Source organism: Mesoplodon bidens, assembly GCF_964165515.1.
Source record: "Mesoplodon bidens genome assembly, chromosome: 6".
Lineage (NCBI taxonomy): Eukaryota > Metazoa > Chordata > Mammalia > Artiodactyla > Ziphiidae > Mesoplodon > Mesoplodon bidens.
In genome coordinates, this window is record NC_138162.1 from 3,679,009 (window position 1) to 3,803,684 (window position 124,676).

The following is a 124,676-nucleotide window of genomic DNA, read 5'->3' on the forward strand; positions in this document are numbered from 1 at the left end:
CAAAGGGGGTCATTGTGTTGTTTAAAAGAACCTTAGATATTTACTTGAAAAGCGTGAGTTTGACCCTTCTGCTGTGAGCATAGCTGAAGCTATGTCTTTATCTACCTAGATAACACGCTAAAACAACAAGAAGAGTTTTTTTTAAACCCCATGTTCAGAAAAACTAGGAGATAAGTATAAAGTACAGACTCTGAAAATACACATAAGGGAGGGGAGCTAAAACTGGGCAGAAGGAAGACGGGCATCTCCGAGGGTGGTGGGCAGATCCCAGGCAGCGGATCTCAGAAAGAACCAGCAGAACGCATCCCTCGTAGATGAAAGGCACTCGCTTGGAAATGAAAACACTTGATTGTAACCAATGTGGGGATTGCAGGAAGAGGAGGGAGTCACACTGTCAGCAAAAATCCACCTGCATCCAGCTTGGCTCAAAGAGCCCGAGAAGGGCTTCCCTGGTGGCGCAGTGGTTGAGAGTCCGCCTGCCGATGCAGGGGACGCGGGTTCGTGCCCCGGTCCGGGAGGATCCCACATGCCGCGGAGCGGCTGGGCCCGTGAGCCATGGCCACTGAGCCTGCGCGTCCAGAGCCTGTGCTCCGCAACGGGAGAGGCCACAGCAGTGAGAGGCCCGCGTACCGCAAAAAAAAAAAAAAAAAAGTGTGAAAGGGCTGATATCATGAAGGGTACATTCTCTGACTTCAGGGAGTGTAGCAGATTGTAGTTTCAATAAAAATAGCTACAACAGTATTTCTGTTTCAAGGTCTTCCAGAACCGTGAAGAGATGGAGTCTAATTCCCCTCGCTTGGAACCTGGCAGGTCTTTACTTTCAAGGACCAGAATCTAGTGGGATTGATGCTGAGAGACATCTAGGGCTGGGTTACAAAGATGATGCCACCCAGCTAGCGCTCTCTCTCAGACAGGTCTCACCCTTAGAACGCAGCCATAATGTCGTGAGGAAGCTGAGGACACATGGAGAGCTCCTGTGAAGGTTTTCTGACCCAGCTAAGGTCCCAGCTGATGCATTAATTACTAGATGTGTAAATGGATGAAACTTCAGATAATTCCAGCCCACCCCCGCCTTTGAGTCATCCCCACTGAGCCCTACCTAAACTTCAGTTCCTGAGCAAAATAAATACCACTGTTGTTGTCATTTTAAACCACTATGTTTTGGGGTGGTTTGTCACAAAGCAATATGTAACTGAGACACATCAAGCTAGAAGTCAATACCCAGGGCTTCCCTGGTGGCGCAGTGGTTAAGAATCCGCCTGCCAATGCAGAGGACACAGGTTCAAACCCTGGTCCAGGAAGATCCCACATGCTGCGGAGCAACTAAGTCCATGCACCACAACTACTGAAGCCTGCGCTCTAGAGCCCGTGCTCTGCAACAAGCGAAGCCACAGCAATGAGAAGCCTACGCACGGCAATGAAAAGTAGTCCCCACTCGCTGCAACTAGAGAAAGCCCGCGCATAGCAACAAAGACCCCAACACAGCCAATAAATAAATAAATAAATAAATAAAAATTAGAAATCAATAACCAAAAAAAATCAGGAAATTTCCATGCTTGGAAATTACCATTACATTATTATGAGAATATTTTTAACTAAATAATAATCAAATTGTAATATATCAAAACTTGTGAGATGCAGCTTAAGTCATGGCTTAGAAATGTATAGCCTTAAAAAGTATGTAAAATTAACTGATTCACTTTGTTATAAAGCAGAAACTAATATTAAAAAGTATGTAAAATTAAGAAGAAATGCTAAAAATTAATAGATGAGCATTCATCTTTTAAAAGACTAGAGAAAGAATAGTAAAGTAAACACAAAGAAAATGGATGGAATAATACAAATAATAGAAATTAATGAAATAGAACAGCATTTAATACAAAGTTTTCAACAAAATGTAAATTTCGTTCTTTGGAAGAACTAATACAATTGATAGATCCATGGTGAAGAGGTTAATGAAAGAGAGAGAGAGAGAGAGAGGAGGCATAACTAACTAGTATCAAAAATGGAAAAGAGGACATCGCCACAGATCTTGTGCATATATACACAAAAGATATTAAAGTGATATTCTGTACAACTCTATGCCAATAAGTTTGAAAATTAGATTAAATGGACAAATTCTAAGAAAAATACAACTTACTAAAACTAGTATAAGTATAGACTCTAAATATTCCTAAGATCGTTAAATAACAAACCCAGTAATAGATACAAAGAATAACATAAGACACTCAAATGTGTTCCAGAAATTCCTAGTTACTGATATTTAAAAATCTATCATTGTCCCTCACGACAGTGACAAACTAAAAATGAAAAATCATTTGACCATCTTACTAGTGAAGAAGAAGCATTCTATATATTCAACATCTATTCATGATAAATAGCTTGTAACAAACTAGGAATCAAATGGAGCTAGGAAAATATCAAAGATATCTACCAAAAAATAATACAACACACAACCCACTTGAACTCTTGTTCCAAGAAACTGCAATGCTTTTAAATTTCGGGTAAGAATGCAAAATGGTACAGCTGCCTTTGAAAACAATTTGGCAATTTCGTATAAACCTACCATGTGACCCAGTGGTTTCACTCTTGGTATTTACCCAAGAGAAAAGAAAATGTCTGTCCATACTAAGACTTGTACACTATTTATGATAGCCTTGTCTATAATAGCCCCAAACTGAAAACAACACAAATGTCCATCAGTTGGTGAATGGATAAACTAATTGTGGTACATCCAACATTTAAAAGGAACAAACTATTGATATATGCAGAGTCATGGATGAATCTCTAACTATTATGCTAAGTGAAAGAAGCCATATTCAAGTGGCTACATAATTGCCCTGAATCAGAATGTCCTTCAACTTCTGAACAGACAATGAAGACAGTAATTAAGTAACTAAGACGGGGTGGTTTGGCAATACAATGTAGAACCCAGATAGAAATCTGTGCATAAACGGATACTTGATTTATCACAAAAGTGGCACCGCAGAGAATTCAGGAACTATGTCTCCACTTAATGGTTCTGGGCAATTAAATATTCATATTTTTACAATATGGAATCAATACTTCACATTACATACAGCAATCAATCCCATATGGACTGTAGAGCTAAATCTGGAAGGAAAAACAATAACTGTTTAAAGATAATATAAAAAAACAGCTTTTTTGGGCTTCCCTGGTGGCGCAGTGGTTGAGAGTCCGCCTGCCGATGCAGGGGACACGGGTTCGTGCCCCGGTCCGGGAAGATCCCACATGCCGCGGAGCGGCTGGGCCCGTGAGCCATGGCCACTGAGCCTGCACGTCCGGAGCCTGTGCTCCGCAACGGGAGAGGCCACAGCAGTGAGAGGCCCATGTACCGCAAAAACAAACAAACAAACAAAAAAAAAAAAACAGCTTTTTGACCTCAAAGTGAGCAAAAGGAAAAAAAGTTACCCATAAAGGAAATTATTGAAAAATTTAACTACAATAAAGCTAAGCTTCTATTCATCAAAAGATGCCCTCAAGAGAATGAAAAGACAAGCTGAAGGGTAGGATAAAATAGTTGCAATATATATAACCAAAAAAGTAGTCATTTCCAGGTTACTTAATGATATTTTATAAATCAGTGAGAAAAATATTGTAAACAAAATGGAAAAATGGACCTGAACAGGTACCTCTCCGAAGAATGTATCCAATGACCACTAACCACATGAAAAAAAAAAAGCTCAATTTCTTTGGTAATCACAGAAGTGAAAATTAAAACCATAATGAAATAACACCTCACATCCATCAGAACGATTGAAAATAAAATGACTAACAGTACATAGGTCAGCTCAGGCTCCCATGCACTACTGGTCAGAGTGTGGATGGTATAACCACTGTGGAAAACCGGCTGTGTCTACTAACAGAAATGCCACTCTATTACCCAGTAATGCTGCTCCTATGTATACATCCCCCAAAACTGTGTGGACATGTTTACTGGGGGACATGTACAAAAATGCTCACAGTAGATTTACTCATAATGGTCCATCTGGAGAAGAATGGATAAAGGATCATGTTTATAAAATGGAACTTGATGGAATTCAAGAACTAATCTATTTTTAAAAACTTGATTAAAAAAATAGTTGGATACTTCATATCCACCTTCCAGCAACATACTTTTTTTATGGACAGGAGACTCATTGTAAGTTTAGGGTAGCGGTAGGAGCTGGCACTACAAGACAGATAACAAAAGTTGAATATTAGGGACTTCCCTGGTGGCGCAGTGGTTAAGATTCCACCTGCCAATGCAGGGGACATGGGTTCGAGCCCTGGTCCGGGCAGATCCCACATGCCACGGAGCAACCAAGCCCTTGCACCACAACTACTGAGCCGGCGCTCTAGAGCCTGCGAGCCACAACTACTGAGCCCACGTGCCACAACTACTGAAGCCCATGCACCTAGAGCCCGTGCTCCAAAATGAAGAGTAACCCCCAGCTGCCGCAACTAGAGAAAGATCGCGCAAAGCAACGAAGACCCAACGCAGCCAATAATTAATTAATTAATTATTTTTTTTAAAGTTTAATATTAGACATCTCGACCCTAAAGCGCTAGTGCTATTTCCTACCCCGACTTTCTCAATGGCCACGACCCTCGGCCGGCCCCTGAAATCTACCTCATTCCTGAGTCTCCTCATCCTCCTCACACTTGTCTCTTCTTGCCAGGTCTTGGGTGGCTCACCCCTTCTTTCCAGAGTCATCAGGCATCACACTTAGTGGGAAAACACTAGAGCAGTTTCCACTCCAGTCAAGGACAAAATAAGAGTGCCTGGCAACAGACGTCTGGGTTTTCCAAAATCAGACCCTGAGACAAGGACTTGGAAGAGGGAAATTTACTTGAGAGTTATCTCAGGAAGCACGAGTGAGGGAAGGGGGAAGGGGATAGTCAGGAAAGTGTGCTTTACAAATAGAAGCAACTGCAGTCCTTTGTTCTCCAGGGCTCTGCCCTCGGAGGGGCTTTGCACTTCCATGAGAAGTGGTCCCTGTCAGCAGCTGCTTGGCTTTCTCACCTTGCTTCCTACAAGTTGAGTCCCCAGAAGTCTTTGTGCCATCTTGGTTCACACTGCAGTGTTTCCACCAATGGAACTCTCTTTAAAACCCTGTGCATTTCCTACAAATGACTTCAGCCCTCTCCACTGAATAGAGGTCACACTCACAATTCTTCTCCAGACAGACCTGTCACCAGTTTCAGCAGGACGTGGAAGGTCTTTGGGGAAACACCCCTAAGTTTCTTAGAAGCTCTTTAGTCTAGCTGGGAGAGTCTACTAGCCACTGCCTGGAATCTTTCCTAAGACTTAATAAAGGGCTTAAGCTATAATACATGTTTGAGTTGGTCTTTACCCTGTGGCCATTTCTTACTTTTATCACCTTTTGCCAGGTGGAGAGATTTGAGATGGGAAACAGTTTTATTTTCCAACCCAGCAATCCAGGCTTCTCTCTACTTCCTCAAAATTCTGCTTGCAGATTGAGTGGTCCTCATTTTAGCTCATGTCTGCCTGCCTGGTTCTCACATAGCGGAAAGAAGCTACGTGACAATTTCAACATGTCACCTAGAAATCTCTCAACCAGATCCACAGGTACATTTTCTACCTTCCAAGTTACAGACAACAAGCAACATTTTGTCAATTGTTGAGCTACGGTGTTACACCATTTTTCCATCAGCTGCAGCATTTCTTCTTTAAATGCCTTTACAGACTCCACTACCATTTTGCCATGTTTTTAACCTTTGCTGATAAGTTTTTTGACACTTTTCCATTTTCTGTCCACTGCGTCGTCCGAAAACTAATGCCAAATGGGTTGGGTTTGTGTACTGCAGTGTCCCCCTCCTTCTTTCTGGATTCCAATTTCTGCTTCAGTCAGTTTTTGCTACATGACAAGCAACCGCAAAACTACTGGCTGGAAAAAAAACACCATTTTATTTGCTCATCATTCTATAGTTCAGCAATTTGGTCTGGGCTCAGTTGGCCTGTTCTGCTACCAGTCTTGCTGCTCTCATGGATATGTGGTCAGCTGATGGGTTGGCTGGTGGCTGGATGACTAAGATGAGGCCCTCAGCTGGAATAGCTCTTCCTTGCCCCAGGGGTCAGTCGTTCTCCATTCTGCTAGCCTGGGCTTCTTCACATGGTGGTCTCAGAACCGCAAACATCAGCAAGGCCAGCAAGCCCCATTGTGCAAAGCCATTCAAACCAATGCTTATACTGTGTGTGCTGATGTCCCATTGGCTGAGGCAAATCACACAGCCTAGCCCAGAGTCAAAGGGTGGAAAAGCAAAGTCCTGATGGGAGGAGCAGTCACACCTCTGAGGACCACAGGCCTGGAGGAAGAGGAGGTGAGGATGTGGTTGGAGATGGAAGAGGAGGCCCAGCTTAGGGGCCAGAGTTGCCTCAAGAAACAGCTCAGGGAAGGCCAGCACCTTAGGCCTGGGGGTGTGAGTTTTGCCCCCTCTCAAGTCATGTGTCCTTGAACAGTCACGTGACTTCTCTGGACCTCAGTTTTCCCATCTGTGAAATGGGGGTGATGACAGTAGCTGCCCCTCAGGACTGTTGAGAGAGCTAAAAGAACTGCCTGGAGAGGGTCCTGAATACCTGCCTGGGAGGGAAGCAGTGCTCCCTCAGAGTGAGAGAAATTCTGACTGGGGAAGAGGGCAGGCATTGGAGGGTGAGGGCTTGGGAAGACCCCAGAGGGAGCGATGAGGCACTGGAAGTGGTTCACTCTCACAGAGACAGGGAAGAGGTGGCTGCATCGGGTGGGTGGGCTGCATGGCCCCCCACTGGGGCTTTTGTTACCAAACTCAGGTTTGACTGCTCGTCACTCAAGAATCCAATACTGAGGGAATTCCCTTGTGGTCCAGCAATTAGGAGTCTGTGCTCTCACTGCTGAGGGCACAGGTTCTATCCCAGGTCAAGGAACTAAGATCTCTCAAGCAACTAGGAAAACAGGAATACAATCCCACTCAATAAAAAGAAAAAAAAAAGTGAGATGGTAAAAAAATATGTCACAGATGAAGGAGCAAGGTAAAAACCTACAAGACCAAATAAATGAAGAGGAAATAGGCAATCTACCTGAAAAAGAATTCAGAGTAATGATGGTAAAGATGATCCAGAATCTCGGATATAGAATGGAAGCACGGATTGAGAAAGTACAAGAAATGTTTAACAAAGAACTAAAGAACAAACAAACAGAGGTGAACAACACAATAACTGAAATGAAAAATACACTAGAAGGAATCAACAACAGAATAACGGAGGCAGAAGAACGAATAAGTGAGCTGGAAGACAAAATGGTGGAAATAACTGCTGAGGAGCAGAATAAAGAGAAAAGAATGAAAAGAATTGAAGACAATCTCAGAGATCTCTGGGACAACACTAAATGCACCAACATTCGAATTACAGCGGTCTCAGAAGAAGAAGAGAAAAAGAAAGGGTCTGAGAAAATATTTGAAGGGATTATAGTGAAAACTTCCCTAATATGGGAAAGGAAACAGTCACCCAAGTCCAGGAAGTGCAGAGAATCCCATACAGGATAAACTCCAGGAAAAACACACCAAGACACATATTAATCAAACTAACAAAAATTAAATTCAAAGAAAAAATATTAAAAGCAGCAAGGGAGGGCTTCCCTGGTGGCGCAGTGGTTGAGAGTCCGTCTGCCGATGCAGGGGACACGGGTTCGTGCCCCGGTCCAGGAAGATCCCACATGCCGCGGAGCAGCTGGGCCCGTGAGCCATGGCCGCTGAGCCTGCACATCCGGAGCCTGTGCTCCGCAACAGGAGAGGCCACAACAGTGAGAGGCCCGCGTATTGCAAAAAAAAAAAAAAAAAAAAAAAAAGCAGCAAGGGAAAAACATACAAAAGAATCCCCACAAGGTTATCAGCTGATTTTTCCGTGGAAACTCTGCAGGCCAGAAGGGAGTGGCAGGATATACTTAAAATCTACAACCAAGATTACTCTACCCAGCAAGGATCTCATTCAGATTCAATGGAGAAGTAAAAAGCTTTTTAGACAAACAAAAGCTAAGAGAATTCAGCACCACCAAACCAGCTTTACAACAAATGCTAAAGAAACTTCTCTAAGCAGGAAACACAAGAGAAGAAAAAGACCCACAGAAACAAACCCAAAACAATTAAGAAAATGGTAATAGGAACATACATATTGTTAATATCCTTGAATGTAAATGGCTCAAATGCCCCAACCAAAAGACACAGACTGGCTGAATGGATACAAAAACAAGACCCATATATATGTTGTCTACAGGAGACCCACTTCAGACCTAGGGACACATACAGTCTGAAAGTGAAGGGATGGAAAAAGATATTCCATGCAAATGGAAATCAAAAGAAAGCTGGAGTAGCAATACTCATACCAGACAAAATAGACTTTAAAATAAAGACTGTTACAAGAGATAAGGAGGGGCACTACATAATGATCAAAGGATCAGTTCAAGAAAAAGATATAACAATTATAAATGTTTATGCACCCAACATAGGAGCACCCCAATACATAAGGCAAATGCTAACAACCATGAAAGGAGAAATTGACAGTAACATAATAATAGTAGGGGACTTTAACACCCCACTTACACCAATGGACAGATCATCCAAACAAAATAAATAAGGAAACACAAGCTTTAAATGACACAATAGGCCAGATAGATCTAATAGATATTTATAGAACATTCCACCCAAAAGTGGCAGAATACACTTTCTTCTCAAGTGCACATAGAACATTCCCCAGGATAGATCACATCTTGGGTCACAAATCAAGCGTAGGAAAATTTAAGAAAATTGAAATTGATCAGGCATCTTTTCTGACCACAACATTATGAGATTGGAAATCAGTTACAGGAAAAAAAACTGCAAAAAACACAAATACATGGAGGTTAAACAGTTCCCTACTAAATAACAAAGAGATCACTGAAGAAATCAAAGAAGAAATAAAAAAATACATAGAAACAAATGACAATGATAACATGATGACCCAAAACGTATGGGATACAGCAAAAGCAGTTCTAAGAGGGAAGTTTATAGCAATTCAATCTCACCTCAAGAAACAAGAAAAATCTCAAATAAACAATCTAACTCTACACTTAAAACAACTAGAGAAAGAAAAACAAAGAAAACCCAAAGTCAGTAGAAGGAAAGAAATCATAAAGATCAGAGCAGAAATAAATGAAATAGAAATGAAGAAAACAATAGCAAAGATCAATAAAGCTAAAAGCTGTTTCTTTGAGAAGATAAACAAAATTGATAAACCCTCAGCCAGACTCATCAAGAAAAAAAGGGAGAGGATGCAAATCAATAAAATTCGAAATGAAAAAGGAAAAGTCACAACTGACACTGCAGAAATACAAAGGATTATAAGAGACTACTACAAACAACTATATGCCAATAAAATGGACAACCACAAAGAACTGGACAAGTTCTTGGAAAGGTCCAATTTTCCAAGACTGAACCAGGAAGAATTAGAAAATATAAACAGACCTATGACAAGTAATGAAATTGAAACCATAATTAAAAATCTTCCAACAAACAAAAGTCCAGGACCAGATGGCTTCACAGGGGACTTCTATCAAACATTTAGAGAAGAGCTAACACTGATCCTTCTCAAATTCTTCCAAAAAATTGCAGAGGGAGAAACACTCCCAAATTTATTCTACGAAGCCACCATCACCCTGATACCAAAACCAGAAAAAGATATCACAAAAAAGAAAATTATAGACCAATATCACTGATGAACATAGATGCAAAAATCCTGAACAAAATCCTAGCAAACAGAATCCAACAGCACATTAAAAGGATCATACACCATGATCAAGTGGGAGTTATCCCAGGGATGCAAGGATTCTTCAATATTCGCAAATCAATCAATATGATACACCACATTAACAAATTAAGGAATAAAAACCATATGATCATCTCAATAGATGCAGAAAAAGCTTTTGACAGAATTCAACACCCATTTATGATAAAAACCCTCCAGAAAATGGGCACAGAGGGAACCTACCTCAACATAATAAAGGCCATATATGACAAACCCACAGCGAGCATCATACTCAATGGTGAAAAACTGAAAGCATTTCCACTAGGATCAGGAACAAGACAAGGATGTCCACTCTCGCCACTCTTACTCAACATAGTTTTGGAAGTCCTAGCCACAGCAATCAGAGAAGAAAAAGAAATAAAAGGAATACAAATTGGAAAAGAAGAAGTAAAACTATTTGCCGATGACATGATACTATACATAGAAAATGCTAAAGATGCCACCAGAAAATTACTAGAACTAATCAATGAATTTGGTAAGGTTGCAGGATACAAAATTAATGCACAGAAATCTCTGGCATTCCTATATACCAGCAATGAAAAATCAGAAAGAGAAATTAAGGAAACACTCTCATTTACCATTGCAACAAAAAGAATAAAATACCTAGGAATAAACCTGCCTAAGGTGGCAAAAGACTTGTACTCAGAAAACTATAAAACACTGATGAGGGCCTCCCTGGTGGCGCAGTGGTTGAGAGTCCGCCTGCCGATGCAGGGGATACGGGTTCGTGCCCCGGTCTGGGAGGATCCCATGTGCCGCGGAGCGGCTGGGCCCGTGAGCCATGGCCGCTGGGCCTGCGCGTCCGGAGCCTGTGCTCCGCAACGGGAGAGGCCACAACGGTGGGAGGCCCGCATACCGCAAAAAGAAAAAAAAAAAAAACAAAAAAAAAAACACTGATGAAAGAAATCAAAGATGACATAAACAGATGGAGAAATATACCACGTTCTTGGATTGGAAGAATCAATATTGTGAAAATGACTATACTACCCAAAGCAATCTACAGATTCAATGCAATCCCTATCAAACTACCAATGGCATTCTTCACAGAATTAGAACAAAAAATCTTACAATTCATATGAAAACACAAAAGATCCCAAATAGCAAAAACAGTATTGAGAAAGAAAAACAGAGTTGGAGGAATCAGGACCCCTGACTTCAAAATATACCAAAGCTACAGTAATCAAGACAGTATGGTACTGGCACAAAAACAGAAATATAGATCAATAGAACAGGATAGAAAGCCCAGAGATAAACCCACACACATATGGTCACCTTATCTTTGATAAAGGAAGCAAGAATATACAATGGAGAAAAGACAGCCTCTTCAATAAGTGGTGCTGGAAAACTGGACAGCTACATGTAAAAGAATGAAATTAGAACACTACATAACACCATAAACAAAAATAAACTCCAAGTGGATTAAAGACTTAAATGTGGGCTTCCCTGGTGGCACAGTGGTTGAGAGTCCACCTGCTGATGCGGGGGACACTGGTTCGTGCCCCGGTCCGGGAAGATCCCGCATGCCGCGGAGCTGCTGGGCCCGTGAGCCATGGCTGCTGAGCCTGCACGTCCGGAGCCTGTGCTCTGCAATGGGAGAGGCCACAGCAGTGAGAGGCCCTCGTACCGCAAAAAAACAAAAAAAACAAAAACAAACAAACAAACAAAAAAAGACTTAAATGTAAGACCAGACACTATAAAACTTTTAGAGGAAAATATAGGAAAAACACTCTTTGACATAAACCACAGCAAGATCTTTTCTGACCCACCTCCTAGAGTAACAGAAATAAAAACAAAAATAAACAAATGGGGCTTAATTAAACTTAAAAGGTTTTGCACAGCAAAAGAAACCATAAACAAGACAAAAAGACAACCCTCAGAATGGGGAAAATATTTGCAAATGAAACAACAGACAAAGGATTAATCTCCAAAATATACAAGCAGCTCATGGAGCTCAATATCAAAAAAACAAACAATCCAGTTAAAAAATGGGCAGAAGACCTAAATAGACATTTCACCAAGGAGGACATACAGATGGCCAAGAGGCACATGAAAAGATGCTCGACATGACTAATTATTAGAAAAATGCAAATCAAAACTACAATGAGGTATCACCTCATGCTGGTCAGAATGGCCATTATCAAAAAAGCTAGAAATAATAAATATTGGAAAGGGTGTGATGAAAAGGGAACCCTCCTACACTATTGGTGGGAATGTAAATTGATACAACCACTATGGAAAGCAGTATGGCGGTTCCTTAAAAAACTAAAAATAGAATGACCATATGACCCAGCAATCCCACTGCTAGGTATACACCCTGAGAAAACCATAATTCAAAAAGAGACATGCACCACAATGTTCATTGCAGCACTATTTACAATTTTCAGGACATGGAAGCAACCTAGATGTCCATCAACAGATGAATGGATGAAGAAGATGTGGCACATATATACAATGGAACATTACGCAGCCATAATAAGAAACGAAATTGAGTTATTTGTAGTGAGGTGGATGGACCTAGAGACTGTCTTACAGAGTGAAGTAAGTCAGAAAGAGAGAAACGAATACCGTATGGTAATGCATATATATGGAATCTGAAAAAAAAATTGGTACTGATGAACTTAGTTGCAAGACAGGAATAAAGAGGTAGACGTAGAGAATGGACTTGATGGACTTGATGACATGGAGTGGGAGGGCGAAACTAGAGCAAAGTCAGAGTAGCATCGACATATATATACACTACCAAATGTAAAATAGGTAGCTAGTGGAGTGGGAAGCAGCAGCGTGGCACAGGGAGATCAGCTCGGTGCTTTGCAATGACCTAGAGGGGTGAGATAGGGAGGGTGGGAGAGAGGCTCAAGAGGGAGAGGATATGGCGACATGTGTATGCATATGGCTGATTCGCTTTGTTGTGCAACAGAAAGTAACACGGTATTGTGAAGCAATTATACTCCGATAAAGATCTATTAAAAAAAAAAAAAAGAAAGAAACAGGTGGTTTCAGCTACTCCAGCCTGGTCCCAGAGGACAGACTGGTCACAACTTAAGAATTTGTAGCCAGACTGTCACCTGATCAGATAAAGGTCAACTGACCAAGCTGCAGCTGCTGCCTGGGGGAGCCGGGGAGTCTTAGGCTGAGGTCAGGCCGGAGGGAATCTGTCTGCTGGTAATCCAAGTCCCTGGCATCAGGGTGTTCGGGCCCAGCACAAAAGAACCTTCCCAGTAAGGGAATCTTGGTCCTTTAGATGTCACATCTCCTTGACTTTTTCTTCTCTACTTTGACAGCTTTAAAGGAAACCCAATTATTTCCCAACTTAGTAAACTTGCACTTGTGAAATGTAAGTCACCATTTTGTGGATGGCGACCACAACTCTGAATGTCAAGGGCATTGCGGGTATGTGCATGCACTTGAGGTAAGACCCCTGTTTAGTCCAATTTGGTGGCTAAGACCCTCCCCTGTAAAAGGACGGGGCTTCCCCAGATGGTCTGTGAAGCCCTTCCCAGCATTTCAGACTCCCCTTAAATACATCAGCAAGCCCCAGACTTCAACCAAGCCAGCAAGGGGACTTCCCTGGTGGTCCAGTGGTTAAGACTTCACACTTCCACTGCAGGGGGCATGCGTTTGATCCCTGTTTAGGGAATTAAGATCCCACATGCAGTGTGGCCAAAAACAACAAAAAACAAGAGAACAGCCAGCAAGGAAGAGTAAACAAGCCAAGGTAAGGAGGAAACTGGAAATGGTAAATAGAGGGAAAACAGAAAACATTAATGCGGAAGATGCATAATGAGTTGCAGAGGGCATGCTTCTTCTGGGGGGTCCACATATTCAAGGGCTCTCCCTCCAGGACCCCGCCAGATGCTCTTGGGGAAGGGCCGATTAGACCCCTAGTGTCCGTAGCAGGGGAGGGGGAGTAACACGCCAGAGCCTGCCCTATTCCTGCCTTTTCCACACAGTTGATCTGGGAAGACTGATCGCCCTGCCCAGTGCTCCGCACTCTGGGCGCTGCTGGCCACCTCCTCCCTGTGCTCGGCCAGCCCACCCCGGCCCTGCAGATCCCTGCAAGGTGGCAGCTGGGGCTCCATCACTCAGTCCCATCCCCTCGGCCAACCCTTGGGGCTGCCGTGTTCTTCGTCAGGGGCACAGAAGGTCTGATCATCCCCTTTTAAGGGCCACCGGCTGCCATTCCCACTAATTCCCCCAGGGAGTTGCAAAATGGTGATATTTGAATTCTACGTTCCTCTTTCATTTATTAGTCAGAGTGCTTTAATTTACAAAACAAAACAAAACAAAACCCACTCCCCATGTACTATGTGGCTCCCCAGTGGCCCAGCTCACTCGGGAAAGGCAGGGAAATGTTGGATTTCTCCTCTTCACGACCTCAGGATGAGGACCTGATTGATTCCTGTTCCCCTCCCCGATCCCCCACCGAAGGTAATGATTTGGGTTATTTAGAAATGTTACAGTGAACTCATGGACTTAGACTTATTTTCAAATTTTACTCTATTTTGTTCTGAGTGGCCAGCAGGAGGGCACCTACAGCCTGTCCCGCCAGTGGAGGAGGACGGCCAGTCCACCTCCCTCAAGGCAGTGGACGAAGGAGGTGGCTTCCGGGTCCGGGCAGGGAGGCCAGAGGGTGAGCCCCTGATTGCTGGCTCCCAGGGCGGGGGGAAGCCGGCTCCCGCACCAGAGCAGGCTCTCCCTTTGAACTTGTCGCCCCAGATCAAGGTCTCAGGTTCAAAGGTCAATGTCGTTCTGTCCATTTCAGGTCTCCAACTAAGTCTCAACGCCAGTGGTAAGAAAAGCGAGGAGGTACTCTCAGGGCTGAGGCTGTAACATGTTTACTAAACTTTTAGCATTCTTATCAAGTAGGATAAGAGTCCTGGGTTTGGGGCAGGATATCTTGAATGAAGCTCTCTCTGCCGCTGGCCTGTCCTTCAAGCCTAGAGTCTCTGGGCTCCCTCGGTTGGGCAGCCCTGGAAGCCCGGTCTTTTCATCAGGACCTTCAGCCAAGGGACGTGGTCTGTGCTTGGACGTTTCTCCAGAAGTGGCCTTCTCCTCCACCGAGTTTCTCAGTCGGCTCTGGATTCTTCAGGAAGACGTCCACCAGGCAGCTCTCTCCTTTTCCAATCACATACGTTTTGTCCTCAGTTTCCTGGTCCTAGAGGCCCAAGGCGGGGGCCCCCAGACCACGCAATGGGACGCTCTCTCCAGCCTCGTCCGACATCAAGAGCAGCTTTGGGCGTGTTGGGAAGATCCAGCCGACGCACAACAGAGACACCTCTTTTTTCTCCAGGTCTCAGTGCAAAACAAAGTTCTGCTCTTTTCCCCAAGTTCAGCCAAAGGCACCAAAATTCAGCCAAAATCTGCGAAGATTCACAGAGCAGAAACCGGTTGTCAAACGTACATTCTTTCTTGGGCACCACCTTTAAATGCCTGGGTTTCTCCTTTGAGGTTTTAGGTGGAGTTCTTCTCCAGCCGGCCGCGGGTCCAGGGCAGCCGTCAGAGCAGGGGCTGTCACCATGGCACCCACAGCAGCCCCTCCAGCCCCGGAAACCTCAGACTGTGCCTGCATGTTCTGTTCCAGGCTCCCAGAGCCAGGGTGGCTTCTTAGCCAGAGGGTTTGCACGGCACTCCTGGCCCTTTCTATCCTTGGCAACAGAGGCTGCAGAGAATAACAGTGGCTGGGGATCCAGTGGGGCCTGCTTGCCCCCCACCCAGACAATCCACTTCTGAGCCTGTCTTCTGTGGTCCAACTCTTTTCCCTGACGCCTTAAATGATGCTGAGATAAACTGAACACATACAAGTCTCCACTGTGTTTATGTGCATTAAGAATGAAACAAACGCACTGCATCCTTAGACTATAAGCGAGCGGACTGCGCAGGGTGACATGAAAGGTCACTTCTGCCCAAGTCGTAAATGTAACCAACCAGCCTGTCCCCCAGCGAGTCTCTCGTATAAAACCTCCATGGTGCTGGGCGGCCCAGGTAAAAGCTTCCTTCTCTCTGGCTTCTACTCTAGGAATTATGGCTACGTTTTAAGTCTGTCTTACTGGTCAACCTCTTCTTGACTCCCAGCAGAGCAAACCCCCTTCCCTTGTAACTGGAGACCATGGTGTCTGAGTGTAGGGTAAAGTGCCACAGCTGCTTTTTATAAAGGGGCTCGTCCTGCTGTGTAAACAGAGCAGAAAGTGCCAGCTGGGCAGTGGGTCCACTTCTGAGCGCTCACCCTGGCACCCCGCCGGCTCCCCCTGCACACACCATCTCCACAGGGGCTTGGGGGCAGCTCACCTGTCCTGCCCTGCAGCCTGGGCGCTGGGTGGGTCGGGCATGTGGATGACCACACTGTGCCACCCATGTCGGAAAAACAGCCACACTCACTGGGCACACTCAGGGCAGTGAAACACTGTCACTTGAAAACTAAGAAAGTAAAACCCAGGCTCGCAGGGAAAAGCTGTGTCTGATGCTCTCATTTCAAGGAGGGGAAAACCCTGCACGGCCCCTGGCTCCGTGCCCACCCCGTTCACGCCTCACTCCCAGCCTCCGACGCCTCTGTGCTCAGCCTGAGAGCCAGCCTACTGGAGCCCCCCTGGGACGGAGCTGGGTGTCTGCCCAAAGGCAGTCACCCCACCCATGCCCCCTCCCAGTGGGTCTCCATCCACCAGTGCAGGCCTCACGTCCCTTCCCGGGTCTGCAAGTTCCTGACGTTTTTCCAGTTATGTGCCAGAGCAAGATACTCCCAAGATGGAATACAGAAAGTGTCATGGAGGGGAATGTTTCTGAAACCGGCTTTACTGTGAAAGTAGACAGTGCCTTCTGGAATGGAGAGAGGGGATGGGACACAGGGGAAGGCCCAGCTCTCCACGCAGCCCGACTTTCCTCTAATGGCACCAAACTAACTGGTACACAGAGAAACCAGGACCCTTTATCAACCTGAGGAGACCTTTCCCCAGCCCACGTCCTAGGAAGGGAATACGTGATTCAGGAGAGAAGGAGCTTTGTATTCAAAAAAGGTTGAATTTTCCATATTGCCTTTCCAAAACTCAGAGAACGTGCAGTAGATTCCTCTTCTTTCTGCCAAAAGAAAACTGAAATAGAATCATTTTTACAGATTTGGGGACATTTTTGAGACTGAAGTGTGAACTCTCGTTTTTACTCTGTGCCAATTCATTCCCCAGGAGCACGGAAGCGTCCTCGAGACAAGTTCCGCCAGAACTGGTTTCCTTCGCCACATTTGCCATCCTGCTTGTTTCCTGGCTGTTAACATTCTGATGCAGATTTCCTTATCTAAGTCTTATAATCTTATCATTTCTGGACAAATTTTCAGCAGCCTCTTCCACTGAATGCAGTTGGGATAAAACTCCTATAGATTTAACAAGCTAACTAACTCTGCCTGAAATATGGATACAAAGAGTGGCATTTCTCAAGTACAGGATTCAAGTAGTTGTTTCCAAAGGAATAAAGTGCTGGAGGCTTGCAGTGGACACAGGGCAGACCCCTGTGTCCAGACCCCTTCAGGGCGGAGGCGCCAGGAGTGGGGTCTGCACTGGCCACATGCCTGACTGAGGTCCTCTCCCTCCCGGGGGCCACCCACGTCCAGTGGCCTCTGTGCAGGGGGTGTAATGGCCCGGCCACTTTCCTCAATGGGACAATCTGAGGGGGTCATCTCAGTCTCGGCCTCCACTGCACCCACATTATGGCCACCTCCCCTCGCCCAGTCCTATGTCCAAGGATGCTCCAGCCTGAGCCCTGCACACGCGTCTCCTTCTCATGTCTGCGTGGACTGACCTGAGGGGGGCTCCTGTCCCAGAGCATTTGAGCCCAAGACATCCGACTTCTGCCGGCCTTTGTTGCTTTGCCTTTGCTCAGTACATTTTCCTGCCTTTAAAGGGTTCCTCAAACCTGGGGGCCTCAGCCCCCAGTCTGGCCACCTCCCAGTGCCACCCCAGTTACCCACAGGCCCTCCGAGGTGAGGACGGGCACAAACTTCCCAAAATTGTCTGATAAGAATGAGGGCCTTCGTCCAATTTATTTTCTGCCAAGAATCAGAGACAGAAAATCATTTTTCTCTCATATCTTGAGCTGGAAGATATCCTGCCCTTGCATGAGTAAATCGGAGGTAATGCAACTTCATTCTCCGTTTATGACGGACCCTGGGCCCTCCTGAAAAATTTCATCTCAAGGGGATTATTTTCTGCCTTAGTTTAGCTGCCTTATAAACAGACGATCTTAAAGTCAAGTTGGCCCCTGAAATGGTAAATAATAAACTGGGTGAAATTCATGTCAGGAAAATTCTAAGAACCTGACACTCAAGAAATAAACTGAATAAAGGTCGTTTCTGAGGTGAGAGGTTTTTTTTAATTAATTTTTATTGGAGTATAGTCGCTTTACAATGTTGTGTTAGTTTCTGCTGTACAGCAAAGTGAATCAGCTATATGTGTACATATTCCCCCCTTTTTCTGGATTTCCTTCCCATTTAGGTCACCACAGAGCACCGAGTAGAGTTCCCTGTGCTATACAGTAGGTTCTCATTAGTAATACATTTTATACATAGTAGCGTGTATATGTCAATCCCAATCTCATCAGGCGAGAGATTTTAAAAAATGGTTTTGCAGGGCTTCCCTGGTGGCACAGTGGTTGGGAGTCCGCCTGCCGATGCAGGGGACGCAGGTTCGTGCCCCGGTCCGCGAAGATCCCACATGCTGCGGAGCAGCTGGGCCCATGAGCCATGGCCGCTGAGCCTGCACGTCCAGAGCCTGTGCTCCGCAACGGGAGAGGCCACAGCGGTGAGAGGCCTGCGTACTGCAAAAAAAAAAAAAAAAAAAAAAAAAAAATGGTTTTGCAGAAATAGAATTTCCAAAGACTGAATCGAGTGGACGGAGTTACTTGGACCTGGTGTGGGTGGTGTGTGTGTGTGTGTGTGTCTACACTTACACACATGAACTTTCATACATTTCCATTCCATACTTTACATGAGTTGATTTTTGTATATATTGAAACAATGCTCATGATTTTAAAGTTGAAACCGTATAAAGAAGCCAGCAGAACAATGCAGCATCTCCTGGCCAGCCCTCACACGGGGCCACTCCGCAGAGGAAGTCTCAGTGCTAACGGTGGCTGGCAAGTCCCGGGGGGAAATGCCACTCTGTCGTCTGTTCTGCCAGGCAGGACACCCCACGGCCACCGGTGAGATCAGCCCAGCCAAGGCTTTATGTGGACCCACCTCATCCTCTCCAGCAGAGGCCCCGGGCACAGATGGTCAGTGTCGCCGCCCCTCCGAACAGCCGTGTAGGTGGGGTTTGCTTTGCTAAGTGAAGAATCGTCTTTGTGGAGATCCGCCTGCGTGAACCGTGTGACCATAACCTCGGGACAGAGTCCTCGAAGCGGGGTCGGCGGGCTTCACACTTCACAGACGCTGGTGGGGATGCAGCCCTTCATCCTCCCATCAACTGGTTCCGGGGTGCCTGCATCGCCCATGTGCCCCCTAGGGACCATCAGTGTGGGGGGGGGGCTGGAGGGGAGGAAGTGGCGCCTCCTTTCATTGGAGTTTCTTTCATTATGAGAGCACCCTTAACTCTTTTAGGGAAAACAGGCACAAACAAAGGGGGCTCTGGCTTCTCTCACTCGCACTGACTCTGGCCCTGCGGTCCTGGCTGTCTTCCTGGGGGTCCCCGGCTCCGTGTGGAGAGTAACTGAGAAAGTCCCTAAAGATTCCCTGCTCCCTTGACAGAAGGGCAAAGGGAGGGCCAGAGGGGAGCAGTGACCGCACAGGGCCCCAGAGCCTGACTGGAAGCCCACCCACGGCCCTGGTCCCTGCCGCCAGCGCTCACCCATCCAGGAGACAGCAGAGATACTGACTGTCGTTCTAGAAGAGTCAGGCCTGGGCTGAGCAGAGATGCCAGGGTGAACCCTGCCTTGGAAAAGGGAGCCCACTTCATGGTGGTAAGAACAGGGGGGGCTTCCCTGGTGGCACAGTGGTTGAGAATCTGCCTGCTAATGCAGGGGACCCGGGTTCGAGCCCTCGTCTGGGAGGATCCCACATGCCGCGGAGCAACTAGGCCCGTGAGCCACAACTACTGAGCCTGCGCGTCTGGAGCCTGTGCTCCGCAACAAGAGAGGCCGCGATAGTGAGAGGCCCGCGCACCGTGATGAAGAGTGGCCCCCGCTTGCCACAACTAGAGAAAGCCCTCACACAGAAACGAAGACCCAACACAGCAAAAATTAATTAATTAATTAATAAACTCCTACCCCCAATATCTTCTTAAAAAAAAAAAAAAGAACAGGGGGAAGGCAGCCTGTGGGCGGATCCTAGGAGACCCAGAACTTGCACAGGGAGGAGCCTGATTGGGGGAAAACTAACCGCCAAAGTCCGCACCTCTTACAACAGGAAAGTTTTGATAAAAACATATGTCCTTCTTGTTCCTCCGATGAAGATCTTACAACATGCAGGAGATACAGCTTCCTCAAAGTTACAGTATAAATGTGTGTGTACGTGCATGTGTGTTCACACACGTGTGCCTGTGTGCACACGCAGGTGTGTGTGTGCGCACGAGCGTGTGTGTATACATAGGTATCTGAAGGTCGGTGGCTTCAGAAAGGAATGAAGAAAGGCTTTCCCTTTCCAGAATCTGTTTATTACCCGTCACACCCTTGGATTTCTGATTTCCACAGGAATCTGTAATTCATGCCCCTCCATGTCTTCAATTGTTCTTATTTGGAAAGTTAGCCATTAAATTGGTGAAGGCTTACAAAATCTCAGCATGGTAAAAGTTGCCCTGGGCCTTACCCCCAAGCCGGAAACCATAAAGGAAACTTCACAGATTTGGTTACACAAATTGAAAACTCGTGCATGGTCAACAAAACAAACCAAAAGCTAAATCCAAAGTTAAAAGAAAAATGACAAACTGAAAAATAAACGAGTATACACTGGAGATGGGCTAAATCCTTAATGCAAAAAACTCTGGAAAAAGAAAAAGACACACGGCCCAAGAGAAAAATTTTAAACGCTCACAGGACACGTACAGGCAATTTTCCAAATGGCCAATAGTAAAATAAAAAGATGTTCTACACCACCACCAGGCAAAGAAATTAAAATCAAAGTGGAAAAGACTTGTTTTACCTGTGAGATTGCCAGACGCGAATGCAAGGATACAGTCCAACCATGCTCCCCACTCAGTGGGTGGACGGTATGTCAGCTGGGCGTTTCTGGAGGGCATTTTGGCCAAAATGCATCCCAGTCCTCAGCCCAGGCGAGGTCTCTTCTAGGAATTTACCCTGAGGAAAACTCAGCTGGCTTCCAAGGATACATCAGCAAAGATGTTCATCACAGCACTATTTAAAAACTGTGGAAAGGGACTTCCCTGGTGGCGCAGTGGTCAACTATCCGGCTGCCAGTGCAGGGGACACAGGTTTGAGCCCTGGTCCGGGAAGATCCCACATGCCGCGGAGCAACTAAGCCCGTGCACCGCAACTACTGAGCCCACATGCCTAGAGCCCGTGCTCTGCAACAAAGAGAAGCCACCACAATGAGAAGCACGCGCACCGCAATGAAGAGTAGCCCCCGCTCGTCGCAACTAGAGAAAGCCCGCACCCAACGCAGCCAAAACTAGATAAATAAATAAATTAATTAAAAAAAATAAAAACACTGGCCGTGTAGGAGCTTCTAGTAACAGGACTGCTGATGACCATAGTAACATCTGTGTGTCCCTATTTGTGGCTCATTAGGTTATTAATTAGATATCTTTTCCCAAACTTTTGGTAATGAAAGAGTATGACTCATAGTGAGGAAGACAGTGTTTATTAAACAATTCTCTGAAGCATGAATGCTATGTTTTCATGGCTTTCTTGACACTTGGCCCCAAAATTCCCTAGGCGGATAAGGCTAGAAATAGCCCCCTTCTCATTCCTGCAAGAAAAAGCCTCTGATTTTTTTTCTCCTGTCCAACTTCTGGCACTTTTTAGACAGGAAACGAAACCCCAGTTCACCCCGAGATAGGTCTGGGTCAGGGGCACGGAGGCCAGTAGGGATGGAAAGACGGACAGTCTTCATGTCTTGCTTTCAACCTGCCCCTCCCGCTGCCCGGGCTCCCCCACCAGCCCTAGCACCCTGAGTAGCAGTGGGACATCACAGGCCTCCGGTGAAGATCTCTGAGCTGTTAGAAAAATCAAACAAAACCAGAAAGAACTTCAAGGCCATACAGTCAGCGAAGAGACCAGAAAACAGAACCTGTCTTACTGTGCGGGGGTGGAGGGGGGTGTTCCTGGAAGACAGTGCTCCCTCCCCATTCCCAAACAGGCCAAACGCCCAGGACACATGTGTCTTTAACATCTGTTTCCTCCCGTTGGAACCCAGCTGCAGGTACGCCTGTGGAGCTAGTCACAGGGTGCCCCAGCCTCCACAGACCCTCAAGGCCAGGCCAAGGGCCTGCACACGCTCAGGTGCTCAGTGACCATTTCCTGAATGACTGAGGGATGCTCTGCTCTGCCAGGTCCCCTGCGGCTCTGAAGTCCTGGGCTTCCAACACGAGGCTGCCTCCCGAGCTTCCCTGCTGCAGGACCCCGGCCCCTGGGCGGGTTGTTTATCCATTCTCAGCCTCAGGTTCCTTATCCCTAAGTTTGGGGTGAAGCAGGAAACGCAGACACGTAGAAGCATTGGGCAAAGGCAGCAGGAGGCCTGGGCAGCTTTCCTGGAAAGAAGGCTGGCCATGCAGCACTGGAGCTTGGGGTACTGGGGGACAGCGGGGCACAGAAGGATCCGCTGCTTCCAGGAAGCCAGACTTGAGCTCTGCGCAGACTTAAGGCAAGGAACCACCTCCTTCCAGCCGGAGGCACGGTGCTAGGCACACAGCGGACACTGGCCGTGTAGGAGCTTCTAGTAACAGGACTGCTGATGACCACAGTAACATCATCCACGATAAAGTAGCCCATCTGTGCGCCTCCCGGCCTGAACTTCCCACCGGGGACCGCGGAGGCAGGGCGGCGTCTGCCAACTCGGCCACTGACTCAGCGCACGCCCCCCGCTCCCGGGGCAGTGGGGGCCAGGGGAGAGGGCGCCCAAACAGGGCCCCAGCCTCTGGCCGGAGTGGGCTGGGGGTCAGACATCACTCCGACTACTCACTCCAACCGCACCGGGCACATTTCGGAGGGCCGGCCCGAGGCTGGGGAGGGGCGGGGCGTCTCCGGAGGCTCGGGCCGCCTCCGGGCTGGGCAGGCGCGGGGCGCGAGCGCGAGCGCGGGCGCGGGCGCGGGCGCGGGCGCGGGCGCGGGCGCGGGCGCGGGGCGGGGCCGGGCGAGGTGGGCGCGGGGGCGGCGCGCGGCGCCCGCGGCTCCTCCGCAGCGCGGCCGGCAGGTGGGCGCGCGCTCGCCGGGCGGGGGTCCGGCCGGGCCGCGCGCCTCCCCCGGAACTCGGCCGTGCCATTCCCATGATGCCCAGCCACCGGGCACGGCTTCCGGAGCGCGGCCGCCACAGCCCCGCCGCCGCCGCCGGTAGGTCCGGGGAGGGAGCTCCGGGGGCCGCCCCGCCCCGCGCGCGCGCGCGCCCCGCCCTCCCGCGCGCGCCCCCGGCGCCGGCGGCCCGGCCCCTCCGCGCCGGGACCCCGCCGCCTCCCCGGGACGCGGCGCGCGGCCGAGTGGGAGGAGGGGGCCTGGCCGGAGGGCGGGCATGCAGGCCGCACCGCGGCGCCGGGCCGCCGGGGTAGGGGCCGCGGCGGGCGGGGCGGGCTCGGTCCGGCGCCGGGTAGTTAGCTGGCGCGGCGGGCGGGGGTCGCGGCCTCAGAGGCGGCTCCTGGCCGGGGCCCCCGCCTGCGCGCGCCCGCGTTCCTCGAAGCCGGCCGGGCGCGGGGCCCAGGTGAGGCGCAGGTGAGGGCCCGCGGCGGGACAGCTTCCGGCGCGGCCGAGGGCCCGGGGCCCGGCCCTCCTGCTGAGATCGTGCCCTGCGCCCCGCCCCGTGCAGCTTCCCGGAGGGTCACCGGGCCCCTCGCCCCCAAGCCCACCGAGCCCAGAATATAACCCGGGCGCAGCCCTGCGTGGAGGCCCGACCCCTTCCTGCCAGAGAACCGGGTCGCCTCTCCGGGCGCCGGGATCCCTTCTGGCAGAGGCTGCGCTGGGAGTGAGCGCCCCCAGGCCCGGAGCAGAGGGCAGGGCAGGGTCAGCCGGGAGGGTCTCGCCTGGCCTCCGGCCCCCCAGGCACTGACAGTGGCCCTGCAGCTTTGCTGGGGAGCCGTCCTTGCTGTATTGTAAAGTCTCATCTTCCGCAGGCCAGAGCCAGAATTCCAGCGCACGCCCACTTCAGGCTTGCCCTCCAGAGAGGGCCCTCCTTCTGGGCCTTGTATCCTGACCCTCACCTCCCTCACCCTGGGGAAAGTCCAGCCTGGGAGGGGAGAGCAGGAGCTGCACAGCATTAATGGCGAAGCCACATCGCGTGCGGGGAGCCAGCTTTGGCCAGGGGATGAGCATCAGCGAGGTTCTGCCCTCCTGGAGGTTGGTGCCTAGACTGAGAAGAGACCCAGGTGCCCTCCTCCACTGTTCAAATTCTGGCACCACATGGCTTTGGGGCGCAGGGCTGGGTGTCCTCACAGCCACCCCCCAGACCTGGTCCCGGGGTTCTCGAGGAGCAGGGTGGCAGTTTGACAAAGACGGAAGCTCCCAGGCCTCAGCCCACAGTCTCTCCAAGTCCAGTTTCGGGGATGATTCATCTCATGTAGGTGATTGTTTTAAAGCCACAAGCTGTCGCTGGAGACGCTCTCTGAATTTTTAACCTCATTCTTGCGCCAGGTAATTTGACAGTTCAGAAAACTGCCCACCAGGAGTCCGAGCTCTCCATGGCCATTTAAGAGCTATGAACATGGTCCAGGTGATGAGCAGAGAGCAGTGCTTTTCCTTCCGCCCACTCTGTTACCTGGAGTGGAAACCGCTGCAGCTTGGGTTCATCCTTGGGCCCACTTTTTCAAATAGCAGTGCTGTTTAAGAAGTTGATATTCTTTATGTAGACTCTTCACGGTGCAAGACCTATGCAGATGTCTTGTAATCTCTGTCCTTTTGCCAAGGCAGCTTGAATAATGACCACAGCAAGGTGGGCACAGCCCAGTGAAAGAGCCCTCCCCCTCCCCACTGTTGCTCCCCACTGCCCTTGGGAGGGAATCTCCCTGGAGGGTGGTGCTGTGGGAGGGATCGTGGACTGTTACGGGTGCTCACATCTGAGGACGGATAAATAGCCTCACATGTTCCCTGCATCACCGTCCTACAGGATCAGACCAATGACCCAGGAGAGCTGGGAATTAGTTGCGGTTAAGTGTATTTGGCCTCAGGGTAAGTTCTTCCAAAATTGAATTTTGAGCCCTTAATGTGATTTCTTTCCCCAAAAATATTTACCAGCTGTAGTTTCAGCCTCTGAATTAGGTCTCTGATTCTCTTTAATCTTGGCAGTCAAAAGTCTGTTTAAAAAGTGGGCACAAGATGCTACAGCGTAGAGGTGGGGGGACGAAGACCCAAGCCCTGAACCGTTCTGCAGACGTCACACTGAACCTGGACTTGAAGAGAATCACAGGTAAATGCAGCAAATTCTTTTACATTGTAGTCTCACTTTTTGAGCATAAACAGTAGTAGCAGAGGACTTCCTTCTGAATTGATTGTGCCCTCTGGTTAATTGCTGGTCCCACCTGTTTGGGCACATCTGTGCCTAGGTGGCTGGGCTAGGCTTTCCTGGAAAGGACTGTGGTGTGTAAACACAGGATTCTGTGCTCGTCAGGAAGGAAGCTCCTGGGGGAGAAGGATCTGCATGGGAAGCAAAGCAAACACACAGGCCACTTCCGGCCACCCCCCCAAGGCTCCAGGGTGGTGACCGCCTTGCCTGGCACTGTTTTGGGTTGGAACTCAATTTCCCTGTTTGCACAAGCACTGCCAAGCTCCTCTTGCATCTCGGCTACTTTGCATTCCAGTTTGCAGGGGATCGGGAGAGGTCAGAGAAACATGGTAAGACCTGACAGTTATGTATTTCACGTCTTTCTAATCGGCTGTGTACAGCCTGCGTTATGTTCCCCTCCCCGGCGGTGGTCCCAGACCTGTAGTGTAAATGCTGTTGGGAGCAGGTCTTCAAAGTGTCCCCAAGACTATCCCAGTGGTTCTGCCGACCCAGCCACATTTGGTCTGAGATACAAAAGCTGTGGAGAAACCACACAGTATGAAAAGGGGCGCCTGACTGTGTTTGGGGCAACTTCTATATTAATTACCTAAAAATAATCATGCGGTCCCGTGAGACCATCTGGCAACTATACATTCGACGTTTTAAAATAAAGAGGGGGGCTTCCCTGGTGGCGCAGTGGTTGAGAGTCCGCCTGCCGATGCAGGCGACACGGGTTCGTGCCCCGGTCCGGGAAGATCCCACATGCCGCGGAGCGGCTGGGCCCGTGAGCCATGGCCGCTGGGCCTGCGCGTCCAGAGCCTGTGCTCCGCAACAGGAGAGGCCACAACAGTGAGAGGCCCGCGTATCGCAAAAAAAATAAATAAATTAAAAAAATAAAATAAAGAGGCGTTGGTATAAGTGACTCTTTAAAGTTGTTTGGGGAGATAAGATAAATGTTTAAATACTCCCATCAAGTAACTTCTCATTTCAGGAGCTGCTGATTCGCGTCAAGGTGGGACCTACCCACGACGTCTCGCTGAACCTGGATTCATACTAGTTGTTCTTTTCCACCTGCAGAGAAGCACCGAGTCTTTATCTCACTGGCACCTCCTGACAACTTTTGGAGGTAAATAAAACCTCTGTTCCTGTACCGGAGAAGATGGACAGAGGGACGGGGAAAGGACACTCATGTGAGCTCCCGCGAGCTCGCTGCGGGTGGCTCGGAAGCATTTTCTCATGAAGCTTCGTGGCCGTCCTCCATCTACAGCCAACAGAGATGAGACCCGGGAGCCGTGAGTGACTTGCCCTGGGACCCGCGGCCGGCTGGACCCTCACCAGGCCCACCGCTTCTCCGTGACCTGACCTAGGGCGCCATCCCGGCGTGCCTTGTCCTCCAGGATGTGAAGCAGGCAGAGGAGCAAAGTGCCGCCTCTCTGCGCGTCCCGTCGGCTAGGATGTTTCTCATGAATGCCCCTCCTGTGCTCGCTCTGCCGTCCAAATGGGAGGCCTTTGGCCCACCCGGGAGCTGTAGGTTTCCCGGATGCTTCTCGGAGCCGAAGGAGGGCGTCTCGAGAGCGGCGGTGAGCGCCAAGGTGCAGATGGTCATCAGCACGCTTCAGGGAGACGGGGCCACCCTGGGCATGAGCGGCGAGCATGCCCGGCCGAGAAGCCAGAGGGCGGAGAGGGGCCGCGGCACCAGGCTGGCTACCAGCCCCGCCTTTGCTGCCTGTGGTCTTGCTGCTGGGTTTGACCCCAAGGGGGAGGAGGAGGCCGCGGACCTTGGCCCCCTGGTGCTGGATTCGGACAGTGATGATTCCGTGGACCGCGACATTGAGGAAGCCATCCAGGAGTACCTGAAGGCCAAGAGCGGAGCCGCCCGGCCTCCCGCAGCCAGTCGATGCCAACCAGAGCCGCCTCCGAGCGGCACCCCGACCGCCCTGTGTCCCCCAGACCTTGCAGCTGGCCCTGCTGGTGTCCCCAGCAGCCACAGGGGAGTCGGCGAGGACCGGGGCTCTGCCTCGCCGCGCAGTGTGAGCAGCGAGGACTCCTTCGAGCAGAGCATCCGGGCGGAGATCGAACAGTTCCTAAGTGAGAAGAGGCAGCACGAGACCCAAAAGTGTGACATTCCTGCAGACAGAAAGCCAGACCCCAGTGACAGCTTGGCCCAATCGGCGTCTAGGTCCAGCAGAGAGCCGACGGGCAAGGCGTACCAGCAGGAGCTGGCGGGCGCCTGTAAGGAGTTCACCTTCCGAAAGCCTCCCAGGTCCACAAAGGCTGGCGCACTGCCCAGAGGCCCCAGGTGCAAGGTCACCATTGAGCCCGCCACGGCTGCAGGCCGCCTTGCAGAAGCAGCCCCTGGTAAAGTCGGGGTCAGGAGGGGCACCGGCTCAGGGAAGAGGGGAAGGCGAGCCAGGAGTGCAGCCCTGGTGCCTGAGGCGGCCGACTCAAGCAGCGATGATGGCATCGAGGAGGCCATCCAGCTGTACCAGCTGGAGAAGAGGAAGGAGGCAGGTGGCGAGCTGCCACAGAGGGCCCTGCCCGCAGAGAAGGGCCCCGGGCCCCCTGCACACGGCACGGGCCTCTGCACCAAGAGCACCTGGCTCGAAGCCCACGGGAAGACCCCGGGCAAGAAGAAGCCGGTGGCCACCAAGGCTGCGGACCTCAGCCCGGGTGGCCTGGACCCCGACCACCCCTCCAGGCCTCCCAGGGAAACCGTGGCTCCTGCACCTCCAGGAAGTACAGCTGCCGAAAGCAAGTTTATGGACGGGTCCCCGTGCCGCGCAGACACATCCGCGGAGCTGATGTGCGCTGAGGCAATCCTGGACATTTCCAAAACGATCCTGCCGAGCCCCCTGGAGGGCGGCACCAGATCCCCGCCCGCCAGCCCACTCCTGTATCCCCGCGACGTGCCTCCCTGCTCCGACGGTGATAGCAGCTGTGTGGACAGCGACGACAGCATTGAACAGGAAATCCGGACGTTCTTGGCTCTGAAGGCGCAGTCAGGGGGGCTGCTGCCCAGGACGGAGACATGCCCGCGGCTGGCACACAGCCCGCTGCTGCCGGCCGGCCTCAGCGCCTCGGCCTCCAAAACGCCAGGCCTGTCGCTGAGCTGCAAGAGGAAACGCGGAGCAGGCAGCACCGCCGTGCGGCCGTGCGCACCCAAGAGGACCAGAGAGACGGCCGAGGCGCAGGAGAGCGCCCGGGACGCCGACCGCAGCCAGGGGAGAGCGCAGCCCAGCAAGGGGAAAGCCAGCGAGGCCCCGGGAAGGGAGGGTGAGACCTGGGGCCAGCCTCTCCCCTGCAGGACGGGCGTGCCAGGTGATGAGCGCGGGGCCCCGGTCACGCAGGGTCCCGTGTTGCCAGGCCCCGGGAAGGCGGCTGAGGCGAGGCGCGTGGATGAGAAGGAGAGCTCCGAGGACAAGAGCAGCTCACTGGACAGCGACGAGGACCTGGACACGGCCATCAAGGACCTGCTGCGGTCCAAGCGGAGGCTCCGGAAGAGGTGCAAAGACCCCAGAGCCGGCTGCAAGAGGGTCAGGTTCAGCACCACGGAGACGCGGTTCCTGGATAAAGTAGGGCGCTTCCCGAAAGACTGGAAAGACCGGAGCCCACATCTGCTGAAAAGCTGCCTCTCAAAGTCCAAGAAAGAGAGCCCGGGGAGACCCTCGCACGTCCTCTGCCGAGAAGCAGTGAGAGCGAAGCCAGATGGCGTGGCGGCCGCGGACGCGCCCCCGGCTCCCCAGTCCAGGGGCCAGGCCGCAGGGAGGAGCCTGTTCTCTGGTGAATCGGAAGCCCGTGAACTTGATGGTCCGGCCCCAAGCCCCAGTGCCCTGTCTGATGACAGTAGTGCTGTAGACAGTGATGACAGCATTGAACTGGAGATTAGGAAGTTTTTGGCCGAAAAGGCCAAGGAGTCCGTGAGCGGATCAGAAATTCAAGGAGGGGGCCCCACCGCTCTCGGGACAGGGAGCGGGGGCAGACCAGAGCTGCCATGCCGGAAAGTGCCACCTCCCGGCCCGGCCCTTCAGCCTGGCATGTGCACTCGGAGCCAGAGGTGCAGGGGGCCCTCGCAGCCGGCCGAGGGACCAAGGGGCCCGGGCAGAGCCTTCGCTCCGGCCGGGAGGAGCAGCCCCCGCGCCGAGCAGGCCTGCATCCCTGCAGCCCTGGCCAGATGTGAACTGGTGCCGCCCAGGAGCACCAGCGGGACTGCATCTGCCAAAGGGTCACCAGCCAGTAGGAGAACCGCCTGTGCGCCCAAAGATAAGAGCCCGAGGGGGGCTGAGGCCGCCGGGGGGGAAAGCGCATTGGGTCAGCTCCCGAGCTGCATGGAGGCTGGCACTCGGGCAGAGAGCCGGAGCTCACTGGCACGGACCCCGGGCGCCGAGCGAGAGGGGAGGCCCCGGGCCGGCCTCTCCCTGCCCTGGGCTGACTTCTCCCCCCAGAGCCGCCTGCAGAGCACCTGGGCGCTGAGCACGAAAGGCGGGGACGCGGCGGCGTGGACAGGGGGCCTCGGGGGCCAGAGAGAGAAGGGGCTGGAGGGCCAGGCTCGGGGCTCGCCCAGCCTCGCCATGGACCCCAAGAGAGGCCTGCCCTTTGCCGGCTTCTCGCCACTGCTCTCCACGCAGCTGTTTCACTTCGGGAAGAGTGTCTCCTGGGGGGGGAAGCAGGCCAGCCTCTTCAGTCCCCCGCTGAGTCTGCCTCTACAGGGCCCATCCTTCTCGGCCTTCCGAGAGACCCAGGCTGGCCACGGCCCAGTGTTCGGAAGCTCACACTTGCTGGTGAAGCAGGAGGGTGGCCGCTGGCCGCCCAGGAAGTCCCAGGCAGGGCTCAGTCTGCCCGACAGGAGGAACTCGGGGCCGGAGGAGAGCATCTTAGACCTGCGGTACAGGCGGAGGGGTGTGGATAGAGACGAAGACCAAGAGGCCCTGGGCAGCGACGCCAGCGAGTTCAGTGATGCGTCTGTGGAGGAGGGCGGCAGCCTCTTGGCCAAGGGCCCCGTCCTCCAGCTGTGAGCACGCTCCTGGCCGCGGGAACTGGGCGAAGCGTGTGTGTGCCGGTCCCTACGTGTCACACACTCCTGATGAAGGGGCGGAGCCTTGGAGGCCCCTGTACAGCCTGTATATATATGTACAGTAACGCGAAAGGATGTTTTTATTTAACGGATGTGTCCTGGTAAATAGGATTTTTGTAGGCTTTTTGTAAATTATTTAAAGTGCTGTAAAAAATATTTTTGGTGAATACCATTGTTGGATTTGGTAGGGCGTTCCTCGGGGCAGTTTTCCGTGGTCTCCGCACTAGTCTTAGATCAGCAAACACTTGGGTCCGACTGTCCCTGCACTTGGGGTTGATCGCTGGTGGCCATGGCCAGTCGTGGCCACAGTTCGGGCCCGAGGAAGGCAGCAGCTGGTGCCCCGCCTGAGACGTGCCACAATGCCCCAGCGGTCTTGGTTGGGACACTCCTGGACAGCACTTCTTTCGTAAAAGAGGCCACAGGCCCCCAAGAGGCCCGAGCATGTCTTCAACTGGAAAAGCGTTTCAAAGCACAATGGCCAGCGAGCAAACCGGCCATGCCAGTGGCACGTAGAAATCCTGAGTGAGATCTCAGGGCTGGTCACTAGTTCACACCTGAAGCCTGTGTTGTTCAATGTCCAGTCCTGTTCACTTATGACATGATTCTACCAGCTCAATAAACCTCTTTTTATACAGGAGCTGCCGTCCTTCGTTTTTAATCACAGCTCCAAAAAGGTACCAGGCAGCCCGTGAGTTTTAAATGCCCTTGTCCTGATCCGTGCAAAGCAAAGAGGCAGCGGCTGCTTCATGGGTTCTGGCGCCCGGAGTCCTGAGGACCGAGGACAAAGCCCACCGCCCTCCGGGAACTGGGCTCGCTGGGGCTGTGCTCCACCGGCAGGGCCGTGCCTGTGCTCTCGGTGTGTTTGAGCGGCGGTGCCATGCACACAGGGAAGAGCGTGGCATCCTGTGCCTTGTGCTCTGAGGCTGCTGCGGTGCCCACAGGTACAGATGAGGCAGGTGGGAACCTGCACACGTGAGGCTGAGCACTGACGTTTACCCGCGATCGTCCAGCAAACTTTGATCGGCTGCCCCGAGTGTGACAACTCATCAGTTTAGCTGCAGTGGGCCTGGAGCAAGGTTTAATTTGCAGCTGAAGTTGTTATTCTTATGTGCAAGTGAATTTTCTACATGTTGTGCCCCCCTAGGTCTTAGCAGGAATTCACTTCTGTACCCAAATGGGGACGTGTGCCAGCACCCACAGTCAGTGTCCACTGGGTCAGATGCTGTGACGAGCAGGCCCTGTGGACTCCGTGACCGTCCGGTGCCTACACGCTGTGCATTCGATATTTCCGTTCTCAAGTATTCATTCACTTAAGTGCTTCCAGGAAAAACAATTCATTCATCCATGCTTTAAATTTCATTTAATTTTGAAGGAGTGCTTTTAACACTTGAAAACAAAAATCAGCTTGTTTTGTATATAAGAACTGGATTTTTGGTTGGTTTTTTTTTTTTAATGCTAATAAATCAAGCACTGCTCACAAATCAGTTGATGTAGTCTGTCCTGTGCAGAGTGGCCTTTGCAGGATGTTGACGTGAGAACCCAATGTCTAGGACCTGCCACTGTTCTCCTGTGCCATCGTGCATTTAGTCCTGAGCACCTCTCTGCTCCTGCGGCCCATCCCAGTCTCCCCCAGACCCTTTGCACCTTCCTCTCCCCCTGCCTCCCTAGCCCCGGTCTGTGTGCTTACTTGGCAGTGCAGACCATGCCTGGTTTTCACAAGCTGGACATTAAACGTGATTGTGCGGGCCCATCCCTGGATTTCCAACAAGCCACGCTGCGTGAAAGCTTTTGCCTTCCCTCTCCCCAACATCCTAGGTCAACTCTGGCCCACACTGGGGCCAAGGTCCGAGGTCCCCCTGCACCCTGTCTGCAAAGGGGGCTGCAGTGGGGGCAGACGGGAGCACTGTCACTTAGTGATGGCTGTCTGTACGTTTGCAGCCCTGGTACAGCTCCTCCGATGATCCAGGCCCGACCCTGCATCTGTGCATCACAGCATCCCCGGAGCTGCTGCATGAGATGGTACATGTGCCCGCACTTGTAGGAAGAGTCTCGGGGAGGATGTGTTACCAAATCAAGCTGTAATTACTAAGACCTACAGATAAGTCCGAACCAAAGAGCCCCTCTTGCTTCCCAATGGGGAGGGGGTGGGCGTCTATGTACCTGGGGCCACAGGTTCATTTCACCTAATGCAAAGAAGGGGGAGAGACCCGGTTTTTGAGGCGTCTAATGCTCTGGGTTAGGTCATCCTGGGGCCACTGTGTCGCTGCAGGAACTGCCCCCTTTTCTGGAAAGAATGGGCCCGTTTCAGAAGTCCCAGCAGAATAGGATGGGAGTGGGAAGAGGGGGAAGTCCTGGAGGTTAGTGTTCGACGTTCACCACCCGTGTCTCTGCATCAAGGAGAGGATCTTCCTAAAGAGAAGAGTCATGGGCTTCCCTGTTAGCGCAGTGGTTAAGAATCCGCCTGCCAATGCAGGGGACACGGATTCGAGCCCTGGTCCTGGAAGATCCCACATGCTGTGGAGCAGCTAGGCCCGTGCGCCACAACTACTGAGCCCACGTGCTGCAACTACTGAAGCCCGCACGCCCTAGGGCCCGTGCTCCTCAACAAGAGAAGCCACCGCGGGCTTCCCTGGTGGCGCAGTGGTTGAGAGTCCGCCTGCCGATGCAGGGGACACGGGTTCGTGCCCCGGTCCGGGAGGATCCCACATGCCGCGGAGCAGCTGGGCCCGTGAGCCATGGCCGCTGGGCCTGTGCGTCCGGAGCCTGTGCTCCGCAACGGGAGAGGCCACAACAGTGAGAGGCCCACATACCGCAAAAAAAAAAAAAAAAAAAAAAAAAAAAAAAAAAAAGAGAGAAGCCACCGCAATGAGAAGCCCGCGCACCACAATGAAGAGTAACCCCGCCTCACCACAACTAGAGAAAGCCTGCGCGCAGCAACGAAGACCCAATGCAGCCAAAAATAAATAAAATTTTAAAAAATAGAGAAGAGTTGCTCTGAACTTTCTCTTTTGCTCAGAATCCGAGTTATCAACAGGTTTTCCCAAGCTGAGACACACTCGCAGTGGGAAACCAGGCCCTCAACTGAAATACTAGCACTTAATCTGCTCATATAAAAATTATTGCCACCTTGATCCTCCTCTCTCCTTGAAATTAATTTAAGGGCCTGTGTAGGGGGGCGGGGAAGGGGAAATACTATATTACTTGCAGAATCTTTGAGGTTTCTGGTGTGCTGTGTGCTGAACAGAGGGATTATTTTTCCCAGTGTCAACATATTTTACTATGTATTTGAAACCATTTAATTGACTGTAAATAAAAGATTAAATATCACTGAAGAAAAATAGACAAACAAATGAAAATATACTTTTAGAGTAAGAAGTTACTGGTTTTAAGCCAACTCGGCAGCTAAATTAAGCGATTAGTAAAGTGTTGTGAAACTTCGTCAATGTTTCATTTCAGAGTGGAATAAAGGCCAGATAAAGCAAAGACCTACTCGTGGGTGGGGAAGGAGTTTCTCTGGAATTGCCGTGCAGTTTATTTAATAACCTGTGGAAACTGGTTTTTGTTACCCTGTTTGGATCACCTTTCCCGTAATTGTTCTGATTGGATTTAAGATTTCAAAAGAACTCAGTACAAAGGTCAGAAGACTGATGGGTGTCATTTTCTTCCCATTCTATATGCTATAATGCCGAACAGAAGGCATGTTCTTGTAATTTAGGATTAGATCTGTCAATCTAAACTCTTTTATTTTCCCTCACACATAAAGATTCCAGTTTGAAAATATGTTAAAAAGATAAATTTCATGATAATCACTGGAGTTCCTATATGACTCATGCAAACATGTAGGAAGTTAGAGTGTGTCTATGGGGTCAGATGCTGATGACCTGGCCCTTCCCAGGACCCCCCAAGGTGGGTTCAAGCCCAGGACCTGCTGCAGGGCACCCCCTCTGGACCCTAATTTTCCCATCCATAGATGGAGGTACAGCAAGACCTGCCCCAGGCGTGAGCATCAGATGAGGTGACACTGTCAAAGCTCTTCGAAACTGTGAAAGCAGACAAGTGGAGGGGAGCACGGCACCTCGCGGGGGCCCAGGTGCCAGGAGCATGTGGGAGTTGGGAGCCTGAGCCAGAGATGGTGGGTGAGTTTTCAGGAAGACGGGCATGTACGTTATACCCGAGGTACTTCGGTTGTCCGTCTTTCCAGACATTTATTCTACGTACAGAGTCTAACGTTCCATTAACTCATTAGCAACTGATACAGAAATATTGGTTATTGGCTATGTCAATTAAAGCAATTCAGTGCCTGATCTTGATGCCAGAATTAATTTCATAAAGCTCACTGGCGTGCTTGGCATGTTTTGTTTGTGGATGTCAGCTCGGCTGACCGTCCCACCCTGGGCCCTGACCTACACACACTGTCCCGTTGCGGGGGTGCAGGTGCTCACCGGGTCTAGATTGGAGGGGAAACCGTCACTCTGCCTGATGGCTGCATCCTCCCCTGGATCCCCTGCGCTTCCCAGCCAGCCACAGAGGAAGGGATGTGTCCTTTTCAGTGAGTTTAGAAACTGGATTGATGAGCTGTTCTTTTTCTTTTTTTATTTCAACAGAGGAGAAATACAGAAACATTCTGAGGATTTTGGTATTTTTAATGAAAGGTTGTTAAAAAAAGGGCATTGTCAGTGTGATGCCTGGAGTCTGTGCCAGTTTTCCAGCTCAGGAGAAGGATATGACATAGACTCTGGCTCCAGACCCAGCTTTGGACCTTTTCTATTCAATAGATTGATTTTCTCTGGGAACCATTTCCACCCCAAACTGAACGTTAAGAATGTTGCTAAAATGTTTACTTTTGTGTAATAATAAGTTTTTAATGAAGAAATAACCGGTCATGGTATTTCATTTCCTCCCAAATTCATATGTGAGTAAAATCCCTTTGTGTAAAAACCTTTGTAAAGAAGGTAGCGACGATGGTCTGTAACAATGATTTCTTCTGTCTGGTTCCAACACATTCCGGATTTCCTGTGATGAGCTGTCATAAAGGAAGGTGGGAGGAATCTATGTCTGGAAGATATATATTGTCCTAGAAAATGTTTTCTTATTGAGGACCCTCTACATCCTAGTAAACATTGATTGAGAACTAACTACATGGAAAGAGAAATCCACTTTATGTAGTTATTACCCCCATCTGAGAAAAACATGGTCTTCCCCGCCTGATTTTTTTAAAACTTTTTATTGAAAAGGGACAATGAACAGCAAGCGGGGAACCCCGATGTACACCTCACTCCTCAGCAACAAGCAGCACTCACCAACCTTGTTTTTTCCGCCTCTGCCCCAGCCCTATTCGTGGCCAGGGGGTGCTCAGTATCACGCCAAGCTTGGCCCGGGTCAGGGCCAGTAAGGGCCCTCCTGCCCGGTCCCGCCTCGAGCTTTCCTCCTGAGGTCCCCTCTGCCTCCTCGCCCAGCCCTCGTCCACACCCAGGCAGGGCATCCTACCCTCCCTCCGTGGCTCGGCAGGATGCTTGAGAACAGAAACCACGTGTAGTTTGTCATGAGTATAAAAATGGCTCCCAAATAAAGATGCAGGTGGGGCTCTCTGGGCGTTCCCAGCATTCAGACTGAGATCGGGGTCCCAGGATGCCCACCGCCCTACTTATTGGTTATACCTGAGTCAGGCACTGGGGACATGGCAAGGTTTTTAATGGAAAGTCAAGCCATTAGCTCTTTTTCATCTAGATGTAAAACAGAGAAAGTAGGGCATCATAGCCCCATTTGCACATTTTTCTAACCTAGAGAGGAAAAATATTTTCAGGGAAAGCAGTGAAGTGTGTTCCTTCACAATTGGGCAAATTATCAAAGATTAGGGCTGCCAGTTGTCCAGACTATCTCCGCCAGAGCCGGGAGGCCCCTCAATCACAGATGGACGGCTTGCTGACCCTGTAGCTGGGGTGGAAGTTGAGCCGGTCATAGAAGGTGATGAAGTTGTCCGGACCCGTCACAACGCTCTTCTCCATGTAGACGTTGAAAGTATTGTTCTGGAACATTCCACCAACTGCAACTTGTCTAGAAAATTTATACGAATTTGGATAAAATACCTTCTGGAAGTGAAAAGGGGACACTAGGGTTAGTGATACATGATAACACTCTTGAGCAATCAGTCATTAGGTATTTTGGGAAGAAAAATAAAAATTTGTAAGAAAATGTTTTTAAATTCTTATTTTGTAAGAAAATGTTGTCTCCAATCCTAGGAAGCAGAGATCCTGGGAGAATGACCTGTAAATGCTCTAGGAACTTTCTAGATAAATAATTTTCTCATAAAAGCTCTATCCCCCATGAAAAACAGGTAAATAAGCAATTATCATGATCTTTTAACATGAATAATTTGGAAGAAAAACAACAACACTGCCAGCCCCAAAATGGGAGGCCTTCCTATCTTGGGTACCCAGGGGATGCTTACACTGGTCCATCTGTCCTTCACCTGGACCCAGCAGGGGCATCAGGGGGTTCTAGGAAGCTCCTTGCCATGTGACGTTGATCTCAAAAAGGGGTCAGGTTCCCCAACGGTGCATAGATCCCGGGGCCCTTTTGTAACCTGTGCTTTCATCAGCCAGTGCTACCTCTTTAAGATCACAGGTTAAATATTTCATAAAATACGGTATTACTCCAAAAAGAAGGCAGTTCTTCATTTATTGGCCTCAAAACCTACTGCATTAGGTTACGAGAGTTGGCTGGTTGTACGAGTGAATGGGGCCAGCCCTTTGGGATGTTGTAAGGAAGCCGACATGCCCTTTTATCACCCTTTAACTCATTTCATTGCTAAATTCATTCGTTCATTTATTTCTACCCTGCCCTGTCCCAAAAGGAATTGAGGTGCGCCCTCCCGCTTCGGGATGCTGGAACTGCGGGCCTCTCTGCACCTCCCCCTCCCGATGTGTTGCTCTTTTGAGAAATGCGGAGTCAGCCTCCTCCTAGAGATGCCCCACCTGCGCACCTTTCCTTGCTTCCTCCTTACCGGCATCTCGTGCACGGTGGGGGCTCTGCTCCCGTAAGCTTGGTTACTGGTCCTGTACACTGAGGGGGGCTCCTTGGTCCTAGCAGATGAGAAAAATACTTTCTTTTCCACTCATTTGTTTTAATTCTGCCCAAGCCACAGCTTTAACATATTTGGTTGATGGAGCTTTGTTGGACATGCCCCAGATGGGCGATGCAGCCGTGAACCTGGGCTCCTGTGGAGTGCAGGGTTGGCCTTCCTGGCAGGCTCAGCCTCCCTGACTCCCTCTGCTGACCTCTGCCAAAGCCCTAAAGAACTCCCAGGTGGCAAGTGCTGGCCCTCAGCCCCAGCGGGACCTGGGCCCATGCTGTCATTTCCTGGGTGGGTGGGTAGGCCGGGAGCTGTGACTCAGCCTCCAGGCCTGCCGCTCGAGGGGGCGGCGGGGGGGTTCCCTCCACTTCTGAGCCTCCAGGAGAAAATGTTCCTGCAGTCTCTAGTCCTGATGCTATTGGTACAGCAGTTTAAGTAGTGACTGTGCGCTCAGACACCCCAGCTCTACCTCATACTAACTCTGGGGTCTGTTTTTCTACAACCCAGATGTCCCTCCTGGGAAAGGAAGATGCTAACAGAGCCAACTCTGTAGGATCGTGGAGGGACTAAGGCGGGTGGGGGTGGGGGAGCAGGGGAGGCGCGCACAGCCTGCCCAGCTGTGTCGTAAGAGGCTGCAACGCACTGGAACAGCTGGCAGGCCACGCCCCTCGGCAGCCTGGTGATGGAGGTGTTGCCATGCACCTCAGGCGGACGGGTCCTCTCCGCCTAGAAAGGAGAGGAGACTGGTCCTGCCCTAGAGGGTGCTGCTGGGATCAGCCCGAGTTGTGTAATTTCCCCTGGGCAAACCCCGCCCCACCTCGCTGGCGGGAGGCCCACTCACTCCACCCGCAAGCCACAAGCCGCAGGCAGCACCTCCGCGCTCATTTGGTGGTTAACAGCTGACACCGCTTTTGACTTGGGGGCCAGGAGGGGGCCTGGGGGTTCTTGAACAAAGGGCCATCTGGGCAGAGCGCAGGAGCAGCTGGGCACCTGGCTGGCGGCTGGACCAGGAACCCTTTCTTTCCTCTTCGTATGCCAGGTGGACCCTGACCAGACTCCCTGGTCCTCACCTGTAGCCCCGAAACCAAGCCGGGTTGTTGAACCTGGCCGGCAGGTCCTCGCTCACGCGGTAGTAGTCGCTGGTTTTCTCCGGGGGGGCCTTGGCCTTGGGCACCTCCTGCTCCACGCACCCCTGGGGGTCCTCCTCGGACATCTCGCCTCGGTCTACCCGAGTTTCGGGGGAAAGAAAGAGCGGGCAGGAAACAGCTTCTCAGCCCTGGGGCCGCGAGGGGCTGCGCGGCGTCTTGTTGCTAAGCGACGGCCCGGTCACCTGACTGGATGGGCGGGGTCCTTAAAGGCGCCGCGCCTCCTGGGCCGGAGGCCGCCCACCACCGGCGTGTGGGGCAGAAGTCCGAGGTTCTAGAACCTTCCGTGGCGAGCCACGAGGCCCTGGGCTGGCCGGAATAATAAGGCATTACTTCCTGGGGCCGCAGTGCCGGGTACCCAATGATCAGTAGCCTTCGGCGCCAACATTTTCTCAAATGCGGTGGGGGTCGGATTTCCAGGCAGATGAAACCCCGGGCCTGGGGCTTCATCGGCAAATTGCGGAGTTCAGGTTCTCTAAGGCCGCTCCGCTGTAGCGATCCGACGCTCACCGCGTGGGCCAGGGCTGCTCCTTGACCCCCACCCCCGACTTCAGGCCCCCCAGTATGCTGCATCTAAAATTAAGACTCCAGGGCTCCCCTGGTGGCGCGGTGGTTGAGAGTCCGCCTGCCGATGCAGGGGACACGGGTTCGTGCCCCGGTCCGGGAGGATCCCACATCCCGCAGGGCGGCTGCGCTCATGAGCCATGGCCGCAAAAAACATAAAATTAAGACTCCAGATTTGCCTAACTTTATGGAATCTTTCTAAGCCAAATGTTTAAAACTTAAAACACTTTTGTACAGCGGGAGGTTGTGCTGGACTGGCCGCAGGTGAAGACGGTCCCCATCTCCTGGCGGGTTCCCGCGGGACGGCTGGGAACCTCCTCGGCCGCCGGGCACTGTGCAGGGAGGGGGCGAGGGGAGGAGTATGCAGACCCCGCACTCGACAGGACCCCGGCCCCGGCCCGCCCCACGCTCCTTGCGGGTCCACGGCGCCCGGGCCGACTTGGGGCGCAAGGCCCCGCCCTCCCCAAGGACTGCGTGCTCCGACCCGGGGGGCAGGCGGGGGCCAAGTGGCGGGGACGCGTCCAGAGCTGGGGTGCCCGAGAGAGGAGGCGGGCGCTCAGTGGCACCCCCGGGCCTGCAGGTGGCGCTGCGGCGAAGGCGCGGGCCGCGGCCGGAAGGAGGAGCCGCTTGTGGGGCCGCGCCTGCCCGTCTTCCGCGTCCATCTGTCCGTCCGCCTCTCGGAGTCCATGCCATGGTACCCGGCTCGGTCCTACCACGGCTGCTCGGCGCGGGTGAGGCGCCCGGGACTCGGGGGTGGGGGGCGCGGCGGGGACCCTCTTCCGGGCCGGGAGGCGGGAGGGAGGGAAGGAGGGAGGCGGGCGGGGGGCGCGCGCCACGAGTTTGCTGTCGCCGCAGGTGTCCGGCGCCGGCCGCTCCAGCTGCACCTCGTCCAGACGGCGACCCCGGGCCCGGCGGGTCCGAGCGGCAGGACGCTGGGGAGCGCCGCGGCCTCCGCGGCCCGGGAGCCCGAGCGCAGCAGCGGTAACGCCGACCCTGCGGTCCTGGGGGGTTGAAATTGCCCCGCTGCTGGGAGTCCCGGGCGCCCTAGGTCTCCATGGGGCCCCTGGAGGATGCGGGACCGGGGAGGGCGAAGGGCAGCCTTCCGCCCCTGGCAGCCCACGTGCTGGGCCGCACGAGCTTGCAGCCCTCCGAGCAGCCCCACTGCCGAGAAGGGCCGAGGCCTGCCCCACCCCCCCGAACCGCGGCCGGGGAGCTCCCGCGGGCGGCTGGCGGGACCACGGGGATCTCAGACACCACCCGGCTCCCCTCCTCTCCGAGTGAAGACTCGGCCACGTTTACCCAGGAGCGAAGCCGGGGTCAGATCCCGGCCTCCGCCCCGAGCCTCCAGAAAAGGACCCTGGGGACCCTCAGCATCTGCCCTCCCGCAGCCCCCAGGCTTGGGAGCCGGGGTCCAGACCCTGCATCCTCTCCCCCTCCCCGCCCCAGATCTCAACGAGAGGATCCTGAGCGAGCCCCTCAAGCACTTCGACTTCTTCAATGTCAAGGAATTGTTTTCTGTTAGAAGTCTCTTCGATGCCCGGGTGCACCTGGGACACAAAGCTGGCTGTCGGCACAGGTAGGTGACGCCCCTGGCGAGTGTAGGGGTGCCCGGGGGGCTCAGGACCCTTGTCTTGGCGTCCAGGGCCCCTCTTTTAGTTTGTTTTAAGAGCGTCTAGCTCCCTTTTCTTCCAGATGGGATGATTGAGCCCCAAGGAGGGGCAGATGTTTATTCTCAGGCCCCGTTTGCTCCCCCCGACCCCCAGAACCCGTGGACCTTGCTATGGGGCTCCTGGTCCTCGGTGGGGTCAGGCCCGCTGCTGCTGGTTCCCAGACAGACAGGCCAGCCTGGAGGGCGGTGCTGGCAAGGCCGTCGGCATCTCGAGGTGGGGGGTCTCCAAGGGCACGCAGAGGAGTGGTGACTGGCCCAGTCTGTTCACGTGGCGATTTTGACGACTGGGTTGGGCGTGGATTGGAGGAGCAGTTAGGCCAGGGAGGGAGGCGGTTGTAGATGTTCAGGGGAAAGGTGATGGGCCCAGCTGCTCCGGCAGAGCCGGAGCAGTGGTTGGATGTGGGGTGATGGGGGCAGAGCCGGAGGTCCGGTTGAGCAGAGCCCAGAGCAGGTGTCGACATCCTTCACATCAGGAACTTGGGTCCTGTGAGGGTGACCCTTCGGCCACCCCAGTGGGGATGTCACGCAGGCACTAGGGAGAAGCAGCCTGGGCCGGGGGCCACCACATCAGGACCTTCTGAGAACATGCGGAGTGGGGGATGGAGGAGAGAGGAAGTCCCGGGCGGGAGCCCTGAGCAACCAGCGCCTCAGAGTCTGGGAAGAGGGGGAGGGGCCGGGGCATGGGAGGAGGGCGCGCCACTGTAGGTGCTGCGGAGAAGTCACCTGAGGTGAGGGCACGTGGGGCCTTGGGAAGGCTCTTTGGAGAGGAAGAGACAGTCCCGGCGGGAGTGAGCAGAAGCGTGAACGGGGCGGGGGGCTGCAAGAGGGCAGGCTTCGCAGCCCCGGCTCTCGGCCCGGGCCAGTGGGTCTGTGCCCTCAGGGTTCCCCTCCGAGGCCTGGCTGCCTCCTGCTCCGGCCGGTCATGCTTGCAGCCCGGGGCACCCCCTGCCTTTCTGGTTCCCCAGCCCCGCCCCCGGGGGGGGGCCTCAGTTGTAAAGCCGCAAAGGCGATGATAATGACAAGGGTGGGAGCCAGACGAGCAGCACCGGGTGGGACGCTGTCCAGACGTCACGTTTAAGTGTCCAGACGTCCGTGTGGGTCCACTCTGTTAGGCGCCCCGCGCGGCCAGGTGGAGGTTCAGGGGGGTAAGCCGCTTGCCCGAGACGTGGAGTGGCCTGCAGCCCAGCCTGCCCTGCTCGCCCACCCTCACCCCCCCCCCCAACTGCCCGCGACTGTCACTCCTGGGACAGCGTCCCCGCTGCTGTTATCCTGGTGAGGGCTGCAGACTGTACCAGCCCTGGGCTTGCCGTGCCCCCCATGCAGGGGCCCGGGGCTGGGGGAGCACATGAGAAAGGGCGGGTGGAGGTGGCCACGTGGGGCTGGTTCACACTGGCCTTGGTGGGTGTCCGGCAGGTTCATGGAGCCGTATATCTTCGGTAGCCGCTTGGACCAGGACATCATTGACCTGGAACAGACGGCGACGCACCTGCAGCTGGCCTTGAATTTCACGGCCCATGTGGCCTATCGCAGGGGCATCATCCTGTTTGTGAGCCGCAGGCGGCAGTTCTCACACCTGATCGAGAACGTGGCCCGGGACTGCGGGGAATACGCCCACACCCGCTACTTCAAGGGCGGCCTGCTGACCAACGCGCCCCTCCTCCTGGGCCCCAGGGTCCGCCTGCCAGATCTCATCATCTTTCTGCACACGCTCAACAACGTCTTTGAGCCCCACATAGCCGTGAGGGACGCGGCCAAGATGAACATCCCCACTGTGGGCATCGTGGACACCAACTGCAACCCATCCCTCATCACGTACCCCATCCCGGGCAACGACGACTCGCCCCCGGCTGTCCAGCTCTTCTGCAGGCTCTTCCAGACCACCATCAACCGGGCCAAAGAGAAGCGCAAGCAGGTCGAGGCCCTGTACCGACTGCAGGACCAGGAGGGCGCCAGGGGCCACGGTCCAGCTGACCCTCCTTCCCCGGGAGTGCAGGCCGAACTGGACTTGGGTCATTCCCCTTGACCTGCCTGCCCTTCTCCCAAGTGAAACAGCAGCCAAGTCTGTTCCGAAGCTGGGAACCAAACCCCCATACCCACACCCACCCCGACATGGTCCTTAGCACCTTCCCAGTTATTCCAGGCTTTGGGTCCCTGCTGCTAGGAACGCTTCTCAGCAGCTGCCCACCCGGGGCTCCACTTCAGACCCGAGGACCCAGCGGGCTCCCTGGGCAAGTGGCCTGCCTGAAAAGGACCCGTCGGAAAACATCCCGTCCCTGGAGTCCGAAGTCCTTGCTTCTACCTCGAGATGCGTCCCTTGTATGTTAGGAAGGTTCTCACCAGGTTGACTTTTCTCAACCAGAATACCCGTAGGTTGGGCTGCTTCCCTGCTGCCTGGTTTCAGGGGCTATTTTATAACGTGAGGTTGCAGGGGGAGCCACTAAGAAGATTCCATCCGGGTTGGGACAGGCTGGGCAAAGCAGCGTGATTTCAACAGGAATAAAACGTAGATTTGGGCAGAATGGGGACCTGGACCATTGGTTCTGCAGTGTGGTCTGTGTGGTTTGTTTTCATTGGCACCCACGGGGCCCCTGGAGCACACGAGACACGTTCCTGCCCCCTGGGTCCTTGAGCTTCAGGGAGACAGGCAGGCACGTGCACGTGGGTTTGGATGGGACATCACCGGCTGCCCCTCGACACCGTCTTCGGTGTTGAGGCTCGAGGCCCTCGTGTCCTGCCCGTGCCCTGGACAGGCATCCTTCCCAGGTGGTCGGGTAAGATGGGACCCTGTTCACAGGAAATTTTGGACGCCCCCTCATTTGTGGGCCCTTCCTTGGCAACGCTTGTGTTCCCGGGATGAGGTGTGGGTCCCTGCTTTCCAGGACCCCACCCCGTGGCTCCTGGTGTACCTGACGACCCCAGGACCCTGTCTGCTGCCGAGGGTCCAGGCAGCAGGGTCTGGTGGGGTCAGGACAGGATGGCCTCGTGGATGGATGCATCATGCCAGTCCACGTCTTAACAGTAGCACACGGGGGCAGGAGGACTGGTCCCACAGGCCCACTCAGCATCTTTCAGTGGGGGCATGCAAGGTGGAGGTCCTTGGTGTTTTCTGGAAGGGTTCGCAGTTTGGAAGGTGCAAGGAGCTGAATGCCAGTTTGAAACCAACTGACAGGCATTGGTTTAATTTGCGAACAGGAAGTATGGGCATGCAAATTCACAGGCAGGTAAATTGAGGGGTCCCCCCAAGACTTTCCCACCACAAGATACCTCCCTCGGTGGGTGCGGGTGAGATTTCCCGAACTCCTTTGGAGAGAGCTGGCCGGGCCTGTGGCTCAGCGCTCCAGGGAGGCCGGAGTGGGCAGCCAAGACCCTCGAGGTCAGCGCAGTGTGAGAAGTCTCAACCGCTGTGGACGGGAGCTCTGGAACGTGAACTGGGCCTCCCCGAGGTGGAGGGTCCACACCGCCCTTCAAAAGCAGGCCATCTGGGGAGGGCAACGCTGGCAGGGTGACGAGGGACACGCAAGGAGGCCCTGTTATCACGCCCTTGACTCGGGCTGGGTGGAGGAGAGCGGCCCTGGAGGGCGGGCTCCCCGGAGCGCCCCGCCCCACCCCATTCCCCGTGGTGGCCTGCCTGGCCCTGGCCATCCTCTGTCCCCTGAGGATCCCCCTGGAACCTGCACCAGACACAGGCCGGTGAAGACCAGCAGGGACAATGAGAGTGTGTGTCGGTCACTGTGCTGCCGGTCCTGGGGACGCTGGGAGCAGGGCGGACAGGGGTGGCCACACTGAGCAGGTGACTCGGCGGATGATGGGACACAGATGAGCTGGGTGGTTTCAGGTACACGAGGACCTGGAGGGAGGCACGGGCTGACGGGGCCCAGAGACCGGATGGGGGCAGCTCCAGCAAGAGCAGCCGGGGGGGCACTTCCAGAGGGGCTCAGGTAAAAGGACAGGAGAGGCAGAAAGCAGGCTTCCACCCTAGTCGGGGGTCAGCCAGCCCCGGCAGACATCAGAGCAGGCACAGCAGTTGTGACAACCTCACGGCCTCGTCTAGATACAGACGCACCCTCCCTGCAGGCGGGGACCTCCAGGTTCGCCAACCTGGAGATAAACACCAAGAGCGGCCAGAAGCCCCGGAGGCCTGGAGAGCAAGGGCCTGAGCCCTCCCCTCCTGCTGCCGCAGTGACGACTTGCCCATTACACCTGACCTTTCCTGGGGTCTGGCAGGGTCGTGCCCTGAGTGGTTGGTGTCCCAGGGGCCTGGAAGAGCCGGGTTCAGGGGGGGATTCGGGGCCAGGGTGGGTGAGGGCAGGTGTACCACGCCACCAACTCGGGCCAGAACAGGCTCGTGGTGAGTGTAGGCGTGCAGGGTGTCGGAAGCCATCGTGGAGCCATGGCACCGTGACAAAGTCATGAGCAACGGAAGGCGAAACTGCAGGGCAGCGCCGTGCCAGGAAGGTGGACTACAGCTCTGTTGTTATGTTTTATGATAATAAATTTACATATAGGGGCAATTTTGGGGGGATGTTGCTCCACGTGAAAGAAAAATTCCTCTAGGACTCCCCCTCCTGAAACTACCACAGAATGGGAAGTACCCACTAAAGCCCTGGGGAGATGGGTAAAGAATTAAGAGCCTGGAACTAAGGGGATGTTTTTATGAAAAACACCCTCTAGTATGGAGTTACGGCCATGGGCCGGAGTTCCTGATGACATAGGAAATCTATGGTTCTATTATAAAGGAAGATTAATTATAGAAAAGCAAATGACTAGAGCAGAATTGGTTGCTAGGATAGGGAGAAAACACTGTCTCAGTTAAAGGAAACAACGAGAAAGAGCATGTAGGTACATTGTAAATATTTTCATGGAACCATTGTAAAAGGTTGCCCATGCAAGAAGAGAAATAGGAACAAGTAGCTCCAACTTTTACAATTAAAATAATCATATAACTGCTTGGCTTGGTTACTAAGAAATAACCTGTGATTAATGGGAACTTGGGGAAATATTTTAATAGGACATCTAGAAACTAGGGGATTCTTTTTTTAAATCTTTATAGAACATTTTGAGGTTTGATTGTGCTAAGATTGTTTGGCCATGTACCTGGTAATGTAATCAACTACAATATATAAACCGGTGATTGTGAAGAATAAAGACATGAGAAAGAGAAACATGCAATGCTGATACTTTAAGAAGTGTAATAGAATTATTTCCTTCACCAACGCTATCCATCCCTCGGGTATCCCTGGACTCGCTGGAGCTGGACTCCGGCAGCAGGGGTCTCTAGAATCGGGCCTGCAGGTGGCTGGGGCCAGACACCACCTGGGGCCACTGCCCAGCGTCCGGCCCAGGACTTTGCCTCCAGTGGCCAGTCCCAACCCAAGGAACTGGGCTCCTCCCTTCACCCACCAGTGCTCTCCAGGCCTGGCCCTGGCCACGTGCAAAGCCAATTCTTTCTATACTGTTGCATCTCAACGTACGAGCCTAAGTATTCTCACACTGTTTTTTGACCTGTCCCTCTTTTGTCCGAAGATTAGCCCGTGTATGAAAATGAGTCGGCCCTGAACCTGTATGAGACCTGCAAGGTGCGGACCGTGAAGGCAGGCACGCTGGAGAAGCTGGTGGAGCACCTGGTACCCGCCTTCCAGGGCAGCGACCTCTCCTATGTCACCATCTTCCTGTGCACCTACCGAGCCTTCACCACCACCCAGCGGGTCCTGGGCCTGCTGTTCCAAAGGTGAGCGCCCCGCCCCTCCCCGGCACAGTGGTTCCCCGCCCACCCACTGGCTGTGTGTCTTGGGAATGTCGCTTTACCTCTCTGAGCCTCAGTTTGCTCACGTGAAGGCCGGACTGCCAGGACTGTCGGATAAGCATGGACAGTGCGGCCCCGCACCTGGCCCTGTGGGAAGGGCTGCTGAGGGCTGGGACGGTTTTTTTTTTTTCTTTTTTTTTTTTTTTTTTTTTGCGGTATGCGGGCCTCTCACCGCTGTGGCCTCTCCCGCTGCGGAGCACAGGCTCCGGATGCGCAGGCCCAGCGGCCATGGCTCACGGGCCCAGCCGCTCCGCGGCACATGGGATCCTCCCAGACCGGGGCACGAACCCGTGTCCCCTGCATCAGCAGGCGGACTCTCAACCACTGCGCCACCAGGGAGGCCCTGGGACGGTTTTAATTAGGGTTTTCCTCTCCCCGTGGAGAAGCTCTCTGCTTCCAGCCCCTGGGCAGAATAGTTTTCCCATTTGTAAAGAAGTTTCCAGATTCTGTCTCAGGGGTCCTTCCTGGGAGTAGCCAGAGCAGGGCTGGCTGGGGGCTGGCTGAGGGCCCAGGCCCACTCAGGCATCTGTAAGGTGCTGGTTGGGCTCATTCATTCAGCAATACATACGAAGCACCTACTGTGTGCAGGCACTTTTCTAGGCATTTGGCTTAATTCAGTGAACGGTGCAGACAAAAATCCCTGCCCTGCCGGGCTTCCACCCTAGTCGGGGGGAGGTCAGCCAGTAACACTAGACGTCACAGCAGGTACGGTAGATGTGACACCCTCACGGCCTCCTCCAGATACGGGTGCATCCTCCCTTATTCCAGCGAGGACGGCGGACCTCAGGACCAACTGAAGAAGTGAGTAGACTTTGGATCTGATGGGAGGGGCTGGGCAGAACCCCAGCTGCCACACATCTTGTGATTCCTGCTGGAGGGCTGAGGTCTGGGGGCTCCTCCTGCAGGAGGAAAGGAGTCCGAGAGCTGTGGCTGGGGTCCCATGTCCCCAGGGAGCAGAGGGGAGGCTGGGGGCTCAGAGCCGGCTCCCCTGCCTCAAGCAGCTGGTGGCCTACGTGCAGCTCAACTTGCCCGGCTCCGACCTGGAGCGCCGGGCCCACCTTCTCCTGGCCCAGCTGGAGCACACAGAGCTCACCAAGGCAGAGCCGGAGGGTGAGGAGAGGGGTTGGTGCTGGACACGCAGGAGCCCCCGAGGCTGCCTCAGACCACCCACGTGGGGACTGCTGTCGGGGAAGACGTCCTGTCTCAGATTCCTGGACTGGAACTTCTGTAAAAGGCAGCGGGTTGTTTCCTTTCCTTGGAAAGGCACGTTTGGAAGGCAGGCACGTTGATCTCCTCCTGCATCTTCACTGCCGTCTCAGGATCTAGAACTGGCTCCAGCACCAGCCCCTGTACAATCTGAAGACCTAGATCCAGCTGCAGAACTAAAGCCAGATCCAGAGCTGGAGGCGTTTCCATCAGTGTCTGGAGGGACACCTCGAGCGGCGGCACCAGAGCCGGAGCCAACATCACAGTCAGTTGCATCGGCACCTCTGCATCCAGGGCCCGTGGCTGCACCTGCTCCGGAGGAGACCCAGAGCCGGCTCAGGACCCACTACCCCTACGGGGGGAATGCGCTCTGGCACCACGCGCAGTGTCGGCTCCGGACCCACCTTTATCCGCTCCCCCCACCCCCAAACTTTCCTTCCCCTCTCCTGTTACTATTTCTGATGTGGTGTTTAATTTTATGTTTTCATTTCACATTATTTATGGTGTCTTTTACATCTTCATATAACCAAGTTTAATTTTTTTAAATTTTAAATTGTGCATTTCAGGAGCATCGAGTATATTCACAGTTCTGTGCAACCTTCCCCAGGGTCTCGGGCAGACTGTTTCACTCCCCAGAAGGAAACCCTGAGCCAAAGCGTTCACTCCCCATTCCTCTCTCCCCCAGCCCCTGACAACCTGTAATCTGCTTTCTGTCTCTGTGTCTTTACCTGTTCTAGATGTTTCCTATAAATGGAATTATACAAGGTGTCTTTCTGTGTAGGCCACATATTTTAAGAGGGGAGTAGTTAATTTTCGTTTTCTTTTTTTTACTTGAAATAGCATTTTTGTTATATGAAAGGGAAATGCCAGATGGATTAAAGATGAGATGTACAAATTGAAGCCTTTTTTGTAAATATGTGTGCAGTCTCAGGGTAGAGACCCCTGTTCTGAGTATGGCCCCAGAGCCAGAAGACAGAAGGGAAACGCCTGGCTCTTCCCATGGCCAAAAAGAAACAAGAAACATGTAGAAAGCTGGGAAGACAAACCACAAACTGGAACAGCATTCCTCACATCCCAGGGCCAGAGAAAGGTTTGACACCCCTGTGGTCCCCCAAATCTTGAAAGTCAATGTTTTAAAAAGGAACAAAGAACAAACACGTGCAGTTCCAACAAGAGGCCACACACGTGGTTGGTACGGGTCAGAGATGCTTGACCTCCCAATGAGGACACGCAGATGTAAACACCGTGGAGACAGCGTTGTCAAAACCACACTGACAGGTTTCTAGTCTGGTGGCGACCAGCCCTGGGGACAATGTGAGGAAGCAGAGGCCCAGCAGATCCTCTAGAGGGAAGCGTGGAGGACACTCCTCTCTGGGAGAACAGTGCGCAGGACCCCAAAGCTCCACAGGTGCAACCCTGTACCTGCAGAGCTAATCCCAGGAGTTTACCCACAGGAATTCTCGCATGGTGTGTGTGCCCATGTGCACATGTGTGCGTGTGCAGCTGTGGGTGTCAGGTGGGGAGGATTCTGGGGACGTGTGCCCTTCTGGAAGCTGGTTCCCCCGGGTGGATGCTGATCAGTCCATCGTCTTCCTCTTCCGCATTTTCTGGGGCCCCGAATCAGAATTTACGAAGAGCCCCTGCTACGGGACATGGGCCATTTGCCATCTTTCACTCTCCGAATCATGCTGAAGGGAACATCTGCGTCCATAAATCTCTATTTAGGGCAGAATCCATGAGGTGGATTTTCTGGGTCAAAACATATACAGTTTTTAAGGTACTGGCCACAGTTTCCAACAGAGCAGTCTCTGCCCACTTTGAGCCTCGCTTGGGAAAGCGGGGCCTCAGAGGCCCCGAAGGCCAAGACCTCAGGGAGGGAGGAGGCGGAGGACCTGGGAGTGACCTGCCCAGAAGGGACTGTCCCGCCCCTCAGCCCCGCCCCCAGCCCAGCCCCGTTCTAGAGCTGGTGCCGAAGCTGGTACAGAGCTGGCTCTAGTTCAAAGGTGGCTCTGCTCCTAGAACTGGCACTGGAGCTTCTGAAAGAGCTGGTGCTGGACTTGGCTCTAGCTCTGGGGAAGGCGCTGGAGCCAGATCTACCTCCAGAGACGGTCTAGACCTGGTTCTGCAGTTGGACAGCGCTCTCGAGCTGTCTCTCACACCGGCACTGGAGCCGGTGCTATAGCTATTGCGGTCGTTGGCTCCGGCTCTGGCTCTGGAGCGGCCGCTGAAGCTGACTCCTGGGTGGGTACTGGTTTGGCTGGAGCTGTGGATCAGGTCCTGGAGCCGCCGGTACCTCCGGAGCTAATGTTACAGCAGGTGCCGGAAGCAGCTGTGGATTTTGCTGTGGCTAAGACGCAGGAGCTGTCCCTGGTGCTGGAGCTCTCGCTGACTTTGCGGCTGACTCCAACTCCGGTCTGGTGCTGGATCTGCTTCTTGTGCCTCTAGCTGTACAGCCAGTCCTGGCTCTAGCTCTGTGGCTGGTGCTAAAACCGGTGGTGGAGCTGGTTGTAGCTCTGGCACTGGTTCCACCTCTGAAATTGGTGTCAGGGCAGATTCTGGCACTAGAGCAGGCACAGAATCTGGCCTAGGAGCTGGTGATAGAGCTGCCTCTATCTCTGAAATGGCATCATGCTGGTGCCAGAGCACGATCTAGCTCTGACGTTGGTGCTAGAGCTGTTGCTGGAGCTGGCTCTTTCTCCTGAGCTGGCGCTGGCTCTAAGTCTGCTACTGGCACCCAAGCCAGCTCTTGCTCCGGAGCTGTTGCAGGAGCTGGCTCCCATGGGGACTCTGGCTCTGGAGTTGGTCCTAGAACTGTGGCTGGAGCAGGCTCTAGCTCTGAACTTGGTGCTGACTCTCACTCTGGAGCTGGTGCCAGGAATGGCTGTAACTCGGGGGCTGATGCTAGAGCTGGCGCTGGAGCGACCTCTTCCTTGGCACCTAGCACTGACTCTAAATTGGCTTTGAGCTGGTTCTCACTCTAAAGTGGGCACTAGAACTATCCCTGGGGCTGGCACAGGAGTCAGTGATAGAGCTGTCTCTATCTTCCAGAGGTAGAGCTGACATGACAGCTGGTGTTCAAGCCAGCTCCAGCTCGTGGGATAACACCAGCCCTGCCCAGGAGCAGCACTGCAGCTGAAGCTGCAGCTGGCTCTATCTCAGGAGTTGATGCCAGTGTTGGGGACTGAGTTGACTGTCGCCATGGCGCTGGCTCAAACTCTGGTGCCGGAGCTGACTCTGGCTCTGCAGCCAGCTCTGGCTCTAGTTCTGGAGAGCCAGAACTATTGGTGGTAATAGAACTAGCTCTGGCAATGGATCAGTGCTGAAGCAGGTGCTGGAACTGACACTGAGTCTGGAGCTTTGGCTGGAGCTGGCTCCAGATACCACTTGCGCTCTTGAGCTGGTGCTTGGAGCTGGCTCTAGACCTTGTGCTGGAGCAGGCTCTAGCCCTGGAACTGGCGGTAGAGCTCTCTCTAGCTCAGGAGCTAATGCTTGAGCTAGTTCTGGTGCTGACACTAGCTCTAGAGAGAGCTCTAGAACATGATGGACTTGATTGATATTTATAGGACATTCCATCCAAAAACAACAAAATACACTTTCTTCTCAAGTGCTCATGGAACATTCTCCAGGATAGATCGTATCTTGAGTCACAAATCAAGCCTTGGTAAATTTAAGAAAATTGAAATTGCATCAGGTATCTTTTCCGACCACAATGCTATGAGACTAGATATCAATTACAGGAAAAAATCTGTAAAAAATACAAACACATGGAGGCTAAACAATACTACTAAATAACCAAGAGATCACTGAAGAAATCAAAGAGGAAATCAAAAAATACCTAGAAACAAATGACAATGAAAACACGATGACCTAAAACCTATAGGATGCAGCAAAAGCAGTTCTAGGAGGGAAGTTTATAGCAATACAATCTTACCTCAAGAAACAAGAAACATCTCAAATAAACAACCTAACCTTACACCTAAAGCAGTTAGAGAAAGAAGAACAAAAAAAAACCCCAAAGTTAGCAGAAGGAAAGAACTCATAAAGATCAAATCAGAAATAAATGAAAAAGAAATGAAGGGAAAATAGCTAAGATCAATAAAACTAAAAGCTGGTTCTTTGAGAAGATAAACAAAATTGATAACACTAGCCAGATTCATCATGAAAAAAAGGGAGAAGACTCAAATCAATAGAATTAGAAATGAAAAAGGAGAAGTAACAACTGACACTGCAGAAATACAAAGGATCATGAGAGATTACTACAAGCAACTATATGCCAATAAAATGGACAACCTGGAAGAAATGGACAAATTCTTAGAAAAGCACAACCTCCCGAGACTGAACCAGAAAGAAACAGAAAATATGAACAGACCAATCACAAGCACTGAAATTGAAACTGTGATTAAAAATCTTCCAACAAACAAAAGTCCAGGACCAGATGGCTTCACAGGCGAATTCTACCAAACATTTAGAGAAGAGCTAACACCTATCCTTCTCAAACTCTTCCAAATATAGCAGAGAGAGGAACACTCCCAAACTCATTCTACGAGGCCACCATCACCCTGATACCAAAACCAGACAAAAATGTCACAAAAAAAGAAAACTACAGACCGATATCACTGATGAACATAAATGCAAAAATCCTCAACAAAATACTAGCAAACAGAATCCAACAGCACATTAAAAGGGTCATATACCATGATCAAGTGGGGCTTATCCCAGGAATGCAAGGATTCTTCAAAATACACAAATCAGCGCTTCCCTGGTGGCGCAGTGGTTGAGAGTCCGCCTGCCGATGCAGGGGACGCGGGTTCGTGCCCCAGTCCGGGAAGATCCCACATGCCGCGGAGCGGCTGGGCCCATGAGCCATGGCTGCTGAGCCTGCACGTCCGGAGCCTATGCTCCACAACGGGAGAGGCCACAACAGTGAGAGGCCCGCGTACTGCAAAAAAAAAAAAAAAAGCGTCATGTACCACAATGTTCATTGCAGCTCTATTTACAATAGCCAGGACATGGAAGTGTCCATCGAGAGATGAATGGATAAAGAAGGTGTGGCACATATATACAATAGAATATTACTCAGCCATAAAAAGAAACGAAATTGAACTATTCGTAGTGAGGTGGATGGACCTAGAGACTCTCATACAGAGTGAAGTAAGTCAGAAAGAGAAAAACAAATACTGTACACTAACACATATATATGGAATCTAAAAAAAAAAATGGTTTTGAAGAACCTAGGGACAGGACAGGAATAAAGACGCAGATGTAGAGAATGGACCTGAGGACATGGGGAGGGGGAAGGGTAAGCTGTGACAAAGCGAAAGAGAGGCATGGACATATATACACTACCAAACGTAAGGTAGATAGCTAGTGGGAAGCAGCCACATAGCACAGGGAGATCAGCTCGGTGCTTTGTGACCACCTAGAGGGGTGGGATAGGGAGGATGGGAGGGAGGGAGATGCAAGAGGGAAGAGATATGGGGCTATATGTATATGTATAGCTGACTCACTTTGTTATACAGCAGAAACTAACACACCATTGTAAAGCAATTATACTCCAATAAAGATGTTAAAAATAAATAAATAAACAAACAAATAAAATAAAATACTCTACAGGGGAAAAAAAAAAAGAAGACACAGCATCTAGAAGCCCACTGGAGTGTCCAGTCCTGCAGGCTTTGGACTTGCCAGCCCACTTGCTCACATGAGCCCACATGTTAAAATCAATTCTCTCTATATATACATACAACATATACACACGTGCATGTGTGTCTACACGCACATGTGTATAAGCCGTGTGTGTGTGTACACGCACATGTGTATAAGTCGTGTGTGTGTACACAGGTGTATCCTGGTGGAGGGCCCTGACCCGCCTCTGTCCTTCCTGCTTCCCCTTTACAATCGCTGTTATCTGAGGCCTTAGACTCAGTGCCCGGTGGTATGCAAGCCTGGTGTTGCCTTCTGGGCTCTGCCGGCGTTGCCCGGGGTTCCGAGAAAAGCCTGGCTGACACTGTCCTGGCTAAAGACACACAGAAGACCCCCAGAGCCCTCTTACCTGTAACAATCCAGAATGTGGTCAGAGAGCTTACACTCACAAGGCTGGCCAACAACACGGTCAGCATGCAGACTACTGGAACAGAGAGGCGGACATATAAGGCCTCAGAAAAAGAAACTAAAAACAGGATTTTCTGAATGCGGACTTCCACAACAGGAAGGTCTGCACAGAATATGTGATCATCCCTTTCATACATGTCTCGGGGAAGTCAAGTCTTTTGCCTATTCATTGTTACCTTTTAGCGCACAACTTAATACGTGCTATTTCGTGCACAATCCTCTCCTCTGATGCTAAATATTTTCAGTCTACGGTCTGCAAAGAGAAGAGGCAATCGTGGCGTATGCAAGAAAGAGGGAGCCACCACCCCTGGAAATCATCATTAATATTTGAATTTCTAGCTGTCATTTGTTTGGGGTGTCCAATAGGCTGGTCCACCCCCAGTTACACAGCAGCCAGGGCAAGGATAACAGGATCAAGAGGGCTACACTAATCATTTAACCATCTTGCAGTGAGTGTTTAATATTTGGACTCTGATTTGCTTCCAGGGAGGTTGTGTGTGTTTGGCGAGGGAGAAACACAGAGGAAGAGGGGGAGGCAGATGATTTCATGGCTTAAAAGCTGCTGTAAAAGCTTTTCCCATTAAGTGCAGAAAAACATTGGACAAAACCCAACATTCTTTCATGAGAAAAACACTCAAGAAACTAGAAACAGAAGGGCACTTCCTGAGCCTGATATAGGGCATCTGGGAACAATCCACAGCTCACGTCACACTTAGTGGGGAAAGACTGAAGCCTCCCCTGAGGTCAGGAACAAGGTGAGCAGTGACCAGTCTTGCCAGCTCACTGCCACATTTCACTGGAGGTCCCTCAGGCAAGAAAACAAAATAAAAGGCATCTAGGGCTTCCCGGGTGGCGCAGTGGTTGAGAGTCCGCCTGCCGATGCAGGGGACACGGGTTCGTGCCCCGGTCCGGGAAGATTCCACATGCCGCGGAGCGGCTGGGCCCGTAAGCCATGGCCTCTGAGCCTGCGCGTCAGGAGCCTGTGCTCCGCAACGGGAGAGGCCACAACAGTGAGAGGCCCGCGTACCGCAAAAAAAAAAAAAGATGGCAATACTTCCCAAATGGAACTACGGATTCAATGCAATCCATAGCAAAATCCCAGCTGCCATTTTCTTTGTGTTTTGCAGAAATTGACAAGCCAATGCTGAAATTCATTTGGAAATGCAAGGGATCCAGAATCGCCAAAACAATACGGAAAAAGCAGAGCAAAAGTGGAGGACGCATACTTCCTGATTTCAAAACTTGTTACAAAGCTACAGTAATGAAGACAGTGTGGTCCTGGCATAAAGATAGACATAACAAATCAATGGAATAGAATTGAGGGTCCATAAACAAACCTTCGCATTTGTAGTCAATTGATTTTTGATGAGCAACCAGACAATTCAATGGGGAAAGAATAGTTTTTTTTCAGTAAATGGTATTGGGACAAGTGGATATTCACACGCAAAGGAAGAAGTTGGACTCTTCCTCACAGCCCTCACAGTGGATGAGGGCTTGCCCAAAAGCTGCAAGGAGGCTGCTGGGGCCAGGCTGCTAGATGACCCTAGAGCCTGCCTGGCTCAGAGCAGCTGGCTGGGTGAGGTCACTGCCTGGTGAGGCCCTGGGACGAAGGTTCAGTCATCCTCCGGCTGCATTAATGTGGGCCCAGAGCTTGAGGGCAGACCTCGATCATCTGTACAAGAACCTCTGAGCTGAGGACTACAGTTCCCCCTTGTTCTAAGTGGGAAACTGAGATGCCAAGATCCCTCCTGGCCTGTAAGTAGCAGCCCTGGGGTTAAAGCCAGATCCCTCTGGTCCAAAGGCACAAGGCTTCCCCTCCCCTGCATCCCCTTTCCCTTGACTGGCTCCGCCTCCTCTTGGGAAATGGAGCCCTGATCAGGGATGTCAGAGGCCCTCCCCCACACAGAAAGGCTGTGGCCTGTTCCCTGGCCTATCCCCATCTGGAACACACTTCACCACTTCACATCTGAAACAGTGTATACACACACACATACACACACACACACACACACTCAGAGGCCATGAAACACTGACTCATCCTGGGAGGGCTACCCTCCAATGTTTTCTATTTTACTTAAAAGTCCCAGCTATCCCACTAACACGGTCATAGCCCACTAAGCGGTGGTGAGGGCAGTGCGGACCGCTGTCTGAGTGTTCCCACTGCCAGGACACCAGATTCCCCCGGGCAGCCCCTGGGGGTGTCCCCTGCAGGGCTCTCAGAGACAGGCACAGATGACCATCGATGCATATGAGCAACTTATACATGTCTCTAGCTGTTTTCTCTGGTTTCTAGAAGTAGATAAACTTAGATGAAGGGGAGGGTATCAGGGTCCTATTGCCAAGTCACCCTCCAAGAGGAGAGTCCAGGGACCTTTTATCTTCCCTCACCTCTTCACCCAGCTCCTCCCAGACCAGCCCTGATGCTGTCCTTAGGCTGAATTTGTCCTCTCCTGAGGGGAGAGGGGACAGGGAAAACAGGGGATGCTGGTTTGGTCAGGGGATGGGTGTTGCCTGTTGACAGAATACTGGTGTGTCTGCCAGGACCCCAGGGCTGGGTCTGCCCCTGCGCACAGCATGTGGGATCTTAGTTCCCAGACCAGGGATTGAACCCATGCCCCTTGCAGTGGAAGTGCAGAGTCTTAACCACTGGACCACCAGGGAAGTCCCTGGCTCACCTCTTTATTACCAGGGAGGGACCAGTGTCCTGAAGGTATACCAGAGAACTTTGTAAAAACACAAACTGAATGAGAAAAACCAATCAGTTGGTCCCAGACCAGGTCCCAGGGAACCAGGTGTTTGCAGCTAAAAATGGAAGCACGACCTTTCAGCCAGCAGTCACAAGCTCCCCCGGGCTTGTGCCTGGTCCCTGCAGACTCTGGGGGAAAAAAAACCTGCCTTACAGGAACCTGAGGTCCTCAAGGGAAATCCCAAGGACACAGGCAATGACACCCACAAAGGGCCTGGGAGGCTGTGCCCATGCACCAGGCAGATCTGCATTTGCGACTTTAAGCTGCATCATTGTGACCTTGAACAAAGCTATAACCTCTCTGAGCCTTGATTGTTGTTTTGTCTCCCATGCTGTTTCTCTGCACAGATATTCCTCGACTTACAGTGGGGATACATCCTGATGAACCCGTCCTAAGGTGAGAACATACTGAACACCATAGCTTAGCCTAAACCTACCTTAAACTTGCTCAGAAGATGTCTGTTAGCTGGCAGTTTATATTATAATAGAGCTGAACATCTCATGTAATTTACTGTATACTGAAAGTGAAAAAGAGAATGGTTGTCAGGGTACAGAATGGTCCTAAGTGTATGCTTGTTTAGCCTGGTGATGGAGTGGCTGACAGAGTTGTCACCACGCTGCCCAGCACCACGAGAGTATCCCACCCATACTCCATAGCCAGCCGGGGAAAGATCAAAATTCACAATTCGAATTGCAGTTTCTACTGGATGCCTATAGCTTTCACGTCATCCTAATTGTATCGGGTTTCTCCCCGGCCCTTGTTACTGCTCCCTTATTTACCATCAAGGGGCCTTCCTTTTTGTCCCTCTGAATGCCCCCTCCGTCGCCACGCCTCTGCCTCCACGCTCTGTGCTTGGCCTACACTTGGAGACATATAAGACGGTCCCCCTGGGGCTCCTGGAGTCCCTAGGGTGAACCAGGGTCAGTACAACTCGGACAGGCCTTGGTAAGAAAGTATGGCCAACTCCCTTCACAGAGGAGGAAACAGAGTCTCCGAGGGATTCCGGGAGCCGCTCACGGTCTCCAGGCCGGCGTGCCAGCTTCAGGGGCTCTGAGCAAAAGAGTGATGATCCTAACCCGGAAAGTAAGTACGACGTCCAGCTGGTTTCCCATCCGGTGATTGCTTCGAGGCTCTTTTAGAAAAAACAAAGTTTTTCCCTCAAATCGTTTCCCTGATTTCTCAAGCCCGCACCCCACCCCGGAGTTGCCTGACCCGCGCTCCTCGCCTGGAAGGTTGGTCCCCTGCGTCGGAGGCCACGGCCCAGGCAGCCAGCAGAGGTTGAAGGTCCTGGGACCCCGGCGCGCGTCGACCCCTGGGGACTGGGAGCTGCAGCTGGTGGGCGGGGCGGGGCGGGGCGGGGCGGGGCGGGTGGGTAGGAGGAGCAGCGGTAGGTGGGCGGGGCACGCAGGAGGGTAGGTGGGGCTGCGGCCGGTGGGCGGGGCGCGCGGCTCCTTTCCCCTCCCCCGAACCCCGCCGGGCCCGGATCCCGGCTGGCCCTGTGTCAGGCCCCACCCAGCGCGCTACTAAGGGCGCCCTGCAGGCACTGGGTTTCGCCGGACTGCAGGCGAACCGAGACCCTGTTTTCAGGGCCGGGCTGCGCCCCTCCGTCCGTTGTAACGCTGGTCCGGCCGCAAGGGGCTGAGTCTGCAGCCCGCAGGGACAGTCACGCTCCCCCGCCGCTCCCTGTCCCCGCCCCGCGCCCGGCCGGAGGAGCAGCGCCGCGAGCCCGGAGCCTGCAGTGGCCGGCCGAAGTCGCGGTGCGCATCTCGGCCCCAAGCTCCTGGGTGTAGATCCCCGGCTGGGGCGGCCGAAGCTCGGGCCTGGTTCTGCGTGGGCGGAGCGGCCCCGGAGGCCCGGGCCCCACCCGAGGAAGAATCCAGCGGATCCGACGGTCGACGCGGAGCTTTGGAGGACGCCGCGCCCCAAGCCCGGGTGGGGAAACGGAGGTCCGCAGAGGGAGGGAGAGGGAGAGGGAGCGGGCCTGCCAGAGGCCACCGGGTGAGCCGGGGCCAAAGCCCCAAAACTCCGGCCCGGGGATCTTTATCTGACCTCGGGCGGATCCCCGCAGAGCTGACAGGCGTCCCGCGGTCTCTGTGACCCGGGCCGGACCCAGCGCTGTAGAGCCCTTCCCGCACATCAGGGGCGGTGCGGATGGCGTCTTGCCACCTAACCAAGCCCCCTATAGCTGAGGAGGACGCCGAGGCTGTGGTGGAGCGGGCAGGAGAGCGCCTTGCCCAAGGTTACCGCCGAGAGCGGGTGAGAGCTGAAGCGCGTTCCCGCGGTCCCGGGAGAGCCCCGGCCCCCTCTCCCGGAGGAATGCGCTGCTACCACCCCTGCGCCCACCCCCATCCCGGGGGATCTATGCCGCCCCTCCCAGCGCACCACCCCCTCCCCAGGCCGAGTGTGTCCCCGCGGTGTGGGCTCTGGGCTTGATTTCCGGCGTCCTCGCAGTTTCCCCTGGAATCCTTCTCCAAGCCCGGCCCTACCCCCACCACCCCCGCCCCAAGCGCTGTTGCCCTAGTCCCTAGGATGGCCGCCCTTAGCTCATCACAGAAGGAGGTCAGCAGGGAGACCTGAGAGACAAGGCAGGGAGCCAGTCACCTTTCCGGCCCAGTGCCTTTCGCAAGGCACAGCAGCAGGCTTTGGCTGAGTCCTGAGCCTCTGTCCTTCAGAACTGCCAGATCTGGGCCTGGGCCCAGCAGGACGAGGAGACAGCTGGAATCCACATTCCCCTGGTGAGGCCGCCCAGGGGAGGGCAGGGCAGCAAAAATGGGGCCACTGTCCTGTGGATAAGGAGCATTCCTTTGCAGGTGTTTCCCAGACCCCGGAGACACAGGCTCCGAGCCTGACACCCCTGAGAGAGGTGGGCTGATTCACCAAGGCACACCCAGACTCTGCAGGTACCCAGGCTCAGATGCTGCCCCCCCAGCGATGCACTGCCCCAGACTAGCCCTGGGCCTGGGATTCTGCCTGCTGGTGGGCATGGCCCTCTGCTCTCTGTGGTGAGCATGCCCCATGGAGCCCTCCCTCCCTACCCCAGACCCCTCCCTCCCTCAGCATCTCAACCCCCAAACCTTGACCCCTTCACAGGATTCCCAGGTCCCACCCACTTCTCTCGGCGCACCTGTCCCTTCACCCCGGCCCCAGTAAGACTGAACTAGCCTGGCTTATGTATGTTGCTTTGCACTGGCCTGGCCTTTGCACTTGCTCTTTCCTCTGTCTGGACTGTTCTTCCAGCCGTGTTAATGAGGAACTCCTGTTTATGCTCCAGAATTCACCCTGTGTGTTCTTCCCACAAAGCTCTGGGGGCTGCCCCCAACCACCAGCCCCTTGTGTGCAGGGCCTGGCGTCAACAACATTCCTGTCCCAGGAATGAATGGCTGCATGGCTAATGACTCATTGCAGAAGACCAGGAGGCTTTGTCCTCTGAGGTCAGCCAGACCCAAGGAATGATTGGGCGGGGGTGGGGGGAGGGGAGGTGTATCCCAGGTGCACCACTGGGGGCCTGCATTCCCACTAACATGCAGCAAAGCGAGTTTTCAGCCTCAGGTGCAAAGTCAAGTCAACAGATATATTTCCTTCCCAGGGTGTATGTCGAGAACTGGCTGTCGGTCTCCTATGTCCCCTATTATCTCCCCTGCCCAGAGATCTTGTAAGTATGGGCCAGGGAGAATTGGGGGGCCCCGGAGTGGAGGGGCTGAGAGGGTTTTTAAGGTCACTTTGTAGGTTCTTAGGTCCTAAGCTCATGATTCTGAGCAGTGTGATAAGCATGTAGGTAATTTATGAGCTGCCACAAATGTGGAGTGAAATTCCCCTGTTTCAGTCCTTGGGTGTCCTTGCAGTGCCCCCTCCACAGTTGTGACCTTGAGCATGTTGCATAGCTCTGAGCCTCACTTGCTGTATCTGTAAAATGGGATGATAGAAGTGCCCCTCCCGAGCCAGCCAGAGCATGAGGTACTGTAAGGATGCCTGTAAATATCCTGGTGTTGCACCTGGCACGTAGAGGTGCTCAGGAAAGAGTGCTTTTAGGACTTTACTTTTTTTTCTTTTTTAAATAAATTTATTTATTTTATTTTATTTTTTATTTTTGGCTGCGTTGGGTCTTCTTAGCTGCACACGGGCTTTCTCTAGTTGTGGCGACCGGGGCCACTCTTCGTTGAGATGTGCGGGCTTCTCATTGCGGTGGCTTCTCTTGTTGCGGAGCATGGGCTCTAGGTACGCGGGCTTCAGTAGTTGTGGCATGTGGGCTCAGTAGTTGTGGCTCGCAGTCTTAGTTGCTCCGTGGCCTGTGGGATCTCCCTGGACCAGGGATCGAACCCTTACCCCCTGCATTGGCAGGCGGATTCTTAACCACTGCGCCACCAGGGAAGTCCAGGACTTGACATTTTGCTCAATTTTGTGTTCTCTGTGGCTTCAAAGAAGAAATGGACCCGTGACCAGTCTCCCCCACATAACAAATCTGACATTTTGTCAGTTAAGAGTGGAAAAGATTTGGTTATAGATGAACCTAGAACTTGAAATGATTCCTACTGATTGCGTCACTTTTTATATCCGATATCAAACGTATCTCAGACTTGCCAAGATGGGATCGAACAGTCTGCCGTTCAGGTCGCCCCAGTGCTCTTGTCGTTCAACTGTCATTAGCGCATAATTCTCTGCCCTGGGCAGGTGGTTCTGTGACAGCGCCGGCCTGATCCCAGTGACCTCCTCTCACCGTGCTTTGTTTCATGCCCCAAATAAGTGCTGGTTTATAAGAACGAGTGTGTTTCCCAGCCAAGTCCTCTGTGTCATCAGACTAAAACTAATAACAATAATTTTCAAAGTCCAAAAAACAAAAGAGTGAAAAAGGTGGTTTGGGACAGTCTCAAGGGGAATCTGGCCGACCAGTCTTGTTTTTCATGACAGCAAAAGGAAAGTTTAAAATTTGGATCACAGACTACTAACAACAAAGTGTGTTTCACTGTTATAAACATAGAATACGGTAAATTAGGAGGCTGGATAACAGAAAAGACAAAAGAAAAAGAAATACCCTCTTGTGTCTTTGCTGGTCCAGGTCATACTCTAACTCCAAAGTTCATTGTCAGCTCGTTGGTTGCTACGCTTTCTGTTTGAACAGATTGTTCTAAAAAGCAGAAAGGCTGCTTGCTATTGAAAGCAGTTGTGACCACAATGTTTTTGTGATTTTTATCCAGTTTCCCCAGAATTGGCTTTCTTTTTTGGTGCCTGGTCACCATCATTTTATTCCACCCAGGGACTGGGCCCTAATTCTTGAATCCCTCTGCCTTTCCCACCAGCAAGTTTGTGGCATTTAGGTTGTTTCCAGTTTCCCAGCATTCTAAATTAGTTTGTAACGAGCAACTTTGGATATGCAGCTTTTTCCATCTTAAAGGTCCTTTCCTTTGGTAAGTTTCTGAGCCAGAGGATATGGCTGAGGTATTCATCCATCATGTCAGGTTGCTCTCCAGGGGTACCCTGGCAGACACACACTGGAACTCAGCACCACCCCCTCCACCCCCCTGCAGCTGCATTGCACCTGGGCTGGTGCTGGAAGCATTAGGTGCTATGAAAAACAAAAAGCAAACCACCTTGCGGACTCCAGACATGGGAACTGCGATGTGGTTGAAATTTCATGTCTTTGATTCCCACCAGGCCCTCACCTCCCCCACGCCTTCCCTTTAACTGAATTTCCTCTTTGGGGACTCGCCTGCTCCAGCACCTGCTCTCCTTGGCCTGTCGGCGGGTCCTCTGTCACCGCCCTTGGCCGAAAGTACTTGCTACATTGTTTTTTCTTTCCAGTTTGTCTGTCTTTTGGTTCTACTGAGTTATTGTTTTTTAATAGATTAAAGTTGGAGATTTTTGTTTGTTTGACATGGTCACATCTTCCCTTCTGTTCATTTGGATCTCTTCTTTACTTTTAGTTGCATGACCTTCAGAGGTTTGGAAATGTGGAGTTCCTTTTTGGGCTCTGGCTCATCTGTGGCTTTGGAATTCTTATGTCTAACCCGTTAAAGTGGCCAGAGCGGAGTGTGTCCAGGCTGGTGGGGGGAAGGGAACTACCGATGGCCAGGGAAGTGTGGAACAAGGGCCACTTTCCCCTTCTCACTTCTGACCACCTTCTCAGAGTCCCATCACTTTCTTTTCTTCTTTCTTTTTTTTTTTTCTTTTTGAAGATGTTGTCTTCTTTATTTATTTTTGGCTGTGCTGTGCAGCACGCAGGATCTTAGTTCCCCGACCAGGAATCAAACCCGCACCCCCTGCAGTGGAAGCATGGAGTCTTAACCACTGGACGGCCAGGGAAGTCCCCCTATCCCTTTCTGAGCAGGGGCCTAAAGTGTGCTTGTCTGTGTGAAACTAAGGCAGGGGGCCAATTGCATGGATCAACTTTTAAAAATTGTTGCTTCCACAGTATAGACTGATCACAGAAGGACAAATATAGTAGGGTTTCACTTTTAAGAGATCTCTGGAATAGTCATATGTATAGAGACAGAAGTAGGAATAATAGTTACCAGGGGCTGGGAGAGGGAATGGGGAGTTAGTGTTTCAGGGGGACAGGGTCTCAGTTTGGGATGATGAAAAAGCTCTGGACATGGATTGTGGTGATGGTTGCCCAACAGTGTGAATGTCCTTTAATGCCCCTGAACTGTACACTTTCACATGGTTAAAATGGGAAATCTTTGTTATGTATATCTTACCACACAGGCAAAGCATAGGCTAAAAAAACTAGGAAAGCTCCAGGAGGCTTAAGCCATCCCATCGTAGGCGACGTACTGAAGAGACCCAAGTGAACGGCAGGCACCCACGTCCTCAGGTGGTCTGAGCCTTCCAGGCAAGCTCAGGCCTCTGCTGGCACAGGTTCTGATCCGGTCCCTGGGTGGCCTTGGGCAAGCCTTTCCATTCCCCAGGCCTCACTTCCACCCTGGGGAGCGACATTATTGTCCCCATTTTAAGGGTGAGGGAACTAAACCCCGAGGAGTGAGATGTCCGGCCCCTGGTCTCTCCACCCAGCTGGTGGCAGAGCCAGAGGCGTGTCACCGGCAGCCTCCTGTGTCTGACCCTGTCGCCGGCCACCTCCTTCCTTAATCAGCCCTCCTTCCTAATCGCCGCAGGTTGGCCGCAGCTAGTGGAGGCCGGCCACACAGACAGCCTGCCCAGAAGGGGCCAGGGTGCTGCCCTTACCATTCGCTCTGTGCTGGGCACTGGCTCACAGGCCCCGACTCACATAGCTGTCGTACCTCTCACGACAGCTCTAAGCTCTGAGGTTAAGGCCTCATTTTACAGATGAGGGAAAATGGGTGTATCAGTCAGCGTTCCACTAAAGAAACAGAACCAGGAAGAGGGAGGGAGACTGACTGACTGACTGGCTGGCTGATTGACTGAAAGCAACCGGCTTACACGACTTTGGGGTGGCAAAGCCAGTCTGAAATCCACGGAGTGGGCCACCGGGAAGGGTGGGCTGGAGCTCTTCAGCAGGAGCTGACACTACTGTCCACCGGCAGAATTTCTTCTTCAGGGAAACCTCAGTTCTATGCTATAGCTTTTCAACTGACCCTATCAGGCCTACCAGACTATGGAGGATGATCTTTACCTGGGGTCAACTGGTGTAGATGTTACTGACATCTACAAAATCCGTACCTTCACGGCGATGCCTTGATTGGTGGTTGTGTAACTGGCTCCTTCAACTGACCTTCACCGTAGGTTCAGGTGAAGTAACTCGCCCACCCAGGCTAGAGAGTGGCAGAACCGGGCTCACCGGGCCTTTGCAGCTCCGCAAACCTTCTCCCCGGTGCCCAGGCTCTTCCAGAGCAATACGTTTGAAAGAGAGACAGAAAAAGACTTTGGAGACACATGGTACCAGGCTGGAATCACTGCCCTGCCACACGGTGACCCTGGACAGACCGCCTCTCTAGGAGTCCAGCCCCGACAGAGTGGACAGAGCAGTGGGGGAGGCTCAAGGGCGTCTGGGGGGTTGGGGGTGCCTGTCCCATGGGGGTGCTTCACCGCGACCTCATCCTTCCCTGCTGAGCGTTTCTGCCCCCACCGGCACTAATGGCTCTGACTCACCTCTCCCACCAGCAACATGAAGCTGCAGTACAAGGGGGAGAAGCCATTCCAGCCCGTGACACCGTAAGCAGACTGTCGCTCCCCCCTTTGTGGCCCCGGGGTTGGGGGCCGCCTCCCCTTAACCACTCACCCTTCTTGGTTGCAGATTACAGTACCCTCAGCCCAAGCTGCTGGAGCAAAAGTAGGTGTTGATTAAGGCCTGGGCACAGAATGGAGAGACCTGGGGTGGAGGCGGGGGCACAGGCCTCTGATCTGGAAGTTGGAGTACCGGAGGTGTCCAGTGGCCTCGGTGTCTGGGTAGTCTGGGACCTGGGCTCCAGTCCAGCTCTGTCACTAGCTGTGTGACCTTGGACAAGTTATCCAACCACCCTGGGATTTTTCTGCACAGGTGGATAATAATAATACCCACCTGATAGGAGGTTGGAGGACCAGATGAGACGGTGTTTGCAAAATGCAGAGCAGGGAATTCCCTGGCAGTCCAAGTGGTTAGGGCTCCGTGCTTTCACTGCTGAGGGCCTGGGTTCAGTCCATGGTCAGGGAACTAAGATCCCTCAAGCTGCACGGTGCGGCCAAAAATAATAATAATAATAATGCAGAGCATTGTGCCTTCTGCATAGTCGTGCTCGATCCATCGTTGACGATGAAGTTGATGAGCCCCGTCTCCGAGGCACTTAGCGGGCACCGGAAATGCCAGGCTCCTCTAGACACTGGGCGTACATTAACTCCTGGTCTTCTTGACCACGCTGGGAAGTAGCTATGACTATCCCCACTTTCCACGTGAGGATACTGGGGCCCAGAGACAGGGATGAAACTGCCCAGGGTCACACAGCTTTGGCAGGGCCAAGATGAGAGGGAGGCTTTCCCAGGGGAGGGTCTCAGCCCCCACGGCCTCCTCTGCTGCCAGGCCCACAGGGTTCCTGACACTCACACCCTGGCTAGCGCCCATTGTCTCCGAGGGAACCTTCGAGCCCGAACTTCTGCATCACATCTACCAGCCGCTGAACCTGACCGTCGGGGTCACGGTGTTTGCCGTGGGGAAGTGAGTAGTGGGCTGGGCTGGGCTGGGGGGAGGGGGTTATAAATTCTGAGCCCCAGGAATTTTACAGTCTGGGGAGAGACAGGACCCCAACCCGGGCACCAGGGAGGCCCTGAACCAGGTGCTGTGCAGGTGGGAAGGTACAGAATGGAGTGTGCTGGAGGGAGGGGGTCTGGCCCTGGCATGGAAGGGGGGAGGGGGAGGCAGCCCAGGTGAGGGGGGCAGCAGGAGCCTTTGTCAGGAGACACCCTTGTCCCTTCACCCCTTCTGCTTCCCCTGAACCGTCCAGGCAGGTGTGAAGGAGTGGAAAGGCCCCCCAGACCACCTCATAGAATTGGGGGTCCGTGGTCAGGCCACAGGCAGGTAGAGACCCAGGCAGAGCTGGCCCTGCCTTGGGGACCCTCTCTCCTCCAGCCTCTGGCCCGCGGGCTCTCTGGACACCTCCTGTTTTCCCCTCTCTTTCCTCACCCCGCCTGCCCTTTCCTTTAGGAGCCATCACCTGGCAGCTTCCCTCTGGGTCCCTTTCTGGGACTCCTGAGAGAGGGACCCTAATGGGTCCCCAGCAGCTAAGCACTGGCCAGATGATGGATGGCCCAGCGGGGATCAGGGGAACCCCCCACCCCTGGCCCAATCGGCACCCAGCAGCCAGCACCACTCACCTTCCCTTGACTCAGCCACTTCCCCGTTTCTTGGCTACTTTCCTCTCTCTGAGCCTCAGTGTCTTTGCCTAGGAAGTGGGGACTGTGGTCCCTGCCTTCTAAGGAGTTTATGAGGCTAGAAGGAGAGAAGAATCCCTTAGAACACTGCCTGGCATTTAGTAAGTGCTCAGTAAAATTAGCCCAGTCTGTGAATATGAGTCATCAAGTATCATTATTAGGACGGTCTTAAGAGGTTGGTACTCAGATTGTGGGAATTTGACAGACAAGGACCCCAAGGGGCGGACCTGAGTGACTTCTTGAGATGGGAAGCTGGGAGGTGGACCCCAGCCTGGCCAACCCCAGCCCTGTCCGTGTGGTGCCAGCACATAGTGGGGACCCAGGCAGTGGCCCTGCTGAGGCCATGGTGCCTGATGGGATTCTCTCCACCAGGTACAGCCAGTTCATCCAGCACTTCCTGGAGTCAGCCGAGCAGTTCTTCATGCAGGGGTTCCGGGTGCACTACTATGTCTTCACTAACGACCCCACGGCCGTTCCTCGGGTCCGGCTGGGCTCCGGCCGCCTCGTCAGCCTTATCCCCATCCAGAGGCATGCCCGCTGGGAGGAGATCTCCACGCGCCGGATGGAGAGCATCAGTCAGCACATTGCCGAGAGGGCGCACCGGGAGGTCGACTACCTCTTCTGCCTCGACGTGGACATGGTGTTCCGGAACCCATGGGGCCCCGAGACCTTGGGGGACCTGGTAGCTGCCATTCACCCCGGCTACTTCACTGTTCCCCACCAGCAGTTCCCCTACGAGCGCCGGCCTCTCTCCACCGCCTTTGTGGCGGATGGCGAGGGGGATTTCTATTATGGCGGGGCGGTCTTTGGGGGGCGGGTGGCCAAGGTGTACGAGTTTACCAGGGGCTGCCACATGGGCATCCTGGCTGACAAGGCCAACGGCATCATGGCAGCCTGGCAGGAGGAGAGTCACCTGAACCGCCGCTTCATCTCACATAAACCCTCCAAAGTGCTGTCCCCCGAGTACCTCTGGGATGACAGGAAGCCCCAGCCCCCCAGCCTGAAGCTGATCCGCTTTTCTACCCTGGACAAGGACACTGACTGGCTGAGAAGCTGATGGCTGAGCTGGGGCTGCCGTGGGTAGGGGGGACCCCAGTGAGCGCCCAGCTCACCAGAGTCTCCTTGCACCGGTGCCTCACTTCTCAAGCCTTAAGTGAGACCAGCCCTGTGCTGTCTACCTCGCAATCTGCCGGCAGAATCCAGTGGGAAAATGGGCCTGTAAAGACCTTTGTAAACTGTGAAGGGCGGTGCGCATATGAGGAGAACGCCAAGATCACACAGCCTGTGTCCCAAGAACAGCAGGACGGGAGGAGGGGAGACCAGAGGTGGAAAAAGACAGGGCCCGGCAGGCCTCACCCAGCACACGTGCCTTGGGGCGGGCTCTGGAGTCTCAGCCCCGCCCAGTACCTCAAATTCCCCCTCTGCCCCCCTTCTGTTGCCTGTTGCCCTTAAACTTGCTGCACTTCTAACACTCGTGTGAAAGGCATCCCGGACCCCTTTTCTCTGGCTGCAGGGGGTCCTGGGTACTGTGACGTCCCCCAGCCACACGGAGCCAGTTCCTTGCTCAGGACCCTGAGTGAGCCTTTGAAATCGACCAGGTCTAGGCGCTCTCTGGTTTCATGTCCCACCTCCCTTGAGGTGCACCACACTCCCTGGCACCAGCCGCCTCCTTTGTAAGAGGGTTTGGGCAGTTTTTAATAAAGGTGGCGTGTGCTCAGCCCTAACCGGGGTTTCTTCACCTGCACATCCGAGTATCTTGGCCACCAGCCCGCAGGGATGCAGACAGCCTGGACTGCAAATACACTCAGCTCGGGTGGGTGTGGTCCGGGTACAGTTTTCCAGAGACCCTGGGCTGATGCTGGCCGCTGCAACAGACAGGATTTCACCCTGCTTCTCCTGGGAGATGGGTGAAGTGGAAGTGTCGCCAGATACGCTCTTCTGAGTCGGGGGGAGCAGACCCCACCAGCTGGACACCCTGTGGGCTCTTGGTCCCTGGGCACATAGCAAATATGTCTGCCGGGGTTCCTGTATCCGCGGTCGGCCTCAGCCCTGGGGTGCCCCTGGCGGGCATGGGTGGGGCCCCAAGGCCATGGTGCAGGCCCAGGATTAGAGGGTCTTCAGAGCCCTGCGGTGGTTCCCTCTGCTTGGTGGGAGAGAGGTGCAGTGGGGGGTGGCCCAGTGTCCACTCCCCTGGGGGCAGCAGCATCTTTGCCACATAAGGCAGAGGCGGAGGGCGGGGGGCAGTGCGGTCTGTGGCCATGGCGGGAGGAGGAGGAACCCACCCACCTGACCACCCCTGGCAAAACGGGGGCCAGCCCCAAGTCCACTCTTCCTGCAGCCTGTGTTTTGGGCGGCAAGCGAGGACAGGCTGCAAGAGTGTGAACAGACTGAGTGACCGCTGTGAGGAGACAGCCTGCGCTGGAGAGGACGGCCAGGGAGAGGCCCCGAGGGGCTCCCTGGGCAGAGGGACGAGGGTGGACCCATGGCCCATGTGTCCCTAGCGGGGAGCACCTTAACCATGGTGCCTGGACCTGCCCTAGGGTGTGTGTGAGGCCAGCAGTGTTGAATGAGCAGGCCCTGCCTTCAAGGAGCTTCCATGTTGGAGCAGGGAGAGGGCCCTTGATGTGGAGACCAGAGAAGCCCTCAGGAGCAGGTGGCCCTGAGGCCCTGAGGCCCGGGCAGCAGCATCCTTGCTGTGGGGAAGTGAGCCCCTTCTCACTCCCAGCCCAGCTGATGGGCCCTTCTCAGCCGTGGCTGAAACCCCAGGCACTATGGCTACCCTGGTCTCCATCCCAGGGCCTAGGCCTCAGACACAGTGGAGTGAGTTACAGTGCCCAACTCCTGGACCCAAACCAGGGTCCAGGCTACTTTCCAAAAAGGAGCTGAGGGCTTGGGGCCAGAGCTGCTCCGTGGGTGGGAAGAAGTAAGGGGCCTGGTAGGAGTGGGAGGGGTGGCGGGAGACAGGCCCGACCCAGCAGAGGGAGGGGGAGTGCCGGAAATAGAAATAGACAAAATTACAGATGCAAAATGTCTGCAGTGCCCCCTGCCACAGAGGCCCCTGAAACTTAAACTTGCTGTCCCCTCACGGCCACCTACCACCTCCCCACTCCCTACAGTCCAGCATCCCTGCTCTGCCACAGGGCCTGGCCCTGCACACCTCCGCTCACATGGCCTGCTGGTCAGGCCTCCCTGTCCAATCACCTGGCCAATTCCTGGGGACAGACTCCTGACATCTCCTCCAGGAAGCCTGCCTTGATTTATTCCCCCCTCCAGGGTGGGTGCCTTTCAGTGTTCCCATAAATCCTCATCCCTATGTCATCATTGACAGTGTTCTGCCCATCTCCACCTCTTTCCCCAGGTGGTAAACCCCAAGAGGGTACAGATGGCGGTCAGCCAGGTTTACCCTGGTACCCGAAACCCAGGAGGCATTCCAGGAATGTTTGTTGAATGACTGCATGAATGTGAGGCAGCTGAGAGCACACGGGTTTGTCTGTCCTAGCACGCGAGGGATGCTGGGCAGGTTACTCCATGTCTCTGAGGCCCTGGGGTGAGGATCAAATGGGATTATGGCCGGGAGACCTCTGGACACTGACTTCTGGGCAGGTACTTGGAGAAGTAGCGAGGTCGGGACCTAACTAGGCAACATGCCCACCCCTGGGAGGGAGCAGGTGACCGTCACAGCCCCCACTGTGCGCAGGAGGAAACTGAGGCAGACCCCACCCCTGGCTGCATCTCAGGGGTGCATGCTGGCGTGAGGTGAATAACGCACCCACTAAGCTCCTTCCAGTTGAGATGCTGTGGCTCTGATAAAACCACGTGGATCGTGTCCCCTGCTGCCCCCAACCTGCAGTGATCCCCAACTCCTTGCCCCACACTCAGACCCCTGTGTGGTCTGGTCCAGACACCCTCCCCAGTGTGTGCACCCCTCACTCCTACCCCAGCCTCCCTACAGCCTTCCTCCCCCAGGGACCCCACCAAGTCCTCCCCCCGCAGAGCCCCTGCCTGCAGCGCCCCTCCCTGAAGCCCCCCCATCCAAGAGGGACTCACCTCCAAGGCTGGGCTCAGAGGCCACAACCTCAGGCTCCTGTGCAACCACAGCCTTTGGGGTCAGAATGATCTGGGTTGAAACCCACAGCAGGGCCACGTCACAGCCCTGTGACAGGCAATCTCGTGTGGCGACCCTCAGAGCCTCAATTTCCTCCAGTGAAGATAAGGTCAGTCACTCTGACCTCGGGAGCGAGTGTTGGGGATTGAAGCAGGGGGAAGGTGCCCAAAGCGCTTGGACTCAGGAGGTCGCCTGGCTGAGGGCGCCCAACACAGGACAAGGCCTCTGATGGTCAGCGCAGGCTCAGTGAAGGTAAAGAGCAGTGATTCTGGGCTTCCCTGGTGGCACAGTGGTTGAGAGTCCGCCTGCCGATGCAGGGAACGTGGGTTCGTGCCCTGGTCTGGGAGGATCCCACATGCCGCGGAGCGGCTGGGCCCGTGAGCCATGGCCGCTGAGCCTGCGCGTCCGGAGCCTGTGCTCCGCAACGGGAGAGGCCACAACAGTGAGAGGCCCGCGTACCGGAAAAAAAAAAAAAGAGCAGTGATTCTGAGTCCCCCATTCACTTAGAGCTGAGTGACCTTGAGAGCTGAGGCCACTGTTCACAAATAAAAAAAGTCAAAACCACTGAGCACTCAGGGGGCGTTCTTACTAACACTAACTACCCCCGACAGCCATTCACCCAGTGCTGGGCCCCTCCTCCCCGGGCCCCTCCTCCCCGGGCTCCTCCAGCCCCCTTTCACCAGCCAGGGCTGCAGCTGGCGACAGGCTGGACCTCGTGTCCGGAAGTCCTGCCAGGAAAACAAGGAAGGGAGTGTCGGGGGGGGGGTAGGGGCGGCTTGACCTTCTTTTCTGTACCCCGTGTCCACTGCCGCCTCCAGGACTGCCTGTCCCAGCCTTGCGCTCATGCGCTAAACTGGCCCCAGCAGGAGGCATACGGGGTAGGACAGAAGGATGGGGGTGTACAATCTCCCACCTCCAGGTCTACACTACCACCCGGCCCAGCCCCCGCCCGGTTGCGTTTGGGGCGGCTGGAGGTCCTAGGGGCCACAGGAGGAACAGAGCAGGTGGCGGAGGTGGGAGACGCGCTGTGACTCCCCGGTGCGCTGCGCGCGAGCGCGCGGCAAGGCGGGGCTCACGTGCACGCGCCGTCCACGGGCCCGCGCAGGCCCCGTGTGCGCTCCCGGCCGTAGACTCTAGGCCCTGCTGCCCCGGCGGGGTCCACCCACGTCACCCAGCGAGAGGGAGACCGCTGCGCGTCCCCGAGCTCGCGCGGCGGGGTCCGCCCCTCACACCTGCGGTAGGCAGGGCAGGGGCGGGGAGGGGCGGGGCCGCGGCGGTCCCCGCCCACCCGGCCGGAGCCCGGGAGCCCGGGCGGAACCCAGCAGCGGGGCCCGAGCGGCCGGCGGCGCGGCGCAGACAATGGGAGCGGCGCTGGCGGCGGCGGTGGCGCTGGCGGAGCCCCGGGCCCGGCGGGGACGGGAGGCCGCGCCATGAGCCCCGCAGCCGGGCGCCCCCCTGCGCCGCGCGCGGGCCGAGGCCAGCGGCCTCTGCGAGCCCTGGGCCCCGCCCTGGGGCCGGCGATGTGCTGCCAGGGCTGAGGATGATGGTAGATTGCCAGGTGAGTGCCCCGCCCAGCCGCGACCGCCCTCCCCATCGCCAGGGGGTGGAGGAAGGACCGCGTGCCCGCCCCCCCCCCCGCCCACACCCCATCCAGCCGGGAAGGAGTACCGCGCCGAGTCCACGCTGAGCGCGCGCTTACGCTGCAGTTCCGCGTCCAACCCTTCCTGGTACAGTTGGGAAACTGAGGCCAGGAGAAAGACACGGACTGGCCCGGGGCCACGAGGTGGTCAGAGTCCAGAAGAGAAGGGAGGGTTCCAGCCTCCAATGCCAGTGCTCAGCCACTACCATGGGGTTTCCTTTGGGAATGAGAGCCCCTAAGATTCTGGGGGACCCCTGTCCACCCCCACCCATGAGGGGCCCTTTCCTCTCGGCATCCCGACGCGCCCACAGGTACATACACACACATTGACTTCACAGATGGGGACCATGGCGTAGATTCAGAGGAGAGTGGACACAGAGGTGACAAGGGGGAAAGAAGAAATTGGTTGGAGGCAGCTCTACCACGGGGCAGGACCATCTAGTCTCCTGGCAACATGCTCAGGGCTCAAAGCGTGAGGGACAGAGGTGCCGGGCAGATGGGCTGGGCGTCTCCAAGGTTCCCAGGGGTCGGCGTAGGCAGGAACAATCCCCAGGGCAGCCTGGAGAGGACAGTTTCTGGGGTCCTGCATCCACCGCTCTGGGCACCTGGAACTAGGTTGAGATTGCCCCCCAGTGTGGAGGGAATTACAGGAGAGAAGTCCTTGGTTTACTCCACTGTAATCTGGGGTGCATAGATGGGGTGATCCCAAGGGTCCTGCGGCTCGTAGAAGAGTCTTTTGGCCTTGGTTCTCCATCCCTGACCCACTGTGCTCCAAGTCTTCCGAGTAGAAAATGCTTTCTACTCCTTCGAGGTCCTTCTGAGCAGGGGGCAGCCTGGGGGCTTGGGGAACTGGGGACCTGGGTGGTACAGAATGAGGCAGAACACTGGACCACATCTGTGTTGGCACCTGGGGGGTCCTCATTTGGAAGTGGGTGGAGTCACTGTCCTGGTTGGAGTGAGGAGGCCTCTGGAGTGAACTGGACACCAGGACAGTGGCGGGAAAGAGGGGAGCAAGAGAGGCTTCTGAGGTCCTGCACATCGCCCCTGGAGCCGGCAGGTCCTGCTCCTTTGCCCCTCTGGGGTAGGGAGAGTCGCTGCCTAGACTACACCCAAACAAAGGTGTGTGTTTTGTTTTCTGGTTTTCCTGCCTGGGGCTGCAGTGCTAGGGCTGACCACCAGGGGGCGGGCTGTGCTCACTCTGCTCAATGGAGCAACTGGAGCAGGGAAGGGGCACCCGGGAGTCATTCTGGGCATCCCCCTGCCTCCGACCCAACAGGCACCTTTTATTACTAACCTCCAGGTCCACAATATGAGCTGCTCAGAGGCAGGAGGGGGCTCCAAGATCCTCTATTGATTCAGCTACTGTGCCCTGGGCACTCACCCAGAAGCTCACAGCTTAGAAGGGCAGATGGACAAAAGCAGGAAAGCAAATCCACGTGAGAGAGAAGAGCAAGTGCTCTAGGGAATGAGTCAGGGCCCTGGAAGGAGGGCCAGGAGCCCCTGGAGGGTCTAAAAGGCCTCCAAGGTGACTTTGATGCTGGGACCAGAAAGACAAGAGCAGCCAGCCCTGCACACTCTGTGAGCAGTGAGCCTGGGGGAAGGTCAAAGGTGCAGAGACTTGGAAACAGAAGGTTTTGTAGCCAGGAGGAAGTGAGACAGGAGCCAGTGTGGCTGGGAGAGCTGAGAAGGAGAGCAGGGAGGAGGGCAGGGCAAGACCTGGAAGGACATCCCGGTGTCTGTGCCACGTGACAGCATTCCCCTAACTTAGCGCATACAAGGACAGACACTGACCCTCTCAGTGTCTGTGACCAGGAGGCAGGCTCAGCTCAGCTGGGAGCCTCTGCCTCGAGGTCCCCCAGGAGGCTGGGCTGTGGTCTCAACTGAGGCTCAATCAGGGTGGGGTCTGTCTCTGAGATCATTCTTGGGTTATTGGTGGGATTCATCTAGGCAATGGGTGGGTGCAGAGAGATATTCCAGAAGGAAGTGCCCTGTGGTCAGGGGTGATTTGAGGAGGGGAAGTATGATGCTGAAGATGAGGATGATGGTTGGGTCTGGCATCTACTGAGTGCTCACCTGCGCGCCATCCTCACTGCCCCGGGTCACCTGCATGGTCATCCGGTTCCTGGGCTCTGCCTGGAACACTGGCTCGGCTGCACTTGGCTGGGGTAGCAGAGGTGGGACTTGGTCCACTGGAGGTGGGGTGGTGTATTAGTTTCCTTTAGCTGCTGTAACAAAGTACCATAAACTGTGTGACTCTAAACAACAGAAATTTATTCTCTCTTAGTTCTGGAGGCCAGAAGTCCAAAATCAGGTGTTGGCGGCACCATGCTCTTTTTTTTTTTTTTTTTTTTGCGGTACGCGGGCCTCTCACTGTTGTGGCCTCTCCCGTTGCGGAGCGCAGGCTCAGCGGCCATGGCTCACGGGCCCAGCTGCTCCGCAACATGTGGGATCCTCCGGGACCGGGGCACGAACCCGTGTCCCCTGCATCGGCAGGCGGACTCTCAACCACTGCGCCACCAGGGAAGCCCCCCAGCACCATGCTCTTTGAAGACTCTAGGAGGGGATCCTTCCTTGCCTCTGCCAGCTTCTGGTGGTTGCCAGCAATCCTTAATGTTCCTTGCCTTGTAGATGCACCCCTCCAAACTCTGCTTCCGTGCTCACATGGCCTCCTCTGTGTGTATGTGTCCAGTTTTCCCTCTTCTTATAAGGACACTGGTCATTTGATTAGGGCCCACCCTACTCCAGTATGACCTCAGCCTAACTTGATCATGTCTGCAAATACCCTATTTCCAGAGAAAGACAAATATCATGTGATATCGCTTATATGTGGAATCTTAAAAAATGGCACAAATGAACTTATTTACAAAACAGAAGTAGAGTCACAGATATAGAAAACAAACGTATGCTTACCAAGGGGGAAAGCGGCGGGGGCGATAAACTGGGAGATGGGATTGACATGTACACACTACTATATATAAAACAGATAACTAATAAGGACCTACTGTATAGCACAGGGAACTCTACTCAGTACTCTGTAATGGCCTATGTGGGAAAAGTATCTAAAAAAGAGTGGATATATGTAGATGTGTAACTGATTCACTTTGCCGTACAGCAGAAAGTAACACGACATTGTAAATCAACTGTAATACAGTAAAAATTAATTAAAAAAAAAAGAGTGCTCCTAAAAAAAGAAAAAAAAAAGACTATTCCCAAATAAGGTCTTATTCACAGGTGCACAACGTTAGGACTTCAACTTATCTTTTGTGGGGACACAGTTCAATCCACAACAAGGGCATTGGAGTGATTCTACCCCCGAAGGCCAGGTACCCAGTTGTCCTCAGGGATGGGGGCAGCAGCTGGGGTCTGATCAGGTCTCCGGGGCTTGGCCCCCGGCTGGAGGCTTTGGGGTGTGAGTGGAGCCTGGGGGTGCCCTGTCGGGGACAGCACGGCTCCCCAGCTTGGCACGTTCTGGCGCGGCACCAGCAGGTGGCGCTGTGCCCTCCTTGCGGCCGCCCCGGCGCGGCTCTGAGCAGCTGCGGCGCGTAGACAAAGGTCTCACCTTCCAGTTGCGAGGAGACGACAGACACAAAATTGTAAACAGACCAGGAGCACAGTCAGTTCAGGGGTGACGCGCTGTGGAGGAAATCAAAGAAGGCGGGGCCCCGGGGTAGTGACTGGGTGGCGACCTGGATGGGCGGCCACGGAGCCCAACCCGGTCAGACCCACAAGGGTTAGTTTTTCGTTTCCTGCTTCACCTGCAAGCTGAGCCGACCCTTCTCAGCTGCTTGCAGGGGCCCTGCAGCTATGATTACACTGGCGGTTTCCAGACAGCTCTCCCATTACCGCCGGGCGGGTGACCGTGCGTCCCAGATGTTGCGGGGAGCACAGAAGGCAGCCATGGGGATGGGTGGGCAGGCCGAGCAGGTCAAGGCTTGAGGGGTCCCTTCCCCTGAGGCCCTGCCCAAAGAGGGGGAGATGCTGCCTGAGCTCTCCCACGGCTCACCTGGTGGGGTTCTGCCCGGTTGTACAAAGCGGGGAGCACCATCTGTTGCTGAGGATCAGGGCCCCCGGGCTCCCCGAGGCATCAGTGAGATGCAGCAAGGTGCCCCGCGTGGCCCTGGCCCGGGAAGTGGAGGCCGTTTCTTACTGTGTCCTTTGGGCGCTTCCGCATCTCACAAGGCCGGGGCCAGTAGCCCTTGGCAGCGGGTCACTGAGGGATTTACGCAGCAGATGTTCATGAGGACCTCAGAGCTGAGCACTTGGCTCGTGCGGAGCACCTTGACTCCCCTCTGAGGGGATCAGACCATAGACACAAGGGACAAGGGTATAGGACAAGCAGTAGATCCAATGGGGAAGGCATTGGCCTGGGACCCTGGGGACCTGGGTTTGGTGGCCGCTCGGCCAGCAGTGGCACACTGGCCACGGGGCCACGCTCTGTAGAGTTCTAGGCCACTCCCACACCTCATCCCGGGCTGCGGAGATGCCTGTTGTAACGACAGCCAGCCCGTGGCGCTTGCCCTGCGTCCGGCCTTGGGCTGCAGTGTCTCGTTGTATCTGCAAGATCAGCGCTGTTGCCATCCTCACTTTTGGGTGGGAAAACTGAGGCCCTGGAAGGCCAAGGGACTCCCACAGCTAGATAGTGGCAGGGCTGGTGAGGGCGCGTCCCCACGTGCACACAAGCCTGGGAGGGGCCCGGCATGGGCGCTGGGGGCAAATTCCTTCCAATTACAGTGAGCTCCCAACGGTCAGGGCAGGGCAGGCCCCAAGGTGGTGGTTAACAGAGTGGGAGTGGAGATGTAAACAGAGCTAATAAACCCCTTTCATCCTCTAATGAAGGCCTTGGACTCTGTTCTCTGCATTTTCTTAGGGTTCTGGGTTTTTGAACCTCAATGAGTCTTCTCTTAGGGTCACGGCTGAGTAGTGTCCCTGGGGATGGGGGAATGAGGTTTTGGGGCGTCAATGTCTCCTCCCAGGGCAGCCAAGCCAGGGTGAGGAGGTGGAGAGGAGAGGGCATCCCCCTAAAAATGATAAGTCCCAGGAGAAAGGAGAGTTCCCATGGCAACCGGGAGGAGTTGCTTGGCAACTACGGGTCCCCAAAATAATTGCCTGCAGGAAGGCTCAGGGCTGGGGCTTTCCCATGGCCTGTGTGTAGCCTTAGCCACTCTCTGTGGCTGATCCACCACACCCTCCCCTTCCACCCAGCAGCCTCACCCTCTAAGTCTTCCTGAGGGAAACCCTAGCCTGCTCCCCACTCCCCATTGCCCCACCCTGCCAGCCAGCCACCGGGCATCTGGCCAGTCCCCTAGCAATGGCTATTTCCTGGACACCTGAGTGACAGTTGATGGTAGCAGAATCATAAAATGCAGGGTCAGAGGGCACAGCAGATGGAGCCCAGTACCAGCCAGAGTTGGGGGGAGCATGGTGTCTTGTGCTTTGCACCCCCTGCATCCTGAAGCCATGAGTAACCTGGGCCTGGAGCAGGATGGCAAGGCAGGGTGTTGCTGGAGGGGGGCGACGGGTAGAGCGCTGAAATAGAGGATTTCTGTTCTGGGCCACCTTGGAGACTTGGCTGTGTGACCCTGGCATGCCCCTTCTTACTAGCCTCAGTTTCCCCATCTGTAGTCACAGCTACCCTTGTACCCGTGTGTTCACCATTCAGTGCATAAATTATGCCACCTATGGGGCCTTGGGGTGGGAGGGTGAGGGACCAGGACCAGACCAGCCACTGCTTCTTCATCCGCCCATCTGCATCCATCTCCATGGTCCAGGGGAGGCAGGCGGCCTCGTGGTTAAGACCATTCACTGGCTTTGGAGATGGACACCTGTGTCTGTATCCCAGCTCAGTGCTTAGCACTCAGTGTCCTGGAACAGGCACTAAACCCATGGAGGCTCACTGCTCCCCAGTGTGAGGAAATGGGGTGCCATGGGGATGGAAGGCAATCCGGCCCTGTGGGCCTCTTAGGGGCTGCTTTAGTTTGTGGGCACTGACCCCGTGCCCAGCAGCCCCAAGGACAGGGACGAGGGCTGTGGGTAGCCAGGAAGGAGCCCCTCGACCACAGGACAGGGTGGCGTGTTGGAAGGGAGGAGAGGCTGGTAGGGGCCAGGCTGCCCAGTGGTTGGATTTTGGAGCTGGGCAGGGAGGGGTGGGACTGCTGGCGACCCCGAGCCAGGATTCTAGACTGACCGTGACCATTCACTCTCTGAGTGACCTCGGGCCATCGTCTCACCCCTCTGTGCCTCCCTGGCCGCATCTGTCAAACGGAGAGGGGGCGTGCCCACCTCCGGGGTTGGGGGAGGCTCCTGCGGCACCGGGTAACCCGGTGCTGGACACCTGTGTTCGGCGTGCGGGCAGCGCGGGGCTGCCGGACGATCCTGGCCTTGACTGCCCAGCTCCCGCACCCCCGTCCCCCGCCCTTGCTTCGAGCGCAGCGGGAGGAGGGGGCGGGGCGAGGGCGGCGCAGACAATGGCCCGGGACCCGGGCGCCCGCAGCAGTGCCCGGAGCGGGGCGTGGCGGCGCGCCCCTGCCGGCGTTTGGTCCCGCCGCCGCCGAGCGCGCGGGCGGCGGGGGAGGAGGGGCAGGAGGCCACCGGCGCGGGAGGGAACCAAGACGCGGGGGCACTGCCCCCACCCACCCTGGGCTTTCTGCAGGGAGGGAGCTCAGTTCACCGAAGCGAGGCAGCTGGGCCCTTCCCCCCTCCACCCCACCCCGCAGGGTAAGAGGGGGCGGGCCCACCCCGGGGCCGGGGGGCACCCCAGGTCGTCCCCGCTTTCTGGGTTGGCATCCAGACCGGTTCACTTGGGGAAGGCACAGGGCCTCTTCTCTGGCACCACCTGAGAGTCCAGGTGTGCCCACCTGACTCTTTGGAGCTGCGGTGGGGAGAGGGGGACCCTGGACGGTGGAGAGGAAAGTCCCCTTGGCCAGTGAGTGACTCTGAGCCCCAAAACTTACCCACCTCCCAGCCCCTCCCCTCTTGGAACTCCACCCTGACCACAGACTTTTGTCGCAGGAGGCCCTTTCCTAGTAACTGTCCAGCTCAGAACTGGGAGGGTGAGAACGTGGCGGGGAGGTGAGGACAGTGTTGAAGCCCTTGGGGCTGCCACCATCTGAAATGAATCTGTTCCAACGAGATTCTTGCTGCCACCCACCCCCATCTGTCTGGGCTGTGGCCCATCTCCATCATCATCTGTAAGGGAGGCCCTGGCCCCTGGGCATTTGGGAGGTGAGGCTGTCTAGAGGTCAAAGGGGAGAGAGAAGTCTGGGGCTGCCTGGGAGCCTGGCTAGGATTTGCAGCCTCCAGACAGGTAGGTGCCTTCACTCCTCCCTGCCTTGGTTGCCTCACCTGTGGACTCCCTGGATGTCAAGGTGTGTGAAATGTCCCTGAAGCACCTGGCACGGGCACAGGCAAGCCCTCTGCAGGTGGCAGGAAATGCCTTTAACCCTTCAAGGAAGGCAGGTGGCCGTGTGGCTCACCAGCTGTGTGGACAAGCAGTGTTGATTGACCACCCTTGGAGAGCTGGGGGCAGGGCGCCAAGTTGAATCCCCGCATATTTCCAGCTGGGGCAACTGGGGCCCAGAGAAACCGAGATTGTCCAGGCCGTATGGTGAGCTTTCCCTGCAGAGCCTTCTTCCCTGAAGCCAGCGTTCCAGGCCCTTGACCACCCCCCCACCGCCGCCCTCATAGGGACTGGAAGGTGCGGACTGGAAGGTTGCCCTTTGACCTTCTAGTTGCTCGGGGTTGAAGTTCAAGGGCGAGGCAGTCCACCTGGCCTGAGGCCCTGGGTGGCCAGGGAGGTGGCAGCTGCGGACTTTGGGGGCAGGGAGCTTGTAGGTGGGCAGTGCCGCATCCGCGTCACGGCAGACGACTGCAACGGCTGCCATTCTTCAGGATATCAAGAGCAGTTTCTTTCACAGCCACTTGGGACCAGGAAATCCCAGCACCGAGTACGGGCCTCCTTCCTCTCATACCAGCCCTGCGAGGAGCAGGCATGGGGTGTCCCTGAGGAAGCATGCTCACTGAGTCTGGGGACGTGGGGTGGCCATCGCCTGGCAGTATGAGGTACAGGCGAGGCTCCTGGGGTTGAGCGTCCCATCCTGCACATGGACGTGCGAGTGTCTTGGGAGCATCCCCCTGCCTTTGGGTGAATATGTGCACGTCTGAGTGAATCTGTGACCACGTTTGTCATCATGTGCCAGTAGTGTGCACAGCAGCCCGGCAGTGGCTGAGCGAGCACACGTGTGAAAGGACATGTGCAGACTCACGACGGGTGCCTGGGGGAGGGAGAGCATGTATCGTGAGAGCACAGGTGTGTGTGCACATGCGCGTGCAGGCAGGCATCTTGCCTTTTCAGAGCACCAGGCCCAAGCCTTGACCAGGAGGAGGCCGGACCCCTCAACCTCTCATCTTTAAATGGGTTGAGAAGTGTGCCCAGCTCACAGGGCTCTAAAGTGCTTAGCACATGCCTGGCACGCGTGGGCACGCTCTTGCCTGGCGATCGCGTGGAGACCTATACAGCTCTTGGAGGGTCCCCAGGCAGAGGAGGCCAGCTGGTGCCTTGGCGCCCCTGTCCCTTGTCCCAGGTATGAGCAGGTGAAGGCCCTGGAGTCTTGCCTTCTGTGGGAGGAACCAAGGAAGGAGCAAAGTCCAGGGCTTGGCAGAAGGACAGTGAACGGCAGGAGGGTGGGACAAAGGCCATGAAACCGTCACTCAGCCCCAGGGCCCGGACACCCAGGGCATCCTCTCACCCTCCCACCCCCCACCGGCCTGCTGGAGAAGAACTGTGGGAAAGAGGGCAGTGGGCACCAGCCCCACCATCTCCCGCAGCCAGCTGGAGCCCCAGGTCCTTTCCAGAGGCCAGGACAGCTCAGGAGGTCCCCCTCTGAAAGGGCAGCCCCGCTTCCCAGGCCCTGGGCCCCCGCAGGCGGGTGGGTGGTGGCGCCGGGTACGCAGTGTCCCTGGCACGGCAGGCAGCCTCCTCATCACAAGAGCCCGTTTGTCCTGACTCCCCTGGCCCTGAAGCCCTGACTGACCAGGCCCCGCTGGGCACAGGGGCCTGACTGTGGGCTCAGCTCCCTCCCCCACCCCAGCCTCAGTAGGCCTGGCTGTGCTTTGGGAAGGGGCTTCCTAGGCCAGGCCTCACCACGCCAGAGCAAGCTCTGCTTACCCGATGAGCAGAGACCCGTTCCCGAAGAATTGTTACTGAGCTGGGGACTCACAAAGGAGAAAAAAACCCCAGGTTGAACCAGAGCTGAATCGACTGCCCGCCTCCCCCGACCGACATCCTCAGGCAGGCTGGCTTCTGGGAGCCTCCAGGCTCCTGTTTTCCAGAAAACCTGGCTTCCCCATTGCTCCTGCCTGGGCATGCCCCCCACGTCTGCTCCCAGCCCCACTCTCTGGAAAGCGTTTTAATGGCAGATTGGCAGACAGGGCCTCGCCCTTCCTCTTTGCCATTCCTCAGGCTCCTCTCTAGCCTCACCACCTCCTCCAGGAAGCTTTCCTGGTCATCTTCCCAGATGGAGCTCATTGGCCCTGAACCCTGAATATTTTCGAGTCCAGGAACTTAGAAGCCGGAGGGACCACCTGGACCACGGAGTATTTGTTGAGAGCCCACGGTGTGCCAGGAAACGTTCCAGGGGTCGATACGTCAGGGAACAGAGTCCCTGCTCGCAAGGAGGTTAGACCCGTTCCAATAAGAGAGGGAAGAACTGAAAAAATGCTTAGAACACAGTGGCCTTTGCACTCCTGTGATGGTGTGTGTGTGCCTGTGTGAGTGATACAGTCATCCATCTGCCCATCGGCAGCGTGAGAACCCACCACGGGCCGGTCACCATTCCGGGTACCTGGGTATGAGGGCGAACAAGGCAGATTGAGCTTACAGCCCAGTTGACTGGGGAGACACAAACCAATCCCACAATGGATGATTGTTTTAATAACATTTTATTAGTGGTACTTTCTCAGCTCGTCCACCTTATTTAAAGTGGCAGCTCTCCAATCCCATTACTCTATTCTATTGTTTTCTTCTATAGCACGCTTGCCTTCAAACAAGTATTTTGCTTATTATACTGCAGGACCAGAAGCTGATCTTTATCTGTTTTATTCCCTGGCATATTCCCAGCACTTGAGCAGGGCCTGGCACCTAGTACCTGCTCAGTTAATCCGCTGTGGTCTGAGTGTGGTGCTGTAGTTGCGCCCCCGGGGCCACTCTGGTCTGCGGACGGCGCAGGCTGAAAACCCCGTCACCAGTCCCTCAGGGATGCAAGATAAATTGAAACTGCTTAGAGACTTTTATAGCAATTGGATGTTGCTGCGACATTTCAATTGCATTTTACGACAGTGTCAGTCAGTCCCCATTTGGGGATTAAAAAGGAAAACCACTGATTCTTCCCCACAGAGTGTCCTAGGCTACTTGAGGATAAGGTTTTTTGAACACGTGGCCTATGCCAGGCCCCATCCTAAGTGCTTCCATCCGATATTGCATTTAACCCATGTGAGTTTTTGGAAGCAGAGGTCATCCACACGTGTGGCTCAGGACCAGGCTCAGCGGGGGGGTGGGGAGCAAGTCACTTGCCAGCTCCCCCAGCCAGTGAGTGGCAGGCTCTGGGTTTGAGCCCAGACTCCGTCTACCTGGAGCCCCAGCTCATGGCTGCCACTCTAATCCATAGAGTTGGATGTTGAGCTCCTTGCCGAGCTGGACGCGGGTGCAGGCCCGAAGGGGCGGGGAACTGTCCTCGGCTGCCACGGGAGGGGGCCGTTGGCACCCTTGGCCCGGGTAGATCCTGCTGGGCACAAAGCCACGGGGAGCAGCTGGGACAGGGCCCGGATTCTCGGATCCTCAGCTTCTTGGCAAGCTGTGTGACTCAGTGGGCTGGTAAAAGGGGCCGGCGGGTGGGCAGCCCGATCAGGGGAGCCCTGTGGCCAGTGAATCAGCAGTCAGAGCAGCAGACCGCTGGGTTAGTCCTGCCTGGGGCGGGGCCAAGCCTCAGCTGCCAAAATAAGCACAGGCCCTCTGTCTTTCTCCCTCCCAGCTCCCCTGGCAGATGCTCCCTGTGGCTCTGCCGTTCCCAGGGGTCCCCACGTCTCCCCAGCCTGGAAAAGGGGACAGAACCTCCCGGTTCGGGCGTGTGGCCTTCCCCACGTCACTCTGAGGCTCTGGCCCCCGATGGCCTTCCTGTAAAGAGGGACCCCCTGCCCATGGAAGGGCACCTCGAGGATAGACTCTCCCTCGGCTCTTATAAAAAGCTGGGAGCAGCTTGGGACCAACAGCCTCCAAGCCAGACTGCTGTGTGGCTTTGGGTGAGTTCAGTGCCGTCTCTGAGCTCTGTCCCCAAGCTCACCTGCAAAACGGCCTCACACATTGTGACGATTAAATGATATCCACACTGCCACATTAGTGAACAGCACAAATACTAGGGAGGTCATTGACTCGGTTTAGGCATGGAGTTGGGGGTGGGGGAGGTGAACAGGGAAATGGATGTCAGAATCTCAAGCTGGGCCTCGTACAGTGGACAGACCACCCACCCTGCTGACGGGGACCCAGCAGCCCCAAACCTGCCCGTGCTGCCGGGAACAAATCCACTTTAACCCAGTGCACAGTGAAGGAAAGCAAGCTGCCCTGGGGACCGGACAGGCCCAGGCATATACCTGGGGTTGGCACTGACCATCTGTGCAGCCGCGGGCAAGTTGTTTGCCCTCTCTGGGCCTCGGTTTTCTGTTTTACAGCAGAGGTAGTTACCGTGGCTTCGTCTGTTTCACAAATGCTGGGTGGAAAGGTGTTTTGTCTCATCAGTAGCTGCTTCTGCCTGCAAGGCTTCTATTTGCCTTAGATGAATCCCCCCCCACCCCGACCTAAGCCCCTCTCCCAGCTTGTGGGGCTGGGCCACTGGCGTGCATGGCTGCGGCATCACCCCTACCTAGCAGAGCCAGGCTGGTGGTGACTGTGATGAGCGACTTGATGATGGGCCTCAGGTTCCCAGAAATGACAGGGAGGAGAACCGGGCTGTCCCCACCCCCAGCAGGACCCCAAGTCAGGTCAGGAGGCTGTAGGAAACAGGAACGAAAGCCTGGCCCCGGGCCTCTCCCGCCTGCTTCCTGGACAGGATGTTGTGCTGAGTGAACAGCTTGAATTGGAGTCACCACTCTGGCTCTGAGTCACAGCTCCTAGCGACAGCCACGCGGTGTTTATAAACAGTGTGCTTCCCAGCCACCAGGGCCTGCCCCCTGTCCCCGCCCTGGAGTCTGAAGAGGGCGAGAGGAGTCTGAAGAGGGTGAGAGGACCCCAGATGCCGGAGGCAGCTCCCCTGGAATTCCCCCCCCCCCCGCCCAAAGGGCTTGATTCGGGGTGCACGTCTGTGCGTACACGTGTGTCCACGAGTGGGGTTTTGCTATGTCTGGGCTCGTGTGTGGCTGACCAGGTGCCTTATCCCGGGGCTACCTGCATCGTGGGCAGAGCGCCACTTGCAGGTCACGCGACCTTGGTGTCCCGGGACAAGCGTGGAAGCCCAGGTAGCATCTCAGGGCTGGTGTGAATGTGCCCCGAGGCCACGCCCACCCAGAGCTCCGTGCACAGTATAGGGGCACAGGAATGGAGGTGGAGAAGTGGCGGGGGTGGGGGTGGTTTGCAGGTGGAGCGCCCCTAACTGGTCCCAGCCTCAGAGCCCTGGCTCTCCGTGGCCGGTCTCCGTTCCAGGCCGTGACAGTGGTGGTGTGGGCCGTGTGGTGACACAAGGCCGGCAAGGAACAAAGGCGCCTCTGCTCTCCCCTACACGGGTTGGGGGAGGGGTGGATGGGCCCCGCCTCTCCCCGCCTCGCCCCTCCTCCTCAGGGCTCCTGCCTTTCTTGCCTGCAGCTGGTCCTGTCCTACCTCCTGGCTGTGACTCAGGCCCTCAGCCTTCCCAGAGCTCAGGGCCCACTGCTCGGGTCCAGCCCTGCCTGGGCCTGGCCTGGCTCACAAAGGAATGGCCCAAACGGCTCTGAGGCCAGGCTGACCTGTGCGGGGGCCTGGGGTCATTGGAGAAGAGCCCAGGGAGGCTTGTCTGGTGCTCAGGAGCTCTGGGAGGGAGATGTGCCACCCGGCTCGGATCCTGGTACCCGGGAAGAGCTCAATAAATGCCTGTCAAATCAAAGGCGTTAATACACAGACACACCTTACTGGGCAGCCTGGCTCCCTACTGGCTCCTGTGACCCCACCCCCGCTTCTTCTAAAGGCCTCTTGAAGCTCTCCGCCACCCCCAGGTATGTCCACACAGTTGGAAAGGCTTTCCCATCCCCTGGCCCACCCGCTCATCCCTGCCACAGCGCTGGGCCCAGGGACCAGGAGGCCATGGCTCAGGGAAGGCCCTCCCCCATTTCATCCAGTGCCCCCAAGGCTAGGGAGAGCTCACTGGTCCACGTCCAGGGCAGCCAAACCGCATCGAGGGGCGCCCAAAGTCACATGGCCAGTCAGCTGGCAACACAGGGGAGAGAGGCCAAGGGTGGGGTCTGCCCAGGCCCCACAGGGCTGTCTCCCTCCTCGGAAGTCTACTGCCCCCTGCCTCACCCATGTCCTGCTGGAGCCTGCACGGGGCTTCTCCCCAACAAGATTGAGCACCTGGGGGAGCCCTGCCATGCCAGCCTGTCCTTGAGAAAGTGGACCAGAGTGTGTCTGCCAGCCCTCTTGGCCTCCCCTCTGCCGGACCAGGGTGACAACAAACATTTCCAAGTTATCCACTGGGATCCAGTTGCAGGGCTGCATGCCGAGCACCCAACAGACCTCACACTGCCATCTGGAGCTTGCTCTTGGAGGTGGAGCCAGGCCACAGTACCCCTGGTGTAGGGGCAACTCCAACAACATTCACTGAGTGTATATTACATGCCAGGCCCATGTCCATGGGACGCGATCAGAGTGCAGGTCCCCCGAGTGCCAGCCACCAACCAGGCCTGTGCTGAGTTCTTGTTGAATCCTGCAGCGTCCTTGTGCCCATTTTACAGATGAGGAAACTGAGGCCACTAAGTCACTGGCCCAGAGTCCCAGAGCTGCTAATAGAGAGCCCAGTCTCCCAAACCCACCCAGTTTCCCAAAGGTCCAGATTAAGAGCCACCATGCACAGAAGGGCTAAGGTGGCTGGGGAGAAGAAGCAGGGGGTGCCTGAGTAGAGGTGAGCATGGGGTGAGTCAGGGCCGAGTGAGTGGGAGGGGGCTGGGGGCAGGGAGGACTTTGGATTCTTTTGTGGGTTGGACAGAAGCCTTTGGAAGGATTTTAGTGCCGGGGAAACATGCTGCGCTCTGGGTGCAGGCATGAGGTGGGCACCTGCAGGCAGGAAGGCGGCTGCCTCAAGGTCCACCTGGAACCCCCTCCCACTCAGACCCCCCACCTCCAGATGTCCACCCACATCCCCGAGAGAAGCCCCACCCTAGGGGCTCCTGTGTCCGGGGAATCCTTTCTTCCATGAAAGAAATTCTCCTGCCCCAGAGGTGGGGGGTGGGGATTTGACTTTGAAAACCCCTGTACACCACCCCCCCACTTCCTAGAACGGATCAGGAAACTGAGGCTCAGAGAGAAGAGGAACCTGCGAGTCCCAAAGGGAGGCAGTGCCAGGCGGGGGCGGGAACCAAGTCTCGGTTCCCCGGCTCTGAGCTGCCTGCTCTTGGGTCCCCTACGCCCCACAAAGCCACCGGAAGAGGATGTGAAACACTTGCTCAGAGAAGCAGAACAAGTGCTGGCGGGGCTCGGCGTCAGGGCGGCATGCTGGGCCCCGGGGCCTGATGTGCCTGTGGGCCGGCTCCGGGCCGCCTGTCCACCCCCTGCTCCTCTCAGCCTCCGCAATCCTGCAGGCCCAGCCGGCTGCCCACCAGGGTCCGAGGAGGGTAAGGAAGCAGCCCTTGGCCTCTGGGTCATCCTGGCATCTCCGGGTCTGGGGATCTGGGCTCTGAATGCTGACGAGGGGAGGGTATGTGGGCTCTGCAGAGGTGCACACAGACACAGGACCCGGATTCTCTCTGTGACATCTTGGGCAAGTCCTTGCTCCCCGGGGCCTCAGTGTTTCCATTTGTCACATGTGTGGGTTGGACTCATCCCATGGCGTACAGTGTCTGGTTTGCAGCAAAATGAGAAAAATGGAGACAAGGTCGTGAGTTTTCTTTAAAGCCAGATGTATTCATTTAACAATTATCTATTTTTCTGATCGTGTGCCCTCCTTGTTACTTTTGGTGGGGTCTTTTCTGAAACGATGGTAATGATAGTGGTGATAGTGGTAATGATAGTGGTGGCATTCTTTTTTTTTTTTTTTTTTTTTTTTACTGCCCTACTTGGCAAAATAAACAGTTGCCATCCCTAGGCTGGTCCCCGCAGTTTAAAATTAAATCCCATGTCTGGGTGCCAGGGGTGGAGGAGCTCCGAGGGCTGAGTGGCGGGGAAGGCTTCCGAAATTAGATGGTGGCTCAGAGAAAGCGGGGTCTCCTGCGCACCCTCCACAGGGCCTGGCAGGGCTCACACCTGCCTGGGGGCCTCACTGGCCAAGCTGCTTTGACCTCTGTGACATGTACTCGCCACTTTTTCTGACTCTGGGTGGTGATTTCCCCCCATGCAGGGGGAATGGGGACAGGACCTCAGGGTGTTGGGGGACACAGCTGGGCCCACCCTAAGACAGCAGGTCTGAGCTGCAGCTACTGGCCCGGCTCAGGACACAGCCCCATCCACACACCCTTGGCTGGCCGTCTGCCTGGTAAGAGTGGGAATTCCTGACCCTGCTCATCACGGGAGCAGGTATGACAGCCACGCAGGTGACACCAGGCCTAGGCACTCGGGCGCCCGACTCCACTAGGGCAGGCAGATGGGCAGACAGACTGGCAGAGGGCCTCCCTGGGAGCCCAGCCCCGGCCTGGCTCCCCATGATGGCTCAGGAAGCCAGGCCTGCCGAGCCCAGGAAGCCAGGCCTGCCGAGCCCAGAGGCAGGAAGGGTTGGGTGTTCCTCGCCTGTGTCTCTGGGGTGACCACCAGACGGAGGGCCGTCGCCCGCCGTGCTGCTCTCCAAAGCCCCACACCTTGGCCGAAGACACCTCTGCCGGCACCGGCCACCGAGGTGAGTTTCCCTGGCAATCGGTGCCTCTGCTGAGAGGCTGGCTAGGCCACGGCCAGGGCCCTTGACTTCCTCCCCTCCCGTCAGAACTGGTTGAAGAAGTTTGACTGGAAGCTGCCCGGGGAGGCTCCATCTCCCATTCTGGGTGTGAAAGAGGAGGCGGCGGGGGGTGGGGGTGGCGGTTACCCTGGTACCCGTGTCTGCCCACCTGGCCAGCCTGTCTACCTGCTCCATGCCCAGGCGGGTTAGGGTGGCTGCGGCTTGTCCTAGCCGCTCCGTGAGTTCATATGAAGCTTCTCAGATTACAAAGAGCGCTTGTGCGTTGTTTCATCATCTGCTTTCCTGAGAGCCAAGTGGTGGTGGTATTTCAACTACTATTATTATTATTATCCCCCTCTTACTGATGGAGAAACTGAGGCTCAGGGAGACGGAACTGAGGCTAGGAAGGTGCATAGCAGGGACTTGAACACAAACCTAGGCTCTACATTTTAAGAGTTTCCCAAACCTACAGGCCCACTCCTTGGTCGTGTTTGCCCAACGCTCCACCGGCGTGGTCCCTGCGAGGGACGGGACCCCTCCCCTTCTGACCTTCCCCTCCGTTATTCTCATGTTTCAGGCTCAGTTTCCACGTGTTTGTGTCCCTTCTGTTTCTCTTCCTCTCTCCTCCCCTGCACTCCCACCTCGGGCTCGTCTCACGTTGGATTGGTGGCCTTTGGGGACGTCAGGGACCCCTCAGGGTGCTGGGCCCTGAGCGCTCTGGGAGTGGAGGACAGTCATCAGAGTGGCTCCTGGTCTCACTCTGTGACCCTGGATCACACATGTGCCCCTCCGAGTGTCCCCCTTAGCATCCCAAGAGTTAGAGTCAGGGCCATGCACACCCATCTCCAGGGGAGGACAGGGAGGCCGCACGGCGAGGGCTCATAGCTGATCTGGAACGCCTGGCATCCTCGTCCTGAGCCATTTCCACGGCTCCGGGCATTGACTCATCTTGTTCTGGTCACCCTGGGACAGCAACGCCCTGTGAGGTCAGGGATTTGGGGTGATGATGATGTGAAACCCCTCCACCCAGGATGGTCTCCTAGATGTTTGGAAGCTTCATTTCCCGCCTCCTGACCATTTCTGAGCTTCGCCTCCAGCCTGTGAGGCCAAAGAGGAGGAGGCGGTCGCAGGGGCCAGTGGCAGAGGAGGTGGGGCTAAACTGGGTCCACTCTCTGTGCCTGCAGCTCCCACGCTCAGCCCAGGTGCATCACCTCCTGCCAAGGTGTGGGCTCACCCGCCCACAGAGGGCTACCCCAGGACTCAGGCAGCCAGGAATGGTGACATCAGGTCAGGGAAATGACTGAGGAGCCTGGCCAGGCCACACCCCATCCATGACCTCCCCAGGCTCTAAATATAGACCAGAAAAGACAGACAGGCCTGGTGACCTCCACCTGCCCAGTGAGAGGTGAAAGGTTTTCCACAAAGGCCTGATCCAAGTCCGGGTACCTGTTCCTTATTGGGCCACCAGCTTCCTCCATCACCTTGGCCGAGCCCAGGCTGGAGGAGGTGATGGCCAAGGCCCTTGTCATCTGGACATTTCCTTGAATTGGTTCTCGTGCTGAGCCACCGTGCACCTGGCGGGCTTCCCCAGAGTTGCACCCTGGGCCCAAAGCCCATTCCTTGGGACCTTGTGCTGGGCAAAGTGGTGGGTGGGAAGTGGGAAGCATGGGCCAGGCAGAGAGGGGCTGGCTCAAGGCTCCGAGGACCGCAGCTGTTCTGTGTGAGCCTCCCTGGGCGTGGTGAGAGAGGACCCCAGAGATGCAAGCTGGGGTTGCACCAAGCAATTGGTCTTTTGTCTGAGGGCGAGGGGCTGGGGGGCTTCGAAGGGTCAAGACCCCTCTGGTTGCTGTGCATCAGGGGGGACCAATGATCAGATGACAGCGGGTAGGAAAAGGGGCCCCAGAGGTTTGGCCTGAGCACACCTTTCCCTTAAACCGGAGGTGGCTACTCAGGGGCCTCTGAGCCAGGGAGTGATGGGAGGCCCAGTGGGGTCTGCGGCAAACCCACAAGCAGATGGCCCGGCTGGAGAGGACAGCTGCCTGTCAGCCTCCGCCCGGTCTCCTGTTGCGTGGGAACACAGACCTGGTGCGGCTGGGTTGTCCGAAGCTACAGGAGCAGCCAGAAATGTGGATTTTTATATGAAATCACCTGACCTTTTACTGTTGGCTCAAAAATTGAAAAACACTCTGCAAGCCAACCAAAACACACGTGGGCTAGATTTGGCCTGGTTCTCTTCCCAGCTGTCAGCTAGAGACCCGTCTTTTGAGCTTCCCGTGCGAGGAGCATCCTGCCTACAGGAACGGTCTGTATGGCGATGTCGTCCAGGGCTCCTTGTGACCCCCAGGGAAGGACAGATGCCCTCTCCAGGGAAAGGCTGTACAGTGCTTTGTGCTCGCTCTCCCTCCCAGCAGACCCTCCAAGCGCCCGGCTTAGCATAGACTCGATTTCAGGCTTGCCTGAGGTCCCTGGGTTTGCCTACAGCCCCATCTGAGCTGCATGAGTCAGTTTCCCAGCTGCCCACTGCCTCGGGCCCCTTGTGTTGTAAGGATGCTGTGAGTCCCCCTTGGGTGTGGAGCGAGGAACCTGGGAAATGGTGAAGGTGGGGGCGTGGTCACTGCGCTGGCCCCGGGTCTGGAGGTTGTTCCCCTCCCTCCAGGGCTACTGGGAGCCTCAGCAGCATTAGGGCATAAGTCTCAAACTGTGTCCTTTTTCTTTTTTAACTTCTATTATGGAAAATTCCAGAAAGACACAAAAGTGGGGAAAATGGCATAAAGGCACGCAGCGTTCATGATCACCAAGTGCGGGGCCACCCTTGCTGCTGCTGCTTCTCTTACTGGCCCCGTGTCCTGCCCGCCTTCCCCACAGCAAACGATATTGACACAAATCCCAGGCACATCATTCCATCCATCAACATTTATTTATTTATTTATTTGCGATACGCGGGCCTCTCACTGTTGTGGCCTCTCCCGTTGTGGAGCACAGGCTCCGGATGCGCAGGCTCAGCGGCCATGGCTCACGGGCCCAGCCGCTCTGCGGCACGTGGGATCTTCCCGGACCGGGGCACGAACCCGCGTCCCCTGCATCGGCAGGCAGACTCTCAACCACTGCGCCACCAGGGAAGCCCCATCCATCAATATTTTAGTACGTTACTCTAATAGTGACCAAAATCCTGTGAGTGCACCCAAAAAATGATGTCTATCATCTGGCTTTCATCAGATATCCAGTAGTGTTCAAATAATCCCAATTGTTCCTCAGGGTTTTCTTTTTTTTCTTTCTTTTTTTTTTTTAAACAGTTGCCCTGTTCAAGTCACAATCCAGAATCCGCACGTTGCATTTGGTCGTATGTCCCACCTTTATTTTATTTATTTTTTTAAATATTTATTTATTTATTTATTTATTTTGGCTGCGCTGGGTCTTAGTCGTGGCACGCGGGCTTCTTAGTTGCGGCATGCATGCAGCATCTAGTTCCTCGACCAGGGATCGAACCTGGGCCCCCTGCATTGGGAGCTCGGAGTCTTACGCACTGCACCACCAGGGGAGTCCCTGTCCCACCTTTATTTTAATCTACAGTTTTCCCTTTGTGTTTTCCCCTGAAATGTATTCGTTGAAACTGGGTGGTTTGTCCTGTGAAGATTCCCAGAGTCTGGAATTTGTGGGGTGCATCCTTATATGTGTTTAACATGTTCTTCTGTGCCCTGTCATTCCCCCAAAAGGTTGTTCCATGCAGAGGCCTGGTTGGATTCTGGTTAGGTTTTTGGCAAGGGCACTTCGTGGGTGGCTCTGTGTTTATCCATCAGGTGGCACCTACTGTCCTGGCCCCCTCTCTTTTGCCCTAGGGAAGAGATCTACCCCACAGCTTTGGGGGAGGATCATGAGGGGACGTGCTTGAGGGCCTCAGTGAGTTGCAGTCCCTGGTGAGGTGCTTTACCTGTGCTGTCTTCCCTTTGCTAATCAGGAGAAAACTGTGCCTTGGAGATCAGGTGACTCTTGGGGGGCCAAGGGCTGAGGGGTGGGTGGCATTGGCGGGGAGGGAGGGTCACACAGTAAGAAAGCGGTGGAGCTGGGCTTTAAACCCAGGTATTTCAGTGCCAGAACCTGGCTTCTGTGCTACCCTGCCCCTCTGGGAACTAAGGGTGTGTGCGTGTGTGCGCGCGCACGTTCATGCAGCTGGAGCTGCAAACAAGCTTGCCAGGACCCAGGAAGGGAGGGGGACAGGCACCAACCAGACAGACACCAACCAGAGGGACCCCCTCCCCCACCGCCCCCTCCATGTCCAGGTAGTCGGATGGGAGGCAGCTGGGCCGACTGTGTTGGTGTGTTGTGTCCTGATGGAACTCCCCAGTCCTCACCTCCCCAGCCTGCTTGGGTCCCCCTAACCCCGGCCCCCTTGACCTTCAAGGTCAGAGAGGTAGTGACCTTGGTGCACTCAGGAGTCACTTGGCCTCCATGGGCCCCTTTCCCCAGCTGTAAAATGGGCACAAGCTTGCTTCCCAGGCCCCTCCCTGGGAGAAAGAGATAAAGGGAGCAGAGAAAAGAGATAAGGTGAGAACAGGCAGGTGCTGGGCTCTCCGGGCACTGAGAGCTTGGCCCCAGGAGGAGGAGTGTGGGAAGAGAAGCTTCTAGCCCCGGGCCGTGTCCAGTGTCCAGGTCACCCCTGTCTTGCTCTTTGAAGACCTCATTCCTCTAAATATGTCCCACCCACCTCACCCTCCCCTGGGGCTTCCTCAACAGCCTCCTAGGGGTCTCCACCCCGAGCCAAATCTACCCATCTTGCTTTTAAAATGAAAACAACCAACAAAACCCAGCGTTTATTATCATGTGTGTGTGATCACTAAAATAGTTTAGAAAAATTAGCAAATTCTGAGAAGTAAAAAGAAAACAATGTATAGCACTGCCCAGAAATAGCCACCATTCCTTTTGCAAAGTATAGGTCCCTCTAGTCACATGCACGCGTGGCACGCGTGGAATGTCAGCTTCTAAAAGCATGCTCTGCATCGTGGTTTTCTGACTTTACAGTTATAGCCAAGCATCTCCCTGTATCGTTGTCCTCCTGTGGTAGGTAATGGCACACGGGGTCCTGACAGTAAGTCAGCATAGGGTGTTTTTTTGTTTTTTTTCTTGCGGTACGCGGGCCTCTCACTGTTGTGGCCTCTCCCACTGTGGAGCACAGGCTCCGGACACGCAGGCTCAGCGGCCATGGCTCACGGGCCCAGCCGCTCCGCAGCGTGTGGGATCTTCTCAGACCGGGGCACAAACCCGCGTCCCCTGCATCGGCAGGCGGACTCCCAACCACTGCGCCACCAGGGAAGCCCCTGCATAGGGTGTTTGAGTTGATTCCTTTGGTAGAGTTGTAATTGAGGTTTCCATAAACATCGCTGTACAGAAATCCACACCCACATCTCTGTATACTTCCTTAGGGTTAATTCCCAAGAGTGGGTTGTCGAATCAAAGCCATGAGCGTTTTTTTTTTCCAAATTTATTTTACTGAAGCAGAGTTGATTTATGTTGTGTTAATTTCTGATGTACGGCAAAGTGATTCCGTTATGCATATACACATTCTTTTTCATAGCGTGAGCGTTTTTTTAAAAATTATTTATTTATTTATTTATTCGTTTATTTATTTATTTATTTTGGTTGGGTTGGGTCTTCGTTTCTGTGCGAGGGCTTCCTCTAGTTGCAGCGAGCGGGGGCCACTCTTCATCGTGGTGCGCGGGCCTCTCACTGTCGCGGCCTCTCTTGTTGCGGAGCACAGGCTCCAGACGGGCAGGCTCAGTAGTTGTGGCTCACGGGCCCAGTTGCTCCGCGGCATGTGGGATCTTCCCAGACCAGGGCTCGAACCCGTGTCCCCTGCATTAGCAGGCAGATTCTCAACTACTGCGCCACCAGGGAAGCCCGGCATGAGCGTTTTTAATGCCTTTAATAGAAATCACCAAGTTGTTTTCCGTGCGTCTTTGTCAAGGCCTTGCCTTGTGCCTGATGGAGAACCATCCGGCAGGTGCTCAAGCTGCCCACATGGGCACGCAAGTGGGTGGGAGCTGCTGGGCCCCCACCGTCCATGGGTATCTGAGGCCTGGCACACAGTGGGTGCACAAGGTATGCTTATGGAATGAGTAGTCTGGACCTGCCCTCTCATTTTACAGGTGGGAAACTGAGGCCCAGTGGTATGGAGCCAGTTCTTGGGAGGTTGGTGGCATTGCCGGGGCTGCTGACAGCAACTGCAGGCCTCTGTGAGGGCTGAGGGCTGAGGCCGGTGCAGGCCTGGGCAGTGTGCTGGTGTGAGGGAGGGTCCCATTCATTCATCTGTCTACTTGCGTCCTCACTGGCTTCTAGAAAGCGCAGCTGAGGCTCCCTAGCCCTGCTTCCTCCCCAGCCCTCAGCATCCTCACATCCACCCTGAAGGCTGCCCTGAGACCTTGAGCACTCAAGCCACCAGTGAGTGGCCCCAGGTGACCAGACCAGTGGCAGGTGCCCAGCTGGCATTTGTCTCTTCGGACCCCTCCTCACTCTTGAGCGCAGGCCCCACCTGGTGATGCCTGGTCTGGGTTCTCCCCCTTTCCCCCAACTGCCCCTCCTCTGCTGCCTCCCTTCTGCCTGTACCTCCTCAGGGTGGCCTTAGGGCTGAGACAGTGCAGGCAGAGGCCCCTCCCCCCCCCCCCGCACCAAATACACACCCCAACCCTCAGGACTTCCAAATGCACGCGTGCACTGAGGACCCGGTTCCAGGACGCGGGAGCACACAGCGAGGCACAGGCATCGGCAGCGTGAGTGCTATATATGTCAGTTACCCACTGTGAGCCTCTCGGGTGACGAAACTGAGGCTCAGAGAGGTTAAGCAACTTGTCCGAGGCCACAGAGCTAGGGAGGGGCTTAACTGGAATTTAAGGGAGGTGGAGACCCACTGCTTGGCCACACGTCGACACTTACACAAGTCACACAGCTACACAACCCGTGCGCTGGGCCCGTGCACGCACCCACACAAAGGGCCTAACCGTGGTACCCGCAGCCCCACGACACACGCCGCACGAACACCCCCTAAGACGCAAGCCGCCATCACTCCAGCGGGGTTGCGCGCGCACAGGCGTACACACTCCCCTCCGGCGTCTCTGGCCCCCACCTCTCCTGGCCCCGCCCCTCCACGCCGCAGGCCCCGCCTCCCGAGCCCCGCCCCTGGCCAGCCGGCCCCGCCCCCGGCTTGACCTCAGCGGGGCCGGGCCGCGGGCGCAGAGCGCAGGCAGGGCCGAGCCGCGCGGGCCGCCGCCGCCGCCGCCGCCGCCGCGCGCCGGGCCGGCCCCGCGCCCGCGCCGCCCCGGGTCCCGCGGCCCGGCCGGCCGCCCGCGCCGCTGCGAGCCGCCCATGGTGCAGCGCATGTGGGCCGAGGCGGCCGGGCCTGCGGGCGGCGCCGAGCCGCTGTTTCCGGGCTCCCGGCGGAGCCGCAGCGTGTGGGACGCCGTGCGCCTGGAGGTGGGCGGCCCCGACAGCTGCCCCGTGGTGCTGCACAGTTTCACGCAGCTCGACCCCGACTTGCCGCGCTTAGAGGTGGGTGAGCCAGGCCGGCCCGGCGCTCGGCCGAGCGAGGAGTGGGTGGGGGCCCAGCGTCCTTAGCGAGTCACCCACATCCAGTGGTGGTGGTCACCACCCCCCGTCCGGAGGTTGCGGGGGGAGGGTCCTTCCGCAGAAATCCCCCTCCTTGCGCCAACCCCAAGGCAGCCAGGTGGGCGGAGGGGCTGCCGCCAGCCGGTCCAACAGTTTCGGGACCAGAACCGGGTCTTCGTGCCCCCCTCTATCTGTCCCAGTGCGTGATCTCACCGAGCCCAGGTGTGCCACTCCCGCGCCCCTGCAGCCCAGGTAGACTTGCTCCCGCGGGCAGTCGCTGTCTGTTTGCGTCTGTGCCTTTCCCTACAGCAGGGCTGGGCCGTATTTCGTCCCTGTGGCGAGGTCGGGGCCGGCTTAGGCAGTTTGGCTTCGAAATGCAGGTGGTGAACTAGTGATTAGGGCGGCAATCTTCTAGAATCCTCAGAGGCGGTTGGGAGCACAGTGGCCTTCCAGACAGCCCCCGTTGGGGGCAGAAGTGGACTCCAATGTTCCGGGCTGCTCAAAGCGCGGGAATGGGGAGACAGGCCTTCCAACCTGTGGGTCCCGGTGTCCAGGCGGGTAGGTTGGGACAAGGGCCTCTCAGGTGGAGGGGTGACTCACTTCTGCTTGATTAGAAAATGCGCCGACACCCTGAATCTGTAAGGATTTGGGAGGATTCAGAACCGGGGTGTGCCTATCATGCATGTGGTTGGAGGAACTAGGTGAGGGCTGGACTCCTGTCTAGCGTGCTCTGGGCAGCGGCGGGGGGGGGGAGTGCCCCCCCTCCTCCTACCTGACTGTGCACCAGCCTCCGACTCCCTGCGGCCAGGGTGGCAGAATCCAGGGTTGGGGTCTGGACAGAGGCCATTCCTGGGTCAGAGGGCTCAGCGGGGTTCCTGAGCCCCCGTGCTGGAGAGGGCCCCTTGGTATCCCCGCTTCGTCACTTTAGGCCCGGCTAAGTTGTAATTGCCAGCCTGGGTCTTGTGCCTCTGTGTGTCCCCAGTGCCTAGACGGGGCCGGGATGCATATTTACCCAAGGATAAAGCGCATCTCCCTGCCCAGAGTGGGGGGAAGGCAGGGGGTGGAGGGAGCTCTTGGTGGGAGAACCTCGGGCCGGGGAGACCCTTTATTGCTGAGCTTGGCCGGTGGCCCGGCCAGGCACACTCCCCGACCCTCATCCACCCACAGCTCTGGTCTTCATTAGTGGCTGGAGCGAGACCCCTGGGAGGGTGGGGGTGGGCGGCCTGACACCAGCCCAGCACTCATCTGACTTTCATTATGTCTGGCAGCTCCTCGGGCTTTGTGTGCTGGAGGGTCCGGCCTGCGTGCTCGCAGGGGTGGGCCGCTCAGCTGCTTCTCTCCCTCCCTCCCTCCCTCTGTCTGTCCGTCTGTATCCCTGAGGAACCGAGGGAGACGCAGAGCTGAGCCCTACCCCTGCCCAAGGATCTGCCTTCTCTCCCTCTCCCTCTTTTTCCCCCTCTCCCCCTCTCCCTCCTCCTCGTCCTCACTGGCCCCAGCACTGAGATCCAGGCCGTGGCTGCTATTTAGAAATCAAAGGGGAAGCTTCTGGCTGGGGCAGGAAAACCAGGGTCCTGGCAGGAGAGGAGGCCACTGCCGGAAACCAAACACAATGACCATTTACCATGAGCTGGGGGAGGGGGTGGGGAAGTCCCTGTCCCTCCTGCCAACACCCCCGCCCCCCCCCCATCCTGGGGCCGATTTCCTGGTCGCTGGGGCCTGCCGGAGCTGAAGCGGCTGCTCGTGGTCCCTGTCCTGTCTGGAAACCACTAGGCAGTTTCTGTTTCCTTCCCCAGTCCCCCTTTCCTTAACAAGTCTCCACCCCGCCCTTCCCTCTCTGGGCTGCCAGATGTCCTCACACATCTGGGCATCTGCTCATCATCGTCCTTCTAAGCCAGGCCACTGCTGACCCAGCTCGGCCTGCACAGTTCTGTGCTTTCTGGAGGTCACTGGGCCCCCACGCCCCTGCCTCCGTGCAGGCTACTGCCTCAGCCAGGCAGGAGGAATCCTGGAGTCCACAGCACCTACTGTCTGCAGACACCACCCCTCGTTCCAGCTGGCTTTGACCAACCCTCCCGAGTAGGTGCCGACCCCACTTTGTAGGAGACTGGAGCTCAGAGAAGTGAAGTCCCTGAACGAAATGTACACGCAGCCAGCGAGGACGCAGCCAGGATTTGAAGCTGGGCCGTGTTCTGTGCTGGGCGCCTGTTGTGTGCGAGGGCCCACAGGGATCAGAGCAGGCTACCTCGCAGCGAGACAATTACACATGCCCCAGGAGGATGGCGGAGCTCTTAGGGGAACGGAACCAGGCCCAGGCAGCCCAGAAGTCCCCATGCTTGGTGAAGGGTAGGGGTGCTTATAGGCCAGAGGAAGGTGAAAGTGCTTTGGGCCACAAGACACTGGGGAGAGCTTCAAGGAAGAAACAAGCCCACAGCTGGACCCTAAAGGTTTTAAATAATAGCTAATATGAGCCAGCAATTGGTGGGAGGCCGTGTGCTGAGGAGTTTGCATGCATTATGTCTTGGGGGTCAGGATCATCCATCGTCCATTTAACAGATGGAACAACCGAGGTGCTAGATTGCACAAACTCACAGAGCCAGTAAGTGGCAGGGGCGGGATTCCCACCCAGGCAGGGAGCCTGCAAGCCCTGAGCGCAGTGTATGTGGGTGGAATGAAATGAGGAAGCCTTCTCGGATCCTCGGGCAGAGCAGAGATGTGCAGGGGAGTTACGTCTCCCTGCAGCCTCCCCGCCTCCTTCCCTGTTGTCTGGTCTCTTGATCTCACAGTGTGCAGGGCTCCAGTCTAACCCCCAGGGCTCATTAGCCTTAGGCCAAGAGGCATGACCTGAGGGAGGGGGGGCGTGTGTGTGTGTGTGTGTGTCCGTCCGTCCGTCCGTCCGTCCGTCCCCGTCCAGCCAGGCTTCCTGGCAGGCTCCAAGGGGACAACCTCCAGCAGCTGCACAGCCTGTCAAGTTCACGAAGGGCCTGACCGGTTGCCACCTGCTGGGCCCCCATGGACTCTCGGATTCCCCTCTTGCTTTACTCCTCAGGGGCCAGGCTGGCTGGTACTGGGTCCTTGTTCCTTCTCTGGCGGGGAGGACTTCTCCGGACTGGGCACTCTGAGCTGTTTCCCCAGCGGCTCCGGGATGGCCCTGGGGCAGGAGCGGGTGGGGGCTCAGTGCTGGGAGGTGTTAGATGCTGGCAGGCAGGACTGGGGCCCCATCCTCAGCCTGGAAGTTAGCCGTTTCCAGGCCCTTCCTCACTGCTGGTGAGGAGGGTTTGGAGGAGACTTAGCACTGGCCACCTGCAGCCTCCGAGCAGGCCAGTGGGGGTGGTTTGGGGAGGTGTTACCCAGGCAGTGGAGGGCTGGCTGCCTATAAGGCCCTCACAGTGTGGCACCGTGCTGTGTCCGCCCCGCCTCAGGCTCGGCGTCCGGCCTCTCAGGCCCAGAAGTGCCGCGTTCCTGGACACGTGGCTCCAGTGAAGCCACTGTCCCCAACCCAGTTCTGAGGAGGTGGGAGTTGAAACCTGCAGCCCAGTGCAGGAGAAGCAGACCTTTGAGCAGCCTCCGGTTTCCATCCCCTGACCAGCTGTAGCGGGGGGCGGGGGAGGGGGTGAGCCCGTGATCTCCAGAAGGGTGCTTGGTGAGCAGGGCGAGGGCACCCAGCACAGGGGCCTGCATTCTGGGAGCTCAGGGAGTACGTGTTGCCCGGCGTTTTCCTCTCCTCCCCAGGGAGCCCCCGGATGCCGGCACAGCCAGCTCTGCGGGCTCGAGGGAGGCATGATGTCCTTTTGACCCAAGGGGCAGCGTCGCCCATGCTGGTCCAGAGCTTGGGCTCTGGAGGGAAGAGAGCTGGGCTGGAAGGCCAGCTCAGCCCCTCGCAGCCCTAGACATGCTCTCGTTCCCTGGGCCTTGGTTTCCTTATCTGGACTTGATGCCAGTTGCCCCGCTTAGGCTTCTGGTGAGGACCGAAAGAGACAGGCGGCCTGACAAGCAGTCCCCGTGGCTCCTGGTACTGCGTCAGAGCCGGACAGGCCGTGGCTGCCACGATTGTGTCTTCTGACAAGGTGCCAGGGGAGTGCCCGTGCCCAGGGCTCCAGGAGGACGCTGGCCAGCCTGGTCAGCATGGTGCTTCCCAGGCCTGGTTGTCGTAGCTGACCCCAGGCCTGTGGGTGCCCTGGCCATCCTGTGGCAGGAGCCCCGACCAATCCCCTCTCAGTGGAGAGGTGCGAGTGCGAGGGAACTGCCACTCCCCGCCCCCCCGCCCCCCTCTGGCTGTGTGACCTGAGGAAGCCTGTTCTGTCTCTGGTCTCCCTCCCTCTAGCATGTGTGTGACCAGGGGCTGAACTGCACTTTGAGGCTGTGACCGTGGCAGCCACCGGTGGAGCGAGGCCTAGGTGTGTCTCCACGGCACATGACTGTCACGGGCCAGGGTTCAAATCCCTGCCCCGGCTGCCTCTTCCTGGCTCCTGATGGGGCTGAGCTCCCCGCCTGGCTTTCGCCACATCAAGTGAGGCATCGGGAGGATTAAATGTGATGAGTGTGCAAAGGGCCTGACACCTGGGAAATGCTCTCAAGTGCTGGATGCTGTGGCCAGTGGGGTTGATGTCAGCTGGCCCTCCCTCCACCACCTCGTGAGAGGCCACCCTCCTCCTCAGCTGTCACCAGCCATGCCCCCTTGCAGGCCTGGCCCCTAGAGGCCTGATGGTCGGGAGCCGGTCCTGGGGGGGCAGGAGGACGAGGTGGGCAAGGCCAGCCTGAGGTCTGGTCCCTGCTCTCCACAGGCGGCACGTTTCTCTTCTAGATGCTGACGAGTAGCCAGGCTCGGGCTGGCCGAGAAGGTTCTTGGGGAGATGGGTCAGCCTCTTTGGAGGCTCAGCACAGGCTGGTCCCCAAACTGCAGTTTCTGGGGTCACTGAGCTCCCCAGTTGCCCTGCCACCCAGGCACCTCGTGTGGTCCCCTACTAAGGCCACTTCTGGGCTGTGGTGCCTGGGGACCAGGAGCATGGCCACCCCCATCCAGGGCTGACCTTGAGTCCTCACTGGGGGTCTGTTCATGTCCTCGGGCTCAGGGTGCAGGACACCCACCTGAGGTGGGGGCAGACCCGAGGGTGGCGCCCCGTCGCCCACCGGGAGGGCCACGCACATTTGGTGTTTTCTTTCTCCCTCCCAGGGCACACAATCTGAGAGATGAACCAGGGCTTGGACACTTTCTACTTGACTATCTCCCCTGGGCCTTGGTCTCCACCTCTGTAAAATGGGTGCTCGACTTTGTATTCAAACAGTCCCCAGATCCTGGGATTCGGAGAGACTGAGCAGCCCTCTCTGATCCCTGATCCCTCTCGTGTTTTGGCTGCTGCATTCAGACAGAAGGCTAAAAGGTCGGAAAGCCGCAGGCCTGGTTCCCTCCTCCCCACAGTTTTAGGATGACCCGCCCTGCCTTTCACCTGGCCCTCCTCCAGCTCTCCGGGCATCTGGCAGGTCTCCCGGGAGGTTTTCCCCTGCCCGCTGTCCATCGTCAACTCCCCAGCCACAGCGTCCTCAGGTCCCGTTCCTGGGTGCTTTGTGTGCCTGGCGCCGAGCCGGTCCTGCCGCTCACGTCCCCTCTCGTGACCCCTGCCGCCCTTCGCCCATCTCCCAGACAGGCTCACTGAGGCCAAGGGCTGCAGGGCTCAGCTGAGCTGGGAGCCAGAGCCCTGCAGGAAAGACAGTACCTTTGGGTCCGGTGGGCCCTGGAGGAGGGGCCTCATGTGCCCAGGGCTGCAGGGTGCTGGCTGGTGGCTGGGTCAGGGCCTCGGGTGACCTCTGTGACTCAGTGGGCCTGAGCAGCAGCTCAGCGGGTGCCGTGAGGTCCCCGGGCAGTGATCTCATGCACGTGGAGGCCACCACCACCCCATTCCCCCGCCCTCGCCTGAGTGAGACCAGGTTTCTCCACGTGCAGCCCCAGGGAGGAGACCATGGTGTGGCTTCAGGTCCTCCTCCTCCGTGAGCCCTTGGCCAGTGAGGAGGAGCCGGTCTGCAGCCAGAGGCATCTGTGGGTCTGGAGGCCCCGCATGGTCTCTAGTTGTAGCTTCCACAGGAAATGTACAGCTGAGTGGGAGGAGAGAGGTCACCAGGATGGGAGAAGGCGCCACCCCCGTGTGTGCAGGCACGAGCCGCCTTCTCGGGGAGATGGCAGGGCTGGAAAAGGCCCAGTAGGTCCCCTCTCTTCTCTCCAGAAATAAGGGTGGGATCGGCCCCCGGCAACCCTGTTACTCTGTCTTGTGGGAATCGGGGCTCGGCCTGCAGTTAGTTGGGGACACAGCATCCTGCTGGCCCATCACCCCAAGAAGGCTGATCAGGGGACACACTAACATGTCACCCAGGCTGTTTCCTTGTCCCTGGGGCTCCGGGCTGTGCTCCGAGGGACCGCGGGGTGTGGGGCACCCTGGTGCCTGTTCTGCCAGCCTCTGCTCACGAGGGCCTGGAGGCATCTCACCACCCTCGCTCCAGACCCAAGTGGTGGAAGGCTGGGCAGTGTGTGCAAGGCCCAGCTGCCTGCTGGGTCCCCGGGCCCTGGGAACATATGTGGGTACCTGCTTGGGGCGGGACAGGCGGACACAGCCACCCACCTGGCGTTCTTTTCCCCTAAGAGCTCACTGCTGCCCTGTGGACGCCTCCCCCCAGGGCATCTCCTGTTTGCTCGGCCATACCCTCCCCCGGGAGCTCCCCAGCCCCTGCCAGAGCATCCCCAGGGGCTTGGTGCTGCCCACACGGGCTGTCTGTTCCCGGGCCTGGGTGCTGTCTGCTCTGCCAACAGGATGGGTCACCTGTGGGGGCCAGGGCCCAGCCCTTCCTGCCCCAGAGGGTCCCGGGGCAGGTGCCAGGGCTGTCGGCCGCTGTCCTCCTCTGTCCCTGGAAGCGCGGTGGGAGTGCGGAGCAGACGCCCCACTCTGCCGCTTTGTGCCCAGGATGCGGGCAGCTCTCTTTGGATCCCGCTCCGCCGTTGTCTCATGGTCGACGGTTTATGGCGCCTGCTCTCTGCGCTGCTTGGACCATCTGGTTTTGTTCCTGCTGCTGGGCTGCGGCGAAGGGCCCGGAGAGGACAGGGTTAGCTCCGCGGGGCTGGAGCAGCTCCCCATCTGTGCCACAGGGCGGTGACTCCCCCTGGCCCAGCATGTGCGGCTCTCAGCGTCCTGCCCTGCCCCCCACCGGGCTGGCAGAAGGGGGCCCCTCGGGGTGGGGGAAGGGCTCGGGATCACATGACGCCTGGGCAGGGCAGCCAGCTGCTCGGCTGCCAGCGAGGCCCATGGCTCACTGCAGAGCCGCTATTTAGACCCGCTCAGGGATGGCGAGGCCTCCCATTGGTTGGCCTGGCCAGGAAGCGCTTCTGTCCAGCAGGCCTTGATGGGGCCCCGCTGGGAGCCAGGTGCTGTGTGTGCTCCCACGGGGTTTGAGTCCCGTGCCCACAGTCAGGCAGGTCCAGCACGGGAACTCTATAAACTGCTGCCAGTGACTTGGGTGCTCAGGGCACTGTCTGGCTCCAGGCTGGACCAGAAGTGGCTGGAATCCCCTGGAGAGGGACGGGCCTTTCCAGGGCAGGCAGCAGCCTTGGCGAGAGGCAGTCGAGGACCCCTGAGGAGAGGTAGGGGTGGGTGGACAGGGCCCTGGTCTCGCAGGTGGATGGCAGGCCCCTGACATCACCCATCACCGCGGCCTCTTCTAGGCCGGGGAAGGATGTGTGACCCAGGGGAGGACAGTGCGCGTCTATTTCAGTTCTTCTGCCTCAGGAGGAGGAGTTTCCCCTCCTCCATGGAAGGGCTGGACCTCCCCAATCGTGGGCTCTTGAGCTGAGGGCCCTCTACCTGCGGGTTCCCTGCTGACTTCCAAGAAACGCCTGGCTGTCTCCGAAGGTGAAGGGTCAGAGGAGCCCCGGTGTGATTGCACTGGCTTTCCTGTTGGTCCGATGCCCAGAGTGGGAGGGCGGCCTTGGGTCAGAGGAAGTAGATTTCCGGAGGATGGCTCCCAGGCCTCCCAGAGCCCTTGAGGCAGGAGGTCCCGCCCCACCCCCACTCCCTAGCCCCTGACCCCAGGGGTGTTGATGTCCGGGCGTACAGCCCACAGGACACTGGGCACCTGGTTCCTACCCAGGGGCCCAGCTTAGGCAGAGGGATTTAGGGAAGGGCTGTCGGTGGGGCCCAGGCTGAGTCAGCACTTCCACTGGGCCTTCTGTGAGCTCCACACCCACCCCGAGCTGGGACAGTGACCCGTGATCCTAGCTGCTGGCATTGACCATGTGACTGATGGCCCTTTGCCAGCTAGCACCTCCCCCCTCCTCCCTAAACTCTCAGAGGTCTGTCTCTTTACTCCTAGGCCCCCCTCTCTCACTGCCCCTGTCTGGGGACGGGGTGAGCTTACAGTGGGGAGGGAGGAACCCAGGGCAGCAACGACTGAGTGACCTTGGCAGGCCTTGATGCAGCCCACCGGGCCAGCCTGCCCAGCAGGAGGGATCACTGCCTTTTTCTTTTTACTTTTTTTTTTTTTTTTTTTTTTTGGCGGTACGCGGGCCTCTCACTGTTGTGGCCTCTCCCGTTGCGGAGCACAGGCTCCAGACGCGCAGGCTCAGCGGCCATGGCTCACGGGCCCAGCCGCTCCGCAGCATGTGGGATCCTCCCGGACCGGGGCACGAACCCGTGTCCCCTGCATCGGCAGGCGGACTCTCAACCACTGCGCCACCAGGAAAGCCCCGGGATCACTGCCTCTTAAAACAAGGGTCTTTCTGCCCGGGGTCCAGGGAGCAGCCAGATGATCCCCCCCCCCACCCCCACTTCCTGGCCTAGCCAAAGTCCTGTGGTTTGGGAGTTCTGTGGAACCCCAGGCATCAGCCCGGACGCCAGCACTGTCATCATTCTCATGCCGTCCCCATACACGTGATGACGAACAGGGGACTGGGAACTCCTCTTGCCCAAGAAGGCACAAGACTGAATGAGCAGAAAGGGAAGGAAGTGGCCTTGGCTGTGGCCGTCGAGGATGCCCGCACCTGCCCCAGACCCGGGAGGCTGACTCCAGGGCCGGGGCAGCTGTTGCGGGGGCCGTCTGGGCACATGAGGGTGAGGGGGCCAGGGGCCTCACGCCCTGGGGGAGGCATCTTCTTGGGGGGGCCAGAGCCCCCTAGGTGCAGTGGGCTGAGTTAGGGCCTCGGGGTCCCAGCTCTGCTGTTAACCCGCCGCGGCATGGCTTTGGATGGGTTGCTCTTCCCTCGGCTTCTGTGTGGTCACCTGTGAAATGACCGGATAAGAATACTCGCCTTGGGGTGGGGGCGGGAGCGGGGAGACCCCCCGCCCCCGGGTAGAGGCAGGCTGTCGTTGGAACCCCAGTGGGTACGTCTTGTTCACACCCAGCCACGGCTGGTGGGGTGAGGAGGGGCGTCCTGGGGTCAGTGCCTGCCCCCCCGATAGTAACCCCCGGCCCTCCCGCTGTCGTCCTGTTTCATTCTGGGCTGGAGGTGTCTGTGGCCACCGAGCTTTGCCTCATCCAGGGAGCAGGAAGTGGCACGGGGCGTCCCCCTGCCGCACAGCCAGGCGGGCCCCGACACCCCGCCCGGCGGCCGGGCGCTGTCTTTGCAGAGCTCCACGCAGGACATCGGCGAAGAGTTGGTCAACGGCGTCATCTACTCCGTCTCCCTGCGCAGGGTTCAGGTGCCCCACGGTGCCAGCAAGGGCCAGCGCTGGCTCGGGGTGAGTGTGGCTGGGGGGGCTCCAGGACCCAGGGGCCACCCTGGCCACTCCACTGGGCTCCCTCCCAGGGCTTTCCTGCCTGAGGGTCCCCCAGTCCTGCTCCCAAAGGAATCTGGGCCTCCACACCTCCCCTACTGTCCAGCCCTGGGCTGGGCCAAGTGCATAGTTCACTGTTCACTTATATGTATGAACATCAAAAAAAAGATGCTTCCATGCTATTCCCACTTCATGTTAGGCTGGGATGATTTATGCATTTTGCCCCAGTATTTCTGGTTTTAACGACTGTCCTTCCATACCTTCTCCAAGGCTTTCATCACCTTACTTAGTAGGGCTTTTTTTTTTTTAACCCAAAAAGGGCTCAGCCTACTATACATGGTTCTCTGCACCTTGCCGTCACGGAACACAGCTCCATGACCCCTCCAGGTCAGAGCGGGGGCCTGACAGATGCGTAACATTTCAGAAGGGAGGCTGGTCACCAACCATAACTCAGCCTTTCACTGCCGTGGACCTTGACGGGATTCCTTTCTGCAGCCATTTCCACAGTGCTGCCCTGAATAGCCTCTGGGTCCTAACATACCATGCCCTTCCACCCCAGGCTGAGCCTCTGTTTTCTCATCTCTAGAATGGGGGTGCTTTGCCAGGGAACACGGGGATTCTGCCCTTAATACGGCAAGGTGCTGTAATTACTCAGCTAATAAAATGACCGGAAAGTGTTGGTATTGCTAGTTTTTATCATCCCCCACCTCCAGTTCAAAAGCTGAGACCCTTTTTCTGTTCGGGGCACTCACGTCCCATCTCCATCCAGAAGTCACTGGGCGCCTGGGACTTCCTCTGAGTTCCAACCCCTGCCCTCCTAGTGGGCCACGGTGCTGTCGCTGACTGTCTGTCCCTCTTTGTCCCACCCCAGTATGAAAATGAGTCAGCCCTGAACCTGTATGAGACCTGCAAGGTGCGGACCGTGAAGGCAGGCACGCTGGAGAAGCTGGTGGAGCACCTGGTGCCCGCCTTCCAGGGCAGCGACCTCTCCTATGTCACCATCTTCCTGTGCACCTACCGAGCCTTCACCACCACCCAGCGGGTCCTGGACCTGCTGTTCCAAAGGTGAGCGCCCCGCCCCTCCCTGGCACAGTGGCTCCCCACCCACCCACTGGCTGTGTGTCTTGGGAATGTTGCTTTACCTCTCTGAGCCTCAGTTTGCTCACGTGAAGGCCGGGCTGCCAGGACTGTCGGATAAGCATGGACAGTGCGGCCCCTCGCCCGGCCCTGTGGAAAGGGCTGCTGAGGGCTGGGGCGGCTTTAATTAAGGTTTTCCTCTCCCCGTGGAGAAGCTCTCTGCTTCCAGCCCCTGGGCAGAACATTTTTCCCATTTGTAAAGGAGGTTCCAGATTCGGTCTCAGGGGTCCTTCCTGGGAGTAGCCTGAGCAGGGCTGGCTGGGGGCTGGCTGAGGGCCCAGGCCCACTCAGGCATCTGTAAGGTGCTGGTTGGGCTCATTCATTCAGCAATACATACGAAGCACCTACTGTGTGCAGGCACTTTTCTAGGCATTTGGCTTAATTCAGTGAACGGTGCAGACAAAAATCCCTGCCCTGCCGGGCTTCCACCCTAGTCGGGGGGTCAGCCAGTAACACTAGACGTCACAGCAGGTACGGTAGATGTGACGCCCTCACGGCCTCCTCTAGATACGGGTGCATCCTCCCTTATTCCAGCGAGGACGGCGGACCTCAGGGCCAACTGAAGAAGTGAGTAGACTTTGGGTCTGATGGGAGGGGCTGGGCAGAACCCAGCTGCCACACATCTTGTGATTCCTGCTGGAGGGCTGAGGTCTGGGGGCTCCTCCTGCAGGAGGAAAGGAGTCCGAGAGCTGTGGCTGGGGTCCCATGTCCCCAGGGAGCAGAGGGGAGGCTGAGGGCTCGGAGCCGGCCCCTGAGAGCATCCATCCCCACTCAGATCCGGGGCCCAGGACGGCAGGTGTGGGGGGCAAGCTGCTGGTACTTCAGCCTCGCAGCCCGTGTGAGTGCTCAGCTGGGGCTCACGGGAGCTCAGCCAGGGTCAGGGGGCCGGCTACGTCCCCATCACCAAGAATAGCATCCCTGGGAGGACGAGACCCGCACTCCGGCGCACAGACCAAGGCAGCCGTCGGTGCGCGAGCTTCCGGTTCAGGTGCGCGAGGCCCGTGAAGGCCGGGCAGGGGGCACGCTCTGCTCGTCCCCTCCTGCCTCCCCTGTTTATGCAGCGCCTACTGTGTGCGGCCAGGCCAGCGCAATGAACAGAGCGGGCACTGCCCTCCCTGCCCTCCTGCAGTTTCCTTCCCAGTGGGGAGGGCCCGGGGGGCTGGGGGCAGACAGGAGAGAGTCAGGCTCCCCCGAGGAAGGGAGAGGTGGTCACCAGGGATGGAGGGCCCCTTCGTACCAAGACTGCCGGCCAGGCCTGCCCCTGCCTGGCAGCCCAGTGCGGGTGGGGCAGGGGCGGGCCCAGAAGCCCAGCCCCCATGGGGGAGCCAGGGGAGGGCCGCGTGGAAGGAAAGGCCGGGCCCCTGACTCTGCTGCCCGCCCGCCTGCCCCCAGTGCCGTCTCCTCCATCCTGGGCACCTGGCTGGACCAGTACTCCGAGGATTTCTGTCAGCCCCCGGACTTCCCCTGCCTCAAGCAGCTGGTGGCCTATGTGCAGCTCAACATGCCCGGCTCCGACCTGGAGCGCCGGGCCCACCTTCTCCTGGCCCAGCTGGAGCACACAGAGCTCACCAAGGCAGAGCCGGAGGGTGAGGAGAGGGGTCGGTGCTGGACATGCAGGAGCCCCCGAGGCTGCCTCAGACCACCCACGTGGGGACCGCTGTTGGGGAAGACGTCCTGGGGTGCTTCTTGAGCTGAGGCTTGTCTTAGAGGGCAGTGGTGTGGTTTCTGTCTTGGAAAAAAAGGCAGGCGTGTTGCTGAACTCCACTCCTCTTTGCAGCTCTGGCTCCAGCTCTGAAGCCAACTGCAGCCCTCGAGCCAGCGCCGGCTCCAGCTCTAGCACCCAGGCCGGTGCCAGGTCCAGACCTCGAGCCAGCTCTGGCACCGGCACCAGCTCCAGCCCCAGAGCCTTCCTGGCCTTCGCCTGTGGCTGCAGAGAATGGGCTGGGTGAGGAGAAGCCTCACCTCCTGGCGTTCCCGCCCGACCTGGTGGCAGAACAGTTCACGCTGATGGACGCGGTAGGCAGCTCATCTCCGCAGGGCGGGCAGGGGTGCGCCTTCCTTCAGGCGTCTGCCCTGCCCTGTCCAGAGCTGATGTCCTGCCCCAAATCCCATGACAAACTGCGTAGCCTGGGCAGGTTTCCTCACCCGAAGGCCTCGACTCCCCTCAGGCTGTGGACCTGGGCCCCATCCCTCGCACACGGTGTCTGGGTGGAATGAGGTGGAACGCTAGAAAGCTGGGCGGGGTCTGGCCCACCCGGTAGCGGACGGGCGCTCACTCCATGGGCCGTCCCCCCTGCCCCCCACGTCTGCTGAGGAGGCCTCACCAGCTTCAGCACTTAGCCCGCACCTGGTGCGTGCTAGAAGCCGTGGCAGACAGCAGACACAGCCTCTGGTTGTAGTGCCCACGTGAATGGGCATCTGGACAGGGGACAGGCCTGAGGCGTGATCAAGGGTTAAAAGCACCACCTGGTATGGGCAGGTGTAAGCCACATCTCATGCTGGGAGTTAGGATGGACTGGGGAAGGTGGCCACCTCTCCTTCCTGCCCAGGTCACCCTGGGTCACCTTGTGCCGGGCGCCCGCAGTGGGCAGGGAACAAAACCAAGAGACACCACCTCCCCACACCTCCCCCGGCCGGGCTCGAGCCGCCTCCCCGGCTTCCAGAGCTCCAGCTCCGACCAGTGACCCTGCCTGGGCCGGGGGTGGGCGTACTGTGGGCATTGAGCTGGGGTGCGGCAGAGCCGGGTGACCTTCCCCTTGCCCCCAGGAGCTGTTCAAGAAGGTGGTGCCCTACCACTGCCTGGGCTCCATCTGGTCCCAGCGGGACAAGAGGGGCAAGGAGCACCTGGCTCCCACCGTCCGTGCCACTGTCGCCCAGTTCAACAGTGTGGCCAACTGCGTCATCACCACCTGCCTCGGGGACCGGAGCGTGACGGCCCGCGCCAGGGCCAGGGTGGTGGAGCACTGGATCGAGGTGGCCAGGGTACGCGGCCGCCAAGGGCCCGGGGGAGCCCTTTCTGCCCCTGGGTTGATCTCATCCGACCCCAGGAGCACCTCCCGGGGCATCTGCCCCATCCGGGAGGGGGGCTCCCTGCTAAGAGGGACTGAAGCTGGAGCAGGCGGGAGCTCGGCCCCCCTCACAGCCTGGCCCCTCCCTCCCAGGAGTGCCGGGTCCTCAAGAACTTCTCGTCCCTGTACGCTATCCTCTCTGCTCTGCAGAGCAACTCCATCCACCGGCTGAAGAAGACGTGGGAAGAAGTTTCCAGGTGGGCAGGCTTCTCCCTGGAGGAGCTCCAGGGTGGACCCGGGGCCTCCCACGGGGCTGGGTGCTGCCTGGAACCTGCCCAGGGACAGCGCATCTTGGGGGCGGGGTCTCAGGGCCAGCAGGACCTGGTCTCCTTCTCTGGCAGGTACTGGATTGAGCCACGCTGGGGATTTTCATGTGTCTACTTCAACCACACGGCTCTGTGCACTTAAAATCAGAACTAGCCAAAACAGAGCCGCTCAGTCGACTGGGAATGGGGTTCCCCAGTGACCCACGTGAGACCCACCCCTCCAGGCCTACCGAGCCCTTAGGGTCCAGCGGAACTCTGTTTGGAAACCACCCATCCAGGCAGTTGGGGTCTCTGGGTCCTCAAATGTTCTTGCCCCCGCACCCCTCCCCACCATGCCCTCCTTTCTCCTTCCTTCCCCCAGGGACAGCCTCCGCATCTTTCAGAAGCTGTCAGAGATTTTCTCAGATGAGAACAACTACTCCCTAAGCAGAGAGCTGCTCATCAAGGTAGAGTCCGGGGGCTTGGGGTGGAGGGGCTTAGGTTCCCACTGAAAGTTTCTTCGAAAGCTTCTCATGAGATCTGTCGGGTCTGTGGACAGGTGGGGGGCAGTTTGGGAGATAGGAGGCCCTAGGACAGGGATGGAGCAGGGCACCTGGGCTGTTCCAGAGCTTTGGGCGGGTGAGGGGCAGGATTAGAGTCTCCTGGGTCCTCACTGGTCCCTCACCCGGCACTCGGGGTGGATGAGGTCGAGGGTGAGGGTCTCTTCCTTCCCCAGACCAGCCTAGCCTGTCCCCACAAAGCCAGGCCCTGCTGCTCCTGTCCGCGCTCACCTCCGAGGGCCAGGCACTCCGCCTGCCCAGGGATGGTACTGCAGGGGCCGCCCAGCCATCGTCCAAATGAGCAGACCCAGGAGGTAGATCTTGGGGCTGGGAGCTCTTCCCTCTGCCTCAGGGCAGACACTGCAAAGGAATCCAGGGACTCTTCTCAGAGTCTCACCACAGGGCCTTTGGTGGCTGTGACAAATGCCCCACCTGGCTTGTGGCAAGTGCAGGGGGGTGCTAATGCATTCATGAGGGTCCTTCCCCAGAAACTTCCATATAAAGAGGAAGCAAAGTGTCACCACCCAGTGCTCCCAGCAGCCCCAGCTCACCATCTCAGAGGTGGCACCAAGGAGACCCCTCCTGAGTGGATGAAGGCAGAGTTCTGTGCAGGGGACATCCCGAGGGGCTCCGTGGGGTTGTGAAGGCTTTGGCACGGCAGACACCCTGCTCAGCCAGGCGCGCCCAGAGTCCCTGTCCCTCTCTCGATGGCTCTTCCGGCTGGGGGCCGGCACACGCCAGAGGCTCTGAGCCTGGGACCTGGTCCGTGGAGGGCGGGGGGTGGGCAGCAGGGCCTCCTGCTCTCCTCTGAGCCCTTCTGAGGCTCATTCAGAGGCAAGGCGCTGCCTGTCTCTGGGCCTCAATTTCCTCATCTGGAAAGTGGGGGAATGCTGACCCTGGGGTGCCAACCTCACGGAGAGGCAGTGAGGTTCCAGGGGGAAGGGAAATCTGCGTGAGTTTTGTGCAGGACCCTCCTACCCTCCTGCAGAGACGGGGGATCCGGGGGGAACAGCACGGCCACAGTGATGGAGGTGTGGCGCTGAGTCCTTGGAGACCCCGAGGGGCAGGCGTAGTCCTCATCTGTACTTTCCAAGGAGGCCGGGCCGCTGGCCCGCGTTCCCGCACCCCATGAGCACCCGAGCAGGGGTGCAGATCTAGGAATGGAGTACGCTGGGATGGCTGGAGCGTTTGCACCAGTGACCAGGGCCAAGGTCGGGTCTGCTGGTGGGTGATGGGGGGAGGGGCGGAACCCCTCACCGACCCTGTGCTTGGCCCTGCAGGAGGGGACCTCCAAGTTCGCCACCCTGGAGATGAACCCCAGGAGAGCCCAGAGGCGGCCAAAGGAGGTGGTGAGTGTGCCCGAGGCTGGGAGAGGAGGGGCCGCCCTGAGCCCCCGCTCCTGTAGCTGCGCTGCCTGACATGACCCTTAGACCGACCTCCGGGGCCTGGGGGCGCTGTGCCCTGACCAGCTGGTGTCAGGGTGACTAGTAGCCACCAGAGCTGGGGCCTGGAAGAGCTGGGCCCAGTGGGGAGTTGGGAGGGGGGAGGGGCCGGGGGCCATAGTTCTTGGGGATTTGCCAAATACCAAACCTGCAAGGTGACTTGGGGGAGTTTGGGTCCATGCACGCTGGGAGGGGGATTTGGGGGAAATGGCTAAAGGTCCCCAGGCTGCTCCAAGTGGGAGGCCTGGGTGGGGCTGAGGGGTTTTCAGGGGAGGGGCCTTGCTCATCAGTTCCCCCCCACCCCGCCCAGTTGTCACAGGGTGTCATCCAGGGCACCGTTCCCTACCTGGGCACATTCCTCACAGACCTGGTGATGCTGGACACCGCAATGAAGGACTATCTGTATGTGAGTGAGCCCGGGGCGGGGTCGGGGTGGGGGTCCTGAGCCCCGAGCTCTCAGCAGAGGGTGCACCTCATCTTACGAGAGCCCTCTGGCCGTCCCTGTGTCCCGGGGACACCTGCCCATCTCGGCAGGGAGTGAACAGAGCTTGGTGCCCTGCTGGTGGGGCTCAGAGCTGCAGGGGGTTTGACCCAGCAGGACACAGCCCCTCCCTCAGGTGGCGGCCATGGGTGGAGAGGCTGGGCCCTCCAGGGTCAGGCACATGTGGCCAACCTGGCCTTCCTGCCCAAGGCCTCAGTCTGTCTAGCTGTTCTCAGACCCCTGAGCCTCGGCGCCCCTCCCACCCCGCCCTGGCACCCCGGTCCCACCCAGGTCCAGGTGTGTGCTGTGCTGCCCCCTGGTGTGTGCTCTGGGTAGTGCAGCCTGAGACCCGTGAGGGGTGGTCATGGGCTAGGGGACACTTTCTGATGGACGCTGGCCGTGTGCTTTCCAGGGGAGACTGATCAACTTCGAGAAGAGGAGGAAGGTGAGCAACCGCAGCCTCACGGGAAGGGGGCCCGCGTGGGGGGCGGGATCAGAGAGCCACCTGGCTAGAACAGCTGGCTCCGACCCCTCCCTGTTACATTTTTGGGGAGAGCTGGATACAGAGAGAGGGTGAGCCTCTCCCACGGGAGGATGGGGCAGGAGGTCGAATCAAGGACACCTTCCTGGAGGGGCTGTTTGAACCTGGCTGTGAGGACAGGGTGGGAAGTGGAGACCCAGAGGCTGGCACAGGCCCGGCCCACCCAGACCGTCAGCGTCCTGTCCTTCCCTCTGGCCCCAGGAATTCGAAGTGATTGCCCAGATCAAGCTGCTCCAGTCGGCCTGCAACAATTACAGCATTGCACCCGACGAGCACTTTGGGGCCTGGTTCCGGGCTATGGAGCGGCTCAGTGAGGCTGACAGGTGAGTCCGGGCAGGAGCTGGGAGGGCACACGTGGGCTGTCCCTGGGCAGCTCCAGAGAGCCTGTGGCTTGCGATCCTGGGCAGCCTTGGGTGCCGTCGCTGGTGACGGCCGGGCCCCTGGACTCTAGCTGCCGGGCAGGCACCGGGAGGGAGACCCGAGTGCGACTCCCCACAGCCGCCGCTTTGCCCTGTAGCTACACCTTGTCGTGTGAGCTGGAGCCCCCTTCCGAGTCGGCCAGCAACACCCTCAAGGTCAAGAAGAACACGGCCATCGTCAAGCGCTGGAGCGAGTTGAGTGCCCGGGTGGGCAGGGGCGCTCCCTCGGGGCTCAGGGAAGCTTCGGGCTGCGAGTGGGCTCAGGAGTCAGGCAGCTGGCACTGGGATCCCAGCTCCCCCGCCGACAGCCCTGTGACTGGGCCACTTGCTCCACCCCCCTGGGCCTCAGTTTCTCCCCCTGTGAAATGGGGTGATGCTAAATGATCTGTCAGACGCTGGAGCCAATGGGGTGATTGCCTGAGCACTCAGCACAGAGGGCAGGGGACGGGGTGGGCTGTGTCCCAGGAGAGGCCTCCCCCAAGTCAGCCAGCCCTTCCATGCAGCCGCCAGGCCCCCAGCACGGAGCTCAGTACCAGCAGCAGCTGCCACTCCAAGTCCTGTGACCAGCTCAGGTGCGGCCCCTACCTCAGCAGCGGGGACATTGCCGACGCACTCAGTGTCCACTCGGCCGGCTCCTCCAGCTCCGATGTGGAGGAGATCAACATGAGCTTTGTCCCAGAGTCCCCTGACGGCCAGGAGAAGAAGGTGACTGCCCCACCCCCTCCCTGACAGCCCTTCTCAGCCCTTCCTAGGGCCAGAGTTCCCCACTGCACACTAGAAGCCCCCAGAGCTGGACAGTGGCCCGGGGCTTCTGCTGACCATGCCGTCCCCCGCAGTTCTGGGAGTCCACCTCCCAGTCGTCCCCGGAGACCTCCGGCATCAGCTCAGCCTCCAGCAGCACCTCCTCCTCCTCAGCCTCCACCACGCCCGTGGCCACCACGCGCACCCACAAGCGCTCCGTGTCAGGGGTCTGCAGCTACAGCTCCTCTCTGCCCCTCTACAACCAGCAGGTGGGCGACTGCTGCATCATCCGGGTGAGCCTGGACGTGGACAATGGCAACATGTACAAGAGCATCCTGGTGAGCCGGGCAGGCGTCCCCACGGGCCCCTCACTCTGCCGGGCAGCAAATCCATATTGAACACCATGGGTCATCCCTGCCCTCCCAGAACTGCTCTCCTAGTGGGTTGGGAAGGACAGAGGGTCAACCAGGGAAGGGAATCAAAACAGCTAGTGTGGGCTTCCCTTGTGGCGCAGTGGTTGGGAGTCCGCCTGCCGATGCAGGGGACATGGGTTCGTGCCCCAGTCCGGGAGGATCCCACATGCTGCAGAGCGGCTGGGCCTGTGAGCCATGGCCGCTGAGCCTGCGCATCCAGAGCCTGTGCTCCGCAACAGGAGAGGCCACAACAGTGAGAGGCCCGCGTACCGCAAAAAAAAAAAAAACAACTAGTGTATGGATGGTGATCAGTGTCGGGGTGGTGGACTAGGGGTTTACATCAGCAGTGGGGCAGGACGTCACCCATAAAGGGCCTGAGTGTAGTGGGGGAGGAGGGAGCAGCGTGCAGCCTCCCAGGACGGGAGTGTGCCTGGGGCTTGGAGGAGAAGCAGGAGGTCCGAAGTGAAGGAGCAGGGGTCGGGGGAAGCGTAGGGGTCGGCAGAGCAGGCCAGTGTCGGGGGCCTGGATCTCATGCGAGACAGGTGGGAGCACTGTTCGTTGCAGCACAGGAGGGGGAGCAGTGACTTCCGGCCTCTCCGTGGGCGATGGGCTGGTGCCAGCAGAGGCAGGGTGGCCAGTTAGGAGGCGGCTGCTGCAGTCCAGGGGGGATAGCAGTGGCTGCACCAGGCTGGTGGCCGCGGAGGTGGCCGGCAGTGTCAGACACCGGCGGTAGTTGGAGGTGTCGAGACCTGGCCAGTGCGAGTTGCCCACAAACACTGTGTATGTTGAGGGGGGGGTTGGGGGCTGGGGGGACTCCTCTCATCCTCCAGAACTAGGCTGCCAGTGAGCCATTTGCACCCCCAGAACCCTTGCCCATCCTCCCACACTGGGTCAGATGCCCCATTAACGCCGTCACCCGTGCCACCCCGAGTCTAAGGCCCGCCTGTGCTCTGGCCCTTGGGATCAAGGCAGCAGGGGTCGGCCTGCACTCTCCACCACTGCAGCCTCCAGCCAGTGCAGGCCTGGCACGGAGGCGGCCACTGGACATCCAGCCAGCTCCTCCTCTCTCACCTCCAGGGCTGGGACTAGATGCCTTCTGTACCCAGGTGCAGTGATACCGTTGTCCTGGATGGCCAGGGTCAAGGCGGACAGTTAAGGGGAGCAGCCCCGGGGGCAGGCAGTTGCCCTGGGTGGTGTTGGGAGGAGGTGGCAGGTTTGCAGGAGATGGGGGGTAAGTGATCGGGGGACATGGAGGCCTCCCCAGAGGGGCAGGAGAAGGAGGCACAACCCCCCTGGACCCAGCATCCGGTCAGAGGCTGTGAGCCCCTGTGCGCACAGTGCCGAGGCAGCTCTGAGGGCCCTTGGCTGCTGCACCCTGGACCCTCAAGCTACGCCAGACCCTTGCCCTGATGGCCTGTCCCCCACCCTGTCCAGGTGACCAGCCAAGACAAGGCTCCAGCTGTAATCCGCAAAGCCATGGACAAACACAACCTGGATGAGGATGAGCCAGAAGACTACGAGCTGGTGCAGGTTATTTCGGATGATCGAAGTAAGTCAGGGTGTCAGGTGGGCGATGGGGTCGGGGGGCAGGGGAGCGCCGTGCCCCAGGCCCACCACCCCAGAAGACATGCCACCAGGGTGGGCGTGGGCTTTGTCCACACACAGACCTGCCTAGGGGCAGCTCTGGATGCCCCCAGTGTCTCCTCACTGGCCCCTGGTGGCTGCTGGACCCTTGTCCCTTGCCCTTCCCTGGCCGTGAACAGTCAGTGAGAGACCTCGTTCAGTGCTAGCATCGTTGAGGAGGGGAGAGAAAAGGCTTTTCTCCTGGGGCCAGGCAGCCAGATGGCCGAGCCCACAGGCCGTACAAAAGGGCGTTTTTCTGGCTAAGATGGGAAATGAGTGCCTCAGAAAGGATCATGACTACCGTGGATTAAAACATCGAATTTGTGAAAATCCATGAACGTATGACACTGTCTTAGTCCGTTCTGGCTGCTATAACAAAATACCACCACTGGTGGTTTCTAAATGACAGAAATTTATTTCTCCTAGTTCTGGAGCTAGAAGTCCAAGATCAGGGTGCCAGCATGGTCAGGTTCTGGTGAAGGCCCTCTTCTGGGTTGCCGGCGGCTGACTTCTCACTGGGAACCCAAATGGTGGAAGGGTGTGGGGAGCTCTCTGGGGTCCCTTTCATAAGGGCATGAATCCCATTTGTGGGGCTCCACCCTCATGACCTAATGGCCTCCCAAAGGCCTCACCTCCTAATCCCATCACATTGGGGGTTAGGATTTCAACGAATTTAGCGAGGACACAAACTTTCAGCCCATAGTAGATACTAAACACAGAGGCTACTAGGGAGCAGCTGGGTATTCTAAAAACTGGGAAGGGGAAAGGATCAAGAACAAGCACAGACTTGGAACCAGACAGCTACGGCTTGTAGACCTTGGGCAAAGTCCTCTGTGCCTGTTTTCCCATCCCCACAATGGAGATAAAATAGGTAGTGAGTTGATCCATATATACATGGATTATATGCTCATGTGTGTACGTGTGCCATAGATGTGCCATAACTGCAAAGATTATCATCACTCTTTCCTTTCCCATGAGCTGATCCCGCATTCACAGCCATTACCCAGACAGGTAGCAATGACTCGCCACGATCCCTAGAAGTTGTTTTCTAAATCCTCTCTTACCTTGTTGCACCATTTTGATGAGGTAGGCAAGGCAGGTGGGACCCCCATCTTACAGAAAAGGAAGACTGAGACCTAGACAGGTTAAGGACCAGAGTGAGAGCCACACGATGGAGCCCAGAGCACACATGTTCCAGCCCAGCAGTGGAGAACAGCCGGCTCAAGGCCAGAGGAGAGGGTGGGAAACAGAGCCAAGAGCAAGTACCTGCTGGGGGCCTGGCACCCTATGAAACCCTATGCAGGAGGCCTGGGGCAAAGCCCGCCCTTAACTTGGCCCCAGAGCCCTTGTCCTGAGTTGTGCAGGATTCCGGGGAGGTGATCTAGGTTCTAGAAAGCTTATTGCAGCTGGAGCTCCTGATCAGTGAAGGCAGCAGGGGGCAGGATGGGATGACCCTTTGCCAGCTGCAGACTGAGGTGGGGCTTCCTGGAGTCGGAGTCCTTTTTATTTTTATTTTTATTTTTATTTTTGGCTGTGTCAGGTCTTCGTTGCTGTGCACAGGCTTTCTGTAGTTGTGGCGAGCGGGGGCTACTCTTTGTTGTGGTGCACAGGCTTCTCATTGCTGTGGCTTCTCTTGTTGCAGAGCGCGGGCTCTAGGTGTGCGGGCTTCAGTAGTTGTGGCACGCAGGCTCAGTAGTTGTAGTGCATGGGCTTAGTAGTTGTGGCGCGCAGGCTCTAGGGTACGCGGGCTTCAGTAGTTGTGGCGCATGGGCTTAGTTGTTCCACGGCATGTGGGATCTTCCCGGACCAGGGATCAAACCTATGTCCCCTGTGTTGGAGGCATATTCTTAACCACTGCACCACCAGGGAAGTCCCCAGAGTCCCTTTTTTTTTGAGTTCCTTTTTTCTTTTCTTAAAAAATTATTTATTTATTTATTTTTGACTGCGCTGGGTCTTTGTTGCTACGCGCGGGCTTTCTCTAGTTGTGGCGAGAGGGGGCTACTCTTTGTTGTGGTGCGCAGGTTTCTCACTGCAGTGCCTTCTCTTGTTGCGGAGCATGGGCTCTAGGCGTGCAGACTTCAGTAGCCGCGGCACACGGGCTCAGTAGTTGTGGCTCGTGGGCTCTAGAGCACAGGCTCAGTAGTTGTGGCGCACGGGCTTAGTTGCTCCACGGCATGTGGGATCTTCCCAGACCAAGGATCAAACCCATGTCTCCTGCATTGGCAGGCGGATTCTTAACCACTGTGCCACCAGGGAAGTCCCTCGGTGCCTCAGCAGAGTCTGTCCCAGACAGGTGTCATTAAGAGGGGTCCTTGGTGGTCCTGGAGTTGCATTGAGGGGTCTCAGGTCTCTGGATCAGTCCTGCCCTCCTGGGGGCTCTCCAGTGGTGGGGTGTCCAGTGGGGCCCCCGTAAGCACAGCTGACCCTCTGCCCCTCCCCGACCAGAACTGAAGATCCCTGACAACGCCAATGTGTTCTACGCCATGAACTCTACTGCCAACTATGACTTTGTCCTAAAGAAACGGACCTTCACCAAGGGGGCAAAGGTCAGGCATGGAGCCAGCTCTACCCTCCCCCGCATGAAGCAGAAGGGACTCAAGATTGCCAAGGGCATCTTCTAACTTGTCCCTAGCTGGCCAGCCACAGAGCTGCCCTTTCCAGGGTCTAGCTGGCTGGGCAACTAAGCACTTACAGACTACAGTGGCTTAGGCCAGGTGGGCACCTGGTCCCAACCTGCCAGCCCAGGCCACCCCCAGACTCCAGTTTCACCCTGAACCTCTCCTGCTGCCGGGATTGATGCCTGCCAGTCGATGGGCTGACCTGGCCTCCCGTGGACCACTCGCTGCCTTAGGTGCCTTCTGCTCTCTGGAACCAGAGGACTAGCTGACTTTTGCCAAGGAGCGCTGCCAATGGGCACGGAGCCCTGCATGCCGCCGGGCACTGCCCTCTGTACACTTCCCTCACACCTTCCCAGGTGTGGGCCACTGCCACCTGTGCCCATGGGCACCCCAGGGTACCACTCATCCACCGGGTCTGACCACTGCAGTTCTCTCCTCCCACCATTGTGGCCTTCCTCAGGCTGCACCAAAGATTCCATCATCAGGGCCAACTGAAAGTGAGGGAGTCTCGCCCACTGCCCACTCCAGCCCTCCCCTGGCAGAGGAGAGAGACGCCCCCTTCACGGACCACACTCTTAACCGGTGAGTGAGGATGGTCTTGGCCAAGTCCCACTGATGTCAGATTTCATGACACTGTAAGTGCCATTCACCACTGCATCCTGGGCTTTACGAGACCACACGAGACGGGGATTGGTGGGAAAGGAGGGTTTCGGGGGGGAGGGGAGGGGGATTGAATATTTGTATAAAAGGTGAAAAAAAATGTTTACCAGTTGGGGAGGGGCAATATTTATTTGTTGTAAATAGCAAATGCTAGACTTGAATATTATATTAAAATCCTGTTTCTACTATAGCCTGGGAGTTGTGGTATTGTTCTTTCATTGCTTGTGCTCATTGAAGTGAGATACAGACTCTCACATTCCATGTTCACATAGGAAATCTTGCAGGGTTATTGGTTTATTTTACACAGGAAATAAAGAAGGGCAGGAAAAGCAAGAAGGGCCAGCCACCCTTCTCTGGCTCACTTAAGGAGACAGAGAAGTCCACCTTCCACAGAGCAGATGTCCACTTCAGTATCATTAAACTGGGCCATGAGCTGAGACAGCCCCTCAGAACCCCTGGTATTTGAATTTGGAAGTGCTTTCACACAGCATAGCAGCCACCTATGAAATTCCAGTGTTTTTAAAAACAACGTTTTTGGGACTTCCCTGGTGGCGCAGTGGTTAAGACTCCGCGCTCCCAGTGCAGGGGGCCCGGGTTTGTTCCCTGGTCAAGAAACTAGATCCCACATGCATGCCGCAACTAAGAGTTCACATGCCACAACTAAGGAGCCCACGTGCCACAACTAAGACCCAGTGCAACCAAATAAATAAATAAATAAAAATAACGTTTTTAACAGAAAATGGTGGAGTAAAGATCAGTCTCTCCATGGAAACAACAGTTAAGCTGGGGGAAAAACAACTCAGAATCAACAATTTTGGGACTCTGGAACCTCATCAGACACAACAGCCAGGAGAGTGCTTTATGAAGGGTGATGCTGCTGAACTTCAACTGTTAAGGAAATCTCTGTCAGGTCACACACTGACCCCCTGAGACAATGGGGCAGAAGCTGCAGTGACTACACAACAAGGAATATAGGCCTTGCAAAAACAGTTTGGAAAAGTCACTACAGAAACGGAAGACGGCAGCCCTCAAGCAACAGAAGCGATCCCTGAGGAGGGGGAGAATCTGATTTCCAGAGTTACGATATTATGATACTCAATATCCAGGTCTCAACAAATCACAAAGCATATCAAGAAACAGAAAAATAGGGCTTGTTCACAGGAAAAAAAAAAAAAAAAGAATTGGACAGAAACTATCCCTGAGGAGGCTCAGACATTAAAATGACTAGTCAAAGACATTAAGTCAACTGTCTTGAATATGCTCGGTGAGCCAAAGGAGCCATGGACAAAAAACTAAAGGAAATCAAGAGAACAATGTAAAAACATATAGGGAATTTAGTAAAGAGATAGAAGTTATAAAAATAAACCAAGTGGAAATTCTGGATCTGAAAAGTACAATAACTGAAATGAAGAACTCACTAGAGGGGTTCAGTGGCAGATGTGAGCAGTCAGAAGAAAGAATCCGTGAACTAAGGCAGTTGAAATTATTCTGCCTGAGGAGCAGAAAGGCAAAAGAATGAAGAAGATTGAACAGACCCAGAGGGACTATGGGGACACCATCGAATGTAACTGTATATGCATAAAGAGAGTCCCAGAAGGAGAGAGATTATTTGAAGAAATAATGGCTGAAAACATCTCAAATTTGATGAAAGACATAAATCTGCACATTAAGAAGCTCAATGAACTCCAAGCATGATAAACTCAGAGAGCCACACAAGACACATTACAACACAACTGTTGAAAGACAAAAAGGAAATCTTGAAAGCAGCAAGAAAGAAACAATCATGTGCAAGGGGTGGGGTGGGGTCCATCCACAATAAGATTAACAGCTGATTTTTTTCATCAGAAACCATGGCAACCAGAAGGCCATAGAGTGACATAGTTAAGGTGTTAAAAGATGAGAATTCCCTGGTAGTCCAGTGGTTAGGACTGTGTGCTTCCACTGCAGAGGGCACAGGTTCAATCCCAGGTCAGGGAACTAAGATCCCGCATGCCAAGCGGTGTGGCCAAAAACAATAAAATAAAAAATAAAGTGTTGAAAGAAAAGGAATTCTATATGTAGTAAACTATCCTTTAAGGATGAAGGGAAATTAAGATGTTGCCAGATAAACAAAGTTAAGGCAGTTTTTTATTAGTAGTCCTGCCTACAAGGAATGCTAAAGGGAGCCTTCTGGGTTTAATGGAAGAGCACTGGACTGTAACTCAAAGCCATATGAAAAAGTAAAGAACACTGGGAGAGGTAACTGATAGGTAAGTCTAAAAGCCTGTATTGTTGCACTTTTGTTTGTACCTTTTCTTTTTTTCTATATGACTTAAAACGCAGATTCATAAAACAATAATAAGTATAAGTCTGTGTTAATGGGAACAGAATGTATAAAGACATAATCTGTGACAACAGCAGCATAAAGGGGGAGGGATGGAGATCATAGGAGCTGCATGTTTGTATACTCCTGAAACTAATTTGGTATTAGTCAAACTAGACTGTTATGAGTTTAAGATGTTTCTTGTAATCCCAAAGGCAATCAATAAGAAAATATTTTTTTAGAAATAAACAGGAAAGAAAGGAATCAAAATGGTGCACTATTAAAAAAAATCAACCAAGGGAATTCCCCAGTGGTCCAGTGGTTAGGACTCTGCACTTTCACTGCCGAGGGCCCAGGTTCAGTCCCTGGTCAGGGAACTAAAGATCCCACAAGCTGCGAGGTGTGACCAAAAACAAAATTTTTTTTTTTTTTTGCAGTACACGGGCCTCTCACTGTTGTGGCCTCTCCTATTGCGGAGCACAGGCTCCGGACACGCAGGCTCAGCGGCCATGGCTCACGGGCCCAGCCGCTCCACGGCATGTGGGATCCTCCTGGACCGGGGCACGAACCCGTGTCCCCTGCATCGGCAGGCGGACTCTCAACCACTGCACCACCAGGGAAGCCCAAAATGGATTTTTTAAAAACCTGATCCACCTGTCTACAAAGATATGAAAAAGTTGAAATAAAGGATGGAAAAGGATATTCTGTGAAAATAATAAAAGGTAGCTGAACGGCTATATTATTATCAGACAAAATAGACTAAGTCAAAAAGGTAACAGGAGAGAAAGTCTATATCGCTTAAAGGTTCAATCCATCAAGATTATAGAACAATTGTAAACATATACACATCTCCAAAACACATGAAGCAAAAATGGATGTAATTGAAGAGAGAAATAGATGGTTGGAGACTTCAGACCTCACTTCCAATAATGACTAGAACAACCAGACAGAAGACCAGTAAAGAAACAGGGCTTGAACAACACCGTACATCAGATCAGACCTAGCTAACGTATATAGAGTATAACAGAGAACACACCTCAAGAGCATGTGGCGTGTTCTCAAGCATAGACCACATATTACACCACAAAACAAGTCTCAGTAAATTTTAAAAGATTGAAATCATGCAAAGTATCTTTTCCAATCACAGTGGAATAAAGCCAGAAATCAACAGGAGAAGAAAGCTGGAATACTCATAAATATGTGAAAATTAAACAACACACTCTTTAACAACCAGTGGGTCAAAGAAGTCGTCACAGGGATATTAGAAAATGCCTTGAGATGAAAGGAATCAAAAACAATGTACCAAAAATTTATAGGATGCAGCAAAAGTAGTACAAAGGAAATTTTACTCCTGTCAATGCCTACATTAAAAAATAAGATTTCAAATCAGTAACCTAACCCTACACCTTAAAGAACTAGAAAAAGAGCAAACTAAACCCAAAGCTAGCTGAAGGAAGGAAATAATAAAGATTATAGGGGAGAGAAACAAAATAGAGGAGTAGTAAAACAGAAAATCAACAAAACCAAAAGTTGGTTCTTTGAAAAACAATCAGTGAAATTAACAAACCTTTAGCTAGATTGACTAAAGAAAAAAAAAGAGGAAAAAGACATTCAAATTACTAAAACCTGAAGTGAAAGTGGGAACATCACTACGGACTTTACAGAAATAAGGATTATGAGAGAATACTATGCACAATTGTACGTCAACAGTATGCACAGGAATATTATTCAGATCTAAAAAGGAATGGAGCTCTGATTCATGCTACAATGTGGATGGACCTTGAAAACACTGATTCCACTTGTAAGAAATATCTGGAACAGGCAAATTGATTGGAACAGAAAGTAGAAGAGATTACTGGGGTGGAGGTGGGGGGTGATGGGGAGTTATTGCTTAATGGGTATAAAGTTTCTATCTGGGTTGATGAAAAGTTTTGGAAATAGTGGTGATGGTTGCACAACAGTGTGAATGGAATTAATGTCACTGAATCATATTTTTAAATATAAAATATTTGGGACTTCCCTGGTGGTCCAGTAGTTAAGAATCTGCCTTCTAATTCAGGGGACGTGCGTTCGATCCCTGGTCGGGGAAGTAAGATCCCCACATGCCGCAGGGCAACTAAACCTGTGGGCCACAACTAGAGAGCCTGCGTGCCGCAACTACTGAGCCCGCGCGCTTTGGAGCCTGCGCACCACAACTAGAGAGAAGCCCGAGAGCCATAACGAAGACCCGACACAGCCAAATAAATAAATAAATAAATAATCTTTAAATAAATAATCTATTTAATAATTTAATATTTAAATAAATGTTTATTTGTTTATAAAATTAACATTTTTATGTTATATATATTTTTATCCCAGTTTTTTAAAAAATAACTTCCAAGCTGCTTTTCTTTTTTTTCTTATTGGCAAAATATTTTTTTAAATTAATTTTTATTGGAGTATAGTTGATTTACAATGTTGTATTAGTTTCTGCTGCACAGCAAAGTGAATCAATTATACATATACATATATCCACTCTTTTTTAGATTCTTTTCCCATATGGGTTATTACAGAGTACTGAGTAGAGTTCAGAATGCTATACAGTAGGTTCTTATTAGTTA

The 124,676-nt window shown here is 55.7% G+C and overlaps 5 protein-coding genes across 29 annotated transcripts; 4 read left to right on the plus strand and 1 right to left on the minus strand.

Moving 5' to 3' along the window:
- Positions 1–23,203: 23,203 nt before the first annotated feature.
- On the plus strand, positions 23,204–31,154 carry PPP1R26 (protein phosphatase 1 regulatory subunit 26). 7 transcript variants are annotated; one of them, XM_081237649.1, is made up of 6 exons: positions 23,204–23,314; positions 24,085–24,307; positions 24,602–24,899; positions 25,074–25,135; positions 25,253–25,373; positions 26,440–31,154. In XM_081237649.1, exon 6 carries the CDS (start codon positions 26,903–26,905, stop codon positions 30,458–30,460), a length of 3,558 nt encoding a protein of 1,185 aa, XP_081093775.1. In that variant the 5' UTR covers positions 23,204–23,314; positions 24,085–24,307; positions 24,602–24,899; positions 25,074–25,135; positions 25,253–25,373; positions 26,440–26,902; the 3' UTR covers positions 30,461–31,154. The 7 variants fall into 7 exon arrangements, with proteins under 7 accessions (XP_081093775.1, XP_081093774.1, XP_081093779.1 ...); XM_081237648.1 differs by lacking the exon at positions 24,602–24,899; XM_081237650.1 differs by lacking the exon at positions 23,204–23,314 and adding an exon at positions 23,631–23,675 and having other exon boundaries at positions 24,602–25,135.
- A 4,356-nt stretch (positions 31,155–35,510) lies between these two features.
- PIERCE1 (piercer of microtubule wall 1) lies at positions 35,511–38,878 on the minus strand. 3 transcript variants are annotated; one of them, XM_081237262.1, is made up of 3 exons: positions 38,662–38,878; positions 37,523–37,601; positions 35,511–36,608 (listed from the first exon to the last, which is right to left on the minus strand). In XM_081237262.1, exons 1-3 carry the CDS (start codon positions 38,802–38,804, stop codon positions 36,420–36,422), a joined length of 411 nt encoding a protein of 136 aa, XP_081093388.1. In that variant the 5' UTR covers positions 38,805–38,878; the 3' UTR covers positions 35,511–36,419. The 3 variants fall into 3 exon arrangements, with proteins under 3 accessions (XP_081093388.1, XP_081093387.1, XP_081093389.1); XM_081237261.1 differs by having other exon boundaries at positions 37,502–37,601; XM_081237263.1 differs by having other exon boundaries at positions 37,494–37,601.
- A 1,081-nt stretch (positions 38,879–39,959) lies between these two features.
- On the plus strand, positions 39,960–43,500 carry MRPS2 (mitochondrial ribosomal protein S2). 2 transcript variants are annotated; one of them, XM_081237606.1, is made up of 4 exons: positions 39,960–40,031; positions 40,156–40,281; positions 40,747–40,876; positions 42,383–43,500. In XM_081237606.1, exons 1-4 carry the CDS (start codon positions 39,992–39,994, stop codon positions 42,990–42,992), a joined length of 906 nt encoding a protein of 301 aa, XP_081093732.1. In that variant the 5' UTR covers positions 39,960–39,991; the 3' UTR covers positions 42,993–43,500. The 2 variants fall into 2 exon arrangements, with proteins under 2 accessions (XP_081093732.1, XP_081093731.1); XM_081237605.1 differs by lacking the exons at positions 39,960–40,031; positions 40,156–40,281 and having other exon boundaries at positions 40,359–40,876.
- Positions 43,501–58,459: 14,959 nt separating this feature from the next.
- Positions 58,460–68,387, plus strand: GBGT1 (globoside alpha-1,3-N-acetylgalactosaminyltransferase 1 (FORS blood group)). Of its 9 annotated transcripts, none has more exons than XM_081236275.1 (7): positions 58,460–58,782; positions 59,647–59,838; positions 60,423–60,488; positions 64,910–64,960; positions 65,043–65,078; positions 65,802–65,936; positions 67,022–68,387. In XM_081236275.1, the coding sequence occupies exons 2-7, from the start codon at positions 59,768–59,770 to the stop codon at positions 67,704–67,706; spliced, it is 1,044 nt and encodes a 347-aa protein (XP_081092401.1). In that variant the 5' UTR covers positions 58,460–58,782; positions 59,647–59,767; the 3' UTR covers positions 67,707–68,387. The 9 variants fall into 9 exon arrangements, with proteins under 9 accessions (XP_081092401.1, XP_081092402.1, XP_081092395.1 ...); XM_081236276.1 differs by having other exon boundaries at positions 58,479–58,768; XM_081236269.1 differs by having other exon boundaries at positions 58,689–59,092.
- Positions 68,388–72,041: 3,654 nt separating this feature from the next.
- RALGDS (ral guanine nucleotide dissociation stimulator) lies at positions 72,042–119,955 on the plus strand (the record flags this gene model as incomplete). Of its 8 annotated transcripts, none has more annotated exons than XM_081238211.1 (19): positions 95,838–96,020; positions 105,680–105,790; positions 106,698–106,891; positions 107,432–107,530; positions 108,356–108,549; positions 108,741–108,829; positions 108,866–108,979; positions 109,730–109,945; positions 110,125–110,228; positions 110,659–110,743; positions 112,117–112,185; positions 112,589–112,684; positions 113,172–113,204; positions 113,502–113,623; positions 113,818–113,913; positions 114,223–114,424; positions 114,556–114,798; positions 116,308–116,422; positions 118,942–119,955. In XM_081238211.1, 19 exons carry the CDS (start codon positions 95,838–95,840, stop codon positions 119,115–119,117), a joined length of 2,541 nt encoding a protein of 846 aa, XP_081094337.1. In that variant the 3' UTR covers positions 119,118–119,955. The 8 variants fall into 8 exon arrangements, with proteins under 8 accessions (XP_081094340.1, XP_081094337.1, XP_081094338.1 ...); XM_081238212.1 differs by having other exon boundaries at positions 108,741–108,818; positions 108,855–108,979; XM_081238214.1 differs by lacking the exon at positions 95,838–96,020 and adding an exon at positions 72,042–72,312 and having other exon boundaries at positions 108,741–108,979.
- Positions 119,956–124,676: the final 4,721 nt, after the last annotated feature.

Excerpts from the sequence above, each read along its gene's own strand:
- GBGT1 (XM_081236275.1), top strand. The coding sequence starts at position 59,768 with ATGCACTGCCCCAGACTAGCCCTGGGCCTGGGATTCTGCCTGCTGGTG. Across the intron at positions 60,489-64,909 it reads CTCCCCTGCCCAGAGATCTT|CAACATGAAGCTGCAGTACA; the intron begins GTAAGTATGGGC and ends CTCTCCCACCAG. Across the intron at positions 65,937-67,021 it reads ACGGTGTTTGCCGTGGGGAA|GTACAGCCAGTTCATCCAGC; the intron begins GTGAGTAGTGGG and ends TCTCTCCACCAG.
- PPP1R26 (XM_081237649.1), top strand. The coding sequence starts at position 26,903 with ATGTTTCTCATGAATGCCCCTCCTGTGCTCGCTCTGCCGTCCAAATGG.
- MRPS2 (XM_081237605.1), top strand. The coding sequence starts at position 40,371 with ATGCGGGACCGGGGAGGGCGAAGGGCAGCCTTCCGCCCCTGGCAGCCC. Across the intron at positions 40,877-42,382 it reads AAAGCTGGCTGTCGGCACAG|GTTCATGGAGCCGTATATCT; the intron begins GTAGGTGACGCC and ends GGTGTCCGGCAG.
- PIERCE1 (XM_081237261.1), bottom strand. The coding sequence starts at position 38,804 with ATGTCCGAGGAGGACCCCCAGGGGTGCGTGGAGCAGGAGGTGCCCAAG. Across the intron at positions 37,602-38,661 it reads GCTTGGTTTCGGGGCTACAG|GACCAAGGAGCCCCCCTCAG; the intron begins GTGAGGACCAGG and ends CTCATCTGCTAG. Across the intron at positions 36,609-37,501 it reads TAAGGAGGAAGCAAGGAAAG|AAGGTATTTTATCCAAATTC; the intron begins GTGCGCAGGTGG and ends TTTCACTTCCAG.